Source organism: Salvelinus namaycush, chromosome 21, assembly GCF_016432855.1.
Source record: "Salvelinus namaycush isolate Seneca chromosome 21, SaNama_1.0, whole genome shotgun sequence".
Taxonomy (NCBI): domain Eukaryota; kingdom Metazoa; phylum Chordata; class Actinopteri; order Salmoniformes; family Salmonidae; genus Salvelinus; species Salvelinus namaycush.
In genome coordinates, this window is record NC_052327.1 from 7,356,720 (window position 1) to 7,500,898 (window position 144,179).

The 144,179-nt window shown below is 42.8% G+C and overlaps 3 protein-coding genes across 4 annotated transcripts; 2 read left to right on the forward strand and 1 right to left on the reverse strand.

Annotated features, from left to right (window-relative positions):
* Positions 1-2,174: 2,174 nt before the first annotated feature.
* Positions 2,175-73,188, reverse strand: LOC120066035 (forkhead box protein O1-A-like). Its single transcript, XM_039017100.1, has 4 exons — positions 72,341-73,188; positions 4,835-5,026; positions 3,075-4,549; positions 2,175-2,893 (listed from the first exon to the last, which is right to left on the reverse strand). The coding sequence occupies exons 1-3, from the start codon at positions 72,935-72,937 to the stop codon at positions 3,110-3,112; spliced, it is 2,229 nt and encodes a 742-aa protein (XP_038873028.1). The 5' UTR covers positions 72,938-73,188; the 3' UTR covers positions 2,175-2,893; positions 3,075-3,109.
* Positions 73,189-99,431: 26,243 nt separating this feature from the next.
* On the forward strand, positions 99,432-120,529 carry LOC120066037 (eukaryotic initiation factor 4A-I-like). 2 transcript variants are annotated; one of them, XM_039017101.1, is made up of 11 exons: positions 99,432-99,504; positions 100,845-100,902; positions 101,153-101,285; positions 101,753-101,892; positions 105,600-105,768; positions 105,940-106,049; positions 113,562-113,705; positions 114,613-114,750; positions 118,645-118,734; positions 119,097-119,176; positions 119,487-120,529. In XM_039017101.1, the coding sequence occupies exons 1-11, from the start codon at positions 99,482-99,484 to the stop codon at positions 119,629-119,631; spliced, it is 1,230 nt and encodes a 409-aa protein (XP_038873029.1). In that variant the 5' UTR covers positions 99,432-99,481; the 3' UTR covers positions 119,632-120,529. The 2 variants fall into 2 exon arrangements, with proteins under 2 accessions (XP_038873029.1, XP_038873030.1); XM_039017102.1 differs by lacking the exon at positions 114,613-114,750.
* A 6,337-nt stretch (positions 120,530-126,866) lies between these two features.
* On the forward strand, positions 126,867-128,088 carry LOC120066600 (transcription factor Sox-19a-like). Its single transcript, XM_039018022.1, has 2 exons — positions 126,867-127,513; positions 127,809-128,088. The coding sequence occupies exons 1-2, from the start codon at positions 126,867-126,869 to the stop codon at positions 128,086-128,088; spliced, it is 927 nt and encodes a 308-aa protein (XP_038873950.1).
* Positions 128,089-144,179: the final 16,091 nt, after the last annotated feature.

The window sequence follows — 144,179 nt, forward strand, 5'->3', positions numbered from 1 at the left end:
TACCACGAAAGCAGACAGCGCCCTCACACCCACAGACAGGGAGGGAGAGACAGACAGAGAGAGGGCGAGAGAGCGAGAGAGAGAAGGAAGGAGTAGAGATTAAGTGAGAGAGAATATTAAGGCATAAAGAGAGGTGAGTGAAATACAATTCAGGAGAGCGGGAGGGGAGATATTTTGGAAGTGAGAGAGAACAAGTAGTGCATCGGGAAGTGAGCTGATTAGAGAAAGGCCAGGAAGGGAGAGTTTGATTGTCAAATGTATTAGATGATGAGAGAAAAGTAGAAGGAATTAGGAATCGTAACTCAGGATTGACTTGAAGAGGGGGAGAATGGAAGACCGATGAAAGGCTGAAGTGAGAATAGCCTAAGATGTTGGATAAGTAACCCCTGATTTGTCCTGTCACTGAAATACACTGAATCTACTATCACGGAACTAGTCTGATATGTACTATCACTGATATATAATCACTGTGATTACGGCTATTGCTATGCTGGACTGGTTTCTGGGTACATGGTTCAACATAGAATATCGGCAGTTTGAAAGGCTTTTTAATGCATAGACTGAGAGAAACTAAGACATTTCTGGTTTTAGGGAAATATGAAAAAATGTAAGAATATTCTGTATCACAAATATACACATAGCATATACTGTGCATTTGGAAAGTATTCAGACCCCTTGACTTTTTCCAAATGTTGTTACGTTACAGCCTTATTCTAAAATGGATTAAATACATTTATTTTCTCATCAATCTACACATAATACCCCATAATGACAAAGTGAAAACAGTTTTTGTTTTAATTTTAGCAAATGTATTAAAAATAAACAACATAAATACCTTATTTACATTAGTATTCAGACCCTTTGCTATGAGACTCGAAACTCGGAAGAAGTTTGGAACCACCAAGACACTTACTAGAGCTGGCCGCCCGGCCAAACAGAGCAATCGGGGGAGAAGGGCCTTGGTCAGGGAGGTGACCAAGAACCCGATGGTCACTCTGACAGAGCTGGAGAGTTCCTCTGTGGAGATGGGATAACCTTCCAGAAGGTCAACCATCTCTACAGCACTCCACCGATCAGGCCTTTATGGTACAGTAGCCAGACGGAAGCCACTCCTCAGTAAAAGGCACATGCCAGCCAACTTGGAGTTTGCCAAGAGGCACGTAAAGGACTCTCAGACCATGAGAAACAAGATATTCTGGTCTGATGAAACCAAGATTGAACTCTTTGGCCTGAATGCCAAGAGTCACGTCTGGAGGAACTTGGGACCATCCTTACAGTGAAGCATGGTGGTGGCAGCATCATGCTTTGGGGATGTTTTTCAGTGGCAGGGACTTGGAGACTAGTCAGGATCGAGGCAAAGATGAACTGAGCAAAGTACAGAGAGATCCTTGATGAAAACCTGCTCCAGAGCGCTCAGGACCTCAGACTGGGGCAAAGGTTGACCATCCAACAGGACAACGACCCAAGCACACAGCCAAGACAACGCAGGAGTGGCTTCGTGACAAGTCTCTGAATGTCCTTGAATGGCCCAGCCAGAACACGGACTTAAATGTGATCGAACATCTCTGGAGAGACCTGAAAATAGCTGTGCAGCAATGCTCCCCATCCAACCTGACAGAGCTTGAGAGGATCTGCAGAGAAGAATGGGAGAAACTCCTCAAATACAGGTGTGCCAAGCTTGTAGTTGTAACGCTGGGAGTCGGAACGCAAATTCAGGGAGTGAATCATTTAATAAATAAATGAAAACGTAATACAAAACAAGAAACACGAACAACGCACAGACATGAAACTGAAACAGAAACAATAACACATGGGGAAGGAATAAAAGGAAGTGACATATATAGGGAAGGTATTCAGGGAAGTGATGGAGTCCAGGTGAGTCTGATGATGCGCAGGTGCGCGTAACGATGGTGACAGGTGTGCGCCATAATGAGGAGCCTTGTGACCTAGAGGCCGGAGAGGGAGCACACGTGACAGTAGTGTCATACGCAAGAAGACTCGAGGCTGTAATCACTGCTAATGGTGCTTCAACAAAGTAATGAGTAAAGGGTCTGAATACTTATGTAAATGTGACATTTCAGTTTTTTTATTTTAAACAATTACAGAAATGTCAAAAAAACTGTTTTTGCTTTGTAATTATGGGGTATTGTGTGTAGATTGATGAGGGGGCAAAAAACTATTTAATCCATTTTAGAATAAGGATGTAACGTAACAAAATGTGGAAAAAGTTGCGTGGTCTGAATACTTTCCGAATGCACTGTATGTTTGAAGTATAGTCACATATTTACAACGATAATATCTTATTCAGACATAATATGTCAAACTCTTTTTGACAACCTTGTTGAAAAGCACCTTGAAGGGTGGGACAGACCCCACTTGAATGCGAAATAGAACCCACTTCATTCCAGTTGTTTTTGAAGTGCTAAAACCAGCCCTGATTTTGAACATAAAAAAAATAAATACACGCTCGCAAAAAACATAATGTGAGATCCAAAAAACTCAAATAACATACTAAACATTTTTTCACAAAAAAACATTGCTTTAAGAGTCTGTAAAATAAGTCTCCAGCTTCTTCCGAGTTGTTGAAGTGAGTGATGTTGTGCCGAGTCGAGTTGCTGCTATATTTACAAGGCTAACTTCAGACCAGCCTTTCCCTCCCAGTCTCAGCCAGCGAAGTCCCTCCGTACCCCTTGATCTTTACAAATCTAAAGGGTCTAGATATGTAAACACAGTTTAGTGATGGAGCTTCCACCTTATTTCTTCCACCTTTACATATCTGCAATGGATAGTGAGAGAATTGGGACGGGCTGATGATAGTCCTCTGGAGAGGGGCAATGGTTTCTTTAGACTTGTCCATTCTCTTAATGAAGGCCAGTGGAGAACGGTGAAAAATCTGAAAAATCAAAAATGTAAAACCATCAATAACTGCATAATTAATGTATTAAAAGATTTCAAAACCATTTACCATACATGGTTTGAGACACAATTTAATAGTAAATATATGATATTGATATGATATGATATATGATATTATATTTACACTGTTGTATTATATTTTATCTCTTTACACTAACCTGTCTGCTCTGAGTCGGAGAGGTGTGTGTGTGTCTTAGCCAGACACCCAGCTGTGTGTGGTGGTCTTCACCCCAACCCCCTGACTAAACCCCTGGGTGGTCACCATGGGGTCAAAGTTGAAGTCCAACGAGTCTCCATCCATCAGCGTGTCATGAAGAACAGACTCCATGTCACACTCAAACCTCTCGATGGACATGTCGTCTAGATCACTAGGCAGCCTCTCCTGATGATGGTGGTGGTGGTGATGGTGGGACTGGGGATGAGCAGAGCTGGGACCTGGACCTGGCCTCCCATAACGATTAGCACTGCTGCCGTAGCTGGGTGGAGGAGCTCCGCTGTGGTGGGGACTGTGGTTGTGATGGCCTGAGACTGGGTGACCACCACCACTGTGGGGCCGCTGCTGTAGCTGGTGGATGTGTGTCCTGAGGCTGGCTAGACGGGCTGGGCCTCCAGCGTGGTTGAGGCTGGTCAGGGGAATCAGGCCACAGCCGTTCATGGAGGGCCGAGATAGGGGAGGGCACTGGCCCTGGCTGTGGAAAGGCTGCAGGTGAGGGTGAGGGTGTGGATTTTGAGTGTGAGACTGAGGGTGTTGTGGGTGTTGCTGAGGAGGGGGTCTCATCATCTTCACCCCTCCGTGCCCCCCCACCTGTCCCACCTGCCCCTGGCTGCTGTAGTTTGGCAGCATCCGCCCTCCTCCTCCTCGCCCTTTCCCTGACTGGGACACTACTGTCTCCATGGTGGGCATGGCCTCCCCACCACCCCCACCCCCACCACGGGGGTCAGCTACGTCAGAGGTCAGCAGCTCCTTAAGGAGCCCAGCAGGGCAGTTGTAATGGCTCCGGAAGGGTGCAAAGGACCCTGGAGGCTTGCTCTCTGGCAGCGTCTGCATGGGGATGGGGGAGAGATGCGGGCTGTTCATGCCTGGCCCAGCCTGGCCATAGAGGCACTTCCTGTAGTCCTGCTGTTGGGGTTGGGGGTTCATGGAGGGCGAGCTATAGGGGCTGTTCTGAAGCATGGAGGAGGGGGAGGACCGGGAGGAGTCGGGCCCGGACCCAGGCCCGCCACATACCACCAGCTGGCCTTGATTCTTGGGGGACAGCAGGTTGAGGTTGTCAAGGAGACTCTCCATGACATTCTCTGTTCCATGGTGACCATGATGATGACCCCCCATGGAGCCGGCCAGGCCCACTTCTGATAGGCTGGGCAGGGTGGCCATGGAGGTAATCTTAGGCCCCACCCCTCCAGGGTAGCCCATATGGACGTCGGCCTCTGATAGGTCGATGTCCTGTTCCAAGAAGGGAGAGCGACGGCCAGAGAGGGTGGAGGCGTCGGAGGAGGCACGCGTCCGGAAGGTAGTCCAGGCCTCGAAGTCATCGTTGCTGTGGCTGTGGGAGTTGGGGCTGCCGAGCCACTTGGAGTACTGGGAGCCTCCCGGACTGTCTGCACCCCCAACTACCCCGTCCTGGAGAGCCACCTGGGGAGATGGGAGAGGGACAGAGGTGAGCTCAGGTAGACAAAGGTACACAGGTGGACAGGCCACTGACACAAAGCTGACAGACGTGCAGAACAACTCTGCACAGTAGGTAAAAGTAGAGATTGTTTTAGTTTCAGCACTTTGTGGCACCTCATATTAACCTAGAATGGTCTAAGTGATGAGCCCCAAGCCTATTCACTTTTCCATATTGACAAACAAACACTGTAGAGGTGCTGAAATACAGATACTGATAGACAGTGTATGTACTGTTCTGCTCCTTCCTACCTTCTTCTTGGCAGCCCGCCCTCTGCTCTTGGTAAACTTGCTGTTGTTGTCCATGGAGGCAGCTCTACGTCGGGGGGACTTCCCGCTCTTACCTCCCTCGGGGTTCAGCATCCACCAGGAGCTCTTCCCCGTCCCCTCATTCTGTACACGGACAAAGCGACTGTGGAGGGACAGGTTGTGGCGGATGGAGTTCTGGAGGAGAGAGGGAGGGAGAGTTTTGATTTAACATTAACATCGACATTGGTAAAAACACCATTCAGGCTTTACTTGTCTTCAACATTTCAGGATATACTCTATACTCAAATAAAGTCTGTCCTCTGATTTCCGATGATGGTGTAACTTTGTCTTCCTCCCCAGTATTCTTCCATTAACCTGTTTGGGCTGCAGGGGCAGTATTGAGTAGCCTGGATAAAAGGTGCCCATTTCAAACGGCCTCGTACTCAATTCTTGCTCGTACAATATGCATATTATTATTACTATTGGATAGAAAACATTCTCTAGTTTCTAAAACCGTTTGAATTATATCTGTGAGTAAAACAGAACTCATTTTGCAGCAAACTTCCTGACAGGAAGTGGAAAATCTGAAATCGATGCTCTGTTCTAGGGCCTGCCTATAAATGTCCTTGATATATATCAGTATACATGCACTTCATACGTCTTCCACTAGATGTCGACAGGCAGTGAGAGAAGAAATGGAGTGTATAACTTGATCTGGGGTCGAATAAAAGCTCTTTGTATGACGTGTCACCAGTTTCCTGTTTTCTGGAGAGCGCGTGAAGGGACCTGGTTTTGCCTTCTGTACAGCTGTCGTTATAGACGACTAATATCTCCGGCTTTGATTTTATTTGATACATGTGACAATATCATCGTAAAGTATGTTTTTTCAATATAGTTTTATTAAATTATTGAAATTTTTTCGGGACGTTAGGCGTGTTGCTTTGTCTGCGTATGTTCAGGAAGGAGAGCTTCGCGCCACTTTGCTAGCTTTCTGTGCTAATTGACTGGAGAAGAGGACATTCTAAATCCAAACAACGATTGTTCTGGACAAAGGACCCCTTGTACAACATTCTGATGGAAGATCATCAAAAGTAGGACCCATTTTATGATGTTATTTCATATATCTGTCGTACATGTGTACTAGTAGTTTGCGGCCAGGTTTTGGGCACGCTCTCGCCATAACGTAAACTGCATATCGTAATGAAGTTATTTTTAGAATTCTAACACGGCGATTGCATTAAGAACTATTGTATCTATCATTTCCTATACAACATGTATTTTTTAGTTATGTTTATGAATAGTTATTTGGTCAGAATATGTGAGTGTCAGAAAAATATCCGGACGTTGTGGGAAAAAGATGCTACGTTAGCACAATGTATAACCACTGATTTCAGCTCTAAATATGCACATTTTCGAACAAAACATAAGTGTATGTATAACCTGATGTTATAGGACTGTCATCTGATGAAGCTTATCAAGGTTAGTCAAAAATTATATATCTTTTGCTGGTTTGTTACGATCGCTAACTTTTGCTGCTGGGGAATGGCTTGTGTTTCTGGCTATTGTGGTAAGCTAATATAATGCTATATTGTGTTTTCGCTGTAAAACACTTAAGAAATCGGAAATATTGGCTGGAATCACAAGATGCCAGTCTTTCATTTGCTGTACACCATGTATTTTTCAGAAATGTTTTATGATGAGTATTTAGGTATTTGACGTTGGTGTCTGTAATTACTCTGGCTGCTTCGGTGCCATTTCTGACGGTAGCTGTGATGGTAGCTGCAATGTAAAACTGATTTATAGCTCAAATATGCAAATTTTTCGAACAAAACATAGATTTATTGAATAACATGTTATAAGACTGTCATCTGATGAAGTTGTTTCTTGGTTAGTTTGGTTGGTTCTTGGTTAGTTAGGTTGGTTTTGTGCATGCTACCTGTGCTGTGAAAAATGTCTGTCCTTTTTTGTATTTGGTGGTGAGCTAACATAAATATACGTGGTGTTTTCGCTGTAAAACATTTTAAAAGTCGGACATGTTGGCTGGATTCACAAGATGTTTATCTTTCAAATGCTGTATTGGACTTGTTAATGTGTGAAAGTTAAATATTTCTAAAAAATATATTTTGAATTTCGTGCCCTGCACTTTAGCTGGCTGTTGTCATAAGTGTACCGACCTCGGGCTTGCAGCCAGAAGAAGTTAAATAATCCATATCTAACCTGACCTAATGTCCCTACGAAACACTAAATGGTGTGACATGTCAGTGTGTATTTGAGGAGACAATTCCAACTACTTGTCGATCAAGTGTTGCCTCGTTACGCCACACACAAACACCACGTCACACACATACGTAGACACGCACGCATGTGCACACACACGTGCACACACACACATCCAGAGACCACACAAGGGCTGCCACAGTCCCAGCCACTCAATATGAGCTACATAGGTAAGGCATGGCCTATTGGGCTTGAAAAGGAAAACTCATTTGCCATTATTTCATATGAGAAGGAGGTGGGAGTGAAATCAAAATAAACAGGCCAGACGGACAGACGGACAGTGCCCTGCTCTACGCTACATGTATATACACACATCCTTCCTAATGATGTTTTGTCTAGCCAGCTTTATCCACCCTGATGTGACCTTTTGGCAGAACCCCCACTGGGCCTCTTTGGTGAGGGGAGGGAGGGAGTTAAAAAAATATTATTTCACCTTTATTTAACCAGGTAGGCCAGTTGAGAACAAGTTCTCATTTACAACTGTGACCTGGCCAAGATGAAGCAAAGCAGTGCGACACAAACAACACAGAGTTACACACGGGACAAACAAACGTACAGTCAATAACACAATATAAAAATATATATACAGTGTGGACAAATGTATTAAGATTAGGGAGGTAAGGCAATAAATAGGCCTCTGACAGCTGATGCTTAAAGTTAGTGAGAGAGATATAAGACTCCAGCTTCAGTTATTTTTGCAATTCGTTCCAGTCATTGGCAGCAGAGAACTGGAAGGAAAGGCGTCCAAAGGAGGACTTGGCTTTGGGGATGACCAGTGAAATATACCTGCTGGAGCGCGTGCTATGGATGGGTGCTGCTATGGTGACCAGTGAGCTGAGATAAGGCGGGGCTTTACCTAGCAAAGACTTATAGATGACCTGGAGCCAGTGGGTTTGGCGACTAATATAATGCGAGGGCCAGCCAACGAGAGCATACAGGTCGCAGTGGTGGGTAGTATATGGGGCTTTTGTGACAAAACGGATGGCACTGTGATAGACTACATCCAATTTGCTGAGTAGAGTGTTGGAGGATATTTTGTAAATGACATCGCCGAAGTCAAGGATCGGTAGGATAGTCAGTTTTACGAGGGTATGTTTGGCAGCATGAGTGAAGGATGCTTTGTTGCGAAATAGGAAGCCGATTCTAGATTTAATTTTGGATTGGAGATGTTTAATGTGAGTCTAGAAGGAACGTTTACAGTCTAACCAGACACCTAGGTATTTGTAGTTGTCCACATATTCTAAGTCAGAACCGTCCAGAGTAGTGATGCTAGATGGGCGGGCAGGTGCGGGCAGTGATCGGTTGAAGAGCATGCATTTACTTTTACTAGCATTTAAGAGCAGTTCGAGGCCACGGAAGGAGTGTTGTATGGCATTGAAGCTTGTCTGGAGGTTTGTTAACGCAGTGTCCAAAGAAGGGCCAGAAGTATACAGAATGGTGTTGTCTGCGTAGAGGTGGATCAAAGAATCACCAGCGGCAAGAGCGACATCATTGATGTATACAGAGAAAAGAGTCGGCTCGAGAATTGAACCCTGTGGCACCCCCATAGAGACTGCCAGAGGCCCGGACAACAGGCTCTCCGATTTGGCGCACTGAACTCTATCTGAGAAGTAGTTGGTGAACCAGGCGAGGCAGTCATTTGAGAAACCAAGGCTGTTGAGTCTTCCGATAAGAATGCGGTGAAAGCCTTGGCCAGTTTGATGAAGACGGCTGCACAGTATTGTCTTTTATCAATGGCGGTTATGATATTGTTTAGGACCTTGAGCGTGGCTGAGGTGCACCCATGACCAGCTCGGAAACCAGATTGCATAGCGGAGAAGGTACAGCGGGATTCGAAATGGTCAGTGATCTATTTGTTAACTTGGCTTTCAAAGACTTTAGAAAGGCAGGGTGGGATAGATATAGGTCTGTAACAGTTTCCGTCTAGAGTGTCTCCCCCTTTGAAGAGGGAGATGACCGCGGCAGCTTTCCAATCTTTAGGGATCTCAGACGATACGAGAGGTTGAGGCCGATATGTAAAGCTTATTAAAGAGCAGTGATACTATCAAAAGCAGTGTGCGGGTTTCTTCTTTTTTCTCACCTTACGCCTGCGGAAAATTGAAGTTTATAGATAGATTTCCCAAAGAAGCATCACTTTGTGCATGGATAGTAACGTTAGCAGCAGCAGGAGGTGGCGGCGCCAGGATGATGTGTAGCACACTGGTAAGTTGTTTATCAAGTTAACCATCTATTCTAGGTCATGTCAGGTAGCTAAGCTAACTTGCTAATGAACTGATTTCCAGTCCCAAAGAGAGAACTATGATGACTGGTCTAATTTCTATATTTCCTGACCTCAGATACACAGACCTGTGAAAGATGGTAAACCCTGACTGCGGCTAAAGGACCCAACGAAAGTCCCAAGTCCTGGAGAGACTGATGGGTATATCGCCAATGGGATATATACAGTAAACTACTGGTTTAATGTTGTAATTGGTTGTAAGGAATACAAAAATACTCTTAAAAGAAACAATGCATAGACCTAGAACATGCATGGCGATCTAGCTTCCGGGTGTTCAGGTTTCTGCTCCAGACCATCCCTGATATTCTGCTTATTATTTGTATTAGACACTATTATTTGAACTATTCAATATTCTCTTGTTTTGGAGTAAGATTCATGTCTAAACCCACTAACGATTTACATAGACGTTCTTTGTATGATATGAAATAAAGTGTTTAATTAAGTATAGTGGATTTTTTGGGTCATTGAACATTCACTGTTTCTGTTTTATTTGGTTGTCACTCACTCTCGTTTTGTGTGATGATATTGCACAGATTTGCAGCTGCAGCTGATGTCCTTGATCATTGCTGGGGTTGTAACAATCCCTGTATGGCTAACCTAGGATGCAACCCCGGTCCACGACAGCACTACATACCCACAAAGCAGCGTCTATTACCTTGATCTTGGTTGGGCTAGGATAACAGTACCTTAGGTCTCAGGGCGGGTGACATCACCACACCATGGCTACTAGGGCATTCTCACTTTGTCTTTCCTTGATTATTTGCATCCTATCTCCTCAACTGTATTGTATTGCAACTGTATTGGAGGAGAAGGTACAAAGTCCCTCCCCTCTGACCTTCTTCTCCAATGGGTTTTTAGAAGGAGACTAGGAGAGGATACGAGTAAGGATGAATTGAGAAAGAGCCTAGCACTCACCTGTCAACTAGCTCACATGTGATACACACTCAACCCTCTTCTACACTCACTGACCTCGTCCTCCTCCGCATCAACCTCAGCAGCCAGCAGAGCAGACTGTGTGAACTGAGTCAATCTAGCACCCACATAATTAATTTTGTGGGTATTTAATTCTGCTACGTTGACTCTGATCACACGGTCGGTGGCTGAGTTATACTGTCGCTGGCGTAGGAGGAGGTGAAAGGGTTGTGACTGTCGTGGGAGGTGAGCTGCATGTGAGTTCTAGTAGTCAATGTAATGTGATGTCATCCCCCTTGAGACTTGAAGTAGTGTATCCTCCTGTCTATCATGACGGTGTCTATATTTTAATACTGTAAGCATCTCGGCTGCGGGAGGATCTCCTCCTGCAACTTTGCACCGATTTGTTTCATTCTGCTACACTCATTGTCCTCCTTCTCCAGTGGTTAGCATGCTAGCTACAAGTGTCATTTGATTAGGGTTTGTGTCCTGGCCCAGTCAGCCATACAAAGATGGAACTCACACATTACTACATAGCTGCTTTGCAGCCCATGTAAAAGTTACCCTTCACTGTGGTCACTCTCCAGGGGATTTTTCTCTTGCCTCCACTATCCGTGCTCTACCCTTTTGGTTACAGTGGATGTGAGATTATTTACGGCGTGCATGCCCAATGCAGACATGATGGGATTAGTATTGGCCTCGTGGGCATGTCCAATGCACTTATACATGTGGCTTGTCATTTCTATACTGAAACAGCAAATCCTCACACATTGTTTACATTTTGCTGAGACGTTTTTTCCATTTGAAATTTTACTACTAGATATAGGAAAGGCACTTACACATCTGAGATAACCTGTGTATGTTAATCATTTGCTAATAACTTGAAAGACAAGAAAAGTCTGATTGATAATGGCAATATCAGTGTTTTTTATTCATTAGACAGTTAATGAGGCTAACCATGTTGAAGGACACCAGACTTGACTCCTACAGCTACTGGACATGCCATCATGACATGGATTAGTGCAAGCCCTAGCCTTGTAATGAAGGTAGGTCTTAAGGATGACTTTCTCAGTACAGAGACATTATTAGCAAATGTCACTATCATGAGGGTGTGCATAAAGGAATATTTTAAGGTTAATTTTATTTCATTTCAAAATACATGATGGTTGAAATAAAGTTGCAATTTGTTTGCTTCGTGTCATGCATCATCCTGGTGTAATTAATATGCAGTTCAACGTTATCACCACAAGGTAACAGCGCTAGCATTGGTATTATAAGCTTTACTACATGTAAACCAACAACTAGCTTGGTCTCGTAACGTGACATTTATAATACATGCCTAGCACAAGCTAGCGGTTCATTAAAACTACAGTATGTTTCTTAATTGAAACTAAGTGGGCAGTACACCTGGTTAAAATATAGTTGCGTTTTGGAGGAAGCAGATGAAGAGCTAGGAGAGAGATTGGTGAGGGGGAGAGAGAGAGGTCGATAGTGGGGTAATTACTGCTGCTAGCTAACTTTGATGTAGCTAAACAATGTGGCCGTTAAACATTGGACTCGTATGCTAGCTACATTTAGTTTAGTTATATTGTTGGCTGTTGTGAGATAAATTCATCTATCTAGCTGGCTAACAAGGTAAGCTGATCTTTGTCTACCTTCACAATGCGAGCTCTGGTTATTTGCTGTGCTACCCAAATGTAACACCATCAGATTAAACGGATAATAAATGGGAAATAAACATTTTCTGATGATTTTGTTTAGTGGATCTGGTAGCAACAAGTCAATGTGTGTATATAATTAATTTGTTACATTTTGGGGTTGGATCAATAAGTATTAACTTATAATTTTGTGCTAGTTTAACAGTTTTAACTTTAGACCGTCCCCTCGCCCCGACTCGGAGCATCGTTACCCATCATTACCCATCGCTCCACAAAAGCCGCGGCCCTTGCAGAGCAAGGGGAACCAATACTTCAAGGTCTCAGAGCAAGTGACGTCACCGATTGAATGGCTATTAGTGCGCACCACCGCTAACTAGCTAGCCATTTCACATCCATTACACTCACCCCCCTTTCGACCTCCTCCTTTTCTGCAGCAACCAGTGATCCGGGTCAACAGCATCAATGTAACAGTATAACTTTGGTCCGTCCCCTCGCCCCGACCCGGGCGCAAACCAGGGACCTTCTGCACACACCAACAACAGTCACCCACGAAGCATCGTTACCCATCGCTCCACAAAGGCCGTGGCCCTTGCAGGGCAAGGGGAACCACTACTTCAAGGTCTCAGACCAACTAACTAGGTAGTTAGCAAGTATGGTGAGCTGCAGGATTGGATGTTTACTGGGGAACGTCTTGGTTGCGCTTGCATATAGAACATGTTATTGTTGTGACAGTTGAAAAGGTCTAGAACCTTGTTTACAATCTAAAAATATGTGTAGATCTTTGAGGTGTGCACTTTGAACCAGAGAGGGAGGGGAGGTGCTAGTGCTAGCCTTGCGGTGTGATTTAAAAAGAAACAAAACAGAGAGCAAAATAGTGGGGGGTTTTACATTTCAGTCACAGCACACATACACACGAATATGCATACACACACAACCAATGGTTGTAATCCTTTTCACAATAGCTCTGAGTAACACGTTTCCTGTAGAGCTCCACCCTGTTTCACCTGTACAACCCTCTCGCACTCATCTATCAACTCCCCCTCAGACACACACGCATGCACATGCGCGCAAACACACACCCTAACTGCCAACACCATCAAACAGAGAAAATAGAGAGAAAGAACAAAGGGAGGGGAAAATATCAAAAAAAGGTTTTCTTTTTACAGGCGGGCCGGGCAGCATTACAAAAGACACCCAGAGAAACAGTTTGAAGAGCTCAGTAAATGACAATGGAAATAGTTCCCCACACAAATCGTTTCTCCGTCAAAAACACAATGAAGAACATAACTGACAAAAGTATAGCTAGATGACAGTAAGTTGAGTTACAATCTCACAACCACATACACTACCGGTCAAAAGTTTTAGAACACCTACTCATTCAAGGTTTTTTCTTTATTTTTACTATTTTCTACATTGTAGAATAATAGTGAAGACATCAAAACTATGAAATAACACATATGGAATCATGTAGTAACCAAGAAAGTGTTAAATAACTCAAAATATATTTTATATTTGAGATTCTTCAAATAGCCACCCTTCACCTTGATGATAGCTTTGCACACACTTGGCATTCTCTCAACCAGCTTCATGAGGTAGTCACCTGGAATGCATTTCAATTAACAGGTGTGCCTGCTTAAAAGTTAATTTGTGGAATTTCTTTCCTTCTTAATGCGTTTGAGCCAATCAGTTGTGTTGTGACAAGGGTACACAGAAGATAGCCCTATTTGGTAAAAGACCAAGTCCATATTATGGCAAGAACAGCTCATGTAAGCAAAGAGAAATGACAGTCCATCATAACTTGACATGAAGGTCAGTCAATCTGGAACATTTCAAGAACTTTTAAAGTCTCTTCAAGTGCAGTCACAAAAACCATAAAGCGCTATGATGAAACTGGCTCTCATGAGGACCGCCACAGGAATGGAAGACCCAGAGTTACCTCTGCTGCAGAGGATAAGTTCATTAGAGTTACCAGCCTCAGAAATTGCAGCCCAAATAAATGCTTCACAGAGTTCAAGTAAAGAACACATCTCAACATTAACGGCAATGTTTTTCAGTCACAAGAGAATATACACTGTATGAAAACAACGTTATCGTTTTTTGGTGAAGTGACAATGACAGGTGAATAGTTAGTCCTATCTGGTGTATGTGACAATACAACTTTTTTTTCCTCTCTTCCAGCCCGACTTGGCTAGGCCAGTGGGTTTTGTGAGGTAAAATCTGATTAGCCTGGCTTTACTCAGAGGGGTTTGAGCAACACTGTCTCCACATGACTCACTTCCCTGCTGTGTGTGTGGCTTGAGTTGAGTTGAAGACAGTAAGTACTGGAGTAACCCTGCAAACAATAATGAGGCAGTAGGACGTCCCCGGGATATCACAAAATGGCCACCGAAAGTCATCAGGACTTTTTGTCATGGTTGCATGGAGGTTTTGCCTAGTTCCCAGTTTAGTCCCGGGGACATTTTTGAGACACTGTGTCATGGTCCCCTGGAGGTCTTTGTCACCTGATGGTGACAAAGAAACCCCCCCGCAAAATGTGTTATTTATTTCCCCAGGGCACACACACCCTAGTTTCATTTTACATCACCCCTTGTTACTCTTGCCAAGCCCATCAAGACCCTGATTGGTGAACCAAACTGATCCAGTCACACCCACAGCATTCAACACAATGTTTTCAACTTACATATTTGACACACATGACGTAGGTTTATTCATACGGTACGTATTACTCAACATGTCCTCGCCTGGGATTTGAACTCACAACCTCTTGATTCACAGCGTTCCAATCCACCTGCTACACCACCATGTCTGCATCAATGACTGATGGCCTTTTCCTACAAGTTTCACATCTAAGTAAATCTCAGCTCTGGTAAAAAATACACTGAAGAAAAACTATTACATTTATCATAGTGATTCAGGAGTAACATTAAAACGGAATAATAAGCCCCACCAACAACTCTACTGAAACCCCAAACTCAAATAGCTGAAATGAGTAAATTAAATCAGTGAGAGAATAGTCAGATTACCTGATAACTAAAATAGCAGTGCAGATGACATTCTTTTGCTAAGTGCAGAGATGTATTATAAGTAATGAATGGGGTTTGGGACACCTGGAACCATCACGTGACAAAAACCTCCAGAGGACAATGACAGAACGTCCAAAAAACTTTCAGGAGACCATGACACAAACGTCCCAAGAACGTCCTAAAAACGTCCTCGGGACAAACCGGGGATCTAGAAAAAACCTACCAAGAAAGTTCATGTGACCTTAAGGGGATCATAGCACAACGTCCCAAGAAAATCCTAAAAACTCCCCTGGGACAAACCGGGAAGTATATAAAGGTCCCCAGAGAATGTTGCCTTCGGACCATCCTGAGGACTAGTAAAATTAAAGTTGTGAGAACGTCCTAAAAAGGTCCTGACATGGTCCTCAGTGACACGCTGAGAACTTACAGGGAAGATCACAAAGGTCCCCCAGAGAACATTCGCTAGGGACTATCACTCAATGTTCTTAGAACAATCTTAATAAATGAAATAAAATGTCAGAACGTCATTGGGATAACATCACGTCGAAACCCTTAAGGGACCAAATGGGAACATCACCAAATGTCATCAGGACGTCCCCTGCTTGCTGGGAAGAGCTTAAAGAGAACGAATACACACACACACACACTCAATGACCACCGTTCTCTTTTTTTGTTCTAGCAAACTGTAAGGTCAGCAGAAGGATGTAAGGGGCAACGACAGCATATACTCAAGTTTTAAGTTCCAAAGTTGTATTGTCACGTGCACAAGCACAGGGAAATGCCTTTCTTGTATGCTCTTTCCCAACAATGCAGTAACCAATAACAGTAGTACTATAAAATAAAGTAGAACAAAAGCAGATGAGAAATAGAAATAAGAACACGAGAAAGGAAGTAAGCTACACTACATGACCAAAAGTATGTGGACACCTGCTCATCGAACATCTCACTCCAAAATCATGGGCATTAATATGGAGTTGGTCCCCCCTTTGCTGTTATAACAGCCTCCACTCTTCTGGCAAGGCTTTCCACTACATGTTAGAATATTCCATTAAGCCACAAGAGCAAAAGTGAGGTCGGGCATTGATGTTGGGCGATTAGGCCTGGCTTTGTGCACGGGGGCATTGTCATGCAGGAAAGGGCCTTCCGCAAGCTGTTGCCACAAAGTTGGAAGCACAGAATTTTCTGGAATGTCATTGTATGCTGTAGCGTTAAGATTTCCCTTCACTGGAACTAAGGGGCCTAGCCTGAACCAAGACAAACAGCCCCAGACCATTATCCCTCCTACACCAAACTTTACATTTGGCACTATGCATTGGGGAAGGTAGTGTCCACCTGGCATCCGCCAAACCCAGCTTTGTCCTTTGGACTACCAGATGGCAAAGCGTGATTCATCACTCCAGAGAACGCGTTTCCACAGTCCAATGGCGGCGAGCTTTACACCACTCTTAGTGTGCGGCTGCTCGGCCATGGAAACCCATTTCATGAAGCTCCCGACGAACAGTTCTTGTGCAGACGTTGCTTCTAGAAGCAGATTGGAACTCCATAGTCAGTGTTGCAACCGATGACAGACGATTATTGCACGCTACGCTTGCATGCTTCAGCCCTCGGCAGTCCCGTTCTATGAGCATGTGTGGCCTACCACTTCGCAGCTGAGCTGCTGTTGTTCCTAGACATTTCCATTTACAGTTGACTGGGGCAGCTCTAGCAGGGCAGAGATTTAACACATTGACTTGTTTGAAAGGTGCCACGTTGAAAGTCACTTAGCCCTTCAGTAAAGCCATTCTACTGCCAATCTTTGTCTATGGAGATTGCATGGGCGTGCGCTCAATTTTATACACCTATCAGCAACGGGTGTGGCTGAAATAGCTGAATCCACTCATTTGAAGCGGTGTCCAGATACTTTTGTATATAAACTCAGCAACAAAATAAACGTCCCTTTTTCAGGACCCTGTCTATCAAAGATAATTAGTAAAAATCCAAATAACTTCATAGATCTTCTTTGTAAAGGGTTTAAACACTGTTTCCCATGCTTGTTCAATGAACCATAAACAATTAATGAACATGCACCTGTGGAACGGTCGTTAAGACACTAACAGCTTACAGACGATAGGCAATTAAGGTCACAGTTATGAAAACTTAGGACACTATAGAGGCCTTTCTACTGACTCTGAAAAACACCAAAAGAAAGATGCCCAGGGTCCGTGCTCATCTGCGTGAACGTGCCTTAGGCATGCTGCAAGGAGGCACGAGGACTGTAGATGTGGCCAGGGCAATAATTTGCAATGTTCGTACTGTGACACGCCTAAGACAGCGCTACAGGGAGACAGGACGGATAGCTGATCGTCCTCGCAGTGGCAGACCATGTGTAACAACACCTGCACAGGATCGGTACATCCGAACATCACACCTGTGGGACAGGTACATGATGGCAACAACAACTGCCTGAGTTACACAAGGAACGCACAATCCCTCCATCAGTGCTCAGACTGTCCGCAATAGGCTGAGAGAGGCTTGTAGGCCTGTTGTAAGGCAGGTCCTCACCAGACATTACGGGCAACGTCGCCTATGGGCACAAACCCACCGTCGCTGGACCAGACAGGACTGGCAAAAAGTGCTCTTCACTGATGGTTGGATTCGCGTTTATCGTCGAAGGAATGAGCGTTACACCGAGGCCTGTACTCTGGAGCGGGATCGATTTGGAGGTGGAGGATCCGTCATGGTCTGGGGCGGTGTGTCACAGCATCATCGGACTGAGCTTGTTGTCATTGCAGGCAATCTCAACGCTGTGCGTTACAGGGAAGACATCCTCCTCCCTCATATGGTACCCTTCCTGCAGGCTCATCCTGACATGACCCTCCAGCTTGACAATGCCACCAGCCATACTGCTCGTTCTGTGCATGATTTCCTGCAAGACAGGAATGTCAGTATTCTGCCATGGCCAGCGAAGAACCCGGATATCTATCCCATTGAGCACGTCTGGAACCTGTTAGATCGGAGGGTGAGGGCTAGGGCCAATACCCCCAGAAATGTCAGGGAACTTGCAGGTGCCTTGGTGGAAGAGTGGGGTAACATCTCACAGCAAGAACTGGTAAATCTGGTGCAGTCCATGAGGAGGAGATGCAATGCGGTGCTTAATGCAGCTGGTGGCCACACCAGATACTGACTGTTACTTTTGATTTTGACCCCCCCTTTGTTCAGGGACACTTCTGTTAGTCACATATTTATGAAACTTGTTCAGTTTATGTCTCAGTTGTTGAACCTTGTTATGTTCATACAAATATTACACAAGTTTGCTGAAAATAAACGCAGTTGACAGTGAGAGGACGTTTCTTTTTTTGTTTATAGTGTATATACAGGGTCAGTGCCAATACCATATTTACAATGTGCAGGGATACTGGAGTGGTAAGATACATAATAATAATAATTTATTACATTCGTAAAATGTGCTTTTCATTATAGAAGAATATTCTCAAAGTGCATAAATAAAATAAAAAAGTATGAAATATACACTCAGAGGCCAGTTTTATAGGTACACCCATCTAGTACCAGGTTTGACACCCCTTTGCCTACAGAACAGTCTGAATTCTCCGGGGCATGTATTCTACAAGGTTTGGCGTTCAAACGTTTCTCAATTGGTATCAAGGAACCTAACGTGTGCCAGGAAAACATTCCCTGCACCATTACACCACCAGCCTGTACCGTTGACACCACACAGGATGGGGCCATGGACTCATGCTGTTTACATCAAATCCTGACTCTGTCATCAGCATGACGCAACAGGAACTGGGCTTGTTTTCTCCCACAGGACTGCTGCTGACTGGATGTTTTGTGTTTGTCGCACCACTCTGTGAACAGGGATATATGATAAACAGAGTAGCAGCAGCGTATATGATGATTATATGTGAGTGTGTGTGTGTGGGTGTGTGTAGAGTCAGTATGAATGTCTGTGCGTTTTGTGTGTGTGAGAAAATTAAGGGTGTGTTTGTGTTGGAGTGTCAGTGTGAGTGTGTGTGTAGAGTCCTGTGATTGTGCATAGAGTCAATATACACTACCGTTCAAAAGTTTGGGGTCAATTAGAAATGTCCTTGTTTTTGAAAGAAAAGCACATTTTTTTGGAACATTAAAATAATATCAAATTGATCAGAAATACAGTGTAGACATTGTTAATGTTGTAAATGACTATTGTAGCTGGAAATGGCAGATTTTTTTATGGAATATCTACATAGGTGTACAGAGGCCCACTATCAGCAACCATCGCTCCTGTGTTCCAATGGCACGTTGTGTTAGCTAATCCAAGTTTATAATTTTAAAAGGCTAATTGATCATTAGAAAAGCCTTTTGCAATTATGTTAGCACAGCTGAAAACTGTTGTGCTGATAAAAGAAGCAATACAACTGGCCTTCTTTAGACTAGTTGAGTATCTGGTGCATCAGCATTTGTGGGTTCGATTACAGGCTCAAAATGGCCAGAAACAAATAACTTTCTTCTGAAATTCATCAGTCTATTCTTGCTCTGAGAAATGAAGGCATGTGAGAAATTGCCAAGAAACTGAAGATCTCGTACAATGCTGTGTACTACTCCCTTCACAGAACAGCGCAAACTGGCGTTAACCAGAATAGAAAGAGGAGTGGGAGGCCCCGATGCACAACTGAGCAAGAGGACAAGTACATTAGAATGTCTAGTTTGAGAAACAGATACCTCACAAGTCCTCAACTGGCAGCTTCATTAAATAGTACCCGCAAAACACCAGTCTCAACATCAACAGTGAAGAGGCGACCCCCGGGATGCTGGCCTTCTAGGCAGAGTTGCAAATAAAAAGCCAAGTCAGACCAGAGCTCTGGTGGAGGCAGCAATACATCCTTCATCCACTGTTAAATACATACAGTTATTTGGTCATGGGTGATGCCCAGAGAGAGGGGTGTTGGACTGGGACGGGAGAGTAGGTGTGGAGGCCTGCAGGTCTGGGCTTCCAGGGAGGAAGCTGGAGTCTCAGGCCCAGGGAGAGGGAAGGCCAGGTGTGTGTGACACTGTCCTTCAGGAGAGCAGAGCAGGCAGCATCTGTGGAGGTTGGATGTTCTGACCCCCCTTTTTCTGGCGTACTGGGCCTCTAGTGAGTGGAGGGCTGGCTGAGGCCTAGAGCTAGGCGACTGGGTGAGTGACACTTTCCTTCTGGGGGGCAGAGTAAGTTCCGTGGGTCAGGGCAGGAAGCTGGCTGGATGGAGTGCCCCTCTCTGGGTCTCACCCTACAGTTACCAACGTTCGAACCGGACCTGCCCCCCCCCGGAACGCCTTCCCCCCACCTCCTCCACCCCTGCTATATTACACTTTATCCCAAAATGGATTTGATTATGGGAAAATGCACATCTAGACATGCTCTTGTGTGCCAGTTATTAACGGTTAAAGTTCAACTTGGGGGATGGGAGATTTGACCACCCCTGGCAGGCCGACGAGCCTGTGGTGTGCGGGGCTTATGTCGACAGACAGGCCTGTGTGGTGGTCAGGTACTCTGAGGCCCCCCCTCCCTGGGTCTCCGCCAAACCGGCCATGAATGCCAAGCTCACCCTCAAGGGCCCCTGGAACTATCCCCCCAGCTGCACCTGTTTGGTCACCAGGTCAGACCCGGCGCCAGGGGGCAGATGAAATCAGCGAGAGGGCTACATTTTGGGGGGTTCTTGCATTGGAATATCATACTACACCACAATAAACATAAAGTTGAAATGCAGAGACTCCGAGACCACTGAGTGCCTATGAAGTGACAGGTTGGCGTGAAATCTGTAGCCCATCTCCGCCACGCTGTGTCAGCGTAAAATAAGGGCATTCAAGTACAAGATTCAGCAGGAGGCATGCAGGTACAGTAGAGGTGCAAATGAGTGTTGGATGTATTTACACGGCGCTGGTGTTTCAAAGATGACGGTAATATTTACAAAGTTCTGACATCAAAATGTCAGCCATCAAAAGAAAAAGCCTCTCATCAGACAACACCTGTCTTAACCAACAAAGCACATGTGGGCTCTACCAGGCTCAGATACTGCCTCTCCTTACCCAAAACGTTACTACCTAGCTGGAACATCCTCAAATGGGCACTTAAAAACACTCTATATACAAAAGTATGTGGACACCCCTTCAAATTAGTGAATTTGGCCACACCCGTTGCTGATAGGTGTATAAAATCAAACACACAGCCATACAATCTCCATAGACAAACATTGGCAGGAGAATGGCCTTACTGACGAGCTCAGTGACTTTCACCGTGGCACCGTCATAGGATGCCACCTTTCCAGCAAGTCAGTTCGTCCAATTTCTGCCCTGCTAGAGCTGCCCCAGTCAACTGTAAGTGCTGTTATTGTGACGTGGAAATGTCTAGGAGCAACAACGGCTCAGATGCAAAGTGGTAGGCCACACAAGCACACAGAACCGTACCGCCGAGGGCTAAAGCGCGTAGCGCGTAAAAATCATCTGTCAGTGGTAACACTCACTACCGAGATCCAAACTCCCTCTGGAAGTAACGTCAGCAAAGAACTGTTCGTCGGGAGCTTCGTGAAATGGGTATTCTGGAGTGATGAATCACGCTTCGCCATCTGGCAGTCCGATGGACGAATCTGTGTTTGACGGATGCCAGGAGAAAGCTACCTGCCCCAATGCATAGTTCCAACTGTAAAGTTTGGTGGAGGAGGAATAATGGTCTTGGGCTGTTTTTCATGGTTCGGGCTAGGACCCTTAGTTCCATTGAAGGGAAATCTTAACGCTAGAGCTTACAATGACATTCTAGACGATTCTGTGCTTCCAACTTTGTTGCAACAGTTTGGGGAAGGCCCTTTCCTGTTTCAGCATGACAATGCCCCCGTGCACACAGTGAGGTCCATACAGAAAGGGTTTGTCAAGATCGGTGTGGAAGATCTTGACTGGCCTGCACAGAGCCCTGACCTGAACCCAATCAAACACCGTTGGGATGAATTGGAACGCCGACTGCGAGCCATGCCTGATTGCTCAACATCAGTGCATGACCTCACTAATGCTCTTGGGGCTTAATGGAAGCAAGTCCCCGCAGCAATATTCCAACATCTAGTGGAAAGCCTTCCCAGAAGAGTGGAGGCTGTTATAGCAGCAAAGGGGGACCAACTCCATATTAATGCCCATGATTTTGGAATGAGATGTTCGACGAGCAGGTGTCCACATACTTTTGGTCATGTAGTGTACATTTGGCCACACCTATTCTTGGCGCGCAGGCCAGGTATATCTATGCACGCTAAAGCGTGCACGTTCACACAACATTAAACATCACAGACAAACCGGACACATGCTCTCCAAACAAAAACAACAAAGAAATTGACAGTAAACTAGTAAATGCAATTAAATAAACCAAAAGTTATTTATCACAAGTATTGTGCAGTTTCTGAACTATCCAAACAACATTTCCACTTGGAGAATGAGAATGGTATGAATGTATATTATATTGAATTAATTATAAAAAGGGACAGTCTAGCTCTTGGGCTTTGGTGCAGCAGGCAGCCATTTGGGACCTGGATTCCCAGGTCCAGGGATCATAATACTCGAACCAGACTACGCAGCAAGCACTCTACCTGTTGAGAGTTCACTAAATCCGCCTCGAAACTTCCTCTAGAGACCGTAAACAAGGTGGCTTTCCACCAAGTGCACAGACTTGGAGCTCAGAGCGACAAGACCAAGGGTCCCCGACAGATTATCACAAAATTTGAACACTACCAACAAAAGAAGCTGATCAAAAGCAGGGGAAGGGAGCTTAAAGGGACCAAATTCGGTCTCAATTACCAATTTCCAAGGGAGATAAACGAATGCCGTAAAGGCAACAGAGGGAGAAGGGCAAGCGTGCCTTTCTCATTGTGAACAAACTCTTTATAGATGGACAGCTCTTCCGAGACAGCTCCATAACACCGTGGCTGTACTAAATTCTACGGGGACATCAGACTCCAGAAAAAATAATGGGGACTGTAAAAATATCTGAACACTATGAAGTTGATACGTGCACACACACTCAATTACACGCTCGCTTACGGTCACATACACACACACACACACTTGATCTCTCACTCTTATCTCACTCTATCTTCTCTCCTCTCTCTCTATTGTTGAGGACTTTCCTATAATTTAATATGTTTTTTGGTTGCCTATTTTTTGTATGTCTTTGCCTACATGTTTATCTATGTTTACAACAATCAGAACAAGGATATTGGGAAATAATAACCTATTGTACGAGATACATTTGTACTGTAGTGAAGCCGTCTCTAGAGTAATGCACGGTCTCTTTCATAATCATGTGAAACGTCAATTGCTATGGAAATACTGGAATGCTTTTTTCTATGAGAGTTATGTTTAATGTAAATATGATGCAACTATGATGGTGATACGATAACGATTACAATTATCATCCTGAATATTAAGGCTATACTCACTTCATGTTACACACATAGACAATCAACAACGCAAAATGGCTGGGTTATTATTTATTTAGACATCACACATTATAGTCTTACTCATCCTGACATCTAATTGGCTTTCACATAACTCTTACAGAATTTCCACGTGGATGGGGATATTGGAAATGTAATCAAAGCCCCCTTATTGTTTGGGATACCTTGAAATGTACTGTACCTTCAGATGTCATTCAGAGGTCATTCAATTCAATACGTATCAATAATAAAAAAGCAGTTCCTGTCTAAAGAGACAAGACTAAAAAGGAAATCCATGAACTAATAGTACAGGTAGATAGCAATGAAAACTGTAGTATGGAGATACAAAATAAGTTAGAGGAAAAACAAAAAGAACTGGAGGAACTTATTCAAGAACGATCTAATGTAATCTATTAAATCTTGCTGAATCTCCAACACAGGAACACAACCAAAAATAATTTGCAGACTCTTTACTAAAGACAGAGTCATCTATGATTCTCCTAATTATATTTTAAAAGAGAAAGCTAAATATTTTAAATAGATGTTATCTTTTCTGTCTCATCCTCACCCTCTAAATGACAATCAGTGTAAGGAATTCTTTCCAAAGGATTATAAAAAATGTACAAATGTACAAAAAGATCATTATATCTTTTTGAGGCTATTAAATCCGTTTAGTCTGGAAAAAAACCAAGCTTGATGATATTCCGGTAGAGGTATATAAAGCCTTTTTTGATATGCTAAAAGCTCCATTATTAGCTTGTTTTAACTACTCCTATAGAAATGGTAGTCTATCAGGTACTCAGCAGGAAGGTCTGATTTCTCTATTATTAAAACAAGACCCTGATGGCAAATATAAAGACCCAGTCCATCTAAAAAATGTGAGGCTTCTTACACTTCAATGTTGTGATGCAAAAATATTTGCGAAATGCATAGCACTCAGAAATAAAACGGTTTTACCAGGTATTGTTCATCCTGATCAGACAGGTTTTGTACATGGATGATACATTGGAGATAATATACGACGACTACTAGAAATAATAGAACAACATGAAACATCTAAGAAGCCAGGCCTGGTATTTATAGTGGATTTTGAAAAAGCCTTTGATAAAGTAAGATTGGATTTAATTCATAAATGTTTTCAATTTCGATGAGTCTCTTATTAAATGGCCTAAAGTAATGCATAGCAACCCCAGGTGTAAAATAGTATATAGCAGCTACTTCTCAGAGAGTTTTGAATTGTCAAGAGGAGTTAAACAAGGGTTTCCACTGTCACCATATATATTCGTTATGGCCATCGAAATGCTAGCTATTAAAAGCAGTGCATATAACAACATTATAGGATTAGAAATCCAAGGCTTAAAAACAAAGGTGTCCATGTATGCCAATGTCTCAAGTTGTATATTAAGTCCGCAAGGTAGATCCGATTCTCATTGAAAATCTAAATAACTTTTCTGGATTCTCTAGACTAAAACCTAATTATGATGTGTACAATATTGGATCTTTAAAAAAATACAACATCTACATTACCCTGCAGTTTACCTATAAAATGTGCTGATGGTGAAGTAGACATACTTGGTATTCATATCACAAAATATATAAATGAGCTGGCTGAAGTGAGAATAGCCTAAGATGTTGGATAAGTAACCCCTGAAGAAACACGAACAACGCACAGACATGAAACCCACAATGAATTTCAATAGACAACTAGTAAAAAAAACTGATTAACTCCTTAGTAATATCTCAGTTTACTCACTTACTAATGGCACTGGCTACTCCTGATGATTGGTTTTTCAAATGATATGAGCAAAAAACATTTTGCTTTATCTGGGATGCTCAACCAGACAAGATAAAGCGTGCCCATCTATATAATGAATATGAACCGGGTGGGTTGAGATGATTAAATATAAAAGCAATAAACCTCTCTCTAAAAGCTTCACTTATACAAAAGTTTTTACTTGAACACTAAATGGTTCTCAAGTGGATTACTAAGAAAAGCTCATCCATTGTTTAAAGATTGCCATGTCTCATTTTCGATGAATTGAAAATGAAACCTTTTTCAAAGCATCTCACTTTTTCAAACAAGCATTGCAGAGCTGGTTACAATTTGAATTTCATCCCCCTGAAAAGATAGAACAAATATTACAACAAATATTACGGTTGAACTCAAATGTGCTGTTTGATAAAAGACCTGTGGTACAGGGTGTATGAGTTGAAACATAAAATGACGCAAAATTCAAGAAGTGTTTTAAAGCAAAAATTATTGTGCAGTATTCTTGCCACCAACAAAATGTTGAATATTTGGTGAATACAATCATTGCAGCTCTGCAGATTTTGTTGTGAGGATACATAATCAATAGACCATTTGTTTTGGTATTGCTTTCGGGTAGCATGTTTATGGTCTCAGGTTCAGGAATGGCTGAAAAAGCAAAACATTAATCTAAAATTGACCCTAAAAATAACATTGTTGGGAGATCTGGAGACACCTGGTCAGTCAATTACCAATACTTTCAGTAAAACGGAAAGCGCGAACCACTGCTTTTAATCAGGGCAAGGCGACCGGAAACATGACCGAATAGAAACAGTGTAGCTATTCCTTCCGTAAGGCAATCAAACAAGCTAAGCGTCAGTATAGAGACAAAGTAGTCACAATTCAACGGCTCAGAAAAACCTGCGGGCTCTCCTTCACCGCAGCCAACGTGAGTAAAACATTTAAACGTGTTAACCCTCGCAAGGCTGCCAGCCCAGACGGCAACCCTAGCCGCGTCCTCAGAGCATGCGCAGACCAGCTGGCTGGTGTGTTTACGGACATATTCAATCAATACCTATCCCAATAGCGTCGGACGACGCAATCACACTGCACACTGGCCTAACCCATCTGCACAAGAGGAATACCTATGTAAGATTGCTGTTCGTCGATTACAGCTCAGCATTTAACACCATAGTACCCTCCAAACTCGTCATTAAGCTTGAGACCCTGGGTCTCAACCCCGCCCTGTGCAACTGGGTCCTGGACTTTATGACGGGCTGCCCCCAGGTGGTGAGGGTAGGAAACAACATCGCCACCCCGCTGATCCTCAACACTGGGGCCCCACAAGGGTGCATTCTCAGCCCTCTCCTGTACTCCCTGTTCACCCATGACTGCGTGGCCATGCACGCCTCCAACTCAATCATCAAGTTTGCAGACGACACTACAGTGGTAGGTTTGATTACCAACAACGACAAGGGCCTACAGGGAGAAGGTGAGGGCCCTCGGAGTGTGGTGTCAGGAAAATAACCTCACACTCAACGTCAACAAAACAAAAGAGATGATCGTGGACTTCAGGAAACAGCAGAGGGAGCACCCCCCCCCCTATCCACATTGATGGAACAGTAGTGGAAAAGGTGGAAAGTTTTAAGTTCCTCGGCGTACACATCACGGGCAACCTGAAATGGTCCACCCACACAGACAGCGTGGTGAAGAAGGGGCAACACTGCCTCTTCAACCTCAGGAGGCTGAAGAAATGTGGCTTGTCACACTTTTACAGATGCATAATCGAGAGCATCCTGCCGGGCTGTATCACCGCCTGGTACGGCAACTGCTCCGCCCACAACCGTAAGGCTCTCCAGGGGGTAGTGAGGTCTGCACAACGCATCACCGGGGGCAAACTACCTGCCCTCCAGGACACCTACACCACCCGATGTCACAGGAAGGCCAAAAAGATCATCAAGGACAACAACCACCCGAGCCACTGCCTGTTCACCCCGCTATCATCCAGAAGGCGACGTCAGTACAGGTGCATCAAAGCTGGGACCGAGAGACTGAAAAACAGCTTCTATCTCAAGGCCATCAGACTGTTAAACAGCCATCACTCACATTGAGTGGCTGCTGCCAACATACTGACTCAAATCTCTAGCCACATTAATAATTAAAAATTGGATGAAATAAATGTATCACTAGTCACTTTAAACAATGCCACTTTATATAATGTTTACATACCCTACACTTCTCATCTCATATGTATATACTGTACGCTCATCCATATATTTATATGTACATACTTTTATTAATTCCTTTACACTTGTGTGTATAAGGTAGTTGTTGTGAAATTGTTAGATTACTTGTTAGATATTACTGCACAGTCGGAACTAGAAGCACAAGCATTTCGCTACACTCGCATTAACACCTGCTAACCATGTGTTTGTGACCAATAAAATTTGATTTGATTTGATTAGAAATAGTTATTTAACTCGCAATATGTGGATTCTATTTGATTAGATAGATAAAAATTGGATGTTAAACATCACAGCATAGTCGAAAGATATATGTTGCGTAGAATTCAGAAGAGGGTGGCCAGCAGAGATAGGTGGGATGGGTTGAGGGACGCTGAGGGTTGGGAAGTGGAATTGGAGACAAACGGGAGAGGAGTTGCTGGGCGGGGGATAGGATGTTTGAAAAAAAAAGTACTTTAAAAAAAAAGTATGTTTGAATGACACTGAGGGGCAAAGTTGTTCCATCTAATGCCTGTTTGCCTGAGGCTGATGCCGCGCAGGTGTTTGTACGCGTGTACACATATACACACACTTGCATACAAACGCACACACATGCACATACGCGGACACACACACACAAACATACACACATGTAAATAGTGCCATACATGCACTCAAACATATTCAGTTGGTCTTGCTGTTATGATTTTTTTGTTGTATTGTTGTTTTCTGTTTTCATTTGTTCTCTTTTGTTCATTTTGTTGGATGTTGGTGCATGGGGGTGGGGTCTTTGGGGAGGGAAATGGAATCATTTTATTTGATTGTTATTTTTTTCTAAGGGGGGGACTGTGGTGGGGGGCTTGGATGGTTGAGGGGCAGCACTCGGGAAACTGTGGGATGATCTTGGAGAGATGGTGGCCTGTCGGTTGGGAGCTTGGGCCGGTGGCTGACTGGTTGCTGGTTCGGGTCCCCGTTTTTGACCTTGTGGGAGATCTATCGACATGCCCTTGTTGCTCCTGTGGGTCACTCTGGAAAGGAGTCTGTTAGATGACTGGAATGTAATATAAATGTATAGTGTCTTCGCTGCAAGTAGATTGTATGTTTTAAAATTCAATAAAAATTGTTTTAGGGTTAGGGAAAATATAATTTTTGGTTCCCACAAGGATAGTAACATGACAGTGTGTGTGTTACTTTGTGCAGGTGTGTGCTTGCGTGCGTGCGTGCGTGCGTGACTATGTATGAATGCCGTAGCATTAAAGGGTCCACAGTGAATGCAGTGGCATGAGGGGATCCATGGAGAGATGGCCATTCCTCTGGGGGGCTAATCTGATAACTGCATGTGTTTTCCCCCTGCCTTTGTATTGCTGACTGTCCATTATGTGTATTGTCGTTTGTATGATATTGTTTCACCTACTTGTGTGTTATACGTGGTGCGCTCGCGCGCTCGCTGACAGGTCGACATTGTAAATAATAATTTGCTCTTAATTGACTTGCCTGGATAAATAAAGGTGAAATACACATTTTTTAAATCCCTAAAACTGAAACAGGTCTCACTCTGCAGGACACAGCAGAAGAGACCTCAACAACCTCAATGACTCTGGGCTGGGGGTGTCCCCTCCTCCCACTCCTCTTCAGAAACAATACCCTGAAATGTCAACCCTGCCCCAAAAAATACCCTGTGAGTCATTTGAGGCACCCCGTCTTCAAAACCAAAGTGTCAGGCTGAGAGGTAGGTATGGGAGATTAGATAAATGACAGCTGTGTGAACTCCGTCCCTTAGATCTGTGTTTCCCTACAGACAGAACCCGCTGTTTTCCCTAGATATAATCTGCTCTATTTATCTGTGTCTCTGGTCCTGTGTAGCACGGTTGGCAGAGCACGGCGCTTGCAGTGTGAAGGGTCATGGGTTAGATTCCTGCTGGGGACACTCATACGTAAAATGTATGCATGTAAGTCTGCTAAATGGCATATATATATTATCTAGCTGTCTACTGAATCTACAGGCACTTCAAGAGGCAGGCCTGCTGCTGACACCTTCAGTTCTACTGGTGACAAACGTCTAGTGCTATTTACAATTCAAAGGTGCTCTCAGCAAATAAACAGGTTGTTGTACTGTAGGTTAATTTGACATCATGTACAAGAAAGGACACATAGTGCTGTAGGAGAATGTCTCTGGTCTATTTCCAGTGTTGCCCACAACAAGTCAGAGATGCCAGTGGTGTGTATGCTCATGGTGTGGGGTTTAAAGTTAGCAGAGGGCAGTCAGCCAATGGGATTTAAAGGCATTCCCCTCTCACCTCTCACTGTCATCACATCTGATGGTTTGATGCCCTGGTCCCATCTGCTTCCTGTCTGTCTGTCTGTCTGTCCGTCTGACCGTCTGACTGTCTGCCCGACCATCCATCCATCCATCTGTTTATCTGAGACAGTTAAGAATCTGCTAACCAGTGCTAGGCATCTTTACATCTCACCACTCACCATATGACCAATGGACACTCTCCTCTTCCCTATTCTACCCATTGTTCTGTGAGTCTATAAATACGTCCATGAGTAAACGGTGACCTCGAAAGAGATGATATATACTCTATGATGAATCCAGGAGATAGATGTCTTGATTTAAGGCATCAGTCTTGGCGGTGATTCTCAAGTGCTCCAACATATTTAAGTCTTAATGATGAACTGACCTGTTTTCCAACAACGACAACACACTCCTCATCTTTCTCATATGAATAACCAGTTCATGGTCCCAGCTGGTGAGGCTGGCCCAGGGAGACTAGTGAGGTGTGAGGAGGATCACATTAACGGTCACGGGTCACAACAAGACCCAGATACTGCCAGGTGCACCCTGGGTGAACGAACAGCCTCGACAGCTAATTAGAGGGTATACTGACTGATCTATCTACTGACTGACAGAAGCATCACAACCACACTAATTGTCACTGCCAAAAGTATCCCTAGGAGATTGTCATTCCAGGAGACGAACCACCACGTCAACAAACACCACATTGTAAGGTCACATTGCCTATAAGCCTGGTCCGACAACCATACGAGTGTTAGCAAAACAGCACAAAGAACATTCCTGCTTTTTAAGATATACAGTAGTCGGTGTCCGTTTTCAAGTGGGTCAGACGGTCATGGTTAGAACGACAAGCGGGTTCACATTGCCGAGATTTGTTTAAGACGTTTAAGAGAACCGGAGTCTTACGGAGATAAGATAATAAATGGAGAGAGAGACGAGAGAGAGCAAGAGGACATATTCAGAGCGTACAGATACGTTCACAATGGCAGGCTGAATGGGCTAACCACATCCTTATGTGCTCTTCCTGTACGTAACTCTCTCTCTCTCTCTTCTCTTTTCTCCCTTTCAAGCTTTCTATCTTTCTCTGTCTCTCTCCCCCTTGACACTCTCCACCACCGACCTATTTTATCCTCTCACTCCACACATTAGCTCGCCCAGGAGCAAACTGAAAAATTACAAAATGAGAGTTGAGCAGAAAGCAGAGTCAAAGAGAAACAGAGAGAGAGAGAGAGAGAGAGAGAGAGAGAGAGAGAGAGAGAGAGCTGGTGTTACGGGCCTGTAAAGAGGCCAGTAGTGAGGCATGTGCACAGTGGGTGCAGATGAACATCCCTCTTCTTGCACGAGAGAGAGAGAGAGAGAGAGAGAGAGAGAGAGAGAGAGAGAGAGAGAGAGAGAGAGAGAGAGAGAGAGAGAGAGAGAGAGAGAGAGAGAGAGCTGAATGGCACCTATGGTCTCTGGTCGAAAGTAGTGCACTACAAAGGTAACATGGTGCCATTTGGGAAGGACTTCTAATGGTCCTAGTGTAGTGCAGCCCTCTCCTCTGTAAACACTAAGCAACGTGACGTCTACGTCCCAAATGACACCCTATTCTCTATATAGTGCACTACTTTGACCAGGGCCCATAAGGCTTTGGTAAAAAAACGAGTGAACAACACAGGGGATATGGTGCCATTTGTGTTGCGTCCTCTCCTCTGTGAACACTAAGCAACATGATGAGTGACCTTTTCATTCCAGGCCTGCTAATTTGCTTTTTGAGTGAGCGCGTAGTCAGGTTGAAAACAACAAAGCTTCATAATGGACCTAGAGAGTCCCATTTTACTAGCGCAGACAGTCTTACACTTTGTGTTGCTGCTCATATCTACATGCTGTTTTAACAGTAGCTGAGGTAACAGTTCTTCATAAAACATTATGTCTGATTCCAGGTCTCTGTAGCTCAGCTGGTAGAGCATGGCACTTCAAAGCCAGGATAGTGGGTTTGATTTCTGGGACCACCTGTATGTAAAATGTACTGTGTACATTCAGAGACTTGTCCCGAAGCCACTCCTTGCGTTGTTTTCATCGAGGATCTTGCTGTACTTTGCTCCTTTCGTCTTTCCCTCGATGCTGACTATTCTAACAGCCCCAGTCCCTGAAAAACATCCCCACGGCACGATGCTGCCACCAACATGATTCACCATATGGAGTTTCCTCCAGACGTGACGTTTGGCATTCGTGCCAAAGAGTTCAATCTTGGTTTCATCAGACCAGAGAACCTTTAGGTGCCTTTTGGCAAACTCCAAGTTGACATGCACTGTCAACTGTGGGACCTTATATAGACAGGCATGTGCCTTTCCAAGTCATGTCCAATAAATTTAATTTACCACAAGTTGACTCCAATCTCAACTCCAGTCTGAATAGGGAAAAGGGGGATACCTAGTCAGTTGTCCAACTGAATGTATTCAACTGAAATGTGTCTTCTGCATTTAACCCTCTCTGAATCAGAGAGGTGCCGGGGGCTGCCTTGATCGACATCCACGTCTTCGGTGCCGGGGGAACAGTGTGTTAACTGCCTTGCTCAGGGGGAGAACCACAGATTTTTACCTTGTCAGCTCGGCGATTCTATCCGCTCTAACCACTAGGCTACCTGCCGCCCGTAATACTTATGTAAATAAGGTATTTCAGTTTTTCGTTTTGAATCCATTTGCAAAACTTCTAAAAACCTGTTTTCGCTTTATCATTATGGGGTATTGTGTGTAGATTGATGAGAGAAAAAAATATATTTAAGCCATTTTAGAATAAGGCTGTAACGTAACAAAATGTGGAAGAAGTCAAGGGGTCTGAATAATTCCAGAATGCACTGTGGACTATCCTGGCCTATTCATGGCACCAGGGTTGCCATGTCTAGCAAAACATTTCCACAAGGCCTGAAAACTATCAGAACGTGTTGTTTTTTTTGTGCAGCAAGAGAGGAGTTGCCACATTTATCCAATAAACTCTTTTTTCCCAAAATGTTATCGAGTGGATTAAGAAGGAATATCGATTGTAATCCCTAACAACGTCCGAAGCTAAATGTGGTTTTCCATCAAAGAAATATTTTTTTTGCAAGCGTGACGTTAAAGGAATTTGAATATGTCTGAAGAGAAAACATGATTTCCCTTTATTAACCTCGCCAGATCATTTTCCATCAGTGGATGTTGACTGAACTCGTTTGACTCCTATGATTGTAAATAAATCCTGTTTGCGCAGGTGCATAACTATAGAAAAATCCGACGGGCGAGATTGAGTGACGAAAGTTGGAGACAGGATCTCGAAAATCTCCGTGTAAATTGGACAAAGCTCAAAAAACAAACGTTAGGCTATTTTCTGGCAATTGTGCTGTTATTATGTGCCAGATGTTAAAGACCATAAGCCGTTATAAATGGACTATTTGCGAGATTGACTTGTAATTTCAATAGGCATAGGCTACTGACTAAAATCTGGGTTTATGATTGTAATTACATGTTGCCATGGTTTCCAGGTAGCCTATGGCCCCTGATAGGCCTACATCTCATTTCAGAGAAAAGTACACAATGAAACTGACATTAAACGTGGAGAATGATACATTTGCGATAGCGCTGTGACCATGCGCTACAGAGGGTTTATTGCGTACGGCCCATTAGATCACTGAGGACAAGTTTCCTGCCATCCAGAAGCTCTATACCCAGTGGTATCAGAGGAAGGCCCCAAAAATTGTCAAGTCATAGACTGTTCTCTCTGCTACCACACGGCAAAGCGGTACCGGAGCGCCAAGTCACCAAAAGGCTCCTTAACAGCTTCTACCCCCAAGCCATAAGACTGCTGAACAATTAATCAAAATGGCCACCCGGACTATTTACATTGACACCCCAACCTCCATTTGTTTTTTCACTGCTGCTACACGCTGTCTAATATCTATACATAGTCACTTTACCCATACCTACATGTACAAATTACCTCGACTAACCTGTACCCTCGCATATTGACTCGGTACCGGTACCCCCTGTATATCGCCTCGTTATTGTTATTTTATTGTGTGACTTTTGAATATTTTTTACTTTAGTTGATTTAGTAAATATTTCGTATATATTTTCTTAACTCTTTCTTGAACTGCATTGTTGGTTAAGGGCTTGTAAATACGCATTTCACTGTAAGATCTACACCTGTGGTATTCGGCGCATGTGACAAATAACATTTGATTTGATTTGAATAGCCTACCTACAACCGGTAAAAAAGTTGGCACGAAGTGCGCCAGGCTCCTCACTCGCGTCTCCTCAGTCATGTGACTCTCAATCAGCGCTTTCAACACACACACACACACACACACACACAGACACACACACCCCTCCAGCCCTCCCCACCACACACTCACTCACTCAGCAACAGCCTGCTCACTGCCTGATAGTCAGCAGCAGCAGGTCACAGTGAAATCTTTTTATTGAGAGAGAGAGAAATGCGATGGTGGCCCCGGTGCAACGTAGAAGTAGACCAAAACCTGCAATTCTCGACCAAAATATTTTCACCTGCAACTTTGTTTTTAAATGAGCCCCATTTTGTCTAGAAAAGCTGCAGACGTGGCAATGGCATGGCACCGATTTTGCTGGGATACAGAGGTATCTTCAGGTCAGTCTTGCGAGAACAGGGTCAATATGTCGGGGTCATGGACTCTACAAGGTGTTGAAAGTGTTCCACAGGGATGCTGGCCCTTGTTGACTCCAATGCTTCCCACAGTTGTGTCAAGTTGGCTGGATGTCCTTTGGGTGGTGTGCTATTCTGAATACACACGGGAAACTGTTGTACATGAAAAACGCAGCAGCTATGCATTTCTTGACACAAACCGGTGCGCCTGGCACCTACTACCATACCCTGTTCAAAGGCACTTAAATATTTTGTCTTGCCCATTCACCCTCTGAATGGAAAACATACAGAATCCATGTCTCATTTGTCTCAAGGCTTAAAAATCATTATTTAACCTGTCTCCTCCCCTTCATCTACACTGATTGAAGTGGATTTAACAAGTAACATCAATAAGGGATCATAGCTTTCACCTGCATTCATCTGGTCAGTCTATGTCATGGAAAGAGCAGGTGTACGTAATGTTTTATATTCTCAGTGTAGGTCTATTTGCACGATAATAAGGACTCAGTCTTAGTTCCACGGGCTGAAGCTATGACAGATATATTCAGACTTGTAATAGTTCCACAGTATGAAATTTAGGCATAAATTCTAGACAGAGATATTATGAACTGTAATCTCTGACTGGGTCTAATCTGAAAATTAATGACTCACATTTCTGCATCTACTTACAGGGTAAAAAGGCCAAATAGTCTTAACAGGAATTAACTCTGATTTCTTTATTTTTCTTCACACCATGTCACACTCTTTGTCCCCCTTCCCTGCCTCTCTCGCTCTTTTTGTCTCTCGTTCTCCCTCCCTCCCTCTCTCTGTCTCATTTTCTATTTCTCACCATTTCTTTCTCTTTTTTTCTCTCTCTCTTTGTGATTTATATAATGGATTTTTGAAGATCAGATTGTGTGTGTATGTGGGTGTGGGTGGGTGTGTGTGTGTGTTGGACGTAAGTACATGACTAAGTGTGTGTGTGTGTGCTATGATAGTCTGCAGTACTCTGTACGAAGCCAGAGCAGTGTTATGCCAGAGAGAGAGAGAAAGAGAGAGAGAGAACAGAGAACAGAGAGAGAGAAAGAGAGAGAGAGAGGAAGAGAGAGAGAGAACAGAGAGAACAGAGAGAGAGCGAGAGACCTCAGTGTCCCATTGGGCTTGTTAGTGGGCAGTTCAGTCAGAGCACTGCACTCCCTTCTCCATCATATCCGCTCAGGAAGTGCTGCCTGGTGCTGATATGGCCTGTCTGACTGCCAAACACAGAAGACAGTGGCCCCCTAAAGGGCACCATGAACACACTGGGGCTAAGTGTGTGGGTGTGTGTGTGTGTTCATGTGTTTGTGTGTGTTTGTGCATGTGCGAGTGCGTGTGCGTGCGTGCGTCCCAGTGAAGTCAGGGGGAAACGTCTAACGAGTCAGGAAGAAGGGACCTCTGCTGCCTTTTGAAGATGCCAGCCATACTTCATGTTCTTAGAGAATACGTGGGTCTACATCCTTCCAAAACAGCCTCTTAAAACCAAACCTCCAATCACAGGAGAGAGATTCTGTGAGTGAGGGAAATTGTTTGGCCACATCAGCTGAAGAAACATGCATGTTTGGCGCCGGGGAGGATGGCTGACGTTTTACATGCTCTTAACCAACTGTGTAGTTTTGTTTGTTTTTTTGCGCTGTTCGTAACTTATTTTTTTACTTATTTTGTACAAAATGTTGCTGCCACCGTCTCTTATGACCAAAAATAACTTCTGGAAATCAGAACAGCAATTACTCACCTCGAACTGGAAGAAGCTTTATCCTTCAACGAGACCGACGAAAAGGATATACCGCCTTCTAAGGAACAGGCCCAAATCCCGATCATTTGCGTGAAGATAAAACGGAGATAAACTGGGGCGGAGGTCGGAATGCCTTCTGAGAATTCGTAGGCGAGCGAGTAAACTCTCACTGCCATCCGTTCTATTGGCTAACGTGCAATCATTGGAAAATAAAATAAAATAAAACATGATTATCCTACCAACTAGACATAAAAACTGTAATATCTCATGTTTCACCGACGACACCAATAATATAGAGCTAGAGGGATTTTCCATGCACCGGCAGGACAGAGAAGCTACGTCTGGTAAGACGAGGGGTGGGGGTGTGTGTCTTTTTGTCAATAACAGCTGGTGCGCGACGTCAAATGTTAAAGAAGTCTTGAGGGATTACTCACCTGAGGTAGAGTACCTTATGATAAGCTGTAGACCACACTATCTACCAAGAGAGTTCTCATCTGTATTATTTGTAGCCGTCTATTTACCACCCCAAACCGATGCTGGCACTAAGATCGCACTCAAACCAACTCCATAAGGCCATAAAAAAATGAGCTGTATTACGCCATAAGCAAACAAGAAATTGCTCACCCAGAGGCGGCGCTACTAGTGGCCGGGGACTTTAATGCAGGAAAACTTAAATACGTTTTACCAAATTTCTACCAGGAAGTTACATGTGCAACCAGAGGAAAAAAAACTCTAGACCACCTTTACTCCACACACAGAGACGCATACAAAGCTCTCCCTCACCCTCCATTTGGCAAATTTGACCATAATTATATCCTCCTGATTCCTGCTTACAAGCAAAAACTAAAGCATGAAGTACCAGTGACTCGCTCAATACGAAAGTGGTCAGATGACGCGGATGCTACGCGACAGGACTGTATTGCTAGCACAGACTGGAATATGTTCCGGAATTCATCCAATGGCATTGAGGAGTATACCACCTCAGTCATCGGCTTCATCAATAAATGCATTGACGACATCGTCCCCACAGTGACCCTACATACATATCCCAACCAGAAGCCATGGATTACAGGCAACATCCGCATTGAGCTAAAGGCTAGAGCTGCCAATTGAAAGGAGCGGGACACTAATCCGGACGCTTATAAGATATCCCTCTATGCCCTCAGATGAACCATCAAACAAGCAAAGCATCTATACAGGATTAAGATTGAATCCTACTACACCGGCTCTGACGCTCGTCAGATGTGGCAGGGCTTGAAAACTTACGGACTACAAAGGGAAACCCAGACGCGAGTTGCCCAGTGACGCGAGCCTACCAGACGAGCTAAATGCCTTTTATGCTCGCTTCGAGGCAAGCAACACTGAAGCATGCACGAGAGCACCAGCTATTCTGGACGACTGTGTGATATTGGTAGCCGATGTGAGCAAGACCTTTAAACAGGTCAACATTCACAAAGCCGCGGGGCCAGACGGATTACCAGGACGTGTACTCAAAGCATGCGCAGAACAACTGACAAGTGTCTTCACTGACATTTTCAACCTCTCCCTGACCGAGTCTGTAATAGCTAAGTACATGTTTCAAGCAGACCACCATAGTCCCTGTTCCCAAGGAAGAGAAGGTAACCTGCCTAAATTACTACCGCCCTGTAGCACTCACGTCTGTAGCCATGAAGTGCTTTGAAAGGCTGGTCATGGCTCACATCAACAACATCATCCCAGAAACCCTTGACCCACTCCAATTCATACCGCTCCAACAGATCCACAGATGACGCAATCTCAATTGCACTCCACACTGCCCTTTCACATCTGGACAAAAGGAACACCCATGTGAGAATGCTGTTCATTGACTACAACTCAGCATTCAACACCATAGTAACCACGAAGCTCATCACTAAGCTAAGGACCCTGGGACTAAACACCTCCCTCTGCAACTGGATCCTGGACTTCCTGACGGGCCGCCCCCCAGGTGGTAGGCAACAACACACCTGCCACTCTGATCCACACTGGGGCCCCACAGGGTTATGTACTTAGTCTCCTCCTGTACTCCCTGTTCACCCACGCCTGCGTGGCCAACACCATCATTAAGTTTGCTGACGACACAACAGTGGTCGGCCTGATCACCGACAACGATGAGACAGCCTATAGGGAAGAGGTCAGTGTGGTGCCAGGACAACAACCTCTCCCTCAATGTGAGCTTCACCTCTTCACCCCTACCTCCATGTACAAATTACCTTGACTAACCTGTACCCCCGCACATTGACTTGGTACCGGTACCCCCTGTATATAGCCTTGTTATTGTTATTATATTAGGTTACTTTTCATTTTAGTTTATTTGGTAAATATCTTCTTAACTCTTTCTTGAACTGCACTGTTGGTTAAGGGCTTGTAAGTAAGCATTTCACAGTAAGGTCAACACTTGTTGTATTGGTCCAATATTGACCAGTAATGTTTGATTTGATAGGGTCAACTAGTCATCACAACATCTGCATATATCTATATGACGTTCCAATATCTAACATGGGTTAGGATGACATGTGCTGATGCCCACTTAAACTTTGAAGAGTTGTGGGGATCTGTGAGCATTGGAGAATGGCTGAGGAGTTTGGTAGAGGAAGAGGTTGGAAGCAGGAAAACTCCGAGAACTGGCCTGCGTTTTGATTTCCACTTGCTTTGTTTCACCTCAAATGCACCCAGGCAGGCAGGCACACTGACTGAGTTCAAAAACAACAACAGTAAAAACAATTTCCAACTAGTTTATCCGTCCTCCCTACTACTATAGAAACCACCCCATGTTCTTCCAGTCTGTCTGCCCTACAACAGCCCCCAGCCAGCCCGATGAATCCTCTTAAATACTTGCAGCTATATGATGTGTGTTGTATTGTTAGTGGTGGCCCAGAGGCCCCCCAGTGTCCCGAATAGAGGGGGAAGTGAGGGGTGGGGTGTAGTGTAAGGGAGGTGATTATCCTGTCGCTGGCTGGCTGGAACTGGAGGACAATGCAGCGGCCAAGCGTGCCACACATTCCACAGCCTCACACAGTCTGCTTCTTGGACCATAGACCCTGCACTGTACTGCTTCTGCACAGCCCCTCTCAGGCCTCAACCTCACACACATAGATACATAGACACATAGACACAGATGCAGGCAGACACACACACACACACACACACACTCAGAACTCTCACATGCACACTCAGACCTCAGCCTCACATGCACACCCAAATACACACACACACACACACACACACACACACACACACACACACACACACACACACACACACACACACACACACACACACACACACACACACACACACACACACACACACACACACACACACACAGACCCTGCACTGTACTCAAACCCTTAGCCCTCATCAGCCTCTGAGCTCTAAACCACAGCAGTCAGCTGACAGTTCCAGACAGACACCCGTCCTACTAAGTCTCTCTCCCCCTGTGAAAGCCCATTTCCCAACCCTCCATCTCCTTCCACAAGCCGCTCTCTCTCTCGTTCCCTCTCCACTCCCTCTCACCCCTTCACCAAGCCTCTCTCTCCCTCTCTATTTCTATCACCTCTCCCTCTCTCCTCTCCTCTCTCCATCCCATCTACCTCCATCCCTTCCTCCTTCTATCTCTCCCTCTCCTAGAAGTAGTAGGCCACACAAGCTCACAGAACGGAACCACCAAGTGCTGAAGAGCGTAGCGCGTAAAAATCATGTGTCCAACGTTGTAACACTCACCACCTAGTTCCAAACTGCCTCTGGAAGCAACGTCAGCAAAAATAATGTTCGTCGGGAGTTACATGAAATGGGTTTCCATGGCCGAGCAGCCGCACACAAGCATAATATTACCATGCACGATGCCAAGCTGGAGTGGTGTAAAGCTAGCCGCCATTGGACTCTGGAGCAGTGGAAACGCGTTCTCTTGAGTGATAAATCACACTTCACCATCTGGCAGTCCGACAGACGAATCTGGGTTTGGCGTACGCCAGGAGAACGACACTTGCCCCAATGCAGAATGCCTTACAATTGAATTTCTGTAATTTCCATTTCAATAGCAAATTTTGAGACGTGTTGGTAGTGACATTTCCCCTCGGGTATTTGGGGAGACCAATAAAAATCTTTATATTCTTAAATAGTATGGTCTCAGCCACTATTGGATCTTGTTTCCAGACAGAGTGAAGATAATATTCAGATAGACAAAAAGAGGTTTCAAGAGGTTTCACTTTCCAAAACATTTAACATCCAAAAGTTGCCATATTTGCAAAATCAACCATATACCGTATACCGGGGTATTTGGAAATAGCCACGGGATGGTTTTTCAATACGTCAATACCATTGAAACAATTTCTTTGAAGTTTTGCAATACATTTTAATATTTGTAGCTACTTTTTGAGTCAATACCTGGAGTCAACTTGTGCCATGCATTAGGAGATAAAGCAGATCGGGTTCTTCATTTCACCTGTCACATTATTTTACATTATGAAGCTTACCGTAGTTCCCCAGAACAGTTAAGCCAGTCACGTGTTTGTTTGTAAATAGCACAATAGGAGAAAGCGGGAGCAGGTGAGTCAAGCTGTGTATTGATTTAATGCTTGAATAGAATGATCAGGGATGCGCAACTATAGTTTTCCTTCACAGAAATGCAACACATTCGGCATTAAATAGCTTCATTTTCATTTGACATTTTAGTCAATTAGCAGACGCGCTTATCCAGAGCGACTAACAGTTAGATAGCTAGGTGGGTCAACCACATATCACAGGCATAGAAATATCAGTAGAGTCAGAGCTAGAAGGGGGCGGGAGGACAAGTGCAAGTGATGGTTTTCTTGTGAGGTGAGGAGGAGGATTATTTAAGATACTGTTTGAAAAGGTAGGGCTTCAGATGTTTTTGGAAGATGGGCAAGGACTCTACTGTCCTAGCTTCAGGGGGAAGCTGGTTTCACCATTGGGGTTCCAGGACAGAGAAGAGCTTGGACTGGGCTGAGCGGGAGCTGCCCTCCTGTAGGGTTGGGAGGGCCAATGACCATAGCATGAAGGTAGGGAGGGGCAGTTCCTCTTGCTGTTCCGTAAATAAGCACCATGGTCTTGAAGTGGATGTGAGCCTAACTGGAAGCCAGTAGAGTGTGCAGAGGCACGGGGTGACATGAGAGAATTTGGGAAGGTTGAAAACCAGGGGGGCTGCAGCGTTCTGGATAAGTTGCAGGGGTTTGATGGCACAAGCATTGAGCCCAGCCAACAGCGAGTTGCAGTAGAGAGAGTAGTGGGAGAGATAGAGCGAAGATTGTGATGGCGCATGACCATCTGGGTAGGGGCTGAGTGGTTAGGGTTGGAGGAAAGGGAGACAGAAAAGGAAACTAAGTAGTGATCGGGGTTGCAGTGAGATTAGTAGGCGCGCAACCTTTAGTAAAGACGTGGTCAAGCATATTGCCTGCCTTTCGAGTTGGAGGGGATTGGGAAAGGGTGAGGTCAAAAGAGGCAAGGACTGGAAAGTGTGAATTGGAAAGAAAGGTTGAAGGTTGAAGTCGCCAAGTAGGAAGAGCATTGAGTCATCGTCAGGAAAATAACTTATCAAAGTGTCAAACTTTGATAAGCTAAATGACAACAAGTTTGAGTGGACAAGTGACAGTGACAGCGACAGCATGGAATTCAAATGAAGATATGGACAGGTGGGAGAGGGAGAAAAGAGAAAATCTTAATTCAGGAGAAATGAGTAGCCCTGTGCCACCCCTGCGATGACCAGAAGCTCTCGGACTATGAGAGAAAATATAGTCAGATGAAGAGAGCAGCTGGATTAGCCGTGTTCTCTGGAGTGATCTATGTCAGTGCCAAAAAGTAAAGTGACTGAAGGGAAGCATAGGCTAAGATTAACTCGCCGTTCTTGACCGCAGCTCGGCAGTTCCAAACGCTGCCAGAGACCCGGAATTCCACATGGGTTGTGCGCGCAGGGTACACTAAATTAGAAGGGTTGCAGCCAAGGGTTGGGAAGCGTCTATAAAGCCTACAGGGAGATAAGCAAATAGGTATAGAAAACACACACATAGTTGCCAAAGCTACAAAAAGAGCAGTAATTAGATCAAGTGAGAGAGTGATGTGAGCCTTCTTCTCTTTCCTTCCTCGAATAACTCTGCAGGACAACTCGTCAGAATCGTCTTTGTTTCGGCGACAGTATTATTATTATTTTTTTTTTTATTATTTATGTGACACGATTCAGGAAACTAGGCGTATGTCGCAAGTCACGACTACACAGGAGAGCAGTTTGAACGTAATTTTTTTTTTTTTTATCAAAATGTGTTTTTTGGCAGAAATGCCTTCTCGAATATGTGAACTTTCAGCTGCCTTACTAACAAACGTTTATGCCATCTGTAAATACGAATAAAGTTGTTAAATTAAGAGCCTAGTTGGTTTAGCCAAAGAAAAAGGAAGGAACCTTCTCACTAGCCATGATTGGCTGAGATAATGAGTGGGCTGGACATGCCGAGAGATGAGTTTCAGATTGTTCTGCGGTGGAGCATCTTGTGTCTGTAAAATGAGCTGCTCGTTATGCGTAGATAATCCTTTCTAATGCCGTTTTTTCTAAAGATATAACGTTAGCCATGGAGAACTGCAAATATGTTGCTAGTGCTCTCAAAAACATTGCTGCCCTGAATTTATCAGGCGCTATCAACCAAGGTCAGTGGGAGAAGTTGTGATGGACTACTTTCTGTAGGACAATCGTGCCATGCTGACTCTCTCTGACTCTGAAAATGAATCAGACGATGAGGAAATCCCTGATTTAGGTAAAAACATTTTCATTGACGAAGACATTGTAAAGTTTTCTGATGGCGGTGATGGGGAAGAGACAGCGATCAACCGTGGTGTTGTCACGGAAGAAGTTGACCGAGTTTTGAAATCAGTGGAACACATCGGGCCAAACAAGCTGTGCAAACTAAACGGAAATGACACAAGACGTCTTATTTAATGAAAGGGGTTGCAGTCTGCCGTGAAGCTTTCATCCATGTATACGGGTAAGAATCTAGCTACAGTTTCAGATAATATAAGTTTCTAATTTTGTCAGAAAGTTGTTTTCATTGTAATTAAAGTTAACATTGAACCTACCTTATTTGGTTAACTTTAGCTATGATAATCGGTTTGTATTGCTAGGAATGTTACTCTATGGATTGGGATTATAGCTAATTTTTTAGCGAGCTAATGTTAACGTGACATCTAAACAAAAGACCCCAAGTTAAAACTCGCTGTTAGCTAGCTAATATTAGCTGAGGTTAGATGGCTGGATTGCTAGCTAACATTAATTTACGTGTATGAATTGTGTGTAACGTTAGTGATGTTTTCTCAGAATTGCCATTTCGCATTGCTAGTTATAGCCTAATGTTAACTAGCTAACATTGAACCTATTTGGTTAACTTTAGGTAACTTTAGGTAACAATCGGTTTGTATTGCTAGTTAAAGCTTGCTGTTAGCTAGCCAGCTGACATTATACGGCTGGCTAGCTAGCTAACATTACGTGTATGAAGTGTGTGTAGTGATGCCATTTCACATCTATTGTATAATAATGCTAAAATATTTGTATCTGTCTTTCAGCATCAGTAGAACACACCTGACTCTCCTCCACCAGTCATACAAGGAGAATGGTCTAATGCCTCCCATCAGAAAGAGAGCTGGCCCAAGCAAGCAAAGACAGCAGCACAGTCGTCAACTACATGCACCATTTCTTCACCAACTACTGAGTTGGGAAAACACTTGTGGACCTGAATTGTGATAACTGTAGTGGCCAAAACAAGAACAAGTTTGTGCTCTGGTATTGTGCCTGGCGATCCATGCACAAGCTCCACCACAGTCTGGACCTTCACTTCCTGATCACAGGCCAAACCAAGTTTGCCCCCGACTGGTGCTTCGGCCTCATCAAGCAGCACTTCAGAAAGACCAGAGTGAACACTTTGTCTGAGATTGCTGGTGTTGTGAAGGACAGCACTGTGACGGGTCAACATCCCACAGCTGGTTGGACTGGAAGATTGTATGGAGCTGGTGAAAGCTATGGCTGGCAACAACACCTGCCTCCGTACTTCAGGCCGCTGCCACAGATCAAGCAGTACCAGCACTTCAGGTGAAAATCATTTTCATTGTTTGAGGTTATTCTTCTTATCTAAACTTGGGAAGTGAATTGATGTTTTGCGGGATTTTTTGTTGTTGTTATTCCCTGTTTTACAGCTTCGATGCTCTGGAGCCTGGTGTTGTTGTCACCAAGGAGCGTTCAGACTGTCAGGACCAGGTTTCAGCTGCTGCGCAACGCTGACATCCTTCAGCCCATAGATGGTCTGCCTGTACAAGCACCACCTGGACTGGACACAGCTAGACAAACTATATTTTTGAGAAGATCAGGGAGTTTTGCGACGAAGAGGGTATGGACATCACATGCCCTGCACCAAAGTCAGGGCAGGACAGAAACAGGCTCTCCAAATATAGATTCCCTTGTTCATGCGTGGTTTGGACGGACCAGTCATCAGCACTATCTGCAGTGGCTCTATTCAAATGACTCTCTGCTAACACACACGTCATACGTTGCTGCTACTGTTTGAATTTTTTTATCCTGCTGCTCAGCCACTTTACCCCTGATTGTATGCATATAACTACCTCTACCACTGATATCGTTATTGATATGATTTTATTATTATTATATTATTATTATTATTATGATTTTATTATTTATCGTTATTGATATGATCTATTTCTGATATTGCTACAATGCAAGTAACCATGTGGCTGTACAGTTTACACCTTCTGTAGAGATCCATCCACTTAGCAAGACTTAGCAAAATATTGATATATAAAATGAATATTGATATGTGTGGTCGTAACATGATTTTGTGACATACCACAACAATATCATGTGACCGTATCAAGTGTCCACCTCATAAATATATGGTGCATCCACATAAATATATGGCGCATGCATACTAAGCGGGTAATAATGTATATCCAGGTATGAGAGAAGGACAGTATGGCGATATGAACATCTGGATACCACCCAACCCTACTATCTACTATCACCCTTATCATCATTATGTCAGTATCACTGGGTGTGGTGTTTGGGAATGATTTCCCACACCCTATATTGTTTCAGAATGATGGTAGTGCAATTACTGTACATACCGAATATGTACTGTAGATAAGATCTGACCTATGACCTTTTTAGAGATATGATCACTACTAGAGCAGTGAGAAAACTGTTGATAAGGTGATAGACAACACAGTGAGAGCACAGGAAATGACCGTTGCGGAGAATGGAGAGCAGCTAGAGAAAACACACATGCACGCACGCACGCACGTGCACGCACACACACACAATTAGCCTGAGCCAGGAACCATACCTCTCCCTCCCTCCTACCCTCCCCTCTCTCCCTGCCTGCCCTTATGTTTTTCAGGGCGAAGGGAGGAGATGTGAACAGCAGGCCGGTGTTATTTTCCAGCCAGTCAGCAGGATGTGCATCATAGTTCATTGTGGGGGACGAACCAACACACCAACCGAGCTGCTGCTGTTTTTACAGGAAGCGGTAAAAATAACCAATCGCCAAAGGTTCCACCGTCCGGGGCTTGGCGGCCGGGGGCTGGGGCCGGGGGCTTGGCGGCTGGGACCGGGGCCGGGGCTGGGTGCGGGGCTAGGGCCGGCCGGCATTACATGACATGAAAAGCTCCTGTTGTGTTTTTTAGTTGTACATTAAAGGAAAATGACGGTTGACAAGCAACGAGTGAGGATGCTCTTTGAGGTTGTCTTTCAGGGTAATTTGTCACAGCACTCTCTAAAAAATGAGTGTAGACACAAAAATAGTACTTTTTGTATTAACAATTTCTTGAATATTGTATCAAAATATGCTAATTATGTGATATCTAATTAAATATGCACATATATGCATATCACGCAAATCCATTTTTCTGGACACTGGATGAAGTCAGCCTAAATATTTTGGATTGTGGATAAAAACATTACATTTTTCGGTCTGTAAAATACTAAATAAAGATACGTAAAATCCATATTTTATGCATTTTTCAGAGAAAATGGTATCTACAATTAACAAAAATAAAACATGTCAACAATTCCCGATGTATAATTCTGGATAATAAGTCTAAGGATAACGACACAAAATCTGGTGAATGCAGATGCTTCTGAGGCTGAGAAAAATGTGTTGACTTTCGGGAAATGGCAGTTAAAGACAAGGACATTTAATTCAGACTACCAAATGCCAAACATCTATTTAGACCCAATCACCATCTCTTCAAAGTAAATTACATATAGCCCAGTTCATAACATTCTCTGCGAAATGGGCTTTTAAATGATCTGTGATTGAGTTTCGAAATTATGTATGCACAGTGCCTTCAAAAAGTATTCACACTCCTTGACTTTTTCCACATTTTGCTGTGTTACAAAGCGTAACTAACATTTATTAATTTTTTGGTCAATGATCTACACAAAATACTCTGAAAATCAAAGTGGAAGAAAAATTCTAATATTTGTAAAAAAAAAAAAAAAAAAAAATTAAAAGAAGGAATATACAGTACCTTGCTTAGATAAGTATTCAACCCCCTGAGTCAAAACATGTTAGAATCACCTTTGGCAGTGATTACAGCTGTGATGGGTAAGTCTCTAAGAGCGATTACAGCTGTGATGGGTAAGTCTCTAAGAGCTTTCCACACCTGGAATGCGCAACATTTGCCCATTATTATAAAAAAAATTTTTGAAGCTCTGTCGAATACATAACACTTTGTATTCAGCACAAAAAGTGAACTGCTTTGCCACATGTTTTGCAGTATTACTTTAGTGCCTTGTTGACAATAAAATGCAACTTTTGGAATATTTTTTATTCTGTACAGGCGTCCTTCTTTTCACTCTGTCAATTATGTTAGTATTGGGGAGTAACACCAATATTGTTGATCCATCCTCAGTTTTCTCCTATCACAACCCTGTCACTGTTTTAAAGTCACCATTGGCCTCATGGTGAAATCCCTGAGCGGTTTGCGTCCTCTCCAGCAAATGAGTTTGAAAGGACACCTGTATCTTTGTAGCAACGGGCCTCCCAAGTGGCACAACGGTCTAAGGCACTGCATCGCAGTGCTTGAGGTGTCACTACAGATCAGGATTAAATCCCAGGCTGTGTTGCAGCCGGCAACGACTGGGAGACCCATGAGGCGGTGCACAATTGGCCCAGCGTCGTCCGGGTTAGGGGAGGGTTTGGCCGGCCGGGATGTCCTTGTCCCATCGTACGCTAGCGACTCCTGTAGCGGGCCGGGCGCATGCACCCTGACACGGTCGCCAGTTGTACAGTGTTTCCTCTGACACATTGGTGCGGCTGGCTCCTGGGAAAAGCGAGCAGTGTGTCAAGAAGCGGTGTGGCTTGGCAAGGTCGTGTTTCTGAGGATGCACGGCTCTTGACCTTCACCTCTCCCGAGTCTACCGGTAGTTGCAGTGATAGGACAAGACTGTAACTACCAATTGGATATCACAAAAATATATATTTGTAGTGACTGGTATTGATACACCATCCAAAGTGTAATTAACAACTTCACCATGCTCAAAGGGATATTCAATGTCTTCTTTTTTTTTACCTATCTACCAATAGATGCCCTTCTTTGCATGGCTTTGGAAAACCTCCCTGGTCTTTCTGGTTGAATCTGTGCTTGAAATTCACTGCTGGATTAAGGGAATTTACAGATAATTGTATGTGTGGGATACAGAAATGAGGTAGTCAATCAAAAATCCTGCTAAACACTAGTATTGCACACAGAGTGAGTCCATGCAACTTATTATGTGACTTGTTAAGCACATTTTTACTCCTGGACTTATTTAGGCTTGCCATAACAAAGGGTTTGAAAACTTATTGACTCAAGACATTTCAGCTTTTCATTTTTAATTAATTTGTAACAATTTCGAAAAACATAATTCCACTTGACATTATGGGGTATTGTGTGTAGGCCAGTGACAAAAACATCTCAATTTAATCCATTTTAAATTCAGGCTGTAACACAACAAAATGTGGATAAAGTCAAGGGGTGTGAAAACTTTCTGTCCATTTATAAGTGGTTAAAATTGATGACATTTTGATTAATGTAGTATGATAAACTAAAAGAAATATGCATTTTCATCCACTTTGTTTCATTTAAATGTTTACTTTTTGAAAATACAAATATTAATGGATCAAAATACCCCCTCCCCCCAAAAAAACAACTAAGTGACCCAACACCTAGCAGTTGAGTCAACCAAACAAAACAGCATTTTCTTTAGTGGTTGTTATGTTATTAACAGGTTATAATCACCTGATATACAGTACCAATCAAAAGTATGGACACACGTACTCATTCAAGGGTTTTTCTTTATTTTTACTATTTTCTGCAGAATAATAGTGAAGACATCAAAACTATGAAATAACACATATGGAATCATGTAGTAACCAAAAAAGTGTTAAACAAATCAAAATATATTTTAGATTCTAGATTATTCAAAGTAGCCACCCTTTGCCTTGATGACAGCTTTGCACACTCTTGGCATTCTCTCAACCAGCTTCATGAGGTAGTCACCTGGAATACATTTCAATTAACAGGTGTGCCTTGTTAAAAGTTCATTGGTGGAATTTCTTTCCTTCTTAATGTGTTTAAGCCAATAATTTGTGTTGTGACAAGGCAGAGGTGGTATACAGAAGATAACCATATTTGGTAAAAGACCAAGTCCCTAATATGGCAAGAACGGCTCAAATAAGCAAAGAGAAACAACAGTCAATCATTATTTTAAGAAATTGCAGTTCAAGTAACAAACACATCTCAACATCAACTGTTCAGAGGAGACTGCGTGAATCAGGCCTTTATGGTTGAATTGCTGCAAAGAAACCACTACTAAAGGACACCAATAAGAAGAAGAGACTTGATTGGGCAAAGAAACACGAGCAATGGACATTAGACCCGTGGAAATCTGTCCTTTGGTTTGTTGAGTCCAAATTTGAGATTTTTGGTTTCAACCGCCGTGTCTTTGTGAGACGCAGAGTAGTTGAACGGATGATGTCCGCAAGTATGGTTCCCACCGTGAAGCACGGAGGTGGAGGTGTGATTGATGGTGTGGGGGTGCTTTGCTGGTGACAATGTCAGTGATTTGTTTAGAATTCAAGGCACACTTAACCAGCATGGCTACCACAACATTCTGCAACGATACGCCATCCCATCTGGTTTGCGCTTAGTGGGTACTATCATGTGTTACAACAGGACAGTGACCCAACACATCTCCAGGCTGTGTAAGGGCTATTTGACCAAGAAGGAGAGTGATGGAGTGCTGCATCAGATGACCTGGCTTCCACAATCACCCGACCTCAACCCAATTGAGATGGTTTGGGATGAGTTGGACCGCAGAGTGAAGGAAAAGCAGCCAACAAGTGCTCAGCATATGTGGGAACTACTTCAAAGACTGTTGGAAAAGCATTCCTCATGAAGCTGGTTGAGAGAATGCCAAGAGTGTGCAACAATGTCATTAAGGCAAAGGGTGGCTATTTTGAAGAATCTCAAATATAAAATATACTTTGGTTACTACATGATTTCATATGTGTTATTTCATAGATTTGATGTCTTCACTATTATTCTACAATGTAGAAAATAATAAAAATAAAGAAAAACCCTTGAAGTAGAGTAGGTGTGTCCAAACATTTGTATATTTCAAACCACAATCTATGCGATATTTGTCATAGCAGTATTCTTGTGTTTTATATATTGGTTGTTGACAACAAAGTAGTACCAAAGCCATGACCTCAGTTCATGCCAAGGATTTCTCAGCACAGCAGACTGACTGACCCGCACAAACATTCAGGCTGCAGCTCTCCCTGTGTGTCCTATATGAGTGGTCCTCTACTGCAGGACAAGGCTGATGGCTAAATGCTCAGACAGGAGACTTTGTGGTCATGAGTGGTTAAAGTGCTTGATTCCAATCCTTAGAGTTCATGGTGACTACATGCAATACCACACTCCAACTCTGTCACCCCATGGCCAACACGCATGCACGCGCGCACAAACACACACACACACACTCCCTTACCCCACCCAACCCCCCAAGATTGTCCCACTGCTAAACTGAGTCTTGTACTGATTTCTGGTCGCATAGCAGCTTACACACTACAGACAGACAGTCAGACACATAGATGGCCGCATTTGCAGACATACAGGCATGATGTTGTTATATCGAACATGTATTATGAAAGATGGGTTAGACGAGAAAGTATGACAGTTACAGATACACAAAATAGGTCAAATTATAGACATGAAAAAATAAATCAAAATTATCATGAGTCCACCATTGAGACTGTCATCTGCTTATCAGCATTGTCAGATCTCTGTTATTGTTATTATCAATAAAGCTATATGCTACACAAAACCAAACCACTGCACACTACTCTTACTGCTTTAAACATATACAGTCAGACATCTCTTCATACAGTAAAACCAGAGAGGGAAGGGAAGTTCTAGGAAAAGATACAACAACAAGCCCTTCTTTCTCAGAGAGAGAGAGAGCCTGGTTGGGCCTGGTCTCCTGGTCAAATAGCACCTTATTCCCTATGTTGTGCACTACTTTTGGGCTCTGGTCAAAAGCAGTGCACTAGATGCAGACCTAAAAGGCCAAGCAGTGGCATCCGCTCAGGAAACTCTAGAGGACACGGACAAGGCAGGGATATGAGCACACAACTCTGGAATTCGAGGATGTTTGATGCCCCCCCCCCCCCCCCCTTTTGAGTGAATTGTGGAGTTACCACCCATGACTGTACTTGTTAGTGACAGAGACATGGTTGTTGAATTTGTTAATTTTCAGTCCTGTGGCCTTCATCAAGTGAGCTCCTAGGCAAATGTTAAAGTTATAATTAAACTCTTTATGACAATACATTAAATATCTCTTAAGGCTTCATTTTGAGGCCTAGCTTTAATGTACATACACAAAATAGTCCAAGATTTCAAAGAATGGACATACACAAGATAGTCCAAATTGGTGAAGTGAAATGAAAAAAATGACTTGTTTAAAAAAATTCTTACAAATAAAAAACGTAAAAGTGGTGTATGTATTCACCCCCTTTGCTACGAAGCCCCTAAATAAGATCTGGTGCAACCAATTACCTTCAGAAGTCACATAATTAGTTAAATAAAGTCTACCTGTGTGCAATCTAAGTGTCACATAATCTGTCACATGATCTCAGTATATATATACACCTGTTCTGAAAGACCCCATAGTCTACAACACCACTAAGCAAGGGGTACCACCAAGCAAGCAGCACTATGAAAACCAAGGAGCTCTCCAAACAGGTCAGGGACAAAGTTGTGGAGAAGTACAGATCAGGGTTGGGTTATAAAAAAAATATCTGAAAATTTGAACACCTCACGCAGCACCATTAAATCCATTATTTAAAAAAGGAAAGAATATGGCACGACAACAAACCGGCCAAGATAGTGCCGCCCACCAAAACTCACGGATCAGGCAAGGAGGGCATTAATCAGAGAGGCAACAAAGAGACCAACGATAACCCTGAAGGAGCTGCAAAGCTCCGCAGCGGAGATTGGAATATCTGTCCATAGGACCACTAAGCTGTACACTCGAAAGAGCTGGGCTTTACAGAAGAGTGGCCAAAAAAAGCCATTGCTTAAAGAAAAAAATAAGCAAACACATTTGGTGTTCGCCAAAAGGCATGTGGGAGACTCCACAAACATATGGAAGAAGGTACTCTGGTCAGATGAGACAAAAATGTAGCTTTTTGGCCAACAAGGAAAACGCTATGTCTGGCGCAAACTCAACACCAACACATCACCCCGAGCGCACCATCCCCACAGTGAAGCATGGTGGTGGCAGTATCATGCTGTGGGAATGTTTTTCATCCGCAGGGCCTGGGAAACTGGTCAGTATTGAAGGAATGATGGATGGTGCTAAATACAGGGAAATTATTGAGGGAAACCCGTTTCAGTCTTCCAGAGATTTGAGACTGGGACAGAGGTTCACCTTCCAGCAGGACAATGACCCTAAACATACTGCTAAAGCAACACTCGAGTGGTTTAAGGGGAAAAATGTAAATATCTAGGAATGGCCTAGTTAAAGCCCAGACTTCAATCAAATTGAGAATCTGTGGTATGACTTAAAGATTGCTGTACACCAGCGGAACCCATCCAACTTGAAGGAGCTGGATCAGTTTTGCCTTGAAGAATGGGCAAAAATCCCAGTGGCTACAATTTATAAAATGGTCATACATAATTTTTACATACAAAATAGCTAAAAAAATGAAAATGTACAAATTATTCAATGGTTTATGATATTTTTCAGGTAAAAAAAAGTGCAGGTGTAAAAACAAGTTTGCACCCCCTATTTTAATTTGTTGCCAAGTGGACACAAGGCTGTTTGGCTCATCTCAGTCACAAAGAGGAATAACTTTGCAGCTGTTTCTGATTAATAAACAGCACTACGCTGGTGGGTGGTAACATTCAAATAAAACCCAGCCCTGAAACAAAACATAAGCTGAACATCCTTCAGTTCAAAATAGAAAATGTCTACAAGTTACTGGAAAATGAAAAGTTATCTAAAGCCTCTTTGGGCTAGGGGGCAGTATTTTCACGTCCGGATGAAAAGCGTGCGGATGAAAAGCGTGCCCAAAGTAAACTGCATGTTACTCAGGCCCAGAAGCTAAGATATGCATATAGATATGGTAGATTTGGATAGAAAACACTCTAAAGTTTCTAAAATTGTTAAAATAATGTCTGTGAGTATAACAGAACTGATGTGGCAGGCAAAACTCAGAGGACAAACCATCCAAAAAAAACATATTCAGCCTACCACTGTTTTCAATGGCTGTCATGTTTATTATGAGGTGAAATCCTCCCAGATTGCAGTTCCTAGGGCTTCCACTAGATGTCAACAGTCTTTAGAAAGAGTTTCAGGCTTGTTTTTGGAAAAATGAGCTAGAATTTGTCATTTTTCTAAGTGACTCCCATTTTGGCTGTAGTGTTTTCATGCTCATGGATGAGAGCGCGTTCTTTGTTGTTTATCTCCGGTAAAGACAATAACGATTCTCCGTCTTAAATTTGATCGTTTATTTACGTATTAGGGTAGCTGAGGTTTGATTATAAACGTTGTTTCACTTGTTTGGAGAAGTTTATTGGTAATGTTTGCGATTCATTGTGTATGCATTTTGAAGGAGGGAAACCAGTGGATTATTGAATGAAGCGTGCCAGCTAAACTGAGTTTTTATGGATATAAAGAAGGACTTTATCGAACAAAAGGACCATTTGTGATGTAGCTGGGACCTTTTGGAGTGCCAACAGAAGAAGATCTTCAAAGGTAAGGCTTTTATTATATCGCTATTTCTGACTGTCGTGGCACACCTGCCTGGTTGAACTTTTTTTTCATGCTTTTGTATGCAGGGCACTGTCCTCAGATAATCGCATGGTAGCCTTTTTGAAATCTGACACAGCGGCTGGATTAACAAGAAGTTAAGCTTTATTTTGATGTATGACACTTGTATTTTCATGAATGTTAAATATTTCTATAATTTGAATTTCACCAGATGTTGTCGAGGTGGGTCGCTAGTGGAACGCCTGCGCCAGAAAGGTTAACAGTATAATGCTTTATTATCACAAGCTCTTAGCAAGACTGTAGACCTGAACGTGGTCAACTAAGGCGCTTGACTTTCATCAACATAATGATAAAACCATTTAAACTGGTACAACACTTTCACTAACGGTTGGCTCAAATATAACATATTTTAGACCATGCCCCCAAATATGCTAATATGACCCAGCCACCACAGTGCCCTCACCTACATTTGTAAGAGCAGTGAAAGTAATTTTACAACAATAACGCCTTCATTCAACTGTAAAAATACAGTATTATTACTGTAACTCTGTAGCCGGTAACTTACTATCAAGCAGGAAACTGAGAAGTTGTGAGATCCAATCTCAAATGAGGCTGACTCCCAAGTAATCAGAATGTTGCTGGTCTGCAAAATCACACCTGTCATTTTCATATTTCCCAGCATGCTCTATTGCAGTTAGATTTTTTAAAATTGTTTGTTTCAATATCTGTGTTCTGCATGTACTGTACATTGATTGATTAATTAATCAATTCATGTATTTCATACTACACAAATATAAATAACATACATTTTTCTAAACTAATCTAAGGTGTTAGTTTAACTTATTTCACCTGTTACTGAAATGGTTGTTCCAGTTTAGATGGTTTACGTAGTGTCATGTATTTTTCTAATCCTGGCAGTCATTCTGAATGCAGTTTGTGGGACCTACACTGGTTGGATTTCAACAGGAATGAATCATAAGGCTGTATAATGTGACTTGATGCTAGTTTTGTTTTAGCGAATGCTGGTCACCAGTGTTGAGAACACAACAAATACTAATCACCAGCGGAAAACACAACAAAGGCTGGTCAGCCAGCAGCACCAGTTAGACCATGCTGGTCACAACAGCTTGACATGCATCCGACCAGCTTAAAATATATGCTGGTCTAAACTGTTGTTTTTTTAGCAGGTGAGAAGAACATTTAATTGAGTAATGGTTTTCAGGCCTAAAAATAAGGTCTGTGGCTACTAGCCGCGCCTAGCGTCCCTACCCTACCCTTGCTGCGATGCACCTCCAGGCTATGTCGAAGAATTTCAGACATATTTAGGAGGAAAAGGGCTGTTTTATAGACAGGGCAGTAATTCATGCAGTGTCGACGCCGTTTTATACATGAACGGTTTTCACACAAGGGAAACTGATTTTGTTCAGCCCCGGACGCCAGTCAGTCACACATAGCTCTGCAGGCATTTCCTGACATAAGGTTGGTGTTTCATCTCACAAAAGAGGAGGTGCTACAGCTGAGAAGTGTTTCTGTCTGCACATTAACTTCCTTAACACTCAACTACTAGGTATTTACTGCAGAAAGTACATTGAAAACAAGTAAAGCACAGAAAGATGTGTGAGATGAGTTGAAATGCGAGGCTTAATCTCTATGAGTCCATGTTCGTATCTGTGCCTGTCTTCCTGACTGTCTGTCAGTCTACAGCTACCTGTCATTCTGTATTTCTAACTGCGTCTGCATCTCCTCTTCTATTTGTTATTCCATCTGTCTGTGTATCTGATCTAATTAGTAGCGTAGCTCACATAACCTCCTCACCTCCCGAGTCGGTTCTCCCCGGCTCTCGTCTCCTGTATCATCACCACTGAGCTGACTAACTACCGCGGCAGCAACAGCAGACTTTGGCCCAGGGCATTCCAATTCCAGTACATTTTTGTTGCAGAACATCTCTTATAATAAGTAACCCTATCTGAACTCACACATCCATATTAACACATAGCCTACCCACGGCTGTGCCTCAGTCAGCGCTGGCAAGATAGCCTAATAAAAACAACATGAATTAGATCATGAATTAGATCTTGTAAGAGTCCAAGTGTTTTGACGAAAGGAATTTTTTTACATTCCTTTCGCACAGAGGAATTGGTTTAGAGTCCCAAAATAGAGTATGTGGGGCCCAAGGTTATTATAGTTTTGTGTTTTTATACTCGTTTTTCTTTCTATTAGTTTTATTAGATTTTTATATGAAATTCAGTTTAGTTTCAGTTAGTTTTCAGATCCACTTGACTCGTTTTTATTTAGTTTAACTTTTATAAAAACATTCATATTTTATTTTTATATTATTTCGTTTCAGTTTTAGTATTAGGGACATAAAGTAGTCTATACATGGGAGGCTAGGAGCCATGTGTTGTGTAGCTTTGGTTCTTTTTGTGGTAGTAATGCATAAGGTGATGGGTCAAGTCATAGGTCAGGTGAGGTTGAAAAGGAGACTCAGCGAGATGACATAGATGCATGAAGTAAACAGTAGTGGTGGGTACATTTTCGCCACAACCAGGAGTATTGAAGCGCGAGGCTAAACTTCTCTGCTATTTTGGTCCTGTGGCTACCACTTTGTAGCGCAGATACTCTGTATACCAATCTCAATGGGCACCTTTGAGCACACCACTTTTGTCAAGTCAGCATTTCAAAGTGTGTTGCATTCTGGGGATAAAAGTGTCAGACTTGCGCCTACATGTCAACTGCAGGAACTCTACAAAAATCCTGGGATCAAAGGTCATGAAGTTTTGACTGCAGTCGACTGCATGTTTCTGCAGTTGCTCTTCACCAATTTCCTCCTGCAGCCATCGCCTGCATTGTGGAAGGCTCTATTGTCAACCAATCATTGGTGTTTTTGTTTAACCCACACAAATGTGAGCAAAGCCATGACTGAAAAAGGAACCAATTTGCCATTATTTATGTGTACAGTGGATATATACAAAAATATTTGATATTGGAAGCTCCCTCTCACTAACTGATTGTACAATGTGTACACACATAATATTATATTATGATTTCAGTTTGTAATGTGTGATATGGGGGTTAGATACATGTTAAATTCGACATTATAATATATATTTTCTTTATAAAAAAAATTGCAAAAACTGCCATGTTGATCTGAGCCTTGCTGTTAGAAAACCACATTAGTCTCTGACTTTCAGCTGTTGCAGATGCACCTCCCCTGACTTCAGCCCTCAGCTTTTGTGTACCATCGGTTGCTTTAACCTTACCACTCAAACACGCTCCCAATATCTTGAGGTGCTGCTTGTGGCAATGTCATCTCGCTGAGTCTATCTTTAAATGATGAAGTAAATCTCAATGTGCCTGAAACCCCCATTCGATTTTTGTTCCCCAAAAAACTAGAACTGAATATAATTCATGATAGTTTTTAGTTCATTTTAGTTCATTTTGGATTCAAAGATAATAGTTTCAGTATACTTTAAGTTTGTCAAACAGGTTTCTTCATTATTTTATTTCAGTTTACTAAATTGTTTATTCATGATTAGTTTAAGATGCCGTTTTAGTGTACTATAACAACCTTGGTGGGGCATTTTTTATTTAAAAAGCACAAACAAGCCGTTAAGGAATGTCTTTGGCGAACGTCGAGGAGGAGAATTCTTCTATGACGAATCCCCAAAGCAATGCTCTTCTTGTTATTCTGCAATATCCATTGGGCTCTCTCATTGCTCGCTCTCTCTCTACTCTTCCAACCACACACTTACAGCAGTCAATCACCCTAGTCCAGGGGCTATATGTAGCCTAACAAGCGTCTCAAAGTAAGAGTGCTGATTAAGGATTATTTTTACCTTTAAGATCACAATGGATAAGATGTTATGGTCAGGGGGGGATCTGATTCTAGATCAGCACTCCTACTCTGAAAGGCTTGATACATATGGCCTCTAGTCTGAGCCCAAGCCTGCTCTCAGCTCACAGTGCTGTAGTAAAGGAGAGAACTTCCCGTGCCAGCGTTATGATAGCTCTTATTGAACTGGCCTAGTGCCAGACCAGCTCCACTGAGGCTTATGGTACTTTTACAACCGTCTAGTCTAGTGCAGTGTCACTGTCTGCCGTTCACGTGTGACCCAACACTAAGTGGAGAAATAGAGCTGAGTGAAGCTTTCTCTGATTGCCTGGGTGTCTGTAAGACACCACAAACTCAGAGCACTGTAGAATTGACAACAACAGGGAGTTGTGTCATTGTGTCCACGAGAGTCGGGCAGTGCGTTTGGGTGCCAATAACCTGCAGTGCATGCCAAATCTTTCCGTGACCAACTCTGAACACACTCACTCCACTGTTTGTTGTGCTCCTCTTCTCCTACAATATCATCATGTGCATCGACCGATAGTGTGTTCTGTTTTGTTTACTTTCAGATAAGTCCGCTACGGGGCTCTCTCTCTAGTTTTCCCGACAGAGGTTCTAGGTCGTGTTTGTTTCGAAAGAAGTCAGTCAAATGAGTGATAGAGAGGAGGGAGGCGGAAGCACGTGCTGTATCACTGGACAGGGGGAAATCTCTCCACTCTCTTCCCTCACTCCTCTGGAATTCAAAAGTTGCTGGGGTATCAAGGTTCATCCAGCAACCAGCCACATCAATGCTGACTGATAAACATTTGCACAGCCACCAGCAGCAGGGTATTTTGCTACATAAACAGTGCTGTTGAGGAATATGGACAAGTACACAGAGTAATACATTACTAATATAAACAGAGGTGTTTTTGTGTTAGAGCTTAAAAGGAACCAAACATTCAGGATTGACACACAAACAAACCATAGCATCATAGACACTGTGTCTATAGGCATAGTTAAATTGGGTCAAAAAGGATTATGTAAGAAAATATAGCATTTATTCTGCTTTAGAAGGACAGTAAATGCAATATTCTGAAATAAAATGTGCATACAGTATAGGTGGTGTAAATGACTTTGGGACATTTCTTTAGCAAGTCTATTATGATGGAGAGAAACTATTCTTCAGTCTTGGCTGAGCTGAGTCCATCATAACTGTATGCTGGAATGAAAAGAAGACCATAATACAATAGCCTTTCTATACTAGAGAGGAACCTCAGAGCAGGGATGCTCAAACTTTTTAGGGCCGAGGACCCCTTTTGTGATAGCAAATTCATCAGGGACCCACTCGTAGTTTTACTATAACTTCGGCAGTGCATGGACGGACGAACCAAGTCTCAGGCCCTGGGAAGGAACATTTTAAAAGCGGCTTCTGGGCAAGGCTGATTTTTCTCTCTCGCAGTTTTCAAGCTAATTTCATGCAATTCTACACATTTTGTCATGGGGCAGAGACATATTTTGTTGTTGCAGAATTGAAGCTAACATCCTTCAATTCTACACATTTTGTCATGAGACAGAGAGAAGACTTTGCCGTTTTAAAGCTTAAAACACATTGCATTTATGTAATAATAAAAAAGAAGTATAAAACAAGAAGAGAATACAACAAGTATTGAGTTGAAAAATGTATAATTGGTGGAGTACTGTGGATACCAATATCCCCGTGAGCCTCCCAGGCCCATGTTGCCAAGGGTTAAGACCATAAATTGTCGATTAATAATATTACATTGCATTTTATTGTATTATACCCTCTAAACTTATTCCACAGATCCCTTGCCAAAATGTGTTTTGTCTGTTGTTGTTAGTAATATTCATTTAGAACGTTTTATTTTATTTTTGTAATTATTTGAGATCTGTCCGCGGACCCTAGTTTGAGAACCTCTGCCTCAAAGTGAACCACAACAGCAGCAGCACAACTTTCAGAAAAACATGAAGTGTTAAGCAGCAGGTTGTCTTTTCTGAATCAAAAATGATGCTACTCTCTCTTTCTTCTCTCTTTCTCTCTCTCTCTGTCTATTCATTCTCTCTCTGTCTCTCTTTCTATTTCTTCTCTCTCTCTCTCTCTCTCTCTCTCTCTCTCTCTCTCTCTGTCTCTCTCGATTTCTTCTCTCTCTCTCTGTCTCTCTTTCTATTCCTTCTCTCTCTCTCTCTTTCTTCTCTCTTTCTCTCTCTCTCTGTCTATTCATTCTCTCTCTGTCTCTCTTTCTATTTCTTCTCTCTCTCTCTGTCTCTCTCGATTTCTTCTCTCTCTCTCTCTCTACTCATTCTCTCTCTGTCTCTCTTTCTATTCCTTCTATCTCTCTCTCTCTGTCTCTCTCAATTTCTTCTCTCTCTCTCTCTCTCTCTCTCTCTCTGTCTATTCATTCTCTCTCTGTCTCTCTTTCTCTTCCTTCTCTCTCTCTCTCTGTCTCTCTCGATTTCTTCTCTCTCTCTCTCTCTCTCTCTCTCTGACACACACACACACACAGCTAAAGCTTAAAAGTGGATCCGAAGAAACATCCCATGACCGCATGGAACGTTGACACCGACCTTTAACGAGGAGAATGAGGGCAGATGTTTTTCCGCGGCACGTGTAGGCAGACCATAACTGTTACGTCTTGAAACACACCTCTGGAGTATCTGTCTCGCCGGTAAATCCAGGTAATCCTCCACAGCTATTTTTAGCCTGAAGAAGGGAGGGGTGCCTGACGTCCATAAGAGTAACATAACAGCCTCAAGACTGATAAGCAAAAACGTCATTTATGTAGTGGAGTGAATGAGAGGCAGTTCTAAACACACAGTTATTTACCTGTGCCTGTGTGTAGGCACCCATTCCTGTCCATAGATTCAGCTTTAAGCAAACAACCAATTTTAAAAGGCTTTATTGTACATTTTATTACCATTTGTTTTTTGTATGACTTGTGAAGCACCCAAGTAGTACATTTGAATAGTTAATGAATGTTCTATGAACCACTTATGATAAGCAAGTTGGTTCACCTATAATGGAGAAACGTGTTCTTCACTGGAAAGGATCAGCTGTGAGAAATGTGTAGACAGAGTCAACTAAATATAATAGGGAGTTGTCTTGGCTCTATTCAATCTATTTCTATCTGCGGTGATCAGAGTCTTTCACATCCCTGAGAATGCACTTCAGCATTGAGAAACGAGTCAACTTCTCAGAGGTTGTTCTGCTGCTGTTGTTACGTTGAGGTTCCCCTGAAGACTACCATTATCTCTAGTAACATAATTATCAATATATCCTTGTCTCATCGCGCACAAGCGACTCCTGTGGCGGGCCGGGCGCAGTGCACGCTAACCAGGTCGCCAGGTGCACGGTGTTTCCTCTGACACATTGGTGCGGCTGGCTTCCGGGTTGGATGCGCGCTGTGTTAAGAAGCAGTGCGGCTTGGTTGGGTTGTGTTTCGGAGGACGCATGGCTTTCGACCTTCGTCTCTCCCGAGCCCGTACGGGAGTTGTAGCGATGAGACAAGATAGTAACTACTAACAATTGGATACCACGAAATTGGGGAGAAAAGGGGGTAAAAATAAAAAATATATAATTATCAATGTTGGGGTTAATTCGGGAATTTCTAAATTTCATTCAATTAAAACAACGAATTGATCCCACCCCACAGTAAGCAGAATTTGAATTCAAACCAATTCAACATAAAACATGAAAATCTCATTAATTTGGCAAATATTTTATCGAAAGTATATATGCCACTTATTAATGCAAAGAATACACATACCATTTCAAATATTAGTTTGTTTACAACTCAAATATATCAAACAGTATTTTTCTTTGTCATGAGATGTTAGATTGTTCCTGTCACGTTCCTGACCTTATTTCCTTTGTTTAGTCTTTGTTTAGTTGGTCAGGACGTGAGCTGGGTGGGTGTAGTCTATGTTTTGTGTTTCTATGTTGGGTTTGTTGTTTGGCCTAATATGGTTCTCAATCAGAGGCAGGTGTTTTGCATTGTCTCTGATTGGGAACCATATTAAGGTTGCCTGTTTTCACTGTTTGTTTGTGGGTGATTGTTCCTGTTTCAGTGTACCAGTGTTTAGTGTTCACGTTACGGGACTGTATCGTCTTCGTTCTTTTTTGTCGGTTTGTTGTTTTGTTCGGTGTTTAAGTATTTCCCATTAAATATGGATTATATTCACGCTGCATCTTGGTCCTCCTCTCTTTCACCCGAAGACAGTCGTTACAGTTCCCTTCCGTATAGCAGTGTTTGATCTAATGAATTCTGATATTTTTAAATATAGTGTATTCGGAAAGTATTCAGACCCCTTGACTTTTTTCACATTATTATGTTACAACCTTATGCTAAAATTGATTATATCGTTTTTTCCCCCTTATAAATCTACACACAACACCCCATAACGATGAAGCAAAAACAGGTTCAGAATTTCTTGCAAATGTATAAAAAATCCTAAACTTAAAAATCACATTTACATAAGTATTCAGACCCTTTACTCAGTACTTTGTTGAAGCACCTTTGACAATGATTACAGCTTTGAGTCTTTTTGGGTATAACGCTAAAAGCTTGGCACACCTGTATTTGGGGAGTTTCTCCCATTCTTCTCTGCAGATCCTCTCAAGCTCTGTCAGATTTGATGGAGGGCGTCGCTGCACAGCTATTTTCAGGTCTCTCCAGAGATGTTCAATCGGGTTCAAGTCCGGGCTCTGGCTGGACCACTCAAGGACATTCAGAGACTTGTCCCAAAGCCACTCCTGCATTGTCTTGGCTGTGTGTATAGGGCATTGTCCTGTTGGAAGGTGAACCTTTGCCCCAGTCTGAGGTCCTGAGCACTCTGGAGCAGGTTCCATCTAGGATCTCTCTGTTCTTTGCTCCGTTCATCTTTCCATCAATCTTGACTAGTCTCCCAGTCCCTGCCGCTAAAAAAACATCCCCACAGCATGATGCTGCCACCACCATACTTCACCATAGGGATGGGGCCAGGTTTCCTCCAGATGTGACGCTTGGCATTCTCTGGTCTGATGGTTTAACCAAACCAGAGAATCTTGTTTCTCATGGTCCGAAAGTCCTTTAGGTGCCACTGTGTTCTTGGGGACCTTCAACGCTACAGAAATGTTTTGGTACCCTTCTCCAGATATGTGCCTCTACACAATCCTGTTTCAGAGCTCTACGGACAATTACTTTGACCTAATGGCTTGGTTTTTTTCTCTGACATGCACTGTCAACTGTGGGACCTTATATAGACAGGTGGACTCCAATCAAGTTGTAGAAACATCTCAAGGATGATCAATGGAAACAGGATGCTCCTGAGCTCAATTTCGAGTCTCATCGCAAAAGGTCTGTTTACTTATGTAAATAAGGTATTTCTGTTTTTCATTGTAATACATTTGCGAACATTTCTAAAAACCTGTTTTTGCTTTGTCATAATCGGGTATTGGGTGAAGATTGATAAGGGAAAACATTAATTTAATCAATTTTAGAATAACGTATATATATGTAACGTATATATTTCAAAACATTAAAGGAATTATCAACTATAATAGACAACTGAACCCTCAACATGGTCTTAGAATGTTGCCAGACCACTTTAATTATTTAAAACTGTCTTAGGAGAATGACTTTTAAAAATGACCTTATGCTACATGTCAAAATAAACATTACTATGGCAATAAGTCATTTGAATTTCATTCAATTTAATTGAATACATTTTTTTACTTCTCTTATATGTAAAGTCCCCTGTTTTGGGTTCTGGTACCAGTTCCGATAGAGATTTTCACTTTAAAATTGATATTTGGACACGATAGTTCGAAATTGATTGCATTGGGCGGTAGCCCTGATTCTCACAGACACAGGAGTATGTCTCTTCTGCCTATGTGAAGCAGGATGTGAAATCTGACACTACTTGAAGCTGGGATGTCCCTCCTGCCATTTCATTCGCTCTTCCGACTGTCCCATCAACTCCTGGCTGAAATATAGTCACAGCCACTAACAACATATATGCCTGGAATCCTTACACCATAGCGCAGCAGGCTAGAGTGGTTTCGTCGCTGTAGCTCATTCAGAGATCGATTTCTTGTCAGTAATCTAAAATAACTCATCGATCTTAAACAAAAAAACACTTTCTGTTTGTCATAGACGGAAGAGATTAATATGAAATGAAAGATGAGATCAGGCCGAGTGGCGCAACGGTGTAAGGCGCTGCATCGCAGTGCTAGAGGCGTCACTACAGACCCGGGTTCGGTCCAGGGCTGTATCACAACCGGACGTGATCGGGAGTCTCATAGGGCAGCGCACAATTGGTCCAGCATCGGGGGAGGGTTTGGCCGGGGGGGCTTTACTTGGCTCATCGTGCTCTAGCAACTCCTTGTGGTGGGCTGGGTGCCTGCAGGCTGACCTCGGTCGTCAGTTGAATGGTGTTTCCTCCGACACATTGGTGCGGCTGGCCTCCGGGTTAGGCGGGCGGGTGTTAAGAAGTGCAGTTTGGCGGGTCATGTTTCGGAGGACGCATGACTCGACCTTCGCCACCCGAGCCCGTTGGGGAGTTGCAGCGATGAGACAAGATCGAAATTGGAGAGAAAAAGGGGGTAAAAAATATATATATATTTAAAAAAAAGATGACTTCAGGAAGCCAAGCTAGATATCTGTGAGACGTTGACAGCAATGGGGGCAGACGTTTTGATCAAGAGAGAGCTTTAGAAAATATGCACATTTTCTCTAACGCTAAATATACAAATATGTATTTTACAGTTATAAAGAAGGTGAAATCTTATAGTTAGTTGTTTTATAAATTCAATATACTGAAAAGATATGACTCATTTCAAGCCTTATTCATACAGTTTTGTTGAATAGGAAATAAATAATATTTGTATCATATTTTTACTGTGTACTTGAGCTTTTGTCCTCAAAAGCGACTACACCTCAGCAATGTATAACAATTTTTACCAGAAAGGTGAAATTGTAACCTTTCTTGGAGTATGTAGCATTACTAGTTATTGTTTATGGCCCTCTCGTGATAAATAATTACTTTTGGGGATTTACGTAGATTACATTTTAATTCAAATTCAAATTACGTTCCCTATGGGAACGTTCCCTGTGCCAATTCAAATTCAAGAACTGAAAAAAAAGACCAATTTGCAACTCAATTCAGAATTGACTCAGACCCTGATAATTACAATATACATGTAATTATCATATATGCCATTAAGCAGATGCTTTTATCCAAAGTGACTTACAGTCATGCATGCATCATGTTTTTACGTATGGGTGGTCTGGGAATCAAACCCACTCTCTTGGCGTTGCAAGTGCCGCGCTTTACCAACTGAGCTAAAGATGACCATCTAGCTAACCATCCTGGTAAACCAGAGAGCCATAAAGCAGGAAGAATGCTATTGATCCCTGGTCAGGCTGGTCGAATCCGTCAGGCTGGTCGAATCCGCACCTCTGAATCTGTGATTCCTAGTAGCAGTCACCAGACACACTGAGGCCACACAAGACTTAATACGTCAAACTGATCATTAAATCCCAAGACAAACTGTGACCTCACAGCCTAGTGTGAGTGTACGGGGCATGTTAGCAGGACTTGCGTTACAGGGAGGTCAGACGACTTCTCTCAGATTAACGTGACGGCATGGTAAGGTTTTAGGTGCTGTTTTAGGCCTCTGTGCTGGTGTACCCTGGCAGCCTAGCGGTTAGAGTGTTGGTCCCATAACTGAAAGATTGCTAGTTTGAATCCCTAAACTGACGAGATGAAAAGTCTGTTGATCTGCCCTTGAGCAAGGCACTTAATCATAATTGCTCCAGGGTTGCTGCCAATAATGGCTGGTCCCTGGTTTTGACCCCACTATCTGAGGGTGTATTTGGGGGAGTAGGATACGTTTAAAAAAAAAAATACACTACACAATACACTACACACTTGTACATGTGTCAAAGTCATTCTGCTGAGTGTCTGTGGATTTGTGTTCCTCCCTTGTACTTGATTGATGAATTAAGGTCACTAATTAGCTGTATTGTCCTGACCTTCATCAGAGGAATGGACAGAATATCATCAGATCGCAGGCACCACACTCGGCTTGACAGACACAGCAACCTGGAGCAGGCAGCCGGTCAGAGATGAGAGGAATGTCGTTTCTTACAATATCAGTGTTCAAATGAAAGCCAGGTTTGATCATTTTTATCACAGAGAAGATCAACCTGAAAGACTTACGAATGGATTTTTGGTTGCGGGTTAGGCTAGTCTTTTATTGTTTTATGCATGGCTTTCTCCCAATCAAACTGTGAATGTAACAGAGTTCGATCTCAAAAAGTTGTTTTAATAGCCTAAAAACGTAAGGTAGCAATGGGACTAATAACTAGAGAGAACGAACCATATCAATAGCCTATAGAAACATTTAATGACAAGTTTAATCAAGTTTAGGCTTAATAATGACCCATGCGGGCCGGGAAAATCCCTCCACGCAAGGTTGAAAACCAAATGGCCAATAACCTATCCTCCTACTAGGCCTATCATAAAATCTTAAATTAAAGTTAAAGTTATTAACAGTAGCTTATTTCCGAAATATTCTATCCTAAGAAGGTGTTTTAAAAAAGGTCTATAGCCTAAGCCTGAGCATAGACTATTCTCAATTGTGATTGAACATGAGAATAGACAACATCGCTTTTATGCATTTGATTTATCAAGCTGGAATTTTGTTTTGATGACACTTTGACGTTTTAAATGTTTCAAAGTCAGTGTGTTGTTGTGATTCTGGATGGCCAGAAAGCTAGCAACAATGACAAGAAACTGCCATGTGAGGAATTGTAAGTGACTTGTTTAAGCTAGTTTCATCGTGTTCTTGATTTCATGTCTTTTGAGGTGTTTTGACTGATTTGATGTCAATGCTAATACGGCTAAAATTTGCCGTATAGCTAACAGTTACAATGTATTTGAGAGACAACAAGTGCAAATTGTGCAAATGTATTTATGTTTTCAATAAACATCGGCGATGAAACATAGTTTACAGGTTGTCAACAATTTAAGCCAACCTTGTCCAAACCATAGTTGCGCACACTAGAGGTCGACCGATTAATCGGAATGGCCGATTAATTTGGGTCGATTTCAAGTTTTCATAACAATCGGAAATCTGTATTTTTTTTTTTTACACCTTTATTTAACTAGGCAAGTCAGTTAAGAACACATTCTTATTTTCAATGACGGCCTAGGAACGGTGGGTTAACTGCCTTGTCAGCTTGGGGATTCAATCTTGCAACCTTACAGTTAACTAGTCCAACGCTCTAACCACCTGCTTTACATTGCACTCCACGAGGAGCCTGCCTGTTACGTGGATGCAGTAAGAAGCCAAGGTAAGTTGCTAGCTAGCATTAAACTTATCTTATAAAAAACAATCAATCAATCAATCAATCATAATCACTAGTTAACTACACATGGTTGATGATATTACTAGTTTATCTAGCGTGTCCTGCATTGCATATAATCGATGCGGTGCGCATTCGCGAAAAAGGACTGTCATTGCTCCAACATGTACCTAACCATAAACATCAATGCCTTTCTTAAAATCAATACACAAGTATATATTTTTAAACCTGCATATTTAGTTAATATTGCTTGCTAACATGAATTTCTTTTAACTATGGAAATGGTGTCACTTCTCTTGTAACAGAGTCAGGGTGTATGCAGCAGTTTGGGCCGCCTGGCTCGTTGCGAACTGTGTGAAGACTATTTCTTCCTAACAAAGACAGACACCTTCGCCAAACGGGAGATGATTTAACAAAAGCGCATTTGCGAAAAAAAAGCCCAATCGTTGCACGACTGTACCTAACCATAAACATCAATGCCATTCTTAATATCAATACACAGAAGTATATATTTTTAAACCTGCATATTTAGCTAAAAGAAATCCAGGTTAGCAGGCAATATTAACCAGGTGAAATTGTGTCACTTCTCTTGCGTTCATTGCATGCAGAGTCAGGGTATATGCAACAGTTTGGGCCGCCTGGCTCGTTGCGAACTAATTTGCCAGAATTTTACGTAATTATGACATAACATTGAAGGTTGTGCAATGTAACAGGAATATTTAGACTTATGGATGACACCCGTTAGATAAAATACGGAACGGGTCCGTATTTCACTGAAAGAATAAACGTTTTGTTTTCGAGATAATAGTTTCCGGATTCGACCATATTAACCTCTACTCAATAGGGGGTGCTCTTTTCACTTTGTAATAATTTCGTTCCCAAATTAAACTGCCTCGTACTCAATTCTTGCTCGTACAATATGCATATTATTATTACTATTGGATAGAAAACACTCTATAGTTTCTAAAACCGTTTGAATTATATCTGTGAGTGAAACAGAACTGGACTTAGAGCAATTTTCCTATGTGTATGTGAGAATGCAGAATTCTGCAAGCTGTTCTGAGATCTGTTTATAAATCTGCCTGTCTTCTATTGGTTGAGATGCACTGCATACGCCTTCCCCTGGATGTTAGCGAATAGTGAGACTTGAAATGGAGTCTCTACGCAGATCTGAAAGGTTATAAATAGCTTGGGAAGGAAGGGTCTGGTCTTTTCCCTCTTCGCTCTGACGCAGAGAGGACCTTGGCATATCGTACTAGAACCTTCGGTTATAGCTCTTAGAAATATCCGGCTGTGTTTTTATTCGATATAGGCGTTAAAGACATCATAATGTTGTTATTTTAAACCGAATTATATCAGTTTATGTCAGTATATTGCGATTTTCGGGTATTTATTTTTGTGGCGTTCTAGGGAGTTGGGTATCTCTGGCTCACATGCTAATGTTTACTGCTAATTGCAACGTTGAAGACGACATTCTACAACCGAGCAACGATTCTTTTGGACAAAGGCCACCTTTCCCAAGATTCTGATGGGAGTTCATCAAAAAGTAAGAACTATTTATGCTGTTAATTCGTTGTTCTGTTGAAAAATGTAAAATGCATAAGCCGCCATTAATTTCAGTGCAGTCTCGCTTTAACGCACGCTGTATGTTGTAGTAACGTTCATTTTAAAAATGTAACACAGCGATTGCATTAAGAACTAATGTATCTTTCATTTGCTGTCCAACCTGTATTTTTTTGTCAAGTTTATGATTATTTATCGATTAGAATAGGTGCCTCTCCCAAGATTTCTCCCGACATTTTCTTGGCAGCTTGGCTACTTTTCTCATTGTATAACCACGATTTGTGCCGCTAAATATGCACATTTTCGAACAAACTCTATATGCATTGTGTAATATGATGTTATAGGACTGTCATCTGAAGAATTCTGAGCAGGTCAGTGAAAAAATTAATATATTTTGGTGGTTTATACGTTATCGCTATTTTTGGCTTGAATCAATGCTGTTGTGTGGTTTGCTATTGTGGTAAGCTAATATAACGCTATATTGTGTTTTCGCTGTAAAACACTTAGAAAATCTGAAATATTGTCTGGATTCACAAGATCTGTGTCTTTCATTTGCTGTACGCTGTGTATTTTTCATAAATGTTTTATGATGAGTATTTAGGTAATACACGATGGTCTCTGTAGTTATTCTAGTTGCTTTGGGGAGAGTTGTGATGGTGGCTGCAATGGTAAACTATGATTATTACCTGAAATATGCAAATTTTTCTAACAAAACATATGCTATACAATAAATATGTTATCAGACTGTCATCTGATGAAGTTGTTTCTTGGTTAGTGGCTATTTATATCTTTATTTGGTCAAAATTGTGATAGCTACCTATGCAGGAAAAAAATGGTGGAGTAAAAAAAGTGGTGTCTTTTGCTAACGTGGTTAGCTAATAGATTTACATATTGTGTCTTCACTGTAAAACATTTTAAAAATCAGAAATGATGGCTGGATTCACAAGATGTGTATCTTTCATCTGGTGTCTTGGACTTGTGATTTAATGATATTTAGATGCTACTATTTACTTGTGACGCTATGCTAGGCTATGCTAGTCAGCTTTTTTTACTGATGGGGGTGCTCCCGGATCAGGGTTTGTGAGGAAGTAGAGGTTAATGACCTAAGGCTCGTATTTCTGTGTGTTATTATGTTATAATTAAGTCTATGATTTGATGGAGCAGTCTGACTGAGCGATGGTAGGCACCAGCAGGCTCGTAAGCATTTATTCAAACAGCACTTTCGTGCGTTTTGCCAGCAGCTCTTCGCAATGCTTCAAGCATTGAGCTGTTTATGACTTCAAGCCTATCAACTCCCGAGATTAGGCTGGAGTAACCGATGTGAAATGGCTAGCTAGTTAGCGGGGTGTGCGCTAATAGCGTTTCAAACGTCACTCGCTCTGAGACTTGGAGTAGTTGTTCCCCTTGCTCTATGTGTAACGCTGCTTCGAGGGTGGCTGTTGTCGATGTGTTCCTGGTTCGAGCCCAGGTAGGGGAGAGGAGAGGGACGGAAGCTATACTGTTACACTGGCAATACTAAAGTGCCTATAAGAACATCCAATAGTCAAAGTTATATGAAATACAAATGGTATAGAGAGAAATAGTCCTATAATTCCTATAATAACTACAACCTAAAACTTCTTACCTGGGAATATTGAAGACTCATGTTAAAAGGAACCACCAGCTTTCATATGTTCTCATGTTTTGAGCAAGGAACTTAAAAGTTAGCTTTTTTACATGGCACATATTGTACTTTTACTTTCTTCTCCAACACTTTGTTTTTGCATTATTTAAACCAAATTGAACACGTTTCATTATTTATTTGAGGCTAAATTGATTTTATTGATGTATTATATTAAGTTAAAATAAGTGTTCATTCAGTATTGTTGTAATTGTCATCATTACAAATAAAATAAAATAAAAATCGGCCGATTAATCGGTATCGGCTTTTTTGGTCCTCCAATAATCGGTATCGGTATCGGAGTTGAAAAATCATAATCGGTCGACCTTTGTTGCTAAACAACCAACCTGTCTATGGTGTTTGTATTGCAAACTAGTGGGAAGAAATGTGCCATATACAGTGCATTCAGAAATGATTCAGACACCTAAGTTTCTCCACATTTTGTTACGTTACAGCCTTATTTTAAAATGGATTAAATTCATATTTTCCCTCATCAATCTACACACAATACCCCATAATGACAGTGAAAACAGGTTTTTAGAATGTTTGCAAATGTATTTCAAATAAAAAACAGAAATACCTTATTTACATAAGTATTCAGACCCTTTGCTATGAGATTCGAATTGACCTCAGGGGAATCCTGTTTCCATTGATCATCCTTGTCCGTAGACGGAATTGTCCCTGGAGCTCTGAGACAGGATTGTGTCGAGGCACAGATCTGGGGAAGGGTACCAAAACATTTCTGCAGCATTGAAGGTCGCCAAGAACACAGTGGCCTCTATCATTCTTAAATGGAAGAAGTTTGGAACCACCAAGACTCTTCCTAGAGCTGGCAGCCCGGCCAAACTGACCAATCGGGGGAGAACGGAGCAAAGAACGTAGCGAACCTGCACAAGAGCGCTCAGAACCTTAGACTGGGGTGAAAGTTCACCTTCTAACAGGACAATGACCTTAAGCACACAGACAAGACAACGCAGGAGTGGCTTTGGGCCATGTCTCTAAATGTCCTTGAGTGGCCCAGCCAGAGCCCGGACTTGAAACCGATCGAACATCTCTAGAGAGACCAGAAAATAGCTGTGCAGCAACACTCCCCATCCAACCTGGCAGAGCTTGAGAGAATCTACAGAGAAGAATGGGAGAAACTCCCCAAATATAGGTGATTTGTTTAGAATTCAAGGCACACTTAACCAGCATGGCTCCCACAGCATTCTGCAGCAACACGCCATCCCATCTGGTTTGGGCTTAGTGGGACTATCATTTGTTTTTCAACAGAACAATGACCCAACACACCTCCAGGCTGTGTAAGTGCTATTTGACCAAGGAGAGTGATGGAGTGCTGTATCAGATGACCTGGCCTCCACAACACCCCGACCTCAAACCAATTGAGATGGTTTGGGATGAGTTGGACTGCAGAGTGAAGGAAAAGCAGCCAACAAGTGCTCAGCATATGTGGGAACTCCTTCAAGACTGTTGGAAAAGCATTCCAGGTGAAGCTGGTTGAGAGAATGCCAAGAGTGTGCAAAGCTGTCATCAAGGCAAAGGGTGGCTACTTTGAAGAATCTCAAATATAAAATATATTGTGATTTGTTTAACACTTTTTTGGTTACTACATGATTCCATATGTTATTTCATAGTTTTGGTGTCTTCACTATTATTCTACAATGTAGAAAATAGTAAAAATTAAGAAAACCCTTAAATTAGTAGGTGTGTCCCAACTTTTGATGGGTACTGTATATAAATTATTAAGTTATTTCGGGGGGTTTATACATTTGCAAAAATTTCTAAAGACCTGTTTTTGCTTTTATCATTATGGGGTATTGTGTGTAGATCGATGAAAAAAAACGATTTAATCCATTTTAGAATAAGGCTGTAACATAACAACATGTGGAAAAAGTCAAAGGATCAGAATATTTTCTGTATTGGCTACATCCTTCTATGATTGAGCTGAGTTGAGCAGTGTGTCATTTTGTTGGATGATATGAAATATGCCGCCATCAGAGGCTATTTCTTGTATAGCTTGACATTTACATTTGGTATTTACATTTGGTGAAAATTGTTTGTCGATTTCGGTGAATAGCCTATGTCACTCTGGTTGTTGGAGTTATATGTTGTATGGTGAACTTGGGCTTCATCAAGGTTTATTCGTGAGTAAATCTGACTTTGATAAAGTAGACAATGCCTAACCAGCCACCGACCTCACCGTACTCACTGGGTGAGACCGCGGCACCATGTACAAGCAACAGGTGGGGGAAATATCAGCCGTCCTTCATAATTATACACAATTTGGTTCTTGTCTTGTATCACTGCTCCGTGATCCCCAAATAACTCTATCTATCCATGATGCTGCACTGCAGGACATTGTGGCACACAGTGAATTAATGAAGTGGGCCATTCTTGGCATTAAACCTCGTAATTTTACTGACTTGAAAAATTAAACAGGGTTTAATTACAAAAACGAGTTGGTAAAAAAATAGGCCTACATAATGTTATATATATATATATATATATCACGTAAGAACTGATAATTATTGCTTACCTTCCAACCTGCTGAGCTATTACTGTCTCCTTTATCCTTAAAATATGGCACGCTCTTCACCATCCAGTCATAGATCTGAGACAAGGTGAGTCGCTTCTCGGGTGAGCTCTCTATCGCCTTGGTGATGAGGTCCGCGTAGGACATATTGCCCCAGGCGTTCCGACGCGACGAGCTGCTTTTCCTCTGCACGGCTGCGGCGGCGGCCACCGAATTCGAACCGACGGGGGATGAGACCGGGGGCACCTGTTGCTGGTGCGGCAGCTGAGGACACGGGTGCTGCTGCTGATGCTGTACCTGCTGTGGATGTTGTTGCTCCTGCTGCGGGTGTATGCAGTTCCCCTGGCACTGAAAATCATTGCACAAAACGAGCGGTTTCTGATCCTCCGGGTAGTCCTCTGACTCTTCTAAAAAACTGAGGTTACTGATGTATTCGACAGGCTCCTGCTTGACTGAAGGCGCCGGTGAAGATGTGTTTGAGCAAGCCGGTTCGATGAACTCTGGTCGAGGCAGAGGCCAGGTGCATGACCGGGGCCTCGAGAGCGGCTCGAAATCCGGGTCTATATCAACCAACTGTTGCGGCAGCGGTAAATCTGCCATCTCTAAAGTAAACGGACAAATAGCTCAACTGTCACATAAAGACACTCAATGAATCGTCCCGTCCAGGCACCAAATGTAAAAGTGTAAAAAGCGTCGTCACTTCTTCATGAACTCTGATTGAAGGCACTAGTTGATAACCGGTTGTTTGCGATGATGGAATAAAAAATACAACTCACTCTGGATGTCCTTTATCTAAAACAGCGCGGTTACAGGCAAATTGTATCTGTGTTCTGTTCGTCTATCGCGCCTGACTGTCGTTGTCTATTGTCAATCACAGATCTATTACGTTCGTAAGTCCTACGAAGTCAACTGGTAACACCCACTAAGACCTTGAGTGACAGTCAGCGGCCACCAATGGTATGTGTATAAGGTAAACAGGACTTGGTTTTGACATAATACCTGTTTCTGTTCTTATTCTAACGTGAACAATATTTCCCACCCTGAAAACGGGGGCCAGGGCAATTAAAACGTTTAAACATGGAAAATGTTGAAGGAAGTGCAAGCGGGTTAGAACAATGTGTTTTCGAGTTATGTCTGTCAAAACATTGTTTGCCTAATTCTTAGGGGAAAGTTGTCTGGCTGTCAATGTTAATAAGTATAGGCCTAAGATACTTTATATAATGTTGGACAAGCCTTGGATTTATAAAATTATTAATAAAGTCTATATACTATTAACTGTTATATTTTCTTTATTATATATAGCTTATAAATGTAATAAACATTTTATAGAATGGTATATGTAATAAACAGTTATAACACATAGCATGGCTGGTTCTATCCTTTTGGGGGCCCTAAGTGAGATTTGGTTTGGGTGGAGAGAAATACTGGCAAATTTACAACACATATTCTGCAATTCTACACATTTTGCAATGGGGTGGAGAGACGTTTTTGCCGTTTTAAAGCTAATTTCCTGAAATTCTACATATTTTGCTATGACTTATGGCAGGGGTTCTCAATGTTTTTGGGGCCGGGGACCCCTTTTGTGATAGCAAATTCATCAGGGATCCCCTAACTCGAGTGCGATAGGAATAGCATACAAGGAGTTTTACTATGACTTTGGCAGTGCATGGCCGGACGAACCAGGTCTTAAGACCAGGGAAGGAAGATTTTAAAAGCCCACCTCTTGGCTTAAGATATTTTTCTTTACAGTTTTCAAGCTAATTTCCTGAAATTCTACAAGCCTCTGTTTTAGTAAAAAGCTGAGGGATGGGCCTGGAGAAATATAAACACTCTCAAATTCATAGACAGAACTATGGATGCAAGGACTGACCATCAAATGATATCGAAATTATATTTTTAACAATGTTTTGAGCCTATACAGTGTTTGTTTACATTCAAAAGCTTACCATTTGGGTTCTGATGGGGTACAACAGTTGAACTATGCTCATGAGGCAACTCAGGATTTTAGCTTTACATTACAGTGCATTAATGTTGCCCAGGGTTAAGAACATAAACTGAAGATATAAAATATAATGCAATGTAGTAATATTTAACACCCTCTAAACTTATTCCACAGATAGCTTGGCCAAAATGTGTCTAATCTATTGTTGTTAGATATATACATAAAAAAAGAGGAATGTAAAAAATAAAAAAGCCTATATACAGCTGAAATCAGAAGTGTACATACACCTTAGCCAAATACATTTAAACTCAGTTTTTCACAATTCCTGACATTTAATCCTAGTAAAAATTCACTGTCTTAGGTCAGTTAGGATCACCACTATTTTAAGAATGTGAAATGTCAGAATAATAGTAGAGAGAATTATTTATTTCAGCTTTTATTTCTTTCATCACATTCCCAGTGGTTCAGAAGTGTGCATATACTCAATTAGTATTTGAGTAAATTGCTAAAAAAAAATATATATATATATATTTTTTAAATGTTCTCCCCTTTTCTCCCCAATTTTCGTGGTATCCAATCGCTAGTAATTACTATCTTGTCTCATCGCTACAACTCCCGTACGGGCTCGGGAGAGACGAAGGTCGAAAGCCATGCGTCCTCCGAAGCACAACCCAACCAAGCCGCACTGCTTCTTAACACAGCGCGCCTCCAACCCGGAAGCCAGCCGCACCAATGTGTCGGAGGAAACACCGTGCACCCGCCCCCCTCGGTTAGCGCGCACTGCGCCCGGCCCGCCACAGGAGTCGCTGGAGCGCGATGAGACAAGGATATCCCTACCGGCCAAACCCTCCCTAACCCGGACGACGCTAAGCCAATTGTGCGTCGCCCCACGGACCTCCCGGTCGCGGCCGGCTGCATAAATTGCTAAATTTGGCTCAAACGTTTTGGGTAGCCTTCCTAAAGCTTCCCACAATAACTTGGGAGAATTTTGTCCCATTCGTCCTGACAGAGCTGGTGTAGCTTAGTCAGATTTGTAGGCCTCCTTGCTCGCACACGCATTTTCAGTTCTGCCCACACATTTTCTATAAGGTTGAGGTCAGGGCTTTGTGATGGCCACTCCAATACCTTGACTTTGTTGTCCTTGAGCCATGAGGCACACAACTTTGAAAGTATGCTTGGGGTCATTGTCCATTTGGAAGACCCATTTACGACCAAGCTTTAACTTCCAGATTGACGTCTTGAGATGTTGCTTCAATATATCCACATAATTTCCCCCCTCATGATGCCATCTATTTTGTGAAGAGCACCAGTCCCTCCTGCAGCAAGCCACCCCCACAACATGATGCTGCCACCCCCGTAATTCACTGTTGGGATGGTGTTCTTCGGCTTGCAAGCCTCACCCATTTTCCTCCAAACATAACGATGGTCATTATGGCCAAACAGTTATATTTTTGTTTCATCAGACCAGAAGACATTTCTCCAAAAATTATGATCTTTGTCCTCATGTGCAGTTCCAAACCGTAGTCTGGCTTTTTTTATGGCGGTTTTGTAGCAGTGGCTTCTTCCTTGCTGAGCGGCTTTTCAGGTTATGTTGATACAGGACTCGTTTTACTGTGGATATAGATACTTTTGTACCTGTTTCCTCCAGCATCTTCACAAGGTCCTTTGCTGTTGTTCTGGGATTGACTTGCACTTTTCGCACCAAAGTATGTTCATCACTAGGAGACAGAATGTGTCTCCTTCCTGAGCGGTATGACGGCTGCGTGGTCCCATGGTGTTTAAACTTGCGTGCTATTGTTTGTACAGATGAACGTGGTACCTTCAGTCATTTGGAAATTGCTCCCAAGGATGAACCAGACTTGTGGAGGTCTACAATTTATTTTCTGAGGTTGTCACGCCCTGGCCTTAGTTATCTTTGTTCTCTTTATTATTTTGGTTAGGTCAGGGTGTGACAAGGGTGGTTTGTGTGTTTTTGTCTCGTCTAGGGTGTTTGTACTGTCTAGGTTTTTTTTGTAGAGTTATGGGGTTGTGTTCATTATAGGTGTTTATGTAAGTCTATGGTTGCCTAGATTGGTTCTCAATTAGAGGCAGGTGTTTATCATTGTCTCTGATTGGGAACCATATTTAGGCAGCCATGTTCTTTGGGTATTTTGTGGGTGATTGTTTCCTGTGTCAGTGTTTGTGCCACACGGGACTGTTACGGTTTGTTCACGTTTATTGTTTTGTATTGGTGTTCATAGTTCAGTTTTCTATATTAAAACATGGATACCTACCACGCTGCGTATTGGTCCGATCCTTGTTACACCTCTTCAGAGGAAGAAGAGGAAGACAGCCGTGACAGAGGTCTTGGCTGATTTTTTTTGATTTTCCCATGATGTCAAGCAAAGAGGCACTAAGTTTGCAGATAGGCCTTGAAATACATCCACAGGTACACCTCCAATTGACTCAAATTATGTCAATTAGCCTATCAGAAGCTTCTAAAGCCATGACATTTTCTGGAATTTTCCAAGCTGTTTAAAGGCACAGTCAACTTAGTGTATGTAAACTTCTGACCCACTGGAATTGTGATACAGTGAATTATAAGTGAAATCATCTGTCTGTAAACAATTGTTGGAAAAATTACTTGTGTCATGCACAAAGTAGATGTCCTAACCGACTTGCCAAAACTATAGTTTGTTAACAAGAAATGTGTAGAGTGGTTGAAAAACGAGTTTTAATGACTCCATCCTAACTGTATGTAAACTTCCGACTTCAACTGTATACAGGGCCTATAAAATGGAGGGACAGTTTGCGGGACTTTACCCGGATTGGCAGATCCCAAGTGGACAGCCATACCCTCTGCCTGAGACGATAACGGAGAGCCGGGGTCCGGTGGTGGTGCGCCTATTGTCGATGCCTGGAGGCGGTCTTGAGCAGAGCCAACCAGGCTCTCTTCCAGGTACGGTATCAGCGGCGGACGCACATCTGGGTCGAGGGTATGCTGACCTCTTCCTCTTGCTCTGGGAAGAGCGGGGGCTGATATCCCAGGGAGCACTCAAAAGGCGAGAGACCAGCGGCTGAGTCTGGGAGGTTGTTGCGTGTGTACTCTACCCACACAAGCTGCTGGCTCCAGGTGGTGGGATTGGCGGAGACCAGGTTGCGTAGAGTCGTCTCCAGGTCCAGATTGGCTCGCTCCTACTGGCCGTTAGACTGGGGGTGGAACTCGGAGGACAGACTGAGCGTGCAGAACGCCTTCCAGACTTGGGACGAGAACTGAGGACCCCAGTCAGAGACCATGTCCACCAGAAGTCTATGGATCCCGAAGATGTGCTGCAACATGAGCTGGGCCGTCTCCTTGGCTGAGGGTAGCTTGGGGAGAGGAATGAAATGGGCAGCTTTGGAAAACCGGTCCACCATACGTGTTGCCATCAGATGGGGGGAGACCAGTGACGAAGTCCAGGGATATATGTGACCAGGGATGGTGAAGGACGGGAAGTGGTTGACGGAGGCCAGCCGGAGCTTGCCGAGGAGTTTTATTCTGGGCACACACGGTGCAGGCGGCGACGAACGCAGAGACGTCAGGAACCAAGGTGGGCCACCAAAAATGTTGTTGTACAAAGGCCAGCGTCCGACGGGAGCCAGGATGGCAGGCCAGTCGAGAGGAATGTGCCCATTCCAGAACCAAGGAACGGCCGAGACCGGGACAAACATCCGGTTAGCCGGGCCCCCCACCATCGGACCCCGAACTCTGCGCCTCACGGAACCAGTTCTCTATACACCAGATGAGTGCAGCCGCAAGACAAGAGGTAGCGAGGATGGTCTCGTGGTCCGATGGTGTAGCAGTGCGGCTATATAGACGTGACGGCGCATCCGGCTTCACATTCTTTTACCCCAGGCGATACGAAATGGTGAAGTTGAATCGGGTGAACAGCAGGGCCCATCAAGCTTGCCTGAAGTTGAGGCTCTTGGCGATGCGGAGATATTCCAGGTTCTTGTAATCTGTCCATACTATGAATAGGTGTTCCGCCCCCTCTAACCAGTGCCTCCACTCCTCCAATGCCATCTTCACCGCAAGTAGTTCCTTTTCGTAATTTATTTCTGTAGGGTTGAGATGATGGAAGAGGAAAGTGCAGGGATGCAGCTTTTGGTCTTGCGCTGAACGCTGTGATAGGACAGCCACTACTTCGACGTCCGAGGGGTCGACCTCTACCACTAACCTTGACCGATCCGGATGGATTAGGATGGGGGAGGTAGTGAATTGGTGCCTGGTCTGTAGCTGGAGACTACATAAACGGGACCTTGGAAGAGGTAAGCACTGACAGGGGGGAATCCCGGGGGCTGTAGCCACGGATTAACCGGGGCTCATGTCAGCTATCCTCGAGCGATCCGAGGGAAATGAAGAGGGCTGGAGCTCAAAGATGAGGGAACACTGGGAGAGAAACGCCCAGCAGGATCCGGGATCTCCAGCGTAGCGCTCCGGTGGAGGTAAGAGGGGTTCTTGGGAAGCCGGAGTAGATTGAAGAGAAATGCCGCTGGTAGTGGGGTAATTGACAGTCAAATCAAAATCAAATCGAATTTTATTAGTCATCATGCGCCGAATACAACAGGTGTAGACCTTACAGTGAAATGCTTACTTACGAGCCCCTAACCAACAATGCAGTTTTTAAAAAATCTGGATAAGAATAAGAGATAAAAGTAACAAGTAATTAAAGAGCAGCACTAAAATAACAATAGCGAAACTATATACAGGGGGGTACCGATACAGAGTCAATGTGCGGGGGCACCGGTTAGTTGAGATAGTATGTACATGTAGGTAGAGTTATTAAAGTGACTATGCACACATAGGGGTAGAAGCTGTTAAGGAGCATGTAGGTCCTAGACTTGACGCTCCGGTACCACTTGCCGTGCGGTAGCAGAGAGAAAAGTCTATGACTTGGGTGACTGGAGTCTTTGACACCGCCTAGTCCTGCATGTCACGAAGCTTGGCCCAGTGACGTACTGGACTGTACGCACTACGCTCTGTAGCGCCTTACGGTCAGATGCCGAGCAGTTTCCATACAAGGCGGTGATGCAACCGGTCAAGATGCTCTCGATGGTGCAGCTGGAGAACTTTTTGAAGATCTGGGGACCCATGTCAGATCTTTTCAATCTCCTGAGTGAGAAAAGGTGCTGTCGTGCCCACTTCACAACTGTCTTGGTGTGACCATGACAGTTTGTTGGTGATGTGGACACCAAGAAACTTGAAACTTTCGACCCGCTCCACTTCAGTCCCGTCGATGTTAATGGGGGTCTGTTCGGCCCTCCTTTTTCTATAGTCTACGATCAGCTCCTTTGTCTTGCTCACATTGAGAGAGAGGTTGTTGTCCTGGCACCACACTGCCAGGTCTCTGACCTCCTCCCTATAGGCTGTCTTGTCGTTTTCGGTGATCAGGCCTTTCACTGTTGTGTTGTCAGCAAATGTAAGAATGATGTTGGAGTCATGTTTGGCCACGCAGTCGTGGGTGAACAGAGGGTACAGGGGGGGACTAAGCACGGACCCCTAAGGAGCCCCCGTGTTGAGGATCAGCGTGGCAGATGTGTTGTTGCCTACTCTTACCACCTGGGGGCGGACAATCAGGAAATCCAGGATCCAGTTGCAGAGAGAGGTGTATAGTCCCAGGGTCCTTAGCTTAGTGATGAGCTTTGTGGGCACTATGGTGTTGAACGCTGAGCTGTAGTCAATGAACAGCATTCTCACATAGGTGTTCCTTTTGTCCAGGTGGGAAAGGGCAGTATGGAGTGTGATTGAGATTGCGTCATCTGTGGATCTGTTGGGGGGGTATGTGAATTGGAGTGGGTCTAGGGTTTCTGGCATGATGGTGTGATCAACCTTTAAAAGCATTTAATGACTACCGACGTGAGTGCTACGGGGCGGTAATCATTTAGGCAGGTTACCTTCTCTTTCTTTGCACAGGGACTATGGTGGTCTGTTTGAAACATGTTGGTATTATAGACTTGGCCAGGGAGAGGTTGAAAATGTCAGTAAAGACACTTGGTCCACGCATACCTCACATCGGCTAGGGAGAGCGTGATCACACAGTCATCCAGAACAGCTGATGCTCTCATGCATTTTTCAGTGTTGCTGGCCTCGAAGCGAGCATGAAAGGCATTTAGCTCATCTGGTAGGCTCGCGTCACTGGGCAGCTCTCGGCTGGGTTTCCCTGTGTATTCCATAATTGTTTTCAACCCCTGTCGCATCCGACAAGCATCAGAGCCGGTGTAGTAGGATTCAATCTTAGTCCTGTACTGACGCTTTGCCTGTTTGATTGTTTGTCTGAAGACATAGCGTGATTTCTTATAAGCGTCCGGATTAGTGTCCCGCTCTTTGAAAGTGGCAGCTTTAGCCTTTAGCCTGGTGCGGATGTTGCCTGTAATCCATGGCATCTGGTTGGGAAATGTACATACGGTCACTGAGGGGACGACGTTGTCGATGCACTTATTGATGAAGCCGGTGACTGAGGTGGTATACTCCTTAATGCCACTGGATGAATCCCGAAACATATTCCAGTCTGTGCTAGCAAAACAGTCCTGTAGCGTAGCATCTGTGTCATCTGACCACTTCTGTATTGAGCGAGTCACTGGTACTTTCGTTTTTGCTTGTAGACAGGAATCAGGAGGATAGAATTATGGTCAGATTTGCCAAATGGAGGGCGAGGGAGAGCTTTGTATAAGTCTTTGTGTGTGGAGTAAAGGTGGTCTAGAGTTTTTTTCCTCTGGTTGCACATGTGACATGCTGGTAGATATTAGGTAAAACGGATTTAAGTTTACCTTTATTAATGTCCCTGGCCACTAGGAACGCCACTTCTGGTTGAGCATTTTCTTGTTCGCTTATGGCCTTATACAGCTCGTTGAGTGCGGGCTTAGTGCCAGCATCGGTTTGTGGTGGTAAATAGACATCTACGAATAATATAGATGAGAACTTTCTTGGTAGATAGTGTGGTCTACAGCTTATCATGAGGTATTTTACCTCAGGCGAGCAATACCTTGATACTTCTTTAATAGTAGACATTGCGCACCAGCAGTTATTGACAGATAGACACACACCCTCGCCCCTCGTCTTACCAGATGTAGCTGCTCTGTCCTGCCGAAACACTGAGAAGCCAGCCAGCTCTATATTATCCGTGTTTCATTCAGCCAAGTCTCTGTGAAAACTTAAGATATTACAGTTTTTAATGTCCCGTTGGTAGGATATTCTTAATCGTAGATGGTCCAGTTTGTTTTCCAATGATTGCACGTTAGCCAATAATACCGAGGGTAGTAGTGGTTTACCGACTCGTCTGCAAATTCTTACAAGGCACCCCGCCCTCCTCCCTCTTATTCTCGCTCTTTTCTTCTCGCTGATGACAGGGATTTGGGCCTTGTCTTGACAAAGCTGTATATTCTTCGCGTTGGACTCATTAATGAAAAATCTTTGTCCAGTTCGAAGTGAGTAATCGCTGTTCCGATGTCCAGAAGCTCTTTTCGGTCATAAGAGATGGTAGCAGCAACATTATGTACAAATTGAGTAACGAACAATGCGAAGAAAAAACTAACAAAATAGCACAGTTGGTTAGGAGCCCGTACAACGGCAGCCATCTCCTCCGGCGCCAGTTACCTACATAAGCACAATTGTGATAAACCAGTGGCGTGCCGTGGGCCTGGGGCCTGGGCCTTCAGTGAGGTATTACACAGTCCCACCCGAATTAATCCACCTCATTATGATGCTATGGCTCTAGACACTATACATTTAGACAGAAACGCAGTATAACCAGGCGTTGCGTCACCTTGAAATTGACAAATTGACATTTGACAAAAACATGACACAATCAATGAGTCTTTTCAATATTTCCCTTCACCTTTTCATTGTGCAGCTCCGTTGCCCTGCGCGCGTGTTCTTTGAGCTGTAGATCCACTCCGGTGTCCCCAAAAGTTTTCAAAAGCACCATTGCTTGTTAGTGCCCAGCCGTACTTTAGTGTCTCGTTGCTGCCTTGGTTAGACAACTCAAGTTTGCAAAGCCAGTGTGGCTCCAAACACCAAATCGATCACTTGCAAATAATAGGCATTCCCAGCAGTACAGTTTGCAGTGCTTCTCGGAGCCAAGGAGCCATTGACAGCGCTCACCCCATTGACAGCGCTCGTAGTTGAAACTTTGAAAGTGGCGAGCGAACGAAGCCCTTTCCCGCCTGTGACAGGCTTTGTGGCGTCGGGCGACCTCTCCTTACAATGTCTAACTTTTCTTGAAAAGTTCGTCTTGAGAATGGCGTTATAATTATATCCTCGACCAAATCGATATCTTCTCCTCCTTCCGCCATTGTGGGTTGAAAAAACAGCTTAGTAGTACGCGAATTAATTCGTTTATCAAATTCAGTTTCCTAGATCTCCATAGGACCTGCCTCTCAATATTGGTAATCCAATCAAAAGACGTGCACGCACTACGCCTGCTAGCTGGCTCCTGTGTAACACTGGAGCCAGCCAGCAGGCGTGCAATAGCCAACTCTAAAGCTGATTGGTTGACACTAAATTTTCATTTCCATTCACTATAAGCGACAAGCGCCTGCACTGTTGATTCTGAAGGCCTGAGGGCAGATTTTAGACCCCTGGCAACACATGATGGCTGAATATGATTGGATAAAAGATCTAACATAAAGACAAGCCCTCCAAATCTCAACCTGGGGCTGGAAGCAGTGCAACCAAGAGGAAAGCTATGAAATGAAGAGTATAACTCTTACTCTGGGGAATAATTTAATACATATTTGTGGGAAAATATATTTTTTAAAAAAGTATATTCTGATGATGTTTAGGCCAGCAGAGAAGGCCTTGCAGGCCCTGACGGCCCACCACTGTGATAAACACTGTAAAGGTTATGAAATCAGTACCTCGATTGTCTGCGGTTATAAAGGAATTCACACATATACATTATCCTCCATACATAAATATGGTTTGCTACAGTAGAAACTATATAACACAATAGACAGAAACTATTATGATATAGTAATGAGATAACATACTTTGATGGGAATGCACATGTGTCCAAAGTTTTTTAATAAGGTAAACAGCAATGAAGGCAATGTGGGCGTCAGCTGGAAAATGCGCCAGGGGGAAAAAGTTAATGCAGGTTCAAACTGGGGGTGTGTCTGCACACTTGACCTGGGGAAACACAGGGGGACTGCTTGGGCTCGAAGAGAGAAGTTTGCCCGGCTCATCTAGCTAATCCTCGCCTGACATTAGCATAGCATGCCTCAAAAGTAAATTGGCTGCCCCGGTAAAATGGGCTACTTTTATGTGCATTAATGAGGAGGCAGAAATCCTCATTTCATACTGTTGTTTGAAAATAAAACTGTTGTTTGAAAACAACTTTAAACATAGCCTATAGATAATTAGCAGGCAGCATGCCTTGGTTTGAGGGCAGTGCAGGATAACTGTACTGTTGCGTAACAATCACATTTTGAAACAAGTGCATTCTGACATCAAGCACATAAAAAAACTCATGCTCTCAGACCATAAGAGATATTTCAAACTCGTGCGTGAAAAGGTTAAAATAATGAAGGGCAATTTCAATATGCAGTGAACAAATGGAAGATAATAAACAGTAATGACATTTACTATAACGGGTGGCCAAAAATACCTGAAAGCCACAACCCCAGTAGGCCACGCCTCCTGAAAATAACCTATGGATTACGTTGTAAAAATACCCATCTGCAGGGTCAAACCTGCATGAAAGTGAATAAATATCATACTGATGGTTAAATTAACCAAGGGGGGGGGGGGGGGGGGGGGCTTGGGATATGCATAGGCACTTAGGAACTCATACTTTTGTGTCTTATTAAAGCTATAAAAGTGTCAGTGTTCTACCTCAACATGTGTTGACATTACAACAGAACAGATTCACCGGAATGACATTTACTATCACGGGTGGTCCTCCCAAAAAACTACCTGAAAGCCACGCCCCTAATAAGCCACGCCTCCAGTCTTCTGATCTGAGCAGGGCATGGTAATGAGATGGTTGTAAGCCAACTGGCTGGGTCAAAATAACCCAACTTGTGTTCTGTCCAATATTTAACCAAATTAGGTTGTTTTTAACCCAGCATTTTTTTAGAGCGTAGTAGTCTGGAGACACGGTTTCTTCAGTAAGACAGCAAGAGGAAGTACAGGAGAGTGAAAAAAAGGGAATACAGTTAGCCTGTTTCCAGATCTGTTTGTGCTCTTGCAAACTCCATTGCTCAAAACAATTGTTTTGGCATGACAATGAGTGACAAGGAGTTGGCATGATAACGCAAATAGACTGGCACTCAGGCTTGAATACAGGGGACTGACTCAGAGAATTCAGTAAGCATAAAATCTTTCATAAGGCCTAACATTACCACTGCCAAAGAGCAATTACCTGAGCACACTGTCTGACCACATTATCCTGTCTAGACTCTAGGTCCCAAATGGCACCCTATTCCCCACTACTTTTGATCAGATTATGGCTCTGGCCAAAAGTAGTGCACTATGTAGGGAATAAGTTGCCATTTGGGACTCAGCCTGCCATACAAGTGGTACCTGTCTGTCCTTGTGACTTCTACTGCCCTCACACAGGCAATTACACCATTGGCTAAAATAGTTAACCTGTGTCAGACATCTGAACCTGTATTTGCCTCTGGTCCTTAAACTTGCACACATACACCAATGTACAAAACATTAGGAACACCCTTTTTGCCCTCAGGGCATGGATTCTACAAGGTGTCGAAAGTGTTCCACAGGGATGCTGGCCCTTGTTGACTCCAATGCTTCCCACAGTTGTGTCAAGTTGGCTGGATGTCCTTTGGGTGGTAGACCAATCTTGGTACACATTGGAAACTGTTGAGCGTGAAAAACCCAGCAGCGTTTCAGTTCTTGACACACTCAAACTGGTGCGCCTGGCTATGTCATGGAAAGAGCATGTGTTCCTAATATTTTGTACACTCAGTGTAGTATTTGGTCCAATCCCAAATGGACCCCTAGAGTCTACACCCTATGCACTTGTAGAGATATGAGAGGAGGTGATTGGTATAAACAATATAGTGAATCTTCAACCTAGCCTATCAGAAGACAAGATGGAGCTATTACCATATTGGAGGTATTACCATGCCATAAACTCTCTCCTGGCCCCTTACACTAAGTCTGAATTTGTCCTGCTAGGTGACCTAAACTGGGACATGCTTAAACCACCTGACCAAGTCCTAAAGCAATGGGACTCCCTAAATTTTTCTCAGATTATTACCAATCCCAAAAGGTATGACTCCAAACACACAGAAAAGGCTACTCTCCTCGATGTTATCCTCACAAATAATCCTGATAGGTATCAGTCTGGTGTTTTCTGTAAAGACCTTAGTGATCACTGTTTTACAGTCTGTGTTCGTAATGGCTGCTCAGTGAAGACCTGTCCTGATTTGTCATAGACTCTTGCTAAAAAACTTAAATGAGCAAGCCTTCCTTCATGAACTGGCCTCTGTAAAATGGTATAGAATCAGCTTGACCCCCTCTGTTGAAGACGCTTGGACCTACTTTTTAAGGAGCAGTTCTCTCTCTGTGGGTCTAACCCCAAACAGTTCTGGAAAATGGTTAAAGACCTGGAGAATAAACCCTCCTCCTCACAGCTGCCCTTGTCCCTTAAAGTTGATGATGTGATTGTTACTGACAAGAAGCACATGGCTGAGCTCTTTAATCACCACTTCATTAAGCCAGGATTCCTATTTGACTCAGCCATGCCTCCTTGCCCGTCCAACATTTCCTCATCTCCCACCCATTCTAACTATCCCCGATGCTTCTCCCTCTTTTTCCCCTGCCCCGCTACAAAGTTTCTCCCTGTAGGCAGTCACTGAGTCCGAGATGCTAAAGGAGCTCCTGAAACTTGACCCCAAAAAACCATCTGGGTCAGATGGTTTAGACCCTTTCTTCTTTAAGGTTGCTGCCCCTATCATCGCCAAGCATATCTCCAAACGTTTTAACCCGTCTCTCCTTTCTGGGGAGGTTCCCATTGCTTGGAAGACAGTCACGGTTCATCCTTTATTTAAAGGGGGAGATCAAGCTGATCCTAACTGTTATAGGCCTATTTCTATTTTGCCCTGTTTATCAAAAGTGTTGGAAAAACTTGTCAATAATCAACTGACTGGCTTTCGTGATGTCTATAGTATTCTCTCTGGTATGCAATCTGGTTTCCGCTCAGGTTATGGATGTGTCACTGCAACCTTAAAGGTCCTCAATGATGTCACCATTGCCCTTGATTCTAAGCAATGTTGTGCTGCTATTTTTATTGACTTGGCCAAGGCTTTTAATACGGTAGACCATTCAATTATTGTGGGCCGGCTAAGGAGTATTGGTGTCTCTGAGGGGTCTTTGGCTTGGTTTGCTAACTACCTCTTTCAAAGAGTGCAGTGTATAAGTCAGAAAATCTGCTGTCTCAGCTACTGCCTGTCACCAAGGGAGTACCCCAAGGCTCAATCCTAGGCCCCATGCTCTTCTCAATTTACATCAACAACATAGCTCAGGCAGTAGGAAGCTCTCTCACCCATTTATATGCAGATGATACAGTCTTATACTCAGCTGGCCCCTCCCCTGATTTTGTGTTAAATGCTCTACTACAAAGCTTTCTTAGTGTCCCACAAGCTTTCTCTGCCCTCAACCTTGTTCTGAACACCTCCAAAACAAAGATTATGTGGTTTGGTACAGAAGAATTCCCCTCTCCCCCCAGCTGCCAAACTAACCCTGATTCAGATGACCATTCTACCCATGCTAGATTACGGAGACATACTTTATAGATCGGCAGGTAAGGGTGCTCTCGAGCGGCTAGATGTTCTTTACCATTCGGCCATCGGATTTGCCACCAATGCCCCTTATAGGACACATCACTGCACTCTATACTCCTCTGTAAACTGGTCATCTCTGTGTACCCGTCGCAAGACCCACTGGTTGATGATTATTTATAAAACTCTCTTAGGCCTCACTCCCCCCTATCTGAGATATCTACTGCAGCCCTCATTCTCCACATACAACACCCGTTCTACCAGTCACATTCTGTTAAAGGTCCCCAAAGCACACATATCCCTGGGTCGCTCGTCTTTTCAGTTCGCTGCAGCTAGCAACTGGAACGAGCTGCAACAAACACTCAAACTGGACAGTTTTATCTCAATCTCTTCATTCAAAGACTCAATCATGGACACTCTTACTGACAGTTGTGGCTGCTTTGCATGATGTATTGTTGTCTCTACCTTCTTGCCCTTTGTGCTGTTGTCTGTGCCCAATAATATTTGTATCATGTTTTGTGCTGCTACCATGTTGTGTTGCTACCATGCTGTGTTGTCATGTGTTGCTGCCTTGCTATGTTGTTGTCTTAGGTCTCTCTTTATGTAGTGTTGTGTTGTGTGTTGTGTCGCTCTTGTTGTGATGTGTGTTTTGTCCTATATTTATATGTATTTTTACATTTTAATCCCAGCCCCCGTCCCCGCAGCAGGCCTTTTGCCTTTTGGTAGGCCGTCATTGTAAATAAGAATTTGTTCTTAACTGACGTGCCTAGTTAAATAAAGGTTAAATAAAAATATTGAATGCACCTGTCAAATCCTCTCAGATTTGTGCATAGGGTGTAGGGCAGGCCTGGGCAATACGGCCTGCGGATAATGGCCCGCGGAATCATGCTCAGATGACATAAAGAATTTGTGATAGTAAAGTTTTGAAAAATGTATTTGTTATTCAAATTAAAAGCCCAATGAATACTCGCCTTTGTGTAATGATTTAACTCCCAGCGGTTGTGGGACATTTATTTTGAAGGCACGTATAAATAACAACTGTACGAGGACAGACACTTCTAGACGAAGCACGCAGAGAAATATAGGAATATGTCTTCTGAGCAGAGGGCAAGTGCATCGAAAGAGTTGCTTTCTCAGTTGCAAAAGCAGCAGGGACTTTTCACAAAACTGCATTCAGCAAACGACGGAATTGCGAGAGCTAGCTATGTACTGTCCCACAAAATTGCTAAACATAGCAAGCCATTCGCTGAGGGCGAATTCGTTCAAGAATGTTTAATTGACTCTGCAGCAATACCTTGCCCCTGACAAGTAAAAGCTGTTTGAAAATGTTTCCCTGTCAAGACGAACAGTGACATGTTGAGGACGTCGCAGAGAATATGGAACAACAGTTGAAAGACAAGGTGAAGGATTTCACCTATTTCTCCTTGGCCCTAGATGAGAGCAGTGATGCACCTGACAGGGCACAGTTGTTGATATTCTTACGAGGTATTACCCCAGACTTTGAAATTACAGAGGAGCTTGCTTCAGTGCAGTCAATGAAGAGCACAACCGCAGGGAAAGATTTATTGGAGGAGATTAATACGTGTGTTGCAAAAGTTATCGAGTGTGACCAATGATGGGTGCTCAAACTTGACAGGAAAAAACGTTGTCCTTTTGAGCTGAGCTGAAACCAGATCAGATTTTTTTTCCTGCATTGCATTATTCATCAAGGGGTGCTCTGTAAATGTGTTCTGAAAATGACCCATGTTGTGGATACAGTCACTAAAGTGGTAAACTTCATAAGAGCAAAATCTTGAAACCACAGGCAGTTTGTCTCACTGTTGGAAGAGACAGAGTCGGGTCATGCAGATCTCCCCTACCACACAAACGTGAGATGGCGGAGTTTGGCAAAGGTGCTTAAAAGGGTGTGGGACCTGAATTTGGAGATTGCTGAGTTTTTGCAAATAAAAGGGAAATCTGTGGATTTCCCTCAACTGCAAGATAAAGAATGTTTGGCTGATTTTGCCTTCACCGTGGACATCATGTCCCTCATGAATGAACTGAATTCCAAACTACAACGGAAGGGCCTTTTTGCTAATCAGATGTACAGCCTTGTCAAAGCCTTCAAGGGAAAATTACTCTTCCTGACCTGCCAAGTAGAAGCCAACAATCTCACCCACCTTCCGACAATACTAGTCTGTTCCCTATCAGATGACCAGCGGGAGAAGTATACATCGCTGCTGCGTGCTTTGAACGGTGAGTTTTCTCGTTGTTTTGAGGATTTCAAAGTGTTGGAAAATGACATGCTGTTTGTTTCCTCTCCTTTCACCTTCAATGTGGATAACGCTCCAACTGACCTACAACTTGAGCTTATCGATCTTCAATCTAATGCTGTGATTGGAGAACTATTCAAAACAATGTCACTGACGAGGTTCTATGCATCTCTCGATGAACAAAACTTTCCAAAGATTAGGAGTCATGCTCAGAAGTTGTTTGTACTGTTTGGGTCAACCTATGTATGTGAACAGACATTTTAAGTGATGAAATATAACAAGTCAAGGCACAGATCATTTCTTACTGACTCTCAACTCTCAGCAATCCTGCGCATAGCGACGTCAGAAACTATACCTGACTTCACTGCTCTAGTCAACGCCCATCAGAGACTTCACTCACACTGATTGAGTAGTTTAAATGTCATGTTGAGCTCTCTCTTTCTTGTGTTTTTGTGCATACCCATTAACAAGAGTTCTGTCCGTGGTGCTGAATGCACAGTGCACTTTTCCCTCTGTGTAGTTCATTGCATGTTTAATAATGAAACTACCTACCAAAAGGAGAACATGGATGTGGTTTATTTCTGTGCATGTTAAAAAAGTAAAATAAGTAGCATATCTGGATGTGATTTACGGTAGATATATCTGTCAACACAGTCATACACCTGATGTATAATCCTGTAATATGATTCATTCTGGCCCACAATGGCAAAAATATATTCTAATGGAAAATAATTGCCCAGGTCTGGCGTAGGGTCTAGGGTTCCATTTGGGACTGGGCCTCTGTCTTTCATGGAAAATTGAGCACAAGTAGAAACGGGATAATGTGCTGTAGTGACTGAGCAGTGGGTGACAGAGAGCAGAGCAGTCACTTAAATAGGGAAAATACTGCCACCTTGTGGGCAATTGACAGATTACCTTTTGTGATCGAAACTGAATGGCATAATTATTGTACCCGCAAAACACCAGTCTCAACGTCAACAGTGAAAAGGCGACTCCGGGATGCTTGCCTTCTTCCCGGTGTCGCCTCTTCACTGTTGACGTTGAGACTGGTTTCAGAACAAGTATAGACTGACGAATTTCAGAAGAAATGTATTTGTTTCTGGCCATTTTGAGCCTGCAATCGAACCCACAAATGCTGATGCTCCAGATACTCAACTAGTCTAAAGAAGGCCAGTTTAATTGCTTCTTTAGTCAGGACAAGTTTTCAGCTGTGCTAACATAATTGCAAAAGGGTTTTCTAATGATCAATTAGCCTTTTAAAATGATACATTTGGATTAGCTAACACAACATGCCATTGGAACACAGGAGTGATGGTTGCTGATAATGGGCCTATGTAGATATTCCATAAAAAGTTAGCCATTTCCAGCTACAGTAGTCATTTACAACATTAACAATGTCTAAACTGTGTTTCTGATCAATTTGATGTTATTTTAATAGACAAAAAATGTATTTTTCTTCCAAAAACAACAACATTTCTGTGACCCCAAACTTTTGAACGGTAGTATATATGTTTACATGACTTATTTTATTGATTTCCCACCGTTTTATAAGTCAGAAGACAGCAATCCAGTCCTCTGTCGAATAAACTTGTATTTGACTCCCTCTGGTGATTGGGTACATCATTACATTGATAAATATCACTTCAATGCAACATTACGTCAAAGGGCCTATATGTAACGGATGTGAAATGGCTAGCTAGTTAGCGGTGGTGCGCGCTAATAGCCTTTCAATCGGTGACGTCACCTGCTCTGAGACCTTGAAGTAGTGGTTCCCCTTGCTCTGCAAGAGCCGCGGCTTTTGTGGAGCGATGGGTAACGATGCTTCGTGGGTGACTGTTGTTGATGTGTGCAGAGGGTCCCTGGTTCGCGCCCGGGTCGGGGCGAGGGGACTGACTAAAGTTATACTGTTACATATACTTAGAAGAAATATGTATCCAGCTCGACTGCTACATGGCACAGACATGGCAAAGCAATCACTGAGTTTGTCTCGAGCAGGCGGATCTAAATACATAACTATCATAGCTTTACGATAAAGAATGTGACCTACATACTTTCTCAAACCTAAAATAAGTAAAGAAGTCATTTTGTGCTGAAGTCAAACATTTGTTTAATGTCAGAGGCAGACACATTGCAAATGCTCAGAATGACTAAATCTAGCATTTTACTTTTCTCCCCTTGTCTATAGGAGGGACGCACAATGTTTAAATGGCCCAAATGTTCACAAGTTCACACATTTAACAGCTTTTAACTATCATTAATGTCATGATATGTTTGGTATAGTAATATAGAATCAAATCAAATCAAATTGTATTTGTCACATACACATGGTTAGCAGATGTTAATGCGAGTGTAGCGAAATGCTTGCGCTTCTAGTTCCGACAATGCAGTAATAACCAACAAGTAATCTAACCTAACAATTCCACAACTACTACCTTATACACACAAGTGTAAAGGGATAAAGAATATGTACATAAAGATATATGAATGAGTGACGGTACAGAACGGCATAGGCAAGATGCAGTAGATGGTATAGAGTACAGTATATACATATGAGATGAGTAATGTAGGGTATGTAAACATAAAGTGGCATAGTTTAAAGTGGCTAGTGATACATGTATTACATAAAGATGGCAAGATGCAGTAGATGATATAGAGTACAGTATATACATATACATATGAGATGAGTAATGTAGGGTATGTAAACATTATATTAAGTGGCATTGTTTAAAGTGGCTAGTGGTACATTTTTACATAATTTCCATCAATTCCCATTATTAAAGTGGCTGGAGTTGAGTCAGTATGTTGGCAGCGGCCACTAAATGTTAGTGGTGGCTGTTTAACAGTCTGATGGCCTTGAGATAGAAGCTGTTTTTCAGTCTCTCGGTCCCTGCTTTGATGCACCTGTACTGACCTCGCCTTCTGGATGATAGCGGGGTGAACAGGCAGTGGCTTGGGTGGTTGTTGTCCTTGATGATCTTTATGGCCTTCCTGTGACAACGGGTGGTGTAGGTGTCCTGGAGGGCGGGTAGTGAAGGTGAAATATTCTGGGTAGATGTTCCTAAAACAGATCATAACTATATATGGACATATTATAAAGTATGAAAAGGCTTATTCATTCACTTTTTTAAAAATCATATCATCATATTTGTACAGTATATGTTTTATTATACTTTTATTGGGTACTAGATCATATAGCTTGAAAAGTGTTTTTTTCTCAGACATAAAGAAACAATTCCAGGTGAAAGCCAGTCATAGCTTTCAAGGGGGGGACACTACTACATTAATAAAATATTGCCCTCTTGCTAGATTGATGACTAAAGCCACAGCGAAACAGTGCAAACGGCTGTCAGCTCAACTAGTTATTAAAAAAAAAAAATTAACCTTTATTTAACTAGGCAAGTCAGTTAAGAACAAATTCTTATTTTACAATGACGGCCTGCCCCAGCCAAACCCCCCCCCCCCCCTAACCCGGACAATGCTGGGCCAATTGTGTGCCGCCCAATCATGGCCGGTTGTGATACAGCCCAGGATCGAACCAGGGTCTTTAATGATGTCTCTAGTACTGAGATGCAGTGCCTTAGCCCCCCTGAAATTATTAAGTTATAGAACGGTGCCATTGTATCGCCAATATTAGAGGACACTACCTTTAGCTAGCAAATTATCTAAGTATCTAGTTAGCTAACATTGTCACAGAAAACCAAACTAGCCAAGTTCTCGCTATCTGAATAGCTATTTACAGACTTGCGACATTCGTAAACGCGACACCGTTAACTAGCTACAGGCTTGCTTGTTAGCGTTGCATTCCCCCTGCTAGTATCCTCTTCATTCCGGGAGACCTGTACACCTTGGATATACAATTGACATGTAAGTTACAGGTCTCCCGGAGTGAAGTGGCTATCCTGTTAGCTGACATTACCAATAATAGTTTTTCCTGTCAGAGATCACATCTAGGTCCTAAAAGTTATGACGTTAGCTACCTAGCCAGTTATTTAGCAAGCTAGCCATTTATAATTATGCCAGAAATACTCATATCTGGCTATACATTTCTTTGACCCAGCTAGTTAACGTTATCAACCGAAGAGACATTCAAGTCTTAGCTACGATTCCTAGCTGGTTGTCTAATGCTAGCTGTAAACAGCTGAGTTGACAGCCAATCTGCTTGTGCATGTCCTGATTGAGTATGTCCAACAAAGAAGTCCATCTGCCATGGCGGTGGGTAAGTTAAAATGTCTTTCTTTTCTGGCTAGGTAGCAAGCTTTTTTCTTATTTATAATATGTTTTTGGAAGCTATTGTCCAAATCACTGTTAATAAGAGTTTTCTACAAGTGTAACTCTAACGTTGTAGTCTGATGCTATCTTCCATTTATTCAATTCCAGGCATTACAATGAGCCGTTCCTCCTATAGCTCCTCCCACCAGCCTCCACTGGTATGGAGCCATAGCTAGCTAGCATAATCATTAGAAAAGGAGTCATTCACTTTCTAAGACCTAGCAACTGACATAAATCCAATGATTTATTGATCACCCATTTAGATCTGGAGTTTTAGTAGAAGCATGACTGAAGGTCAATTTTTTTTAACCTTTTACATTGGATTCTGTGAATATGTACTGGCCTTTGGTTAATGTAAAGCCCTATCTGAACTATTTACAATTGTCTGTCCCCACTCTCCAGGCTGCCATACACTCCCAGTTAGACAAGGTACGTACAGGCCTCATTCAGCTCCATAATGCCCTGGGGGATGGGAAGGACATCCAGAACTCCCTGGCAGATGTCAGCAATGTCTGGAGGCAAAGCATCAACACCATTGAGAACTTGAAGGATATCTCTTCAGGTCACCTCATACAGAACCAATCAGTCGATATAATCAAGATTTTTGGCATGGTGTCATTTCTTATTTTGGGTGCTAAGCTGCGTCTCTTTTCTCTGGCTGCATCTTAATTCTCCAGGATTCTTCCAAAGTAGTACACCTTCTTCCATGAATTTAAACTTCCACTAGCCAATGGTTACAGCATTTCTATACTAAATACTAGCCAATGATTACAGTATTTCTATACTAAATCCATAACAAGGAGTGTGCATGTGCACACTTCTGAAAAAGGGTAGAGAATCAGGATGCAGCCTATGTCCTTAAGCCTGAAGTGTGCTCTTGATCATTCACATTAATTCATCTTAAATAAAATGACTGGTGCATTATGGGGAAAAATCCCCCTATCCCTTGTTTACACCAGTCAAATGAAATGACAATTGGGATGAAAGGAACAGATAGACAAAGCTATTACCTAATGTGGCTTATGTAGATAGACTAGGACAGTGGTTCCCAATCAGGAACCAATATTGGAAGTGGGTACTTAGAAAGACTCATTTCATATGCCTACATGTAAAATGCACATGAGGGGTGTGTTCTGAGGGCACTCTGGGCGGGGCAAGATGTAATGGGCCGCTACAATGGCCAAAAAAGGTTGAGAACCACTGGACCAGGCTAGTATTAGGTAGTGCATTCTAACAATTCCAACAATAATCATCCATTAGACTAGATGCCCAATATATTCCTGTTCCATACTTGAAGCCCAAGGATGACATCACCTGTCTCTGAAGCCATTGCAGACTACTTATGTCAATGTGAAGCACAACTTGCTACCGATAACTGTCTTTAGATTCCCTATAAGAAAACAATTAAGTGTAAGCAACGTACCTCCACTAGTCATGCATTATGATTGATAATTGTGTCCCATGTATCAGTTAATTTAAATGTAATATTCTGCATTTAGAATAAATCAAACATACATCGGAACTCGGAAGATTACATACACTTTGGTTGGAGTCATTAAAACTAGTTTTTCAACCACTCCACAAATTTCTTGTTAACAAACTATAGTTTTGGCAAGTCGGTTAGGACATCTACTTTGTGCATGACACAAGGAATTTTTCCAACAATTGTTTACAGACAGATTATTTCACTTAACATTCACCGTATCACAATTCCAGTGGGTCAGAAGTTTACATACACTAAGTTGACTGTGCCTTTAAACAGCTTGGAAAATTCCAGAAAATTATGTCATGGCTTTAGAAGCTTCTGATAGGCTAATTGACATAATTTGAGTCAATTGGAGGTGTACCTGTGGATGTATTTCAAGGACTACCTTCAAACTTAGTGCCTCTTTGCTTGACATCATGGGAAAATCAAAAGAAATCAGCCAAGACCTCAGAAGAAAAATTGTAGACCTCCACAAGTCTGGTTCATCCTTGTGAGCAATTTCCAAACGCCTGAAGCTACCAAGTTCATCTGTACAAACAATAGTACGCAAGAATAAACATCATAGGACCACGCAGCCATCATACCGCTCAGGAAGGAGACGCGTTCTGTCTCCTAGAGATGAACATACTTTGGTGAGAAAAGTGCAAATAAATCCCAGAACAACAGCAAAGGACCTTGTGAAGATGCTGGGGGAAACAGGTACAAAAGTATCTATATCCACAGTAAAACAAGTCCTATACCGACATAACCTGAAAGGCCGCTCAGCAAGGAAGATGCCATTGCTCAAAAACTGCCATAGAATAGCCAGACTACGGTTTGCAACTGCACATGGGGACAAAGATCGTACTTTTTGGAGAAAAGCTGAAGAACACCATCCCAACCGTGAAGCACAGGGGTGGCAGCATCATGTTGTGAGTGTGCTTTGCTGCAGGAGGGACTGGTGCACTTAACAAAATAGATGGCATCATAAGGTAGGAAAATTATGTGGATATGTTGAAGCAACATCTCAAGACATCAGTCAGGAAGTTAAAGCTTGGTCGCAAATGGGTCTTCCAAATGGACAATGACCCCAAGCATACTTCCAAAGTTGTGTGCAACATGGCTTAAGAACAACAAAGTCAAGGTATTGGAGTGGCCATCACAAAGCCCTGACCTCAATCCTATAGAAAATTTGTGGGCAGAACTGAAAAAGTGTGTGTGAGCAAGGAGGCCTCCAAACCTGACTCAGTTACACCAGCTCTGTCAGGAGGAATGGGCCAAAATTCACCCAACTTATTGTGGGAAGCTTGTGGAAGGCTACCCGAAACATTTGACCCAAGTTAAGCAATTTAAAGGCAATGCTACCAAATACTAATTGAGTGTATGTAAACTTCTGACCCACTGGGAATGTGATGAAAGAAATAAAAGCTGAAATAAATCATTATCTCTACTATTATTCTGACATTTCACATTCTTAAAATAAAGTGGTGATCCTAACTGACCTAAGACAGAGAATTTTAACTAGGATTAAATGTCAGGAATTGTGAAAACTGAGATTAAATGTATTTGGCTAAAGTGTATGTAAACTTCTGACTTCAACTGTACACAACCCGATGTCACAGGAAGGCTAAAAAGATAATCAAGGACAACAACCACCCGAGCCACTGCCTGTTCACCCCGCTATCATCCAGAAGGCGAGGTCAGTACAGGTGCATCAAAGCTGGGACCGAGAGACTGAAAAACAGCTTCTATCTCAAGACCATCAGACTGTTAAACAGCCATCACTAACATTGAGTGGCTGCTGCCAACATAATGACTCAAATCTCTAGCCACTTTAATAATAAAAAATTGGATGAAATAAATGTATCACTAGTCACTTTAAACAATGCCACTTTATATAATGTTTACATACCCTACATTACTCATCTCATATGTATATAATGTACTCTATACCATCTACTGCATCTTGCCTATGCCGCACGGCCATCGCTCATCCATATATTTATATGTACATATTCTTATTCATTCCTTTACACTTGTGTGTATAAGGTAGTTGTTGTGAAATTGGTAGATTACTTTCACAGTCGGAACTAGAAGCACAAGCATTTCACTACACTCACATTAACATCTGCTAACCATGTGTATGTGACCAATAAAATTTGATTTGATTTGATTTAGTAAATGTAAAAATAAAAATAAACACAAAATGAATAATTGACAGTTATCTCTTCCGGGGAAACGCTACAGCTAAATGGTAGGTAGTTGTTTTCTCCCCCACTTACCATTCCCATCTTACCGACACACACCATCTTGCCATGTAGCTAGATCATTCGTTTTTCTGGGCTGTGCTTCTGGCCAAGACAACTCCCCCACTTACCATTCCCATCTTACCGACACATACCATCTTGCCATGTAGCTAGATCATTCGTTTTTCTGGGCTGTGCTTCATATGAAAGACAACTTGGCCAGCGAGATAATTATATTCTGACCTCCTATCCAGTTGGCTGAAGTATAGTGTGTTACATTTTATTTGACCTAATAACTAAACGAAGGTTCTTATTGACGACAAATTTAGCTAATCCCAGTTTGCTAGATAGGCCTACATTTGTATCCCTTGATCACGACTCTCAGTTTTTATTACATTACACATAAGTAATTGGAGGAATACGTCTTCTTTAGGGGAATTATGTTAAGAGCCGCGACACTCGTTCTGAACATTAGCACGCATCACTTGCAGTACGGTTTTGGAAGCATAAGGATCATATCTTTATTGGCGGGAAAAAATTGTTAAAAAACTAAAACTTAACATAAATCCTTCTATCATATCACATCAAAATAATTTCATAAATGCAAAATACACACTTACTCTACAGTGTTTTAAACAGTTGCAGCCAACAGTATTTTTCAGTGACAACACGTTTCTGGCATCTGTCTTCCGTTGTGAACACACATTTATAAGGTTAGGCTCCCACAAGGCCATATATCCATGTTACAGCGCTTGTTTACATAAAACAGACGGAAGACCTGTTCTAGCTATAAGCGTCTCCGAACACCAGTGTATAAACGGAAGATAGACGCCACAAACGTGTTGTCACTGAAAAATATTGTCGGCTGCAATTGTGTTAAACCCGGTTTAAACACTACATTAAGTGTGTATTTTGCATTTGTGAAATCATTTTGATGTGGTATGATAGTAGAACCGTACCGCAATTGAGAATCGATTCACGTTTAGAATATTTGGATGTTTTGGCTTCCAGAGCCAATTCACACTCTTAAGGATTAGCCCTTTTTTCCCCAATTTTCGCCTAAAATGACATAACCAAATCTAACTGCCTGTAGCTCAGGCCCTGAAGCAAGGATATGCATATTCTTGGTACCATTTGAAAGGAAACACTTTGAAGTTTATGGAAATGTGAAAGGAATGTAGTAGAATATTACACAATAGATCTGGTAAAAGATAATAAAGAACCATTCTTTTGAAAAAAAATTGTACCATCATCTTTGAAATGCAAGAGAAAGGCCATAATGTATTATTCCAGCCCAGGTGCAATTTAGATTTTGGCCACTAGATGGCATCAGTGTATGTGCAAAGTTTCAGACTGATCCAATGAACCATTGCATGTTCAAAATTTTGTGTCAAGACTGCCCAAATGTGCCTAATTTGTTTATTAATAACTTTTCATGTTCAAAATTGTGCACTCTCCTCAAACAATAGCATGGTATTCTTTCACTGTAATAGCTACTGTAAATTGGACAGTGTAGTTAGATTAACAAGAATTTAAGCTTTCTGACAATATCAGATATGTCTATGTCCTGGGAAATGTTCTTGTTACTTACAACCTCATGCTAATCGCATTAGCCTACGTTAGCTCAACCGTCCGGTGGAAGGGACACCGATCCCGAAGAAGCTTTAGAACATGTAAGGTCCTTGGACTAAGGAGTAACATCAGGCTCCTTTGGTGCATTATTGGGCTAGATACATTTGCAGTCTTGCAGAAATTATTGTATTTTCGTTCCTGGATTTATTTGTATACATTTTATGAAACATGGTTTCTAATTGTCTATCTTGTGATAAGGTAATGGCTAGTGGAGTTCAAATAGTGTATTGTATTATGCCTCATAATCAACAAATGAAATGAAAGCACTGTTTGTTATGTTGGTTCTAATCATAGAATTAGTCATTTATTAGGGTCTCTGCTTCCAATGGTGTTGTTGCTGGGGAGGAACCAAATGTCGAGTCCTCCTTTTCGCTCCTATTATGGTCAAATAAAGGCGGAGACCATACGTTTAGTGACTTCTTAGATAGCCAATAATATGTCACAATGGGTTTAAACATATGACTCTGGGTGTTGCCAATATTGAATGATAGTCCCCTTCAGCAATCAAAACTTGAGCTTTCCAAACCACGTTGTGGTATATAAAACATTTTCGCGGCGTATTCGCCCTTTGTGATAATGTCGGCAGATTATGAAGAGAGGTAAAGAATCCTGCAAATTGTTCCATTATTTTATTATAACCAGATACACATGGCTAGATGAAATAACGCGGTCAGCCCCGCAATTCCTTTATAAAATGAAACATGAATGGTTTCCTTGTGCTGTCGCTTTAGTGCTAACTAACGTTAGCAACTGTAAACTGGCTAGTGGTAGCCGTGTTGGAGCCACTAGCTAGCTGGCCAGGTCTAACTGCAAGACCTTAGTACATTTTCACGTTATACCATGTTAGCTAGGTAGTTGGCTCATATTGTGCCCTGTATTATTGTAAACACTGATTTGCTGGCCAGCCCACGAACGTTAATTGAGTAATGCTCGGTGAAGGCGAACTGCTAACATTGGTTAAGATGGCTAACTAGTTCTAATTTGGCAGGCGAACACCAGACAGAGGTTGCGGGAAAATGGTGGCCTGTCTCACCAGCGAGCCTCGCCATGGTGCAGAAATTCGTTTCTGCCCAGCGGTGTCTTTGGTCACGTTTCGCTACGTTAGCTAACAGTCGTGAACTATTAACACCAACTCCAGGTAGCTAGTGTCTCGCTAGCTACAGTTCTTATCCGACATAATATGCGTACGAGCTTGCTGGGTCGCTTGTTCTTTTGGTGGAGGAACCCTTTCAGCTAACCTTGTGCGCTACGAGCACATGCTTTTCGGGTAAAGGGTTGCCAGGCCTGGTGGCGGTGCGTTATATGTATTTTTTTCTTTATTACAAAATTGAAGTATTTTCTATCGGATGGGCTATCCGGTTGAGTGACTGCTACTTCCAATTAGTATGGTTAGCTATCCCTGTTGAATGTGTCGTTTTGCATCTTAGTTAGCCAAAGTTAGTAGTTATATCATTTACGTTTACCCTCGGGCCTAGCTAGCTAGCGAACCCCCACCAATGTGTTATCCACCATGAGCACTCGGGCCTAACCAGCCAGAGAAGCACCACCAATGTATCCACCATGACCATTATTCTATTCAAAATCTCTCTGAGTGCTAGTAACTGCGTGGGCGTGTTTGAGTCGTCTGCATTGAGAAGACTTAATGAAATATATATTTTTTGAAATTGAATAGCGTCACATTTGGTTGTGTGTGTGTGCCCCAACTTCTGCAACGTTGGTCGCCAGCACCAGTATCTTATGCGAGTTTATTATACATGGGGGGGCTTCGATGCAGTCAATGGCACTTCATGTCATGCCCATTACAATCACTCTCTCTGGCATTAGACCCCTGATACATTTCTGGTTAGAAATGTTTTTGTTCATGATATCATTAGAATTTGCTAATGTGTTATGAAACAAATGTATCATCTAGTATTGACATGTGGACGTTTCCCTCCAGAGACCTCTCCAACAGAGACAATGGCCCTGAGGGCATGGAGCCAGATGGCATCATTGAGGTAAAGTTTTGTTTGTGTCAGGCAAGTTTGTCATAAGTTGGGTGAAGGACCAGTTAAATTGTTGAATATTTGAACGGCATGTAGTCCAATGGGGTGGAGGCGAAGATGCATACATCTCATGCCCACAATCAGGGTCTTGCTTGGTTTTCCATCTCCTCTGGCAGTAAAACAGTACTGGGAGTCTGTAAGGAGTACAGTATCTGAGTACTATATACACTAACCGTGGTCTGTTATTTTTCTCTCTCCACAGAGTAACTGGAATGAGATTGTGGACAGCTTCGATGAGATGGCCCTGCGTGAGACTCTCCTGAGAGGAATCTATGCCTATGGTTTTGAGAAACCATCTGCCATTCAGCAGAGGGCCATCCTCCCTTGTATCAAGGGTAAGTTCAAGTTTCCTAAAATCAACTCCCACACACAGGATGTTGTGTGTGGGCGACCTCTGCATGTATGTTCGTTTCCATCAACTTATCAAGAATGGGTATACCAATAGTGTTGATTTGTTGTGGTCTTTTTCTGTCAATATCTAGCCTAAGTTGTCGCTGACGGAAGTTGCTTCTATACTTAATTAATCCTCTTCATTCCTATGTGGAACATTAGGTTTCCTTGATCATAGTACACTGGCTTTTATTTATTCCATCGCATCCTACGTGTCAGGTTTGGAGACTTTCTCAATCATGAGTCTAAACAGTGAACCAAATGCCTATAAAACTTATCCATGGTCATATTCACTAGGAACCAACTGGGCGGGACCGGTCTGAATTTGTCCAATAAGAAACATTTGATTTTTTTTCTGTTAGTGTTTTGTTATGGTGTCCACTAATGAATACCAGCCTTCCTTCCCCACCAGGTTATGATGTCATTGCACAGGCCCAGTCCGGCACAGGGAAGACTGCCACGTTCGCCATCTCCATCCTCCAGCAGATTGATATCGAGCTGAAGGGCACCCAGGCCCTGGTCCTCGCCCCCACCCGAGAGCTGGCTCAGCAGGCAGGTTACACACACTTAAATTGCCCTAAAAACAGTCCACATTTAAATGCAACTTCTGTACCCTTTACACACTGTCGTTCCAACTCAAACGTACCATGCTGGATCTGATATTTTAATATCACGTGGGCCTTTCAGCAGTGTTCTAGCAGCCTATGGTGGATGAATAGCCAGCACAGTACAGCTTGACTCTGCTCTATAGTGTGAATCAAACCCTGTAGCCTGATGCTGTGATGTGCCACACCTGTCACTGGGCAAGGCGGTGTGTTTGAGTCTTGTATCTGTCAGGATGAGAGAGAGAGATTCTTCCCAACTGCCTGTGCAGCGAGCAACAGGTTCACGGTTCATGTTAAGGGCACAAACTCATGAGTTACAAAAGTATTGTTGCTTGTCTGATGACGACTAATGAACATGTATGCTAAAATTATCTTGAACATGGAAGTACTTAAAATGTGACTTAGATTAGGGAAGTCAAATGTTCAGGCTACTGCACTGACACTATGGAGGCTCTAGAGCGCCTGGTTAAATTGTTTGAGAGCATTTTCAAAGGGATTCTTTGGGGTTTTGGCAGTGAAGCGCTTTATCAACTTCCCCAGAGTCAGGTGAACTCATGGATTCCACTTTTATGTCTCTGCATCCAGTATGAAGAATATTAGAGGTAGTTTAGTGAGCCAATGCCAGCTAGTGTTACCATAGCGCAATGACTTGAAGTCTATCTACTAGTACTATCACGCTAGTAGGTAGCATAGACTTCCAGACATTGCGCTAGTTAGCATCTTCCTTCTAACTGCATGCAGAGACACAGAAATGGTATCCATGAGTTCATCTTACTCTGAAAAATGTTGAAGTGTCCTTTTAAACTCTCTGAATGGTTCAATTTGTGATCAATAGAGCGGGCAACAAAACATCTTAAATTGACATTTGAATTATTTTATATTGCGCTAATCTCCCTAATGTGGACAGATTTTACTGCCTTACACAAGCTTGCATTTTCACTCCATAAAATGTAGTGGAAATCCACATCCTTTTTTTGCTGAGATTGGTGGTGATAGTATAAAACTTTAGTCATCACAATGACATAAGATCAATTGGTGACATAAGATCAATTGCTTAAAACAGATCATTAACTTCGCATAATCAACTGTACAAAACCAATGGGGTGCGCAGGACTTGGAACTGAGTTCATTTTCAAACTCTCATAAGACACAAACAATTAGGGACATTCTCTCTATAAAAGTCACTGGCCACACACCAATACACGGATGTGACAGAAAAATTAGCACTTAAGCCGGGGGTACATTACACGATTTTGGCCATGATTTAGCTGTCCCAGAAGTTTTTGAGATCGGAGAAACAAAATCCCCATGTCGTTACCTCCTTGGGGGGTGCAGCTGTCACCGACGCTCGTTTAATGTGAACAGGTCAGACACAATCTGAGGGCTTCCAATCTAGTCTTTGAGCAGTCCCAGACATCCCGATATTTTCAAACATGTTTGATTTTTATCGGCACAATTTGCAATGCTCTTTTAGTGTGAGATGTGCAAGGACACGTTTTGAGAATGGTCATCAGCAATAACCAATGAGAGCTCGCCAGGGAGTTGATGTTTCGCGTCACCCAGAATGTGTACTCTCGAGCAGGTGCAATAACTACTACTAGTATGCATTTGTAGTTGTCTTTAGCCAAAGCCAATTTGTCAATGTTACAGCTCTGAAGTTCACAAGCAATGTTGTTCAATTGACAATGTTGGCTAGATATTTCAACTCTGTATGGGACGCGTGAATGTCTGACTGAAAATGTTTGAGGCTGCTTTGAGCCACAGCTCGTTGTAGCTATGTTAAATCTAATCCCATTATTGTTTTCGTGAGACGGCGTGGTGTCGAATTCTCACAACCAAGTGAAGAATCTTGTAGTGTGTGACCCCCACCTGTGCCACGTTGTTTAGTGTGCACCACTACGTTGGCTAAACACTACAGGAAAGACGGTAGTTTTCAATGTGAGAGGCTCAGCGGTGTCAGGGTTTTGAAAGTCATGTAGCGTACACCTGACTTTAAATGGCAGCCAACAGTTATCACTGTTGATATCCTCTGCCGCGTCATGATTAGTCGAAGCTACCAGAAAAAGTGATTTGTTCACTTTTCCATGATGGCAGCCTCCCGAAATAAACATCCAACGTTCTAAAACACAGATTTTAAGCCTTCTACAAGTTCCCATCTAACCAACCATTTTATAAGTTATTATTCCAGGTTTCCTTGTGACCGTTGAATGGTATTAGTTTAAATTGCTCCACACGCCAAATGTTTGCCCCAGTTCTATTGATTTCAGCGTGATATCGATGAAAGTGATAACATAAAATGTGTTGCGTTACTTACTGCATTGGCGACCCACTTAAATCAAAATGCAACACTTCAAAATGTAGCTAGCAGTCTTCTACCGATTGTTCTCTAACCAGTGACGGAAACATTATTGCCAGATTCTTCAGGTTTTTGAGCTGTTCGTTTTAACAGAATGTGTAACCTCATCTCCCCCCTCTCGCACAATTGATTTCAACATGATAATCGATTTGAGTGATTGACAGTGTTGCTTTTCTGTTTTGGTGACCCCCGTCTCAAAATGTAGCCGGCTGTGTTCTGCTGATTGTCCTCCAACCTGTGATGTGAAAATATCCCCAGTTTTTGTGGTAGTTTCCTCAGCGCATATCCCTCCCTCATCGATTAGTTATTTATTGCCACTTGTCAAAACAAGTGTTTTTGTTGTGTGTGTGCAGTTTTATAAAGTGATGGTCAGAAGAAGAGAGAAATGCAAGTAATATCACTACTGTTGCACATGTATGTGTAGATAGTACATTTTGTTTTTCACACCTTATTGAACAGTGGGGACTGAAGATGCACACGCATGACAACATATGCTCTAAACACATGTACATATGGATTTTGTGTGGTGGTAGAGTAGTGGCCTGAGGGCACACACTTAATGTGTTGTGAAATATATTTATTTTAAACATTACAATACATACCTGCCTTAATTTGCGGAAACAGTTTGATATACTCGTGTTTATTATGGAGCCCCGTAATTTTGCGGTTGTCACAAAGTGCTGTTACAGTAACACAGCCTAAACTAGGGAGCAAGCGTAAGCACAGTGGCCAAGGAATGCTTCCTTTGGCACATATTTGACTAAGTTTACATGTCCATGGCATCATAGTAGGCAGGGCAAACCCAATTTGGTGATTTTTGGTATCATCAAAATCAACCACAGCATGTTTTTGGACTCATTCAGGGGATCCATAATAAATACAAATATCACAAACTGTTTCTGCATATTGGTTATTGATTTGGACACTTTCACGCTGTGATTTGACATTGGGCTATTTTATCAATGTTTTATCAGGAAGCAGCGACAGCATCATTTTCAACGTTAGTTTTATAAATATAAATTGAACTTTCAACATGTTGTATTGTTCTTAATCAGGTGCTAACTGCTGAATGAGTCCAAACGCATGCTGTGATTGATTTGAATGATATACCAAAAATCACCAAAATGGGTTTGACCTACCTACTAAGAGACCATGGACATGTAAACAAATACGTGCCAAAGGAAGCTTTCCCTGGCCACTGTGCTTCTGCTTGCTCCCTAGTCTAGGCTGTGTTACTGTAAAAGTACTTTGTGACAACTGCTGGCTTTGAGTTTGATTGACATCCCCCTCTTCAACAGATCCAGAAGGTGATCCTGGCCCTCGGCGACTACATGGGAGCCTCGTGCCATGCCTGTATCGGCGGAACCAACGTCCGCAACGAGGTGACAAAGCTCCAGGCTGAGGCTCCCAACATAGTGGTTGGAACACCAGGCCGCGTGTTCGACATGTTGAACCGCAAGTTCCTCTGTGAGTGATGTCCGTGCGTTTCTTTTTGTTGCCAGATTTGTTCAGATAACAACTGTTAAACCTTTCTCAACATTGTTTACAGCTGTATGTTTTTGTTTACTGCAGATTATTGACAATTCCTTTTTTGTGTTCCAAGTTTTGTCTAAACCAAGTGCTCATCTTCCCCCTCAGCTGCTAAGTACATCAAGATGTTTGTCCTGGACGAGGCTGATGAGATGTTGAGCCGGGGTTTCAAGGACCAGATCTACGAGATTTTCCAGAAGCTCGGCACTAGCACACAGGTATGAAGACAGATTGTGTCTAACAGTGCCTTAGGAAGTTACGCTCTACCTGAAGCCTCTGCAATTTCTATTTACTTTTATTTATTCAATGTAGCCCAATTGAGACCAGTGTCATGTCTCATTTGCAACAAAAATATAAACTACAAGACAGCTATACATTACATCAGGTTATTAGAAGTTATAATGGTCAATTGAACACAATTGCACACTTCATTAAACAGTTTTAAACTACCCCATCGGCAGCAGGGAATCCAGGTGTGATTTGTTTTGTAAGGTATTCCATAACTGTGGCGGGTTAAAACTAAAGAGGATTTACCTAACTTTGTGGAGACAAGTGGGAACTCAAGAGTTCCAACACTGTGAATGAGTGTGGTAGCTCATATTTTTGTATTTCAACAGTGAAGTGAGTTATGTTGGAAGCTTGTGGAGAAGAGCTTTGCAAACAAGAAGGGAGTAATGAAGTGATCTACAGAACTTTAGTGAGGTCCAGCTGACCTTCTGATAAAGGATGCCGTGATGAATATTAAAACTGTCACCTGTAATAAAGCAAAGGGCGCTATGGTAGACTGCATCCATTGGTTTGAGAGTAGTTGCTGCTGCATTCTGGTAAATGGTGTCACCATAGTCAAGAACTATCAGGAAAGTTGACTGCACAATCTGCTACCTGCTGTTAATGGAGAAGCAAGATCTAAAAAAATAAAATAATAATAAATAAAAAACTTGAAATTTTAGCTTTTTAACTAGGTCATCAGTATATTTTGTTAAACGTTACATTTACATTTAAGTCATTTAGCAGACGCTCTTATCCAGAGCGACTTACATTTAACCTTTTTTTTTATTTTTAACTAGGCAAGTCAGTTAAGAACAAACTCTTATTTTCAATGACGGCCTAGGAACAGTGGGTTAACTGCCTTGTTCAGGGGCAGAACGACAGATTTGTACCTTGTCAGCTCGGGGATTTGAACTTGCAACCTTTCGGTTACTAGCCCAACGCTCTAACCACTAGGCTACCCTGCCGCTACATCTTTATCAATCCAAACAGACAGATATTTATAGGCAGGAACCCGCTCAATGAGAGCTATCCAATGAAAGACTGTAGCTCGTCTGAGAAAGTTCTGTGAATTAGAGAACATGTATTTAGTTTTGCCTGCTTTAAGTACAAGTTTTAAATCAAGGGCGTTCTGTAATGCAACAAAATCAGATTGCAGCTCTAACATAGCTTGGTTAACAGTCGGTGCAATAGCATACAAAAATGTATTGCATACAATATTATTTATATAAACAGTAAAGAGAACAGGTCTCAATACCAACCCCTGCAGTACACCTTTCGTAATATCGAGGAAACTAGACTTGACATCATCAGAAAGCATACATTGAATCCTGTCGGTCAGATGGCTCTTCAACCATTTGCAAGACTCCTTGTCCATGCCCGTTTCAGACAGTTTTAAATGACTAGCATGTCTAAAACAAGAATAGTGGCTGAAACCGTATGAGGCCTCTGGTATGTCTTGTGGGGTATGTATGGGTGTCAGCTGGGTCCTAGTAGTTTAACTTCTTCTGGCTGCAAGCCCGAGGCCGGCCACAATATGACAACAGCCACTTCAAGTGCAGGGCGCAAAATTCAAAATATATTTTTTAGAAATATTTAACTTTCACACATTAACAAGTCCAATACAGCAAATGAAAGGTACACATCTTGTGAATCCAGCCAACATGTCCGATTTTTAAAATGTTTTACAGCGAAAACAGCACGTATATTTATGTTAGCTCACCACCAAATACAAAAAAGGACAGACATTTTTCACAGCACAGGTAGCATGCACAAAGCCAACCTTACTAACCAAGAACCAACCAAACTAACCAACAAACAACTTCATCAGATGACAGTCTTATAACATGTTATTCAATAAATCTATGTTTTGTTCGAAAAATGTGCATATTTCAGGTATAAATCATAGTTTACATTGCAGCTACAATCAGAAATTGCACCGAAAGCAGCCAGAATAATTAGACACCAACGTCAAATACCTAAATACTCATCATAAAACATTTCTGAAAAATACATAGTGTACAGCAAATGAAAGACAGGCATCTTGTGATTCCAGCCAATATTTCCGATTTTTTTAAGTGTTTTACAGCGAAAACACAATATAGCGTTATATTAGCTTACCACAATAGCCAGAAACACAAGCCATTTCCCAGTAGCAAAAGTTAGCGATCGTAACAAACCAGCAAAGGATATATAATTTTTGACTAACCTTGATAAGCTTCATCAGATGAGTCCTATAACATCAGGTTATACATACACTTATGTTTTGTTTGAAAATGTGCATATTTAGAGCTGAAATCAGTGGTTATACATTGTGCTAACGCAGCAGCTTTTTCCCACAACGTCCGGATATTTTTCTGACACACATATTCTGACCAAATAGCTATTCATAAACATAACTAAAAAATACATGTTGTATAGGAAATGATAGATACACTAGTTCTTAATGCAATCGCCGTGTTAGAATTCTAAAAATAACTTCATTACGACATCCAGCTTAGGTATAGCGCGAGAGTACCCAAAAGCTGGGCGCAAACGACTAGTTCACATGTACGACAGATATATGAAATAACATCATAAAATGGGTCCTAATTTTGCTGATCTTTCATCAGAATGTTGTACAAGGGGTCCTTTGTCGGGAACAATCGTTGTTTGGATTTAGAACGGCCTTTTTCCCTCTCGATTTAGCAAGCACACTTGCCAAGTGGCGCGAATCTCTCCATGTCAACAAACGGAAGAGAACGGAACACGGCAAAACTCCCGAAAAAATTTAAATAATCTGATTAAACTATATTGAAAAAACATCCTTTACGATGATATTGTCACATGTATCAAATAAAATCAAAGCCGGAGATATTAGTCGTCCATAACGGCAGCTTATCAGAAGGCAAATCCAGGTCCCTGCTCGCGCTCTCAAGAAAACAGGAAACTGGTGACGCGTCATGCCAAGAGCTATAATTCGAGGCCAGATCAAGTTACACACTCCATTTCTTCTCTCACTCCTTGTCGACATCTAGTGGAAGACGTATGAAGTGCATCTAAACTAATAAATATCAAGGACTTTAATAGGCAGCCCCTAGAAGAGAGCATCGATTTCAGATTTTCCACTTCCTGTCAGGAAGTTTGCTGCAAAAGGAGTTCTGTTTTACTCACAGATATAATTCAAACGGTTTTAGAAACTAGAGAGTGTTTTCTATCCAATAGTAATAATAATATGCATATTGTACGAGCAAGAATTGAGTACGAGGCAGTTTAATTTGGGAACGAAATTATTACAAAGTGCAAACAGCACCCCCTATTGAGAAAAGGTTAATCACTAACCTTTGATGATCTTCATCAGATGACACTCATAGGACTTCATGTTACACAATACATGTATGTTTTGTTCGATAAAGTTCATATTTATATCCCCCAAAAATTTGTTTACATTGGTGTGTTATGTTCAGTAATGTTTTGCCTCCAAAACATCTGGTGATTTTGCAGAGAGCCACATCAATTTACAGAAATACTCATAATAAACATAGATAAAAGATACAAGTGTTTCACATGGAACTTTAGATAAACTTCTCCTTAATGCAACCGCTGTGTCAGATTTAAAAAAAAAAAAACTTTACGGAAAGTAAAACGAGCCATACAGGTACCCGCCATGTTGTGGAGTCAACAGAAGTCAGAAATAGCATTATAAATATTCACTTACCTTTGATCTTCATCAGAATGCACTCCCAGGAATCCCAGTTCCTCAATAAATGTTTCTATTTTGTTCGATAAAGTCCATAATTTATGTCCAAACACCTCCTTTTTGTTCACGTGTTTAGTTCAAAAATCCAAATTCATGATGCGCAGGCCAGACGAAAAGTAAAAAAGTTCCATTAACGTTCGTAGAAACATGTCAAACGATGTATAGAATCAATCTTTAAGATGTTTTTAACATAAATCTTCAATAATGTTTCAACCGGAGAATTCCTTTGTCTTTAGAAATGCAATGGAACGCAGCTACCTCTCACGGGGGCGCGCCTGAGTGAGCTCGTGGCACTCTGCCAGACCCCTGACTCAATCAGCTCTCATCCTTCACAGTAGAAGCATCAAACAAGGTTCTAAAGACTGTTGACATCTAGTGGAAGCCTTAGGAAGTGCAATATGACCCCATAGACACTGTATATTGGATAGGCAAACCTCAGATTTCCCACTTCCTGGTTGGATTTTTTTCTCAGGTTTTTGCCTGCCATATGAGTTCTGTTATACTCACAGACATCATTCAAAAGGATATCAACAGCTGTTTCTGACAATTTGGAACCGTGTAAACGACACTAAATCCATTCTAATACCATATTGGCTGTTCTATTTTACAGTGACGTGCTACCCCGGCCAAACCCTCACGACAGTGAGCAAATTGTGCGCCGCTCTGAGACTCCAGATCACGGCCAATTGTAGTACAGCCTGGGATCGAACCAGGGTCTATAGTGACACCTCTAGCCTTGAGATGCAGTGCCTTAGACCACTGTGCCACTCGGGAGCCCTCTGGAGATCGTGTGGTTGCGTGAGGCTAGATGCTCACAAAATCAGGCTATTACACAAACAGGCAACAGAATAAGGATCTGTCTTATTTCTGTAGATATATATATGGATGATTTATAAAGCCAGGCACATTTTAGAAGTTAGGCTATTGATTATTGACCTAATTAAATTGGTTTCCTCTCTCCTCACTTTTCTTGGACAATTAAGGCAAGCTATTTTCTCGTCTCCTAACTCTGCTGCTGCCTCCACTGCATCGTTCTCCACACCAATATGCTGATTAACTTTTGCTGTTATGCACATAGCAACATAGTCTAGGAAAAGGCGCAAATTCAACAGTTCACTGGTGTTTCAGAACCACGGACAGCGACCGCTGTCCAACGCGGGAGAAAGCGCCTTTTATAAAATAGTATTTTTATTGGTGTTGCACCATTGTTCTTATGTAATATAACCATATACTATTTCAGTAGCACGTGTCTTAATGGACTGTGCCATCCACAAGGCCTCCACAATGGATCAGTCCACTCAGACAGGCGACTAAAGACATCTCGGTCGACCAACAGCCTATTGACTGACCAGTCGTCTAAATGGGGTCAGCCCTACAGCAAATGTTAGTGCATCAATTAATTTCTCTAATCCAGGGATGGGCAACTTTGATGGGGTGGGGGCCACAATCTGAACTCATGAGGCAGCAATGGCATGCAGGTCTGTAGACCTACAGGGTGCAGAGAAAATATTAGCTTTTTTTATATGGTATCTGAGTGACTATCAAAATCGACGGGGGGCCACCGGTTGGTAATTCAACAATGTTTACTACAATTTTAGATAACTGCCCATTAGACTAATTTGCAAATAAAATAAAAACTACATTTCACATTGTGTATTCTACTCTTCTAACGCTCAACAGTAAGTTCAGACCCTGACTGAGTAAAAAAATAAAGAGATTGATCCGGGGCCGCCAGATCCCTGTTCTAATGAAACGGAGTAGTTTCAAAATACAAACGTATTGGATCCCATGCATCTACACTGAATACAAATATAAATGCAACATTCAACAATTTTGCTGAATTACTGTTCATGTAAGGAAATCAGACCATTTAAATTAATTCATTAGGCTCTAATCTCTGGATTTCACATGACTAGGCAGGGGTGCTGCAGGCCCACCCAATGGGGAGCGGGGCCCAGCCAATCAGAACAAGTTTTTTTTTTTTTTCACCAAAGAGCTTTATTACAGAGAGACATACTCCTCAGACGATCCCACCGGTGTAGAAGCAGGATGTGTAAGTCCTGGGCTGGCGTGATTACACGTGGTCTGCGGTTGTGAGGCTGGTTGGACGTACTGCCAAATTCTCTAAAACGATGAAGGCGGTTTATTGTAAAGAAATTAACATTTAAATTCTCTGGCAACCGCTTTGGTGGACATTCCTGCAGTTGGCATGCCAATTGCAGGCTCCCTCAACTTGAGACATCTGTGTCATTGTCTTGTGTGACAAAACTGCACATTTTAGAGTGGCGTTTTATTGTCCCCAGCACAAGGTGCGCCTGTGTAATGATCATACTGTTTTTAAAATTTGTGCACAAAATTTGAGAGAAATGATTTTTGTGCGTATGAAGCATTTCTGGGATATTTTATTTCACCTTAAAACATGGGACTAACACTTTACCTGTTGCGTTTTATTTTTTTGTTCAGTATAGATGCGTATCGAATCGTCTTGAAAGGGAAAGATGCACATCCCTACAGACTACCCCTTGCTAATCAGGAAACTCTTGGGTATGTTGTGAATTGTCATTGCAATTGCTTTGTAGTGTAGCTAGTCACTGAAATATTCTGAATTCACTAGTGCTCTCATCGTATCCTGATGTGTACAGCAGATGGGAGTTGTTTTCATAACATTGCTAACTTAGCTAGCTAACACATTTCGAGAAGAAGTTGTATTACGTGCATAGCTAGCGCTAGCAAGTTTTGGTGTTTAATGAGACTGAGTCTAGACAGCTGAGCTAGCAAATATTGTAACAGAAGTTTTTAATTTTGGATTAGAAAAAGGGAAAGGAGGATACCTAGTCAGTTGTACAACTGAATGTATTCAACTGAAATGTCTTCCGCATTCAACCCTCTCTGAATCAGAGAGGTGCCGGGGGGCTGCCTTAATGGACATCCACGTCATCGGTGCCCGGGGAACAATGGGTTAACTGCCTTGCTCGGGGGCAGAACGACAGATTTTTACCAGCTCGGGGATTTAATCCCTGGCCCAGCGCTCCTACCTGCCCAACATGCTCTGCATTTCAGGAATCACAGTAGCAAGTACTTCTGCTGCAGTGTTCAATTATTTAGCCATTTAAACAATACCTTTTTTGAAGAACTATTTTTGCCGCTGGCTTTCATGCGACTTAAACGTGATCTTGTTCCAAGTGTCAGACTCAACGGCAGTTGCTATCCATTGGAGCGTTGCGATTGGTTCCCCACATTCTGGGGCGGGGCATAGCAAAGGGTCAATTAAGCATAATCTATGGGCATATAGAATCAAAAATCAATCAATCAAATTTATTTTATATAGCCCTTCGTACATCAGCTAATATCTCGAAGTGCTGTACAGAAACCCAGCCTAAAACCCCAAACAGCAAGCAATGCAGGTGTAGAAGCACGGTGGCTAGGAAAAACTCCCTAGAAAGGCCAAAACCTAGGAAGAAACCTAGAGGAACCAGGCTATGAGGGGTGGCCAGTCCTCTTCTGGCTGTAGAATAGTAGAATGTAAGTAGAATGTACTGTGCTTTTCTCAATCTTAGCTAGTACTTGTCCCAACCCTACTCCCTGGTAGTGCTCCTAGAGAAAGAAAGAGTTAGCAAGAGGGAGATGAACAGCTGAGCACACCATAGTAATCTTCAATGACCCATGTATTCCTTTGTCAAGTGATTGCTCTATAGAGCTAATACCTTTCAACCCTGTTTCCCAGGTGGTGCTCCTGTCTGCCACTATGCCTCAGGATGTGCTGGAGGTCACCAAGAAGTTCATGCGTGAGCCCATCCGTATCTTGGTGAAGAAGGAAGAGCTCACCCTGGAGGGTATTCGCCAGTTCTACATCAACGTGGAGAAAGAGGTATTGCTGTAATGGAGGCATGTTATAGTGTGTGTGTGTGTGTGTACACACACGTATAATGAATGTATTGTTCTTTTTATATGCTCGTTATTACAATCTTGTGAGGGCCTTTGCTCTACTATCAGGAATAAGTCAAGTCATGAAGTAGCCCCATTTGGTCAATACAACACAGTAACTGTCCTGTTAACATGGAATGATAATCAATGAGACATTTAAAAATGGCCTTTCTTAAAATTGTAGTATTTGATTATCAAGATGGTTGATTTTGTATGAAAAGAGCTTGCTACAGTGACTCTAATGGTGAGTTTAGCTATATCCTCTTGAGCACTTTGGAAATGTTGTTGGGGTCCCAAGTTCCCTCTGCGTCTCCAGATCTGTATATAATGAAGAGATGCTCATGTCTCCGCCCTAACAATGGGAGTCGTCCCGAAGGCGGGCAACAAGAAACACATTGGCCTTATTTTGGACAGATGTAGACTAGAGTGAAACCTCTCATTTGGCCTCTTTATGGCGTCTCCCAAGCTGTTGGAGGAACAATGTTCTTTGGCAGAGGAAGTCGACTGCTCTCCACTATGGCTGGCCTCTTTGTCCCTCTCCACAACTTTAACTTAAAAGCAACCTCATGCTCTTCATAATTTGGACGTTTGCTAATACTGTAATATCAATTTTTTGTGTAGTGTACCCCTTTCACACTACTGCGCTGAGACTATTTACTGCATTAGCCAGGTTACTAGCTTGGAACTGTGCTGGATAAGGAAAATGTGAAAACAGTCATATCAAAACAAAATATTCTAGCATGGATGGTGTAATTTGGGTTGGCACGATAGCTTGAAATAGGTGTTCTTGACCCGGTCTTAGGCTTGCAGTTTTCCCATGTCTTCAGACTCAATTCAACCCCCTTTGTTAGGAGTGGAAGCTGGACACCTTGTGTGATCTGTATGAGACCCTGACTATCACCCAAGCTGTGATCTTCATCAACACCCGCCGAAAGGTGGACTGGCTGACTGAGAAGATGCACGCCAGGGACTTCACAGTCTCTGCCCTGGTAAGAGCTCCTGCACTTCCAGCTCGCTGTCCATGTCCCACAGTGTTGTCTTACCGATAGATGCTAATTGGTTATCCGCTGAAAATACAGTTGACCAGTCATGCTTATCGGTCTATATGTTAATTTGCATAATTTTGTGGAATTCAGTTGTCGCTTGTATTTCTGTTCGTCGGCATGCATTTTATTTATCACACACGCACAGCATATAGAGCCTAGTTTGAGAAGCGGAATAGCCTACCTACCATCTGTCAAGACGGCGGGAGAGTAGGTCCTCAAAAAGCCTGTAGGCTACTGGAGGGAAACCTGCTTTTGTAAGCCCAGTCATTGCGGAACAAATAACAATTCTAAACACAATCGTGTGTTCACTTTAGTGGCCACAATTTAAAAAGGAGCTACTTTTATTTCTCAACTTGTAAAGCGCGCCTTCCATTCGGCTGCGTAGACTAGCCTGCCTACTGTTGACCTTCAGTGTCCCCCCCCCCCCCCCCACCACTTTGGGAGCTTGAGGCAGTATAATTGTTTAAAACCTGAATGTTTTACTTCAAATAATGATATCTTATTTTGCTTTTAAAGTAGCCTTGCAAAAATCCATCCATAGAAACGTGGAGGCAAGGATTTTATCATGCTCTGCTGGCACATTGTAGAACAGATGTCAACAGGCAGAAAGTGTACAATGTAATAATGTGCAGTGTAGCCCAAAGATAGTGTTTTTGTTGTGTTGAACTTGACAGTAACACTTGAGTGAGGGGGGATTATTTAATGTTTTACTCAGTGAATGTTATTTCTGCGCAGGTAGCCTTGTGCACTTGATCGATGTCTACTATAGTGGCCACTAACTAAGTTTGTTTCATTCTGTTTCTACTTTAAGAGTATTTTTTCCCAAGTGCAATATTTAGATGTGTGTGTGTGTGGTCAGAAGCGTTCTATTATGAAGGCTTTCTAGGCTAACTGCATTATTAGTGTAGTGTTTTTTTCCTCAAGACTTTAGTGTCATTTGCAGTAAAGTCTAGGCAACAAATAACATTGGAAACATATACATTTTTTAGCTGTGAGTTAGGTTCACATTGACCACTTATTTTACACAGACTGATCATGTAGATAATATTCTTTGTTTAATTAGGTAAAACCTGCATTTCAAGAAGGGATCCAGCCTAAATCACTAGAAATTAGGATTTTAAAGCTGATATTTTCGTATTTATTTTTTTATCCCCCCCAGCAGGGATATTTTTTGCATGTTTCAGTGTTAGTGTCACCTTTTTGGGCCCTCACCAGTTTGCATCCCTGGTTCTATTGGTTTTCATATCAACATGATTTAATTGTCCAGAAGCCAAAGGCACAATCCTAGTCATACTAGAAACCCATCATAGTAGTTGCTACTGGATTACCTTTTAAGTTAACAGATTTTCATCTCGGTCACATATGGAGCTGCTCGCATTTAGGTGTGCCGTTTAGAACCGTTTTCAACTAATTGCATTTGGGCAAATGTTTGAAAATGACGTTTTAGTAGCTGCTTCATTACAGGAGTTGCATGTTCAATAATAGGCTATAGCCTTTTGACTGGAAGACGATAGGCTTGCTATTGTTGCATGTTTCCATTAAGCGCTTAATAGAAAATATTGGGTCCTTGTAGGTATGCATGCATAGTATCAGAGGAAGAGAAAAAAAGCGATGTTTCACTCTCGCCAAAATCTGTCCAATGCATTTCTATGGGCTTATTTTGTGCCTATGCTTGTCGCCTGCCTTTCCGCCTTGGGACGACTCCCATTTTGGGGGGGAAGAAACATAAGCATCTCGTCATTATATACAGATCTCTGATAGTGTTTTCTGTTGGCCATGTCATTTTACTGTTTCGAAAAAATGTAACTGTTTGTTGACCGGTTAATGAGGGTCATTTAGTTTCAGGCAAAATTGACAAAAATTTGCCTCCTTTATATACTTAACAAAAATATAAACGCAACAATTTCAAAGATTTTACTGAGTTATAATTCATATGAGAATCAGTCAATTGAAATATATTCAATTTGGCCCTAATATATGGATTACGCATCTGTTGGTTACAGATACCTTTAAAAAAAAATGTGCCTCAGGATCTCATGGTATTTTTGTGCGTTCAAATTGCCAATCGATAAAATGCAATTTGTTGTCTGTAGCTTATGCCTGCCCATACGATAACCCCACCACCATGGGGCACTCTGTTCACAATATTGACATCAGCAAACCGCTCTCCCATACAATGCCATCCACAAGGTCTGCGGTTGTGAGGCCTGTTGGACGTATGGCCAAATTCTCTCAAACTACGTTATGGTAAAGAAATGAACATTAATTTCCCTGCCAACAGCTCTGGTCGACATCCCGGCAGTCAGCATGCCAGTTGCACGCTCCCTCAACTTGCGACATCGGTGGCATTGTGTTTTGTGACAACTGCACATTTTCTAGTTAATGAGAAGGTTTTTGGGAAAGCATTTTTCCGTCAACCAGAAGTCTTATCCTTAGCATCGCTAAAAGTTAGAGTCGTAGACATGCATGCGCTGCACACATACAGATGACACTGCAAAGATGGCCTGTAGAGTTTTGTCATACTGTCCAGTCTGTGCCCAAACAATTCGAGCTTCTACTTTTAAAAATCCACCTTTCCAGAAACAAGTCTCTCACCGTTGCTGCTTGTTATAGACCCCCCCCCCCCCCCCCCCCCCCCCCCCCCCCCCCTCTGCCCCCAGGTGTGCCCTGGACAACATATGTGAATTGATCGCCCCCCCCCCATCTATCTTCAGAGTTCGTACTGTTAGGTGACCTAAACTGGGACATGCTTAACACTCCTGCAATCTAAGATAGATGCCCTCAATCTCACACAAATCATCAAGGAACCTACCAGGTACAACCCTAAATCCGTAACCATGGGCACCCTCTTAGATATCATCCTGACCATCTTCCCCTCTAAATACACCTCTGCTGTTTTCAACCAGGATCTCAGCGATCACTGCCTCATTGCCTGCGTGCGTTATGGGTCTGCGGTCAAACGACCACCCCTCATCACTGTCAAACGCTCCCTAAAACACTTCAGTGAGCAGGCCTTTCTAATCGACCTGGCCCAGGTGTCCTGGAAGGATATTGACCTCATTCTGTCAGTAGAGGATGCCTTTGTTATTCTTTAAAAGTGCTTTCCTCACCATCTTAAATAAGCATGCCCCATTCAAAAATAAATAAATTAGAACTAAGAGCAGATATAGCCCTTGGTTCACCCCGGACCTGACTGCCCTTGACCTGCAAAAAAACATTCTGTGGCGTTCTGCATTAGCATCGAATAGCCCCCGCGATATGCAACTTTTCAGGAATATCTGGAATATACTCGGTCAGGAAAGCTATGGCTTGCTTTTTTTTCCTTTTTCCTAATTGGTTTATTGATAAATTTAAGTTCATAACTGTGCTCTCAAACAATAGCATGGTATTCTTTCACTGTAATAGCTACCGTAAATTGGACAGTGCAGTTAGGTTAACAAGAATGTAAGCTTTCTGGCCATATCAGATATGTCTATGTCCTGGGAAATGTTCTTGTTACTTACAACCTCATGCTAATCACATTAGCACACGTTAGCTCAACTGTCCCGTGGGGGGTTTCACCGATCCTGTAGAGGTCATACGTTGTATTGAGGTGTCAGCATTCATTTACATTATCTGCAGAATCCTCTCAAGTTCCCCCATTGCTTCTTAGTGCCTCTATTTGTGTGGAAAACATCCTGTCCATCTGGTTAGATCAGCATTTCTTGGTTTTTGATTTCCATAATGTGAAATGAAGTGCTTGTGGTGTTCACAGATCCAGGCTTGACTTGTTTGACGATACGTGGGTCTGCATAAGAGTACTAAATGTAAAATGTGTGACACCTTCCTTCCTCCCAGCACGGTGACATGGACCAGAAGGAGAGGGACCTGATCATGAGGGAGTTCCGCTCTGGCTCCAGCCGTGTCCTCATCACCACAGATCTGCTGGTGAGTTGAGTTCAGGAGACGCAGGAGCACCCTACTACCTGGGCAGAGCCTTATTATGTTAATCAACTTGGCAAACCCTTTTATTCAAAGTGACTTCCTTTACAGTGAAATGAAATGTGTAAGTGACCTCTGATCTATTGAATTGGCCTATTCTCAGTAATAACAAAGTTTTAGTCAAGTGGCACATTTTTTGTATGTTATCTCTGGAATCGAACCCATAACCTTTGGCGTTGCTAGCGCTACACGTTTCCCAACTGATTCACATGGAACCAAGCTAGCCTGCACCAGGGTTCAGGGTAATAAAGCAATGGCAGCTAGAGGTCGGGCATTGCAAGGGGTGCTGATCATGTTGCTGCTTTCAGGCCCGAGGAATTGATGTCCAGCAGGTGTCTCTGGTTATCAACTATGACCTGCCAACCAATCGTGAGAACTACATTCACAGGTAGGCGGGACCCTGAGATATTAAAAACAAAGCTCCATAGGAATAACTTATGTCATCAACATGGTTCATATTGGGGTGTGAATTTTCCAGAAGTTCCTGCTTTTCTGACATCCTCCATTTCATACATCTTTGCAATTTAACTAGCTAACCACAAACCAGTATCCTACTTTTTCTGACTTGTTCAATAATGTCCTGGTCTCATTCCTCCTGGTTTGTTCATTCATATCGTATTTATTTCTCTACCGTTTTGTTTCTAAATTCCGATCGGCAGGGTTCGTATTAATCTGGTCTTTTAATTGTTGTGTGCCAGGATCGGGCGAGGAGGCCGTTTCGGCAGGAAGGGTGTCGCCATCAACATGGTGACTGAAGAGGACAAGCGCACACTCCGGGACATTGAGACGTTCTACAACACCACAGTAGAAGAGATGCCAATGAATGTGGCTGACCTGATCTAGACTTCCCCTGGCACCCTGCCTGCTGGTGGTACCTTAACACACTCTACGGACCATCATCATCCCACAACCCCCCCCCCCCCCCTCAATTCCTCATTCTCTAACATCTCCCGTTTCCTACCTATCACCCACCTAACCAAGCCTCCCATGTATCCCAATTTTGCGCTCTTAAATGGGGTAGGGGAACTCCTGTTTTCCTCCTCTTCCATGCCCTCTGCGGTCCCTCAGCTCAGCCCCACTCATTTGGTTTTCTATGGATCGCCTTGCTTAATAAAAATCTAGAATTGTATTTTACTTGGCCAACAGATGAGATTTGCTATGTTTTGTATTAGCAGCAGACTTGATTTCCTTGTGGTCTACTTGGACCCTTGTGACTCCGTTTCAATAGGAAATGGTGACTTCTTGAGGGGAAGGGGATTGCATCATTCAGTTCCATTCTTTATTTGCATCGAAGTTCTATTGTGTCACTATCCATTGCTGATATGCAGTAGTTTTTCTGCAGGAGTGTTTTTAAACAGAAACAAGGGATGACGTTGTTAATCTGTTTATTTTTTGGTTTGTTCCATGTGCCCCCTTGGAAGTACAGCAATTATTTGAATACTCTGAGTGGTGTTCCAAACATGTTGGTAGATATTTCTAGTGTGTGTAGTCGACATTTCACACGGGTCGGCATTGACCCCTTGTTCTAAACGTTCATTGACATTTTTGGGGGAGAGCATGACGGTGTACAGAGGGGGGGTATTGGGAGTTTTTTTTGGGTGCAAAGATATTTGGACTCGACAAACACTCCAGGCAAATCAAAATCCAGTACAAACTATTTATTTTCCACCCCTTTTTTATTCATTAGTTTGGTTTAATTTTACAAATTGGGGGAGGGGGGTGACTTCAATAAAGTTACCAAATAAAATCCTGTGTTTTGCCAGTTATTTCTCTCCTATTGTACTCAGTGTTTCTCATCAGTGCTGAGTTGGTATGTGGGTCTGTCTGTTCCAGAATGCAAGATCATTGAGTTGGTCAGATGACCCTGAGATGAATTCATATTTTTGAGCAATACAGATGTGTAAAATGTGCATGGTATGGGTTACTTGACAACCAAAACCCATATTCAAGTTCAGCTTTATAAATGAACCAGATCGATATAATGATCCTGTTTTCTGGAACAGTCCAGTGGTCCTGCAGGGGGTTTTAATGCATTCATAGTGTGAACCATGAAAGGATTGCATGCTTGTCTTGTGTTAGCCCATATATTTAGTTTTCATATGAATTATTGGATTGTCTCTAGGACTAGACAAATGTATACAGTGCGTTGTGGAAAGAATTCAGACCCCTTCTCCACATTGTTACGTTACAGCCTTATTCTAAAATGGATTAAATATTTTTTCCCCTCCATCTACATACTATCCCATGACGATAGCAAAACGGGTTCAGAAATTTCTGCAAATGTATTACAAAAAAAAATAACACTAACATAAGTATTCAGACCCTTAACTCAGTACTTTGTTGAAGCATCTTTGGCAGCGATTACAGCCTCGAGTCGTCTTGGGTACGATGCTACAAGCCTGGCACACCTGTATTTGGGGAGTTTCTCGTTCTTCTCTGCATATCCTCTCAAGCTCTGTCAGGTTGGATGGGGAGTGTCGCTGCACAGCTATTTTCAGGTCTCCAGAGATGTTCGATTGGGTTCAAGTCCGGGCTCTGGCTGGGCCACTCAAGCACATTGAGGCTTGTCCCGAAGCCGCTCATGCGTTGTCTTGGCTGTGTGCTTAGGGTCGTTGTCCTGTTGGAAGGTCGACCTTCGCCCCCGTCAGGTCCTGAACAGGACCTTTGTACTTTGCGCCGTTCATCTTTCCCTCGATCCTGATTAGTCTCCCAGTCCCTGCTGCTGAAAAACATCCCCACAACATGATGCTGGCACCACCATGCTTCACCGTAGGGATGGTGCCAGGTTTCCTCCAGACGTGATGCTTAGCATTCAGGCCAAAAAGTTCAATCTTGGTTTCATCAGACCAGAAAATCATTGAGTTCTTTAGGTGCCTTTTGGGCAACTCCAAGCGGGCTGTCATGCCTTTTACTGAAGAGTGGCTTCTGTCTGGCCACTACCATAAAGTTCTGATTGGTGGAGTGCTGCAGAGATGGTTGTCCTTCTGGAAGGATCTAACATTTCCAAAGAGGAAGTCTGGAGCTCTGTCAGAGTGACCATTGGGTTCTTGGTCACCTCCCTGACCAAGGCCCTTCTCCCCCGATTGTTCAAATCAAATGTATTTATATAGCCCTTCTTACATCAGCTGATATCTCAAAGTGCTGTACAGAAACCCAGCCTAAAACCCCAAACAGCAAGCAATGCAGGTGTAGAAGCATGGTGGCTAGGAAAAACTCCCTAGAAAGGCCAAAAGCTAGGAAGAAACCTAGAGAGGAACCAGGCTATGAGGGGTGGCCAGTCCTCTTCTGGCTGTGCTGGGTGGAGATTATAACAGAACATGGCCAAGATGTTCAAATGTTCATAAAAGACCAGCATGGTCAAATAATAATCACAGTAGTTGTCGAGGGTGCAACAAGTCAGCACCTCAGGAGTAAATGTAAGTTGGCTTTTCATAGCCGATCATTGAGAGTATCTCTACCGCTCCCGCAGTCTCTAGAAAGTTGAAAACAGCAGGTCTGGGATAGGTAGCATGTCCGGTGAACAGGTCAGGGTTCCATAGCCTCAGGCAGAACAGTTGTAACTGGAGCAGCAGCACGGCCAGGTGGACTGGGGACAGCAAGGAGTCATCATGCCAGGTAGTCCTGAGGCATGGTCCTAGGGCTCAGGTCCTCTGAGAGAGAAAGAGAGAATTAGAGAGAGCATACTTAAATTCACACAGGACAAGACAGGAGAAATACTCCAGATAACAGACTGACCCTAGCCCCCCGACACAAACTACTGCAGCATAAATACCGGAGGCTGAGACAGGAGGGGTCAGGAGACATTGTGGCCCCATCCGATGATACCCCCGGACAGGGCCAAACAGGCAGGATATAACCCCACCCACTTTAGCAAAGCACAGACCCCACACCACTAGTGGGATATCTTCATCCACCAACTTACCATCCCGAGACAAGGCCGAGTATAGCCCACAAAGATCTCCGCCACGGCACAACCCAAGGGGGGGGGGGGCGCCAACCCTGACAGGAAGACTACGTCAGTGACTCAACCCACTCAAGTGATGTACCCCTCCTAGGGATGGCATGGAAGAGCACCAGTAAGCCAGTGACTCAGCCCCTGTAGTGATCCCTGATTGTTCAGTTTGGTCAGGTAGCCAGCTCTCGGAAGAGTCTTGGTGGTTCCAAACTTCTTCCATTTAAGAATGATGGAGGCCACTATGTTTTGGGGGACCTTCAATGCTGTAGAAATGATTTGGTACCCTTCCCCAGATTTGTACTGACACAATCCTCTCTCGGAACTCTACGTACAATTCCTTCAATCTCATGGCTTGGTTATTACTCTGACATGCACTCTCAGGTGTGTGCCTTTCCAAATCATGTCCAATCAATTGAATTTACCACAGCTGGACACCAAGTTGTGGAAACATCTCAAGGATGATCATTGGAAACAGGATGCACCTGAGCTCAATTTTGAGTCTCATAGCAGAGTCTGAATACTTATGTAAATAAGGTGTTTCTGTTTTTTATTTTTAATACATTTGCAATAATTTCTAAAAACCTGTTTTTTCTTTGTCATGATGGGGTATTGTTTGTAGATAAATTAAATGTTATTAAATGAATACTTTACCAATGTACTGTATGTATACTGTGAGCAACTTTATCATGTTAAACAGTTGTCTGCTGCTCAAACATAATTAAACATTGACGTTGTAGACTAGCTGAATTTTGTATCAATATGTTTTAACATGAACAATGTAAGCTTTTATACATTGGATGCTGCTCTATGTAAGTCTGGATGTCTTTGATTTAATACCGTCTGACTGCTTCTTGGAGAAACAACTTTGGATATCTGCAGTTGATTGGAGTTAGAGTTGAGCATAGTACAGAGTACAACTTTTGTGTAAATTGAACATGTATTGTTGAGGTTTGGCAAATGGGTTATGCTTGACCAGTCCCATTTTAGGAGTAGAAAGTTACAGCTTGACATTTCCTGTCAGAGGAAAAACGAATATATTACATAATGACTGGGTTGTTATACCATTATCTACCACCAGATGGATTCCAAATACTTTCCCGTCTTGGGTGCCCTCCATCCAGTGCTGCTGCTTGACTCAGCAATCCTATACTTCTGACATTTAGATTTTAAGAAATACAGATCACTTTTGGTTTAAATGCACCCACAAGAGATAGAAGATAACTCAAAGTCTTGAACTCAAGTGTCATATTGATAAACCAACCAATTTTTGTACAATGTCTACATTGTTTTACTAGTTACTGTGGAGGCATGAAGTGGATCAAGTGAAAAATAATCCCATGTAATCATGTTTTTCAGATATGCTATTGGAGTACATTTCAGTAATTTATATTGTCTTTATGTTTAGTTTATTAGGATCCCCATTAGCTGTTGCACATGCAGCAGCTACTTTTCCTGTGTCCTGAAATAACTACTCTTTAGGCTATAGCCCCCTCTAAAGATCTCTGTGTGTCAATAGGTCTTAAAGGAATCAGTTATTAGGAAATACATGCATCTCGACGTCCTATTTCTTTCTCAGTCAGAAACAAATCGTCACCCTCAACTTTTTTACACTTGAGAATGACATCAAACAGCCTCTTGAATTTCTCACACTGTTTCTCTTGTAATTTCATTACATTTCCTTATGTTATTAAACACAGCCAACCCTAAACCAATGTACGCTTCTCTGGCTCAGTGTTGGTGGCCATTCCTCTAATTTCTCTCCCCTCCGGTATCCATCCTCCAGTATTTCTCTCACCAGGATTGGCCTCCCAACCGTGACCGCCCACCCCCCACTGGCACCCCAATTGTTGGCAGGGCAATTGTGTGTGCGGGAGGCTCGTAAAGGGCACTGCCTGGGTTCCTCTGCCCTGTGACGGATAGCTGGGAGACCGCAGGGCTATTTACATGAGAAGAGCCGGAGGAGAGAGCGATGAATAGAGCGGCTTTCAATCTGCTTGTCTCTGAGGACTTTCTCTCCTAGCCACCAACCCCCCATCACCAACCCTTTCTTTGTGCAACTTTTTTTGCCTCCCTCTCTTTCTTCCCTCTTTCTTCTCCTCAACCTCGTCACTTCATTTTCCTTTGACTCATTGCCTCAAATCTGTCATTGCCAATATTTTTTTTTCCTTATGTATTTAATGCTTGAGGCTTTCAAACCTCCCTGTCTGTCTTTTATTTGTCCACTTTGATGCTGAATTGATTGTCACCATCACAACACCAGGAGACATAAATGTGTTTCCTCTACTTCCCCTATGTTATGCTCACAATAAGAATGACCCTGGCACAATAGGAGACGGACACTCACTCCATAAGTACAAATAAAGTCAAATGAATTGGATAATGGCTGTATTGTCTTGGTCATTGGAATCAGTCCAGATAAGTTGCATAATGGCTGTATTACTGTGGCGATTGGAACTATTCCTATTCCAAAATCAATCAAATTGATTTATAAAGCCCTTTTTACATCAGCTGATGTCACAAAGTGTTATACAGAAACGCAGCCTAAAACCCCCAAACAACAAGCAACGCAGATGTAGAAGCACGGTGGCTAGGAAAATAATGTGTATATTATTGTGGACCTTTAGACAAGTCCAAATCAACAGATTGACCTCTCAACCAACCACATTTCCCCGAAGCTGAGGGGGACTGGGATTATTGTGCACATTGTGGTCTATTTTTAGCTATTGTAATCAACCTACTTGCTTATACCACTCTATTCAGTTTGAAGTGAACTGAAATAGGTGCCAGTTAGGACTCATTTATGATGCCGGCCCAGTAGTCTTATTATTCAGGTGTCCGTACTCATCACATTGTATTGCCTATATTCTATAAGAGTCGCCGGTACACCTTTGGGCACTGGCCCAACTCAAGCACTGACTCTTAGCATGATCCTGCAAAGCATAATTAATTAGCTATTTACTGATGGATGGCTATGGGTGAACACCTAACCAACAATGGAGGTGTAAAGTGATGACCAATAGAAACTAGAAAAGGGTGTCAATGGGTAGCTACTAGTAATATCCCACCTAGCCTTATTTTAGAACAGCAGGGAGCTGCTACTGGATAGAGGGGGCATGGATCATGGGCTACATTGGGCAATGGATCCTGTTTTGTTGACATCCGTTCTCTCTGAAAACATAGGTCTACCAGGCACTCGACAATAGAATGCAATGGAATGTATATTGTCATATATTAGGTCATTCAAATACACTACGGATTTCATTCTTATATGACATTTATTTGAAAAGCCTAAACTTGGGATTATTGTCAACAAGTGTCATTAGTGTGGCGGTCAATATTAGGCCCCAGAAAAATCTCAAACATAATGTTTCTATGTCTTCAGTAAAATAAAAATGATGAATCTGAACATTTAAAATAGTTTCAAAGTTTTTATTGGAGAGAGACTTGGGTGATCCTTCCTTCCTACCGCATCCTTCCTTCCTACCTCCCTTGCCTAAAACATGTCTCTGTGGTGGCCAATGTTATGGAAAGAAGCCTGAAACAAAAGTATTATTTATATGAAATAAACATGAACTATATATACATGTAACAAACTAAAGTTTTTCTTTGCTATTGGAAAGAGAGGGGGGCGGGGGGGGGGGGGGGGACCCCCTTCTTCCCTCCCTCAGCGATTCCTCCTCTTTTCATATTCACTCAAGTGCATTCCAAATTCACCGCACCCCTTCTATAGTGATGTAAATGAGTAGGGTGGAGGAAGGGAGGGAAGTTAAGAGCGGATTTACCGGAGAATACGTTTTATAATCACCAAGCTGCCAGTGAGAGAGGGAGTTTTGATTTCAAGAAGGAACTCTACAGCAGTATCTCTAGATCTCAATTCTCAGAGTAGCCGAAAGGTCTGCATCTGAATAGTGAGTTGGTAGCAGGATGTTTTCGCTACGACTTTATTTACATCTCTGACATTTTTAATTGTATTGTCTTCAACTAATGCTTCGGATGCTTGGTTGACATTTTCTCCGACTTTTTTTTATATTTATTACCAAGGAAGTTTGGTCAACCACTGCGAGGACAGCAGGCGTAATTTTAAAACTTTGTTCACAAATTGTATATTTCGTTTATGGTAAATATGTATAACATTATGGAGCACCAACTCAAGTCCTCTGGTCCCTCGCATCATCTTGGAACAGGGATGCCACCTGCGAATGGAGGAGGGGGGCACGGGGGCGGCCACACAGGATCCAAACCACCGGCAATCCAACCTGACCCGATGGACAAAGTCAAGCGGCCCATGAATGCCTTCATGGTATGGTCTCGCGGCGAGCGACGGAAAATGGCTCAGGAGAATCCCAAAATGCACAATTCTGAGATATCCAAAAGACTGGGTGTCGCGTGGAAATCTCTGACAGACGCAGAGAAAAGGCCCTTCATTGACGAGGCCAAGCGCCTCCGCGCGGTGCACATGAAGGATTATCCAGACTATAAATACAAACCCCGTCGTAAAACCAAACTAATGCCGAAGAACAATACTCTAGCCGCGCAGTATCAGATGTCGGCTGGTAACCACCTGCTGAGTGCGTCCACGGCTCAGGGACAAGGTGGAAACCCCAGAATCGACAGTTATGGCTGGGGCCACACCGGGGGCTACACGGCGGCGATGCAGAGCGAGGCCCTCGGCTACAGCCAGCAACTTCACCGCTATGACCTGTCAGCACTTCAGTATCAGTCCAGCGTGGCCCAGGCCCAGGCCTACATGAATGGTGCCAACGCATACAGGTGAATTTAGATGGTTTCCTTTTGTCAGTGAATGGAATTGTTGTGTATTCAGCTATATTTCCTTTCCAATGGGAGTTATATGCCTAAACTGTTGCTAATCAACAGTCATTGAGATGTTGGAACAACCAAACCAATGGCCAGGTCGTTTTAAGGATGCTGGTAGCCTATTCCCACCTTGTTAATGTAGGTTTTAGGTTTGTTTTCTGTTATTTTGTGACTTTTTCAAGTCCAATAGTTCCTCTCATTTATTTGCCTCACTTGATTTGTAACTCACTCTCCAATCTCTGTCATCCAGCCCCATGTCCTACAGCAGCAGCACCCAGCAGGTCAGCCCAGTGATGTCTATGGTGAAGCAGCAGTCTGATGGCCACAGCATGTCCCCCTCCCCTACGGGGACCCACAACCACCACCAGGCCCAGCGTGGTCTCCAGGTCCAGGGGGACCATCTCAGAGACATGATCAGCATGTACATGCCTGGGGGGGATGCCTCAGATGCTCAGAGGGGGTACTCTGCATCCGCAGCTAACATCCAGCAGCATTACCTGGGAGGGTCAGCTCCACTCACCCACCTTTGAATTCACTCTTACCCACAACCTGATCTCACTTGATCTGCTGAGATTGACTGGTGGCAGACTGATGTGGTTAGTAAATGTGTAGGGACTGAAGAAAGAAAAACTTCATTTTAATACAAAGATGCGATCAGTCACTGACACAAACACTATTTTGTGGCAAGATGATGTCATTGATTGGTTTCAGTGTACATTTTAGTTGGAACGCCTCAATGGTTATGAGTTATTGCGAACATCAGATATTGTCCCATTCTGGCCTTTCTCTAAACCCACTCATATGAAAATAGTTTTTAGGGCTGCAATGGGATCTCAAAAAGTTGAACTGGACTTTATTTTCATGAATTCTGAACAAAATGGTTTCGACGCTGACAATCCCAAGTTTTTCTCTCAGACTGCCAATTCTGTCTGTTCAGAAAAACGAATGTACATCTAAATGGGTCGACACACTTTGATTTATATTCAAGTTAACAGCAGTTGGTTTTTATTTCACAACTTTTTGAAACAAAACTGAACAAATGTTTGAGGATTTGGTTATTGTTTAGTTTAAATCAATGCTGCTTTTCTAAGGTTCAGGCCTTATTTAGAGTTTTGAAATGTATTGAAATGTTTTTATTAATGCCCTTATAGTAAGGGCATTGTTATTTCAAGTCACTTGACGATAATAATGTAAAAATAAAAGAAATAAAGATTTGTTTTATAATTTTTCTATTTTCTAACGTCACAATTTTTCAATGATAAATTCCTAAACAAACACCATTTACATCAAATGTAGCTAAGCTTTAGGATTAACATTGAGACAGATTTTCAGATACATTTTTTATTTATTTTATTTGTAGCTTGAGAAAATCTGGTATAAGTAAAAGTCCTATGTAGGTCTACATCCACCGATAATATCTCGCTTTCTCCAGACCTTTGCCCGCTTCTTTCCCAACAGAAAAGGAAAGTGGACTTCAGAGCATAATTGCCCGTTTCGGTAAATCTCATTGTTCCCTCACTGCTTTTAGAGCATGCAGGTGCACACAGTATACCGTGGTTCTCAGCATGTCTTATGCTGGGCTTTGTCCTCTTTTCTTGGTGTGTCCCACGGGGCAGAAAATTAGCGTTGCATTGAATGACTATTCTTCCTTATCCCACAGTCCAGGCTTAACCCTTTCCCTGCCCCTCGCCATTCTCATGGAAATAAGGTCTGCTATCACTGACTGACTAGTCAAGCTAGGCTAGGGAATGTCATAGGGCAGGACTGATGGATATTTACGGAACCTCAACAAACGTTTCTGCCTGAACTATTTCGCAAAGTTCATAATGTTTTTTTTGGGGGGGGGGGGTCCTTTTCTGATTAGGGCAACTCGGAACATGTAAACTAATGGATAGAGTGAGAGTACCTGCATTTGTAAGCTATAATCTCCTTTGGAGGAAGGAAGGGGGGATCCACTTTTCTGGTTGAAGAAATCTCTTAGCAAAAGGCTGTCTTCCACGTGTTGTTGTTGCCAAGGGATACCCCTGTCAAGCTAACTAACCCCTCCAGTTAAATGACTAAGACACTGTCTTCTTGCATCTCAACAAAAACACCTTCATCTCACCCAACAGTCTTTTGTAGATGTCAAATTAGAGGCCTACGCAGCACAATTCAACAATTTTATTATAGGCAATTGATAGTTTAGCATTGATCTGTGAGCCTCTCAAACTGATGCTAAAGCACAACCTAATGTGTGTGCGGGATGTACGGTTGAGAACTAGACAGCCCTTACGAAGATGTACAATGGGGAAAAAATACCATGGACCTTTCATATTTTTCATGGTGCAAATGCCATAGTATGTTCCTGCCATGCTAGTGACCAAAAAGCCATGTATTTTGTTGATTGTACTACCACAGGTGGAGTGACTATATGTGGTTTAGTACTAGCAGCATGTAAACAGTAAAGCATGGTAGTTGTTTACAATGTATTATTACCATGATACTATGGTCTTTGTACCACCCTTTTTGGGTTGAAGTGACCAAAAAAGTCATGCTTTATGGTACTGACATAATGCAACCGAGCTTCAACAATCTCAAGAATCACACAAACTTAAGCGAGCATGTGCGCACGCAAAACATACCCCAAAAAACGTAATCAAAATCCGCCGTGCATATGAAAAAAAAACATTGAAAAAATGGAAAAGGTATATTCCCTGATAAAAGGTGTGGAATTTCCGAAGGAATGGGGATAAAATGAGAAAAAGAGAATGCGAGAGAATAGAGAAAGTTAGAAATGGGATAAAGAGAATGGAGGTAGAGGGGAAAGAGAGGTGAGAAATAAGGGGGGAAAGAGAGATGAAGAAATTGAGAGAAGGATAGAGAGAAAGGTAGAGCGAGAGAGGAGAAACAATACAAAAAGAGGGTGAAAAAGAAAGTGAAAAAAGATTGAAAGAGAGAAAATGGATGGACAGAAAGTGGGACAGAGGGGAAAGTGAGAGGATAAAGACAGAGAAAAAAGCAAGGGGAAAAGATAGAAATGTTGAGAAAAAGTGAACAGAAGGATAAAAAGAAAATGATAGGCTAGAGATAGAGATAAAAGAGAGAAGAAAAAAATAACATTTATGACCATTATTAGTGGCTGATGAGTAGGGATCTGTTCAAACAAAGTTATTACCAGACTTTCCAATAAATAATAATCTTCCAGCACAATGAGAACGCATATAGACGCTGTATATGAAACTGGTAACATGAGGTAAAATGAATGAAAATGTTATCGGGGACGGCCTCCACAATGTAATCGTCCAGCTTCTCCTTGCGTACATTTCCTTATGCTGAATGGTTGGTTGCTGCTCGCCAGCACAGCTCTCGGCAGAAGGGCCACCAACAAGTCAGCCACCAGTTTTGATCCTACTTGTGGCAGCACATCTCCAACTTGGGCTTGTTGATGCTCACCTTGCCAGTCAGCTGAATTAGTGGCCTGTAATAATTAGGTGTGCTTTGCTTAAAGCAAAGCACAACATTATGAACTGTTCATACTTCAAAATAATATTATTCTGCGGTCTAAACCGCAAAAGTTACCAACACCAAAACAACTGTCAAATGTCCGGGAATACCACTGGTCAGTGTGCTTCAATGTTTTTTGATACTACTAATAATACTTTTCACACTACTACGATATTTGCATGAATCCCAATGCATTTCAGGAGCCAAAGACTAGAATAGGAAAATTCTGGTCACTACAAAGTCTTCAACCATTTTAGCTAGAAGAGCAATTCAAACTGTGAAACAGGCAGACCGGTCTGGAATGGTGTTCTTGTATACTGACAATAACCACGCAACTGCTGAACAACGCAACTGCTGAACCACACAAATACTGACCACAAAACTACTTAAATACAGAACTACTGCCCATAACCACACAACTACTGCTCACAACCACACAACTACTGCTCACAATCACACAACTACTGCTCACAACCACACAACTACTGCCCACAACCACACAACTACTGCCCACAACCACACAACTACTGCCCACAACCACACAACTACTGCCCACAACCACATAACTACTGCCCATAACCACACAACTACTGCCCACACCCACACAACTACTGCCCACACCCACACAACTACTGCCCATAACCACAAAACTACTGCTCACAACCACACAACTACTGCTCACAACCACACAACTACTGCTCACAACCACACAACTACTGCTCACAATCACACAACTACTGCTCACAACCACACAACTACTGCCCACAACCACACAACTACTGCCCACAACCACACAACTACTGCCCACAACCACACAACTACTGCCCACAACCACATAACTACTGCCCATAACCACACAACTACTGCCCACACCCACACAACTACTGCCCACACCCACACAACTACTGCCCATAACCACAAAACTACTGCTCACAACCACACAACTACTGCTCACAACCACACAACTACTGCTCACAACCAAACAACTACTGCCCACAACCACTGCCCACAACCACACAACTACTGAACCACACAACTACTGACCACAACCACACAACTACTGCCCACAACCACACAACCACTGACCACAACCACACAACTACTGAACCACACAACTACTGAACCACATAACTACTGACCACAACCACACAACTACTGCTCACAACCACACAACTACTGACCAAAACCACACAACTACTGAACCACACAACTACTGCCCATAACCACACAACTACTGAACCACACAACTACTGAACAAAACCACACAACTACTGAACCACACAACTACTGCCCATAACCACACAACTACTGCGCACAACCACACAACTACTGCTCACAACCACACAACTACTGCTCACAACCACACAACTACTGCCCACAACCACACAACTACTGAACCACACAACTACTGCCCATAACCACACAACTACTGCTCACAACCACACAACTACTGCTCACAACCACACAACTACTGCCCACAACCACTGCCCACAACCATACAACTACTGCCCACAACCACACAACTACTGCCCACAACCACACAACTACTGCCCACAACCACACAACTACTGCCCACAACCACACAACCACTGACCACAACCACACAACTACTGAACCCCACAACTACTGAACCACACAACTACTGAACCACATAACTACCGACCACAACCACACAACTACTGCCCACAACCACACAACCACTGACCACAACCACACAACTACTGAACCACACAACTACTGAACAACATAACTACTGACCACAACCACACAACTACTGCTCACAACAACACAACTACTGACCAAAACCACACAACTACTGAACCACACAACTACTGACCAAAACCACACAACTACTGTACCACACAACTACTGAACAAAACCACACAACTACTGAACCACACAACTACTGAACCACATAACTACTGACCACAACCACACAACTACTGAACAACACAACTACTGACCATGTCCATACTGTAGGGCCCAGAAAAGTAGCATCAGAACCACCCAAATACTGACCACAACTACTGACCAAAACCACACAACTACTGAACCACACAACTACTGACCACAACCACACAACTACTGAACCACACAACTACTGAACCACACAACTACTGAACAACACAACTACTGACCATGTCCATACTGTAGGGCCCAGAAAAGTAGCATCAGAACCACCCAAATACTGACCACAACTACTGACCAAAACCACACAACTACTGAACCACACAACTACTGACCACAACCACACAACTACTGAACCACACAACTACTGACCAAAACCACACAACTACTGAACCACGCAACTACTGACCAAAACCACACAACTACTGAACCACACAACTACTGACCATGTCCATACTGTAGGGCCCAGAAAAGTAGCATCAGAACCACCCAAATACTGACCACAACTACTGACCAAAACCACACAACTACTGAACCACACAATACTGACCACAACCACACAACTACTGAACCACACAACTACTGAACCACACAACTACTGAACCACACAACTACTGACCACAACCACACAACTACTGACCAAAACCACACAACTACTGAACCACACAACTACTGACCAAAACCACACAACTACTGAACAACACAACTACTGCCCACAACCACACAACTACTGACCGCAACCACACAACTACTGACCGCAACTACCCAACCACATCTACTAACCACAACTAATGACCATGTTCATACTGTAGGGCCCAGAAAAGTAGCATCAGAACCACCCAAATACTGACCACAACTACTGACCAAAACCACACAACTACTGAACCACACAACTACTGACCACAACCACACAACTACTGAACCAAAACCACACAACTACTGAACCACACAACTACTGAACCACACAACTACTGACCACAACCACACAACTACTGAACCACACAACTACTGACCAAAACCACACAACTACTGAACCACACAACTACTGACCCACACAACTACTGAACCACACAACTACTGAACCACACAACCACACAACTACTGACCACAACCACACAACTACTGAACCAAAACCACACAACTACTGAACCACACAACTACTGAACCACACAACTACTGACCACAACCACACAACTACTGAACCACACAACTACTGACCACAACCACACAACTACTGACCAAAACCACACAACTACTGAACCACACAACTACTGACCAAAACCACACAACTACTGAACAACACAACTACTGACCGCAACCACACAACTACTGACCGCAACTACCCAACCACATCTACTAACCACAACTAATGACCGGGGGTCAAATAATAGGGGTCAAATAATAATAATCACAGTGGTTGTAGAGGGTGCAACAGGCCAGCACCTCAGGAGTAAATGTCAGTTGGCTTCTCATAGCCGATCATTGAGAGTATCTCTACCGCTCCTGCGGTCTCTAGAAAGTTGAAAACAGCAGGTCTGGGACAAGGTAGCACATCTGGTGAACAGGTCAGGGTTCCATAGCCGCAGGCAGAACAGTTGAAACTGGAGCAGCAGCACGACCAGGTGGACTGGGGACAGCAAGGTGTCATCAGGCCAGGTGGTCCTGAGGCATGGTCCTAGGGCTCAGGTCCTCTGAGAGAGAAAGAAAGAAAGAAAGAAAGAGAGAAAGAGAGGAAAAGAGAGAAAGAGAATTAGAGAGAGCATACTTAAATGTACACAGAACACCAGATAAGACAGGAGAAATGCTCCAGATTTAACAGACTGACCCTAGCCCCCCGACACATAAACTACTGCAGCATAAATACTGGAGGCTGAGACAGGAGGCGTCAGGAGACACTGTGGCACCGTCCGACGATACCCCCGGACAGGGCCAAACAGGCAGGATATAACCCCACCCACTTTGCCAAAGCACAGCCCCCATACCACTAGAGGGATATCTTCAACCACCAACTTACCATCCTGAGACAAGGCCGAGTATAGCCCACAAAGATCTCCGCCACGGCACAACCAAAGGGAGGGCGCCAACCAGCTCTCTGACCTCACTCAGGGGGTGGCTACTTACATGTACAAAATTATGTAAAACTATTATCTCTTATGGTTCCTAATATCACATTCATATCTTTAAAAAATGTGTTCCTCATTTTTTATATTTCAAACACAACGTTAAGGATGGAGACCTCATACCTGTAGTGTAAACACTTTCCAAGTTACAGTATTTCCTTTATAACCTTTTTAATGACATCACAAAATAAAAACCAATATGACATTAGTTTTTTATAGATCATCTCCGACCTTTCCCCACTTAGAAATATTGTTACAGTATTTGCCTTTTGAACTGTTAGAGTTTTGGAGCGAAGACTGTCTGTTAAGGAGAAATGGATCTATAATTCCATGTATAACACTTGTATTTTCATCAAAATTTATGATGAGTATTTCTGTCAATTGATGTGGCTCTCTAAAAAATCACTGGATGTTTTGGAAGCAAAACATTACTGACCATAACGCACCAATGTAAACTGAGATTTTTGGATATAAATATGAACTTTATCGAACAAAACATACATGTATTGTGTAACATGAAGTCCTATGAGTATCATCTGATGAAGATCATCAAAGGTTAGTGATTCATTTTATCTCCATTTCTGCTTTTTGTGACTCCTCTCTATGGCTGGAAAAATGGCTGTGTTTTTCTGTGACTAGTTGCTGACCTAACATAATCGTTTGGTGTGCTTTCATCGTAAAAGCCTTTTTGAAATCGGACACTGTGGTGGGAATAACAACAAGTTTATCTTTAAAATAGTGTAAAATACTTGTATGTTTGAGAGATTTTAATTATGAGATTTCTGTTGTTTGAATTTGGCGCCCTGCACTTCCACTGGCTGTTGTCATATCGATCCCGTTAGCGGGATTTCAGCCGTAAGAAGTTAACCTCTTATGGCTGCGGGGCAGTATTGATTAGCTTGGATGAATAGGTGCCCAGAGGTTCCCAGAATAAACTGCCTGCTCCTCAGTCCCAGTTGCTAATATATGCATATTATTAGTATATTTGGATAGAAAACACTCTGAAGTTTCTAAAACTGTTTGAATGATTTCTGTGAGTATAACAGAACTCATATGGCAGGCAGAAACCTGAGAAAAAATCCAACCAGGAAGTGGGAAATATGAGGTTTGTAGTTTTTCAACTCATCTACTAATAATATGCATATCTTAGCTTCTGGGCCTGAGTAGCAGGCAGTTTACTCTGGGCACCTTATTCATCCAAGCTACTCAATACTGCCCCCCAGCCATAAGAAGTTAACAAAGACATTCCTTGGGTTAATACTGGAGGGGAAAAGAGAGTCCTCTTCTCCTATAATTTATGACAGGGTGTGAGAGGTCAAACCAGCCCAGTTCCCTCCTCCCCTCTTCTGTGGTTGAGAGAAGATCTGGTTATTGTCAACAATTGCCAAGCTGATCTGAACCCTTGTGATCCTCACAGGACAGTCATGATAACGGGAAAAGACAAGGATGTCGTTGAGGGAGACAAACATGAACCGGTTCAGTATGTCCCGGAGCACATCGTTGACCAGAGCCTGGAACACAGCGGGAGCGTTGGTCATTCCGAATGGCATAACCAAGTACTCATTGTGTCCTCTAGCCGTATTACAGGCTGTCTTCCACTCGTCTCATTCCCGTATCCGAACCAGATGGTAGGCGTTCCGAAGGTCCAACTTTGAGAAGATGGTCGCTCCTTGAAAGCTGAGGAGTTTGAAAGCCGAGGAGATGAGGGGTAGAGGGTAACAGTTTTTAACCGTGATGTCATTAAGGCCCTGGTAGTCAATACACGGGTGCAGGGTTTTGTCCTTCTTCTCCACAAAGAAGCACCCTGCGCCGGCGGGAGTGGTTGATGGACGAATACTCCCTGCAGCGAGAGAGTCCTCAATGTACTCCTCCATAGCCTTAGTCTCTGGACCCGACAGGGAGTAAAGCCACCCTAGAGGTGGTGTAGTGCCTGGGAGAAGGTCATTGGCGCAGTTGTAGGGTCGATGCGGAGGGAGAAACGTCGAGCGGGCCTTGTTGAAGACCTCATGGAGGTCCAGGTACTCCGCGGGAATGGCGGAGAGATCCGAGGCTTCTCCAAAGCCTGCAGGAAGACGTCCCGGGTTAGGCTGTGATGACTTAAGACACTGCCCATGGCAGAATAGGCTCCAACTCACGATAGAATCAGTAGTCCAGTCAATCAGGGGATTGTGCTTCTGGAGCCATGAATACCCAAAAACCATGGGTACATGGAGATTCTGTGAGCAGGAACTTCATACACTCACTGTGATTTCCTAATATTAGCAGGTTGATAGGAACCATATTGCGGGTGACTGCCAGTAGAGCACCCATACAGCGCTCTGACGTCCATGGGAATGGAGAGGGGTAGAGTGGAGATTCCCATTACCGACACCAAGGTAGCATCAATAATGCTCTCGTCGGTCCCAGAGTCAATGAGCACCCGGAGAGATTTGGCCTGGTCACCCCACAACAGGGTGGAATGGAGAGGGGTATGAGTAATTGGAGAAAAATTCCCGTACGGCTCACCAGAGTACTCATACCTACTGATGAGCCTGGTATTCTTAATGTACAGGTGGACATATAATGTCCTGTAGTCCCGCAATACAGACAGCTCCTGGTGCTCAACCTGCATAAACTTTCATCTGGAGACAATCTGGCCCTTCGCAGTAGCTTGGGCTCTGGAGGAGACGAGTCGACAGCCCTTGGTGTTTTCCGGGAGAACTCGGGTGACATCGGATTCACTCGGAAATGGAGTCTTCTGGGATTTCCAGGATTTCTTGGATGCGAAGTGGAAATCAGGGACAAGCGTGGGCAACAGGGAACAGTCTCCCTCTCCCTCCTACGTTCCCGTAGCCGCCCATCAATCCGGATGGTCAAGGCTGTGAGAGAGTCGAGGTCCTTGCGCAGCTCCCGGGCTGCGAGCTCATCTTTCACCTTCCATAATCCGTGAAGGAACGCTTCGAACAGGGCTTCCAGGTTCCAGGCACTCTCAGCCACCAACGTGCAAAAATCCACTGCATCGTCTGCCACACTACGGGAGTCAAGACGTAGTTGGAGCAGCTTACAAGCAGCCTTTCTCCCAGACAACGGAGAATCTTACACTTAACGTACATCCGCCACAAACCCCTCCAGACTGAGGCAAACGGTGGACTGTTGCTCTCACACCGCCGTAGCCCAGGTGAGTGTCCTCCGTGGATCAACGTTATCAAATACGCTATCTTCGAGTGTTCCGAGGGGAACGAAGAAAGCTGCAGCTCGAAGATGAGGGCACACTGGGACAGATACGCCAGACAGGTTCCAGAATCTACAGCGTAGAGCTCCGGAGGAGGAGGTGAGCAAGGTTCTTGGAGCACCGGGATAAGCTGGGAAGAAGTGCCGCTGGTGGCGGGGTTGCTTAGAGTCTGGGAGATTACTTTTGTTGCTTGCTGCCTAGTTGGGAATTTGGGGAATTGTTTCAGCAATGTATCAAATGCATGGTCATGGCGTTCTCCCAGCACAGGAAACACGGGAACATGCTGGTAGGACTTAACGGGACAAGACAAACTGGCAACAGACAAACAGAAAATGCAGGTATAAATACACAGGGGATAATGGGGGGAGATGGGAGACACCTGGTGGGGGGTGGAGACAAGCACAAAGACAGGAGAAACAGATCAGGGTGTGACAGTCTCAGCCGGAGAGAAACAGCTGCACCTTAGCAATGTTCCTCAGATAATAAAAAAAGCTATTTTGGTCACATTCCTAATATGTGACTCGAAATTGCGTTAGAATCTAAAATATCACCGTGGTTTTTTACCTGGTGTTTATCTTTATTACCCATGAATTAAAATGTGCGGCCAGATTCTCTCTCTATGCTTTGACTCCAACAATAAGTACCGCGGTGTTGTCTTGATTTAGCTTGAGGAAGCCATCTAAGTATTTAAATCACTGATACAATCTAATAATTTATCCGTGGAGATAAATCCTCTGGTGACACAAATGTAAAGTTGTGAAAATCAATGCTGTGCTTTCTGATCACGCTGCCAAGGGCTAACATATATAAACTTAACAGTACCAGACACAAAATTGAAACATGTGGAACGGATGTATTTTCTCTGAGTTATGTTCACCAAGGGTGACAAACTCTTGACTGGTTAAATAAGTCTTAAACCAATTTAGAACTGGACCTGAGAGTCCAACCCACCTTTCCAGTCTGTCCAGAAGGACATCATGGTCAACAGTGTCGAATGCAGCACTTAACCTTTTCATACATACCAACAAACGGGTGTGATCATTCTACAGTGGTCCCTGCAGCGTAAACTCAAACTGGTTTGATTAGAATGCTTATTTAGAACGTTCCAGTTTCGATTGACGCAAGAGACCGTATTTGAGCTAGCCACACTGTTTTTTATCACAGAAACATTTTGCACAAACACAGTCCTTACAAAGTTATGTCCTGAATGTGAGCAGTTTATTTTTGGATGCAATGTTCAGACATTCACAGAAGTAGCAACAGCACAACACAATCATCCAAACTGGAAAATGTAGATACTGTACATTAGTCCTAGCGCTAACTGAGGAAATATTGACGTAACACAAGCGGTCATATTTAGATAACTCTAGGCTGACAGAAACCACAATGTGAATTAGCTAATAGTAATTATTATTTATAATTCATCACATCACGTGTTAGCTCAACATTGATCGAAATAATTGAGTAAAACCCTTTCTAGAAATTGAAAGTAATCCGACGATGGGTAGTTTGCGCGTGCTGCCATGTTGGTTTTTCCCGTCACCCAAAGATAATAAGAGGAGACTAGATGAGTTTGGTCTGTTTGCAGTATGCATGTTGGAGGATGTGTGTCGGCTACGATCATTCACTTCCCTTTATTCACAAACATAAATTGTCCGCAACGCTGAAATGGGCTACTTCTATGTGAATTAATGAGGAGGTGCAACACACCTCAAATCAAAGTGTTGTTAGAAAATACAACCTGTTAGAAAATCATTTTAAATTGACAAGTTGAAACATAGCCTATAGATAATTAGCAGGCAGCGTGTGTTAACTGTCCTGTTGCCTAACAGTCACATGTTGGAACAGTGAGTGCATTCTGACATCACGTGCATAAAACAACTCACGCTGGGGCGACCGTTAGAGATATTTGGAACTCACATGTGAAAAGGTTAAATCCAAAAGAACAAGGACAGAGAGCTGTTTGGCATCTATGTTGGCTCTAAGATAATTTACCACTTTAACTAAGGCTGTCTCTGTGCTGTGGTGGGCCCGAAAAACAGATTGGAATTTTTCAGAAATACAGTTTGCACTTAACAATTCATTTAGCTTTTTGACCACCAATTTCTCCAGATTTTTGCTTAAGCATCGAAGGTTGAAGAATGGCTGAAAATTGCTAAGAGCTGAAGAATCTACATTACATTTCCTCAGAAGGGGTTTCACCATAGCAGTTTTTAGTGCAGTGGGGAAAGTGCCTGTGAACAGGGAATGATTTAACAATAGCTTGCACTTCTTCAGATGTGCCATTAAAAACTGTTTTGAAGAAGGTGGTGGGGATAGGATCAAGAAGGCAGGTAGAAGGCTTAAGTTGTGATATCACTTTCCTGACCATGTCTGTGTCAACCAGGGGAAATAAATCCACAGTGGCTTTGCATGACAGGCTAGGGCACATATCATCAAACTTATCATCAGGTCTTGCTTGACTGATACCCAGCCTAATGTTGATTATCTTATCTCTGAAAAATGACGCAAACTCATCACATTTAGACGTGGAGGAAAGTTCACATAGGTTTGCAGGGGCAGGATTGAGCACCCTCAAAGTATTCTGATTATTAGTGATCAAGTTAGAAAAATTAGCCCGTCTGGCATTTTTAATTGCCTTGTTATATATGCCAAGTTGCTCTCTCAGATATCATAATAGACCTGCAACTTTGACTTTCTCCACTTCTGCGCTACTTTTCTGCAATTTCTCTTTAATTGATTAGTTTCCTCACTCATCTGTTTGGATGTGGCCTTTTTTCAATGTGAAGCACACCCTTCTCACTTACTGTAGGTCAATTTGTTTGTAATGTGATACACACACTTCTTACTTTTTTCAATATTTTTCAATATGACATGCCCTTCTAGATTTACATTTAAGTAATTTAACCGACTCTCTTATTCAGAGTGAGTTACAGTCAGTGCATTCAATGGAAGTAGGTAAGACAACCACATATCAAAGCAATTGCAAGTAAAACTTTCCTTAAAAAAGTAGTTTGATATGTTTGAAGTTTGACATACGGTTCTCACTTACCATACTCTCCACTCTGGTATGGACCAACAGAGAACAATCAGGATCCGAAGGATAAATATTTGCTGCAAATCAAATTAGCATTTGTGGGTAAAGCTGGATGCAAATGTAGAATGTGTTTTTTTACTCGTAAAGTAACAGAAAATAACGCTTAGTCCCATACATGGATTGGTGTGATTTCAGAATTCCCCAGTGAACCCTTCAGTGACATGCAATAGTTATCCAGTTGTGCAGATTATAATACACACACACACATTATATATATATATATATATATATATATATACACTGCTCAAAAAAATAAAGGGAACACTTTAACAACACAATGTAACTCCAAGTCAATCACACTTCTGTGAAATCAAACTGTCCACTTAGGAAGCAACACTGATTGACAATAAATTTCACATGCTGTTGTGCAAATGGAATAGACAAAAGGTGGAAATTATAGGCAATTAGCAAGACACCGCCAAAAATGGAGTGATTCTGCAGGTGGTGACCACAGACCACTTCTCAGTTCCTATGCTTCCTGGCTGATGTTTTGGTCACTTTTGAATGCTGGCGGTGCTCTCACTCTCGTGGTAGCATGAGACGGAGTCTACAACCCACACAAGTGGCTCAGGTAGTGCAGTTCATCCAGGATGGCACATCAATGCGAGCTGTGGCAAAAAGGTTTGCTGTGTCTGTCAGCGTGGTGTCCAGAGCATGGAGGCGCTACCAGGAGACAGGCCAGTACATCAGGAGACGTGGAGGAGGCCGTAGGAGGGCAACAACCCAGCAGCAGGACCGCTACCTCCGCCTTTGTGCAAGGAGGTGCACTGCCAGAGCCCTGCAAAATGACCTCCAGCAGGCCACAAATGTGCATGTGTCAGCATATGGTCTCACAAGGGGTCTGAGGATCTCATCTTGGTACCTATTGGCAGTCAGGCTACCTCTGGCGAGCACATGGAGGGCTGTGCGGCCCCACAAAGAAATGCCACCCCACACCATGACTGACCCATCGCCAAACCGGTCATGCTGGAGGATGTTGCAGGCAGCAGAACGTTCTCCACGGCGTCTCCAGACTCTGTCATGTCTGTCACATGTGCTCATGTGCTCAGTGTGAACCTGCTTTCATCTGTGAAGAGCACAGGGCGCCAGTGGCGAATTTGCCAATCTTGGTGTTCTCTGGAAAATGCCAAACGTCCTGCACGGTGTTGGGCTGTAAGCACAACCCCCACCTGTGGACGTCGGGCCCTCATACCACCCTCATGGAGTCTGTTTCTGACCGTTTGAGCAGACACATGCACATTTGTGGCCCGCTGGAGGTCATTTTGCAGGGCTCTGGCAGTGCACCTCCTTGCACAAAGGCGGAGGTAGCGGTCCTGCTGCTGGGTTGTTGCCCTCCTACGGCCTCCTCCACGTCTCCTGATGTACTGGCCTGTCTCCTGGTAGCGCCTCCATGCTCTGGACACTACGCTGACAGACACAGCAAACCTTTTTGCCACAGCTCGCATTGATGTGCCATCCTGGATGAACTGCACTACCTGAGCCACTTGTGTGGGTTGTAGACTCCGTCTCATGCTACCACTAGAGTGAGAGCACCGCCAGCATTCAAAAGTGACCAAAACATCAGCCAGGAAGCATAGGAACTGAGAAGTGGTCTGTGGTCACCACCTGCAGAATCACTCCTTTTTTGGGGGTGTCTTGCTAATTGCCTATAATTTCCACCTTTTGTCTATTCCATTTGCACAACAGCATGTGAAATTTATTGTCAATCAGTGTTGCTTCCTAAGTGGACAGTTTGATTTCACAGAAGTGTGATTGACTTGGAGTTACATTGTGTTGTTTAAGTGTTCCCTTTATTTTTTTGAGCAGTGTATATATATATATATATATATATACACTACTGTTCAAAAGTTTGGGGTCACTTATAAATGTCCTTGTTTTTGAAAGAAAATCAATTTTTTTGATCAGAAATACAGTGTAGACATTGTTAATGTTGTAAATGACTATTGTAGCTGGAAACGACAGATTTTTTGTGGAGTATCTACATAGGCGTACAGAGGCCCATTATCAGCAACCATCACTCCTGTGTTCCAATGGCACGTTGTGTTATCTAATCCAAGTTTATCATTTTAAAAGGCTAATTGATCATTAGAAAACCCTTTTGCAATTATGTTAGCATAATCATTTGAAGCATCAGGGGGTGCTGGCTTTTCGGTTGGTGGTGACGTCGGCTCCAGGGGCCGCCGCCAATGGACTCGGGCTTCCACGCCCTAGCTGGCTCGATATGTTTCCTTGCCCCGGTTGGCTTGGCAGGCGCCCATCCCACGTCAGGCCTCAGCCGGATCGTCAGATACCTACGCCTCTGCCGGTTCGTCGGGCTACTACGCCCCCGCCGGCTGATTCAGCGCCAATGCCTCGGCCGGCCAGTCAGGCTCGTCCAGGTGGGACACCCCTAGAGGGGGGTACTGTCATGCCTGCTCCCGCTCTCCCTCTCTGGCGCTTGAGGGTGGCAGGCTGCCCAGCACTACGCACTCCTGCCATCATCATTACGCACACCTGCTTCCCTCGTCACACGCATCAGCAATTTATTGCCCTCACCTGGACTCAATCACCTGTGTCATTACTTCCCCTATATCTGTCTGATCCCCACTTTAGCATGAATTGTTGTTTGTCGTTTTGTTACCCGGTTCTGACGCTGTTCCTGTCCTGTTCCATGTCTGTCCAAAATTAAATGTTCAGTCTCCGTACCTGCTTCTCTACTCCAGCGTCGGTTCTTACACAGCATATTGGTGTTGAGAACAATGTGGCGGAGGCAGCAGCGGAGCGAGGAGATGAGAAAACAGGAAAAGTGAGGAAAGAGGAAAC

Coding starts and splice junctions, on each gene's coding strand:
- LOC120066035 (XM_039017100.1), bottom strand. CDS start 72,937: ATGGCAGATTTACCGCTGCCGCAACAGTTGGTTGATATAGACCCGGAT. Junction 5,027..72,340: donor ATAGCTCAGCAGGTTGGAAG/GTAAGCAATAAT, acceptor TCTCTCCTCCAG/AACTCCATCCGCCACAACCT. Junction 4,550..4,834: donor GGCGGGCTGCCAAGAAGAAG/GTAGGAAGGAGC, acceptor CCATCTCCCCAG/GTGGCTCTCCAGGACGGGGT.
- LOC120066037 (XM_039017101.1), top strand. CDS start 99,482: ATGTCGGCAGATTATGAAGAGAG. Junction 106,050..113,561: donor AGCTCGGCACTAGCACACAG/GTATGAAGACAG, acceptor CCTGTTTCCCAG/GTGGTGCTCCTGTCTGCCAC. Junction 114,751..118,644: donor ACTTCACAGTCTCTGCCCTG/GTAAGAGCTCCT, acceptor CCTTCCTCCCAG/CACGGTGACATGGACCAGAA.
- LOC120066600 (XM_039018022.1), top strand. CDS start 126,867: ATGTATAACATTATGGAGCACCAACTCAAGTCCTCTGGTCCCTCGCAT. Junction 127,514..127,808: donor AATGGTGCCAACGCATACAG/GTGAATTTAGAT, acceptor TCTGTCATCCAG/CCCCATGTCCTACAGCAGCA.